This window comes from Solanum dulcamara, chromosome 1, assembly GCF_947179165.1.
Source record: "Solanum dulcamara chromosome 1, daSolDulc1.2, whole genome shotgun sequence".
In the NCBI taxonomy this organism is placed as follows: domain Eukaryota; kingdom Viridiplantae; phylum Streptophyta; class Magnoliopsida; order Solanales; family Solanaceae; genus Solanum; species Solanum dulcamara.
The window spans coordinates 78,438,960-78,583,138 of NC_077237.1; the positions used below are offsets into that span (position 1 = coordinate 78,438,960).

At 34.6% G+C, this 144,179-nt stretch overlaps 8 protein-coding genes and 1 pseudogene across 11 annotated transcripts; 1 reads left to right on the forward strand and 8 right to left on the reverse strand.

Moving 5' to 3' along the window:
• Positions 1–2,792: 2,792 nt before the first annotated feature.
• LOC129872206 (RING-H2 finger protein ATL3-like) lies at positions 2,793–4,094 on the reverse strand. Its single transcript, XM_055947133.1, has one exon. It carries the CDS (start codon positions 3,825–3,827, stop codon positions 3,060–3,062), a length of 768 nt encoding a protein of 255 aa, XP_055803108.1. The 5' UTR covers positions 3,828–4,094; the 3' UTR covers positions 2,793–3,059.
• Positions 4,095–6,736: 2,642 nt separating this feature from the next.
• Positions 6,737–15,688, reverse strand: LOC129872041 (protein STRUBBELIG-RECEPTOR FAMILY 7-like). 3 transcript variants are annotated; one of them, XM_055946981.1, is made up of 17 exons: positions 15,430–15,688; positions 14,134–14,266; positions 13,956–14,027; positions 13,806–13,871; positions 13,649–13,720; positions 13,468–13,539; positions 12,729–12,800; positions 12,582–12,647; positions 12,412–12,471; positions 12,024–12,313; positions 10,838–11,172; positions 9,797–10,062; positions 8,675–8,807; positions 8,049–8,185; positions 7,800–7,956; positions 7,537–7,687; positions 6,737–7,067 (listed from the first exon to the last, which is right to left on the reverse strand). In XM_055946981.1, exons 1-16 carry the CDS (start codon positions 15,518–15,520, stop codon positions 7,544–7,546), a joined length of 2,166 nt encoding a protein of 721 aa, XP_055802956.1. In that variant the 5' UTR covers positions 15,521–15,688; the 3' UTR covers positions 6,737–7,067; positions 7,537–7,543. The 3 variants fall into 3 exon arrangements, with proteins under 3 accessions (XP_055802956.1, XP_055803005.1, XP_055802884.1); XM_055947030.1 differs by lacking the exon at positions 6,737–7,067 and adding an exon at positions 7,090–7,307; XM_055946909.1 differs by lacking the exon at positions 6,737–7,067 and having other exon boundaries at positions 7,371–7,687; positions 15,430–15,687.
• A 14,565-nt stretch (positions 15,689–30,253) lies between these two features.
• Positions 30,254–34,027, forward strand: LOC129894426 (triacylglycerol lipase OBL1-like; the record flags this gene model as incomplete). Its single annotated transcript, XM_055970128.1, has 5 exons — positions 30,254–30,304; positions 31,866–32,196; positions 32,519–32,757; positions 32,847–32,880; positions 33,114–34,027. Coding segments are annotated over 5 exons (1,569 nt in total), but the record flags the coding sequence as incomplete, so codon positions are not given.
• A 764-nt stretch (positions 34,028–34,791) lies between these two features.
• On the reverse strand, positions 34,792–42,813 carry LOC129872274 (uncharacterized protein C630.12). Of its 2 annotated transcripts, none has more exons than XM_055947236.1 (13): positions 42,488–42,813; positions 41,562–41,621; positions 41,280–41,458; positions 40,851–40,986; positions 38,777–38,873; positions 38,075–38,134; positions 37,889–37,989; positions 37,493–37,527; positions 37,338–37,395; positions 37,136–37,210; positions 36,909–37,066; positions 36,552–36,818; positions 34,792–35,300 (listed from the first exon to the last, which is right to left on the reverse strand). In XM_055947236.1, exons 1-13 carry the CDS (start codon positions 42,608–42,610, stop codon positions 35,060–35,062), a joined length of 1,590 nt encoding a protein of 529 aa, XP_055803211.1. In that variant the 5' UTR covers positions 42,611–42,813; the 3' UTR covers positions 34,792–35,059. The 2 variants fall into 2 exon arrangements, with proteins under 2 accessions (XP_055803211.1, XP_055803293.1); XM_055947318.1 differs by having other exon boundaries at positions 41,562–41,664; positions 42,488–42,577.
• Positions 42,814–51,644: 8,831 nt separating this feature from the next.
• On the reverse strand, positions 51,645–72,350 carry LOC129872397 (vacuolar cation/proton exchanger 2-like). Its single transcript, XM_055947413.1, has 13 exons — positions 72,144–72,350; positions 71,991–72,031; positions 71,597–71,905; positions 71,434–71,501; positions 71,316–71,344; positions 70,347–70,543; positions 69,973–70,185; positions 69,574–69,708; positions 69,188–69,304; positions 69,062–69,115; positions 68,431–68,547; positions 68,179–68,272; positions 51,645–52,172 (listed from the first exon to the last, which is right to left on the reverse strand). Exons 3-13 carry the CDS (start codon positions 71,864–71,866, stop codon positions 52,162–52,164), a joined length of 1,305 nt encoding a protein of 434 aa, XP_055803388.1. The 5' UTR covers positions 71,867–71,905; positions 71,991–72,031; positions 72,144–72,350; the 3' UTR covers positions 51,645–52,161.
• Positions 72,351–82,714: 10,364 nt separating this feature from the next.
• LOC129872467 (NEDD8-conjugating enzyme Ubc12-like) lies at positions 82,715–90,972 on the reverse strand (annotated as a pseudogene).
• Positions 90,973–93,589: 2,617 nt separating this feature from the next.
• On the reverse strand, positions 93,590–96,202 carry LOC129889118 (exocyst complex component EXO70A1-like). The gene is made up of 2 exons (XM_055964288.1): positions 93,737–96,202; positions 93,590–93,643 (listed from the first exon to the last, which is right to left on the reverse strand). The coding sequence occupies exon 1, from the start codon at positions 96,087–96,089 to the stop codon at positions 94,110–94,112; it is 1,980 nt and encodes a 659-aa protein (XP_055820263.1). The 5' UTR covers positions 96,090–96,202; the 3' UTR covers positions 93,590–93,643; positions 93,737–94,109.
• Positions 96,203–98,780: 2,578 nt separating this feature from the next.
• Positions 98,781–115,156, reverse strand: LOC129872533 (KH domain-containing protein HEN4). Its single transcript, XM_055947511.1, has 9 exons — positions 114,344–115,156; positions 102,467–102,841; positions 101,952–102,203; positions 101,119–101,323; positions 100,943–101,031; positions 100,791–100,840; positions 99,518–99,626; positions 99,273–99,440; positions 98,781–99,184 (listed from the first exon to the last, which is right to left on the reverse strand). The coding sequence occupies exons 1-8, from the start codon at positions 115,085–115,087 to the stop codon at positions 99,300–99,302; spliced, it is 1,965 nt and encodes a 654-aa protein (XP_055803486.1). The 5' UTR covers positions 115,088–115,156; the 3' UTR covers positions 98,781–99,184; positions 99,273–99,299.
• An 8,735-nt stretch (positions 115,157–123,891) lies between these two features.
• On the reverse strand, positions 123,892–134,405 carry LOC129872589 (V-type proton ATPase catalytic subunit A). Its single transcript, XM_055947556.1, has 20 exons — positions 134,118–134,405; positions 133,268–133,394; positions 133,009–133,064; positions 132,853–132,909; positions 132,624–132,735; positions 132,490–132,527; positions 132,256–132,357; positions 131,552–131,608; positions 131,375–131,446; positions 131,186–131,287; positions 131,008–131,070; positions 130,798–130,930; positions 129,491–129,597; positions 128,630–128,824; positions 128,462–128,548; positions 128,237–128,341; positions 125,117–125,214; positions 124,956–125,034; positions 124,611–124,699; positions 123,892–124,415 (listed from the first exon to the last, which is right to left on the reverse strand). Exons 1-20 carry the CDS (start codon positions 134,193–134,195, stop codon positions 124,301–124,303), a joined length of 1,872 nt encoding a protein of 623 aa, XP_055803531.1. The 5' UTR covers positions 134,196–134,405; the 3' UTR covers positions 123,892–124,300.
• Positions 134,406–144,179: the final 9,774 nt, after the last annotated feature.

Genomic DNA, 144,179 nt, shown 5'->3' on the forward strand with positions numbered 1-144,179 from the left:
GGAATTAGGACAGCAAAAAAGGAAAAGGCCACAAAGTTATAACCTTTCACTCTATAAGCAAAATACAAGACTCACCTAACAATTTTTTTTTACATTTTTCATATCTTCTTCTTACACAAGGTAGTTGTCATCTATTTAGTTTAAAGAGTCCCTTCACTTCTTTCGGGGGTTGTTTATAAAAGAAGTAGAAGGTACCATTTCCACTCGAAGAAGCTAATTTGGCTAGGAAGTAAGTCACTTGATTGGCTTCTCTATAGCAATGTGAGATGCTCGATCACTTCTGCCCTTTCCATAGTATTGGAAGTTCAATTGATGAGGTTTTTCATCTTCAAATTGTTGATATCTTTTTCCTTGAGAATATTTGTAACCACCATTGAGTCCAACTCCAAATCATATTTGTCATATCCAGGCTCCAGCTTGATTGCACCATTCCATTTCATAGGGTGTTGTCATTGCTTCTGCCTGGTTATTGCTTTTACACTGAATTGGGACTGAGAAAGCCATAATAAGATGGCCAGTGTCATCTCTGAGAACCCCTCCAATTCCAGCTCTAGAAGCTTGGTATTTTGAGACCTCTTATGCGAAAGGAGCTAACACTTGCAATTGTAAGTGAGAAATTGGTCGAGTTTGAACATGATTGGATATATCATTGATTCAGGATGCTCCAATAATATGACTGGCAATGAGAAAAAGCCTATCAATGTGAGTGAATTTCAAGGTGATCGAGTAGTGGTGACGATAAATAATTCAAGAATGACACTAACTCATATTGACAAGAGGGTGTTTATGCCTTGCCATATCTCGAGGCAGAATGTCTACCACATTTTAGGTATGAAGAAGAACTAACTATTTGTGTCGCAATTAACAGCTTTAGGAAAATATGTCAGTGTTCAGGTCGGATGACGTAAAACTATATCAAAGCTTGAAAGTTACAAGCTCGTCAATCATGAAGAGGAGAAGATTAGAGTTAATCTATGTCATGCCAGCTGAGAACTTAGATGGTATTTGATTAAGCATCAACACGGTGGACATCATAATGTTAATAGAATTTCAGGAATCGCTTACAATAGACGCAAAGAACAAATTAAGTTGGTGTTGAAGGGGAGTGTTAAGAATTTATCATCACTATCTTCTTTCATTCATCCTATCCTATGGACCCAGCACAAGATTAACACGCGATACATGAGAAAAATCTGCTTACTTGAACATTTGGGGTTTCAAAAAATTATTTGTTTTGCGTAGTATTGGATCTGCTTCGAGGTATTCATCTAAAGCTTGATTTAACTTTCTTGAGTGGTTGCTTCTCACTAGTTCTTCCATGCTCATGAACTTTGAGTGTTTGCGATGTTGAACAAGGCAAAGTCTCTGATGGTGATGATGAATGCTGCTTTGAGAAAACGAATCGAGCTGCTTCTGCAGCAGCATTAGGCCCTGAATGTAGTAGAATCAAGATAAGGGCAAGTAAAAAAAACTACCAGTAATCTTGTATGGCACTTTATCGTAAGTTCAATACAAGTGTAATAGCTGATCAAGATTTGGTGATGAGATTTATATGTATGTTTGAAATCAATTGAAATGGAGTGGAGGATCCAATGTTTGTGGGATCATGTGATGCTTACTCCTTTGTCTGTTTAATGTATTGGTGTTGAAGATAATAAATAAGGATTAAAACTTTTAAGATGAGATGGACACACTTTATAACATGGTATCAAAGCAGCCGCTATCACTTTGACTGCAGGATGGGGATAAAGGTCGAGGAGAGATTCAGCTCGGATCGAGTTTCACCGCCATTCATGATCAAAACGAATTTTCACTTGTTTGGCTCAGAATCAAGTCCACGCTTGAGGGGGGGTGTTGAAAATAATAAATAAGGTTTACGCTTTTACGTGAGATGGTCCAACTCTTCAATAATTGGGACTCTGAATTTCAGATTAGTTGTTATAGTTTCAGAGTGGTCATGTGAGCTAGCACGTGAAAAATGATCTACTATATTGTTTTTTAACTCTATAAATATCTTGAAACATTTGAATTCTTGCATTAAAAAATTGATTTCATTTTGTTGCAATCCATTTAGAGCTAACTATTAATAACTACTAAAATCCATAGAAAGGTTATGTGCTAGTTTTGTCACTGTTCTTTCATTCTGTGCTTCCATTTTGTTTATTTCGCAAGTCATGATTTTTCTGATTTTTACTTGAGTCGAGGGTTTATCGGAAATAGTTTTTCTATCTTCACAAGGTAAAGATAAGGTTATGTACACACCATTCTCTCCAAACCCCACTTATGAGATTACACTGGATATGTTGTTGTTGCTGCTGCATGATTTTTCTGTCTCAGAAGGAGAGCAATGAATTATTATAGAGAATATATATGTTGTGTTGCTCGAATTCTTCAAAATATCGGCATGCCGGATACTCCAAAAATAATACATTTGGAGAATTCAAAACGAGTGCTATAACAATTTTGGAGAGCCCGAACAACATTGGATATATATATGTTTCCCTTAAGAATGGTTGTAACTTGTCAGTCAAAAGATGCTCTTTATATTAAAATTCTCCTGTTACAGTCTTGGAAATGTAACTCACTTGTTATTTGGCTTTAAGATGATTGATTATTATTATTATTATTATAGTAATTATAATATTACAAAGGCTTTTTATTCCACAAGAACGAAAACCTGCATTGAGCTACATGAGCCACTAGTAGCTTGATGGATAAATTGATAATTGTAATGTCCCATTCAAATTTATTTGTGTGGAAGGTGGAATTTTGGACTCTTAGAAACAAATAAATTTGCAAAAAGAAATTGTTTTTCAATATATCCACTTCCTCCAGACACCTAAAGGATGCAAACATCAAAGTGTCAACTTTGATGTCTACGTAATGAATAAATGAACTTTGTACCTTGCATTTTACATTACATTCTGTTCTACAAAAGAGAAAAGGCATATATAAAGGCAACCAAGCTTACTTCTTCAAAAGAGCAATAGGTGTAATTGACATTTTGTTCCTTTATACATGTTAGAATTTCAAATCTTGGATCAGCCTCTGAGTCTATGTTAACTCGGGCTTCTACTACCTTGTTCTATATCTACATTTTGCGAACTAGAAGAATTAAATACCCTTTTATCCCCGCTCAAAAGCCTCATCAAACGTCTCAATCTTTCAGGCATTACATATTTCGATTCTTCTTGTTCATTAATCTCCCTTGGAATATCGATCACCAACATTCCATGTGATCGATTACTCGTTGAAGCTGTCGAGTCCAAACAAGGATTACACAAGGTGCTAACTTGAGTCTCATTACCCCAGAATAACACATTGGTTGGGAAAATAGGCAACTCTGTTGAAACTGAACCTGAAGCCAAAACCCAACCCTCTTCCACTGTCTCCAATGACAATTCCTCAGACATTGAAATCGTGTTACGACAAAGAGGACAAGTGGAATGAGATTGAAACCACATATCAATACAATTAACATGAAACCCATGATTACATTTTGGTAAAAATCTCATCTTTTCACCTTCAGAAAACTCACAAAGACAAATAGTACATTCCAATGTCCTATCTTTGAATTCATTACCATCAAATGCAAGTTTAGGAATTGTTTCAAGAATTAAAGGGTCAAGTCCCTTAGCATTAACTTTTCTCCGTCTACCACCGCCGTCAGAATCGCCGCCGGTATCTTCCCGCCGGCGATTCAAGAACCATTTAGTATAAACATGAAGTGAGAATATAAAAACCACCACTAATGACATAAATAAAATTACACCTACCATAATCTTTCCTATGAGAGATAACACACCTGACTCATCTAATTTATCCATTTATCAAGTACAAAGTTGAAATTTTTACTTCAATTAAGGAAAAATTCAACAAATTTGAAACAAGAATGAGATGGGGTTTCTTATTAAACCTCCAAATTGTGAAAAAACATAGAGAAGTTGAGATTTTTATTAGGCAATTTGGAAACGGAGGACAAAAAAATCAAGATTTCGAAGTGGGTATTTGAGAAAGAGTGAAAAACAAATGTTGGGATAAACTTTGGATTAGTGTTAGAGGGGTAGTAGTATTTATTAGTCTTGGAATGCGAGCCAAGACGACAAAGAAGAAATCAAACAAGAAAATCTTCCATACCCACCTAACTTCTAGGAGGCTTTATGCTTTGACTTGACTTTTTCTTTTAAGTGGTAAGCGGATGGGCTTTAAGTTGGTCAAATTAATTTATAAGCTTCTTTTTAGCTTTTGAACTATTTGTTTAATTAGAATTTTTAACTTTTTTTTTCAATTGTTTAAAGTCATTTTGTTTGACCATTAAAATTACTTTTATATCCCTTATATTTTAACTAAATTCTCAAACTACCCCTTTTATTCTTTTAACTCTAAAATTCAAACACTTATTTTTAACATAAACACTTTTATCCAAACACTCAACTGCTTATTTATAAAAATAACTTTCAGCACTTCAAAATTCTAAAAACACTTCATTCATAAAAATTACTTTTTTAAAAACTTAGGGATAGATTATGGGAGAGATATGTGCCTTGACTTTCACTTATGCAAAGGCCAAAGTTTGACATTACAAAAAATTGAGAAAATACCCCCCCAATATCATTTCGAGGATTTTTGGTCCTTTAAGTTTGTTAATAAGGAACATTATTTTGTTATTGTCATTGTTCGATTTAATTGGAACTCGGATACGAAGGTGCAGTGTGGCTTTTTAGGTGCAGTATATTGAAATTGAGGGGACTTTTCTTAGTGTTTATGGTAGAATCTTTTTTTTATTTTCATAGTTTTTGTTAAATCGAACAACCTAATTTGTTAAAATTTATAAGGGTGACAAACTTAAAAAATAAAAAATATTCACGGATATCTACAAAGGACTTATTTAGACCAACAAACATAAAGGATCATTTTTGCCATTTTCTCTTACCAAAAAATTAATAGTGTTAAGGATGGGTGGGGGAGAGGTAACCTCAGTCCACTCACAGGCTTATTGTTAAATCTTAAATCTTTTTAGTTAGAGAAATTTTCTCTATTTATTTATAACTTAAAAGAGTTTGTTTGACATTGTTGTTAAAAACTACTTATTTTTTGAAGTACTTTTTTAAAATAAATTTTTACAAAAGTGTTTTTGAAAAAAAGTATTTGTGTTTGGCTAATTCATTTGAAAAGTGTTTTTGATAAACATGTTGTGTTTGACTAATCTTTTTAAAAATCTGCTTTTGAGAGTCAAATTACCAAAAAGGAAAAAATATTAATGCACTTTAATATTAAAAGCTTAATAAAAAGAAATTATTTTAAATATATATTATAAAATTTTTAATTTAATTTTTATTTTTATTAAATTAAAATAGACATATTCAAATTTTCAATCAATATTATACATAAATAATTAAAAAAATAAATTAAATATTGATATAATAATTTAAATATAATTAAAAATATCAAGTAAAATAAATTTAAAAATCATTCCACAAATTAAATCATCACATATAAAAATTCACCAAATAAATAAATAAATATAAAAGATATATTGATATATGTATATATGCCAAGGATCATTTAATCTTGAAAAAAATAATTTTCTCCTCTTTGCCATTCAAATTCGGTGAATAATGAGTTGCTTCTTTACTTTTTTTCTGCTCAAGTAAAGACTTCTGATATTTGTAATAATACACCTTATCAACATGAGATTCAATTCTCAACACTCAATTTTACGAATTTTCATTAATCAGATATCTGAATATTTTTAAAATCAATACTTTTAAGCATTTGTGACCGTCGACTAAATTTATGTATCCTTAAATCTAATTGAGGTGGACAAAGTGCATGATATGCACACGTATAAGGAATGTGAGTTGGCAATTTTAATTTTTTTTAAAAATGACAAATAAAAAAAAAAGTTTAATTGATAAAGTAAATAAATTTGTTAGGTTAAACTTGTCTCAACCTAATTTAGTTAGACTTGCGACGGTAAAAAACATATTAATTATAAAATGATAAATAATCTGTGTGATAAGATTTTTGTATGTCTTTCATTGTTGCGATTTAAATTTTTGGACTTATGGTACCTCTATTGCTAAGTGATATGGTACCTCTAATGCGCTTTAAATTTAACTACATGAATATTTCTTACGTGCCTAAAGTAATATACAACAACAACAAACCCAGTATAATCCCACCATGTGAGGTCTGGGGAGGATAGAATGTACGCAGACCTAACCCCCACCTTGAAAGGTAGGGCGGCTATTTCCGAAAGATCCTCGGCTCAAGAGAGAAAAACAAGATAAAAGGTCAGATAGGAACAAACATATCGAAAACAAGATGAAAACAAGGAATAGCAAAAGTGAGAAAGTCATGGTACATTCTATAAATAAATCAGATACTCAAAGTACAACGGCCTCACACCTATAAACAGCAATACAATGCAGAAATCAAATAGCAATAAACAATGAGCAGAACTACAACTACTATGTTAGCTAATTTTTAACTTCTACGAATATTTTCATTATAGGTCATAACGCTAATGACCTGCAGACCCATAATCTTGGTCAGCCAGTGGCCATTAGTTAAAACCACAGTTTAAGCTGCATTATGAGGAGTGTGGTAGTAGATGGTGATATTATTTATTGAATATGATGTATTGGAAGGCTAAATGTGGCAATGACCCTAATTTCTTTGCTAAATTTATGACACTCAAGAATGTGAGGAACATGACTACGGTGAATAGGGGTCTGTGGAACAATTTATATTACTAGAATTTCATAAACATGAAGCTTTACTTGAGTCAAATGTCTATTAGAAACAACTATTAACTTCACAAGGTAGGGGATAAGACTGCGTACACAGCACTCTTCCCGGACTCCACTTGGGGATAACACTGGGTATGTTGTTTTGTAATATCATAAACAGGAAGGTTTACATTACACTTGTGGGATGACATTGTTTGATGATTGATCATTCTTCTTCCCTGCATTGGATCTTAGGAATATTTGGTTGCCCCATTTAACATCTTTGGCTGGCTGGCTCCCCCACCTTACCGCCGGTTGGCCAGATTTTTGTATCTACCAAAATGGTCACAAAAAATTAACAACAAAGATTTGAATTATTGCTACTTATTACATAGTCCACCAAAGATTGCCACTGCTATGTTATGAGAGAGCAAAATGCAGCGAGTGAGGTTTTGTGGTTATCCATTTCTCCAATTAAGTTGCTGCTGTGCAGGCAAATGTCTCTGATGGAAAAATACTCTTTGGCTACACCAACCCTACTTGACTATTACACTGAACCAAAACTTGGATTACCTGGAAATGTAAGTGCTGAACTCATTCATGTCATCGTGAGTGGAAGAGGAATAGGAGTTCAGATACAGGTAAAAATGAAATTTGAATATGCACTATGAACAGATTTTAGTATCAAGCAGTGGTACAATGCAATGCAACCAACAGGATCTTATTGAACAGATCAGCTGCACATTATATTCCATAAACAGTAAACTGTAAAGAGAGATTTCAATAGAAAATGCTACATTACATTGGAACTAAGGTTGGTTGTCTTGAGCATCTGTTTCACCTCTTGAACCCCGATCAATACTATATGTCCTCTTGCTCATATTTGCTCGTTGAACTAGCCGAACTAAGGCCTCAACCACTTCTGACATAGGTGGCCGGAACTCAGGCTCAGGCTGCCACAATAGCATGCAGGACAATGAAATGGTGTTGACTGAACTAACAGAACTAGGTTCTTGATAAACACAACAGATATATGAATTTGGCAGTGTCTATACAAAATATTACCTGGACACAGAGAGCAATTACATCAGCAAAGCGGGAAATAGATTTAACAGGATAGAGCCCTTTGAGTGCTGGATCAACCATCTTAGCCAAAGCATCAATATCATGGAGTTGAGGTGTTGCCCATCTAACTAAAGATTGTTCGGATCTTGGTCTCTCACTGCATCAAGAGCATATTTAAAACTTTCTGGATTTCTTCCTGTTTATCTCCAAGTAATTTGACACAATATCATGATACCTAAGTAACTTTACCTATCAAAAGGTCTCCGTCCAGTAAGAAGTTCTAACATAACAACTCCAAAGCTGTAGACATCACTTTTTATGGTGCATTGCCCATACATAGCTACCTCAGGTGCACCATATCCAGACCCTGTATTATGGTTTAGTGCCTGTAAAGATGATCACTTTGAAACATCTTGAGAAGATGATAGTGATGTGAAGTTTTTAAGAAGAAGAAACAGCTACAATTTTACCAATTAAGTAGAGAAGAGCAGGCAATAAAGCATCAGGGACCACTAAAAGACTAGTTCATTAAAATGAGTTACATGGTAAAGTGTTACTTCAATAGAGATTTGAATAAAATTCCTGTTTTTTATGTGACAATTTCTCTTGGAACCCAATGTATGAACCACAGAAACTGTTGTAAAAGATTTCATGTTTCAAAGGTTTGTGCACAAATCAAACCTTCCCCTGAAACAAATGACGTTTCAACCATGTGATTTGTTGATATTTCTTATATCTCTTTGAAAAGGACTCATAATCAGCCAATAGTATGTCAAAACATGCCTATATATACATGTGTACTTATGTGCATGCTTATATATCAAATCCACCAAAACACTTTGCAAGGATGCATAAAGTAAGGAGCTCAAAGCCACCTGATCTGCATCATTAATAAGGCTTGCTAATCCAGAGTCTGATAGATGAGGATTGAGTTCCAGGTCAAGTAAAATATTTGTCGATTTAATGTTTTTATGAACCAATGATGGTGAATGAACTTCATGCAGATACCTGCAAAGGATGCTTATATTAGCTAGTAAAGAAACTGCTTATGGATATCAGGAAATGAAGAGATGTGGAAACCACTATAAATTGGAAATTTATTACTCCCTTTGTTTCATTTTATGTGGCAGTATTTCTTTTTTATCCTTTTCCTAAGAAGATTGATGCCTTTCTATATTTGGAAACAATTTTAACTTTAAATTTTAAATGTTACCATTAATGACATGCTTTTATAGTCACACAAATGTCATGGCTAGTTTAAGACCACAAGTTCCAGAAGTCTTTCTTTCTTTTTATACTCTGTCCCCACTCAAACATTGCCATATAGAATGAAACAGAGGGAGTTGCATATTTAGCATACTGAGCTCTAACTAAAAGGAATAATGAACTCTTCTTCTTTATGTTAACTTACTGGTCATTAATGTTTAAGAAAGACCAAACTCTATAGTAGTCTTTCTAGTCTAACAAGTATGATCTCTACATGCAATAATACTATATATCCACTGGTAAAGTTCATCACGAGTCACGACTAAGTGCTTGGTATTGACTTTCACAGAATCCCAGTTTCTTCTACCCACAAGATCTCTTCTATAAATCTGCAGTATAGATAAACAGAAGATTTATGTAAACTACTAGTAATAGCCAAAGCATTGTTGCACACTCCATGAATTTTAATTCCCCCTTCTAATTATGTGACATAGTTTGAATCGGCATAGAATTTAAGAAAGAGCTGATTTTTTTTAAAACTTGTGATCTTAAACATGGCACAACAGTTGTGTGACTATAAAACTTTTGAAACTTGTGGCCTTAAACATACAATAACGTTTGTATCGCTATAAAAACTTCTCATTAGTGGTAAAATGGAAAATATAAAATTAATTGCTTCCAAATACAGAAATGTGTCATTCGGAAGGGATCAATAAGGAAATAATCCCGCATAGCTGGAACCAATTGAATATAAAATAGGATAAAATACTTCTGAGATTGCAAAAACTCACTCTAGTGCTCGTGCTGCACCAAGTGCAATCTTGACTCGGCTATTCCATGCTAATGGCTTGCTATCTTCATCGGACAGATGCAGGAAATCATGCAGAGAACCATTTTTATGGAATTCATTAACTAGCAAGTATTGTCCATGCTCTGAACAATAACCAACCAGCTCAATTATATTTGGATGATGCAGCTGGGATATCTCAGAAACTATATTGAGAAAATCTTCATGATTTTGGATGGCAGACGAATTAATTTTCTTGACAGCAAGAACCTACAACATTTCAAATAACAGAAAGGAACACAATAAGGATGTGAATGAGCATAAAACAAAATAAGCAAAGTTCTTCAACAAATGAAGTTTTCTTTTTCTTCTGAAACTTCCTCTAATAAATGTTGCCTCATCAGACTTTCTTTGAATGTAACTTTGATTCATTAGCATCATCAAATCACCTCCGAAATCCAGAATCGTAGGAAATAAGTACTTTCTAATTTTCGATAAATCAGAAGTCTTCCTTTAGTGTGTATTCATAAGAGAGAATCCATATTCCTCTTATGAGAGTCTGTGTGACTGACATAAGCATATATACTGGTGGCTTCAAACAGAAATAATCAGAACAAACCAAATTATTCAACACATAAAGTTTTATCACACTTCTCCAACTACGTAATTTTTTTTTATAACCGTGGTGTCTGAGCCAGCTTATGTGTACCTTGACTAATTCCACGGGGTACCTGCTATCTCCCACCAGCACAGGTACTGGGTAACACTGCCCAACAAGGTTTGGATAGATGAAATGAAACCACCTAGTGGTTTTTTCTCCGCTGGAAATTGAACCTGAGACCTCATGGATTGTCAAACGCACTTTATTGACCACTAGGCCACACCCTTGGGTGTCAGGTATGTAGTTTCTCTGATCAAACAATTATAGACCATTTTATACCATCTTGCTTACACATATGTTAGCATCACTAAATCACCTTAAATAGTCATTAGTCATACAAAAGAAAAAAAGTTTTTTATGGGTATTAATAGAGAGAAGAATTACTTTGCCATCATCAAACTGAGCACAATAAACACGCCCAGTTGATCCCTCGCCAATAAGGTTTTCAACATTGAAGCTATCAGTAGCAATCTGTAGGTCTGCAATTGAAAACTGTGTAGCCCTGATTTGAGCTGTATTAATTTTCTTGGGCGGAACAATGGGTTTCGGTGATATGTCAACCTCGTCAAAGGACTTAAGGCGATCAATAGGTGGAGGTCTTAGAGTTACAACAGTGGGAGTTTCAAATGTGCTCATGCTTGGAGGTCTTAGAGTTACAACAGTGGGAGTTTCAAATGTGCTCATGCTTACTGTGGAGGAGGTTTGATAAGGTTTCAACTCTGCAGCCAAAAACAAACAATGAGTAGGAAATCCGGGAAAGAAAACATAACAATGATGTTACCTTCTCAAAAAAAAAAAAAAAAAAAACATAACAATGAAAAAGTTAGACAAAAGCAAATACAAGCTCCAACTCGGATTCCATGACAACATTGAAGTTGATATTGAGATGAGGCATGAAAGATATAAGCATGAACTAGAAAATTACTGATGAAGTTGCAAATGAGAAGGAACTTATATTGTAAGAGACAATTTGTTTTGTGGGATTTCGATGGATTTAAAAGGAGAAAGCAACTTCCCAACTATGAAACGTGAAGATAATTCCTTCACTGCGCTGACGCCTGACCGTTACAATCTGAAGCCCGAGTTCTTTGGGTCAACTATATTCTGAAGAATTTTTGTTTTCCAGCAAGTTAAACATCAAGGGTAGCTAATGTTAATTCATCAAAAACAATCATATCTAAAAGCACCAGGTAAGTTAGGACCTCCTCCAAAAGATCAGTTTGAATTTCTCTAGATTATACCTATGGAACTATGAAACTTTTGTTTCTTCAGAATTTAGAATCTTTCACATCCATACAGTTTTTACACTACGAAGATAAATATTTTCCTGCTTTGCTGCTTCCTTCTGTATCAATGACAACCCCTTGCAAAATTTTAATACTAATTGCATGGTTTATGATCCATTAACAAGGTAAGGATAGAGGCTTAGACATTATTTTCCATATTCCCAAGCAGGTAAGTGAATAGTAACATCACAATTGATTATAATTATTCGTTAAGAAATACCCAAAGAGTTAAGAGAGCATTCAAGACATTTCTTACAACATCAAGAATTGTGAAAGCAAAATACCTTCTACTTTTTGTGAAGTAAGAGGAGCAAGTGGCTGCTTATCAAGTTTTTCTATATCTGTGGACAACCTTCTTGATCTTTTCTTGATAACAAAGAATGCTACTATTGCTCCAACAACAAGAATAGATATCACTATTCCTGCAATACCTCCACCCCCGATACCTGATTTCCCACTGCCCGAACTGCTGTTGTTCCCTCTGGATTTGTGATCTCCATTGGGATTGTTTGCAGGAGGTGTGCCAGGTGGAGGCGGGGGTGCAGGTCCTGAGATCCACGAATTACCATTTGATCTGTTATGGAAGATTCATAAATCCCGATAATGATTAGAAAGAACTCCCCAAAAAAATTGCAAAGATGAATGAAAATTATTGCAATGCAAGACACTCACTGCACTATCCCTTTCAGCTGATCTGGAATCCAGCCAGTAAATTGGTTGTTTTCAACATTCCTAAAGAATAAAGGAATCAACATGATTTTCAATCAATGGATTTAACTGAAACACTAGAAGTGAGATATAGACATAAGACATAATATCTACACATTTGGCACACAACTTACAGATTTCCAAGGGGAAGATTGGCCAGGACGTCAATAGTTCCAGTAAACTGATTGTTCTGTAAATACCTGCATATTATAACAACAAAACTTCTATATCTGATGGAAGTTTGCAAATAGAAAGATGAAGTATGAAAACACTTATCTTACATTTTGTTCATACTAGTTAGTGACTGGAAGCTTTGAGGGAGACTACCCGTCATAGAATTGAAAGAGATATCCCTGAAGCATTAAAAAGATCAATCAAAGCAAAAAATGCAAAAAAAACTCTAAGGTACGTTGAGGCTTTAAGCGCAAACAAAGAGTGAGCTTTGATGAAAAAAGGCACAAAGAAAGAAAAAATAAAATATATATATATATATATATATATGTTTAGTCCAAGACTAATAATTACAAGCATGAATGACAAATATACGAACAAAGAAATTGAAAAATAATTACGACAACGTGAAATATCACTTATTTAGTTTCACCTCTTCAGAAGAGGCTCATTGGCAAGGGAAAGTATGATTTAGGACCTTGATTATAACACTGAAGTGCACACTAAGCGAGGCAAAATGCTCAACACGTTTTGAGTCTCGCTTCAGGGCTTAAGTACGCCTTTGATGTTTTTAATACTTGGTTAAGAATAAGTCCAACCAAGTAGCAACTTAGCTCAATTGGCATAATTTAATACTTCAGCAGCAGACCAAATACATGATTTCCTTCTGCACAGTAATGTGGGAAATGGAACAAGTGTGCTTAACCTCTTTCTCAAATCGAGACAACTTAAATAATAGAATAAGTGTACTTTCATCATAACATTTGAGAACAGCAAACTATTTTCATTCAGATCATACAAGGCAATATCAAAACTCTGATGTAATGACAGGAGATGAAAAGGCCTTACAATGTGTTGAGCGCAGAGAGCAAGTCAAACGAGACAATCACAGATCCTTGAATTTGATTGTGACTGACATTTCTACAACCAGACATAAATGTTGCAAAGAATCATAAGGAGCACCGTAGAGAATGAAGAGGACCAAGGATCTTAATTTTAAACAAATATCAAATTTAAGCATTTCACTTACAAGTACTGGAGAGAGGTCATCTGTGAAATTGAATATGGGAGGCCACCACTAAAACCACCAGCAGCGAGGTTTCTGTATCACAAGGCAAGTTCTAAGAAAGATAAGAGGAAGAAAATAGAACCAGCAAGGAGGAAGATATGCAAATAATCACACATACAATCTTTGTACATTTGGAGGAAGCTGGTAAGGTAACTGGCTCCCCATATTGTTATTGCTTATGTCACTGCAACATTCACAAAGATGACGACATTCAGGAATTCAACATAAATCCAATTAATAAGGAACAAGCGAAGGCCATTTATCTTACAAATTGGTCACAGATTTTAGACTATCTAGCTGGGACCCCAATGAACCTGAGAGCCCAAGACCTGACATCTTGCTGAAGGAAAATGAAATGAAACTAATCGTCAGTACATACCTAGTCAATAATTCCAAAAAGTTGAAACAATATGGAGATGAAGACAAAAAGGAAGACCAAACCCCACATTTCAGTAACTTTACTGCCCGAGCAGGTAATGCCTGTCCAGGACTCTCCACAAGGATCACCGCCATTGGCATTCCATTTTGCCAGCTGCCCTGGTGAGTTTAGGGTGGTATACAGGACTCTCAGAACAGATGCTGAAAATCAAAGTGCAGCCAACTAGATTATTTTGAAATCAAGACATATCTGACTGTGAAAGGAATTTTAATGATAAAGAAATAGATAAATATGGATAGAGAACAGCTCAAAAGACAGAATTTACATAGGACAAACTGTTAAAAGAATGTGCACCTATGGCAACTTGACCAGCATGGTAGAAAGTGGTGAGCAACTTAACCAAACCATTACTGTGAAACTCTTTGGATCATCAGCAGTCCAAAAGTAAACTATATAGCTTTATTAAAAGTCTTTGATCAACTTCAAACTCATGAGTTTTTGTCACCCATTACCACATAAAGTAGAAAACATACTCCAGTAATTGCTTATATAAGGCTGACAATAGTAACTAAAACCAATCACATTAGATGCATGCAAGTTCCAAATTCACAAACCACAAGTTACCGTAAGGATTTACCTTTTCCCCACACTTGTTCAATTTTAATGAAAGAAATTTTTTGTGCAAAGGTTGACGTTTTTCTATTAACTATTAAGTGCATCTTTCGGAAAGAGCCTTCCCTCTACCTCCTCGAGGTAGGAGTAAGGTCTGCGACTCTACCTTCCCCAGACCCCAGTTGTGGGATTAAATTGGATATGTTGTTGTTGTAACTATTAAGTGCATCATCAACAGTAAATACAACGACTACAACAACAACTATGACTCAATCTAGTCGACAAGACTAAGGGGTTGTTAGGCCATAAGTAATGAGTATTTCCCACACTCAAAAAAGTGAAGACTACCATTGATGCAGCACAAACAAGACTTACTATATACATAGGAATTATGTTCATTATTTTCAAAGATTTTTTTTTTTTTTATAAAAGTGGTGTCTGAGTCAACTTGCAAGCACATGACTAATTACACAAGGATACCTGCCACCTCACACGAACAACAAATGTCGGCTAACTCTTTCCACCAAGGCCAGACAAATAGGAAGAAATCACCTTATGTTTTCAAATGCTCTTTTCTTTTCAATTTCATTGGGGCTTCTAACAAAAGATATTTTTTCAGGTGGATTTGTTCATTTCAAGAGTACTTGTCAAGTCCACTGTCAGCTAGAAAAGTGGAACTTGTACTTACTACTTCACATACTAAAAAAACAGAGAATTAAAGAGAATGATGAATAAATCAAAAGGGGCTAACCATCAGATGGATCTGTATCGCCATTACCAAAGCTAGAAAAATTTGCCAAAATGGCCAACAACAGTACTACCTCCAGTAGCAACAAGTTCATCTCTTCAGCACCAACAACACAAAATTACACAGCAATACTCTTTAAAGCATGCTTTTTAGATAGTTTTGAGTGAGAGAAAGATAAAAGAAGAAAAAGGTTTACATGCTTTTGCCACTCACTATTAAGCTACAAGAATCCAAAGCCACACACTTTTTTTTTTACAATTCTTGTTTTGTCACATTGTAATGCTATCACTTTAATTTGAATTTTGTTGGTTTCTTAATGAAAGAAGTATAAGATGTACTAACAATTTAAAAAATTAATTTGGAGATTTCTGTGTTGGCGTTTGATTAGTGGAATGTGAAAGCAAAATAGAGAGTATTTGTCAAATTTAATCAATGATTGCTCCCAACCTCCCCATGTATAATATTATTTGATGACAAGGAGAATCAAACCGTTTAATTTTCATCGTAAATTTAAATATAAAATTTTTAAATTTTTTATTTAAAATATAATATAAGTCATAATAATTATCTATTTAAAAAATTATGATAAAAAATAGAATTTTTTAAATCTCAAAATTCGAATAGTGTATTTGTTCACGCGGTCTTATTTGCAAACAGCTAGAAATTTGCAAAATTCTTGTGGGATCAAATAATTACTTCTTAGTCCCCTTATTGTCTAAGAGGTCAATTATCTTGTTAGGCTCTATAGACTATATGTTGCTCATTTGTGTGTGAAAAAAAATTGCAACTAATATATAGTAATATATATGAACTCATAATTTTAAAAATATAATGAATTCAGTATTAAAATTTTCGAACTAAAATGCTACATTCTCACCTTTGTTAAAACATTTCACCTCCCATAATAGATGTTTTACTCCGTGAATTAAGATAATCAAATCTATGAGTTTTGAAAAACAAAAGCTTGTAAATAATAATAAAAAATTAACTAACATAATGTACTTTCTTACTTTTAAGGTTTGGGGTATTGGTAAAATATTTTTTGTGAAAACTTGGATGTGTGTATCTAGGGTACATGTAGTGATTGGTTCGATTTTTATTAAAACTAAATCAAATTAATTTTATTGATTTGCATGATTTAATTTCATCTATTTTTTGTCATTGAACACTAGTTCAAAATTATCGAATAATACACTATATCAAGTTTGAAGAAAATATAAAGTTTAATATATTTTGAAATTTGAATAACTATATGAAAGATAAAATAAATAGATGTATGATAATAAATTAAACATTAAGTATATAAAAATGAATGCACAAATAAAATTCTATTAAACATCAATCTAATGGGAGAATCACAAATATTCCTTCATGTATATCTTTAAAGAAAATCTCAAACGAAGGTTTAAAAAATACATAAATATTATATATTTATATATCGATTTGGTTAAAAAAAAAAAAGATTCTTACTCAATACCAAATAAATCAAGCCTAATTAATTTTCTTTTATCAAGTTGATTTGATGTGACTTTTCGATTTGATTTGTCATCCTTATTTGTACCCCTAATTAAATATTTTGGTTCAATAGCGTCACTTGGCCACTTTTTCATCCATGCAAATTCTTCGCAATTAAGTTTCATGTAGGGGCCTCTCAGTGGGTTTGTGGGGTTTGGAATGGAAATAGAAAGAAAATGTAAAATTTTGGTGATTAAAGTTTAAATCTCAAAAATTAAGTGAACTTTAGAGAAAAAAGTTATCACTTATTCATAATGGATGATAGTGAGAAATTGTAAATATTCAAATAATAATCGAAATATGATTCAGTTTAACTTTGATTGATTCTTTATTCCCAAAAAAAAAAAACGAACAAAATAAAAACAACTAACACCTAGCGTGAGGTTAAGTGGTCGTTTAGTAAAATAACATCTCCTTCCTCTTTTCCCTCCCTCGTGAGGTGATAAAAATACTTCCATAATATGATCAAGTTTTGAATACACTTCTTTATATTTTAAAACCAAATATACTTCTGTACTATGTCACGATCCAAACACGGGTGTGATGGTACTCATCTCAATCCATCGAGACAAGCCAACCTAATACCCAACGGAAAATAGATGCGGAAGAAAAGAAAAATAAATCAAAATTTAACTTAACCGAAAATACGTAAAACAAACTCAAACTCCCCCAAGATTGGTTTTCATGTGTACAAGTCATTAATACATTACCGAAGTACGAAAGAAAAATACAGTCACAATGTCTTTGTCTCTAGAATAGGACTAAAACATATTAAAAGAGTAAGAGATGTCCGCTAGATGGATGTAACAACTACCTCAACATTCGAGATGATAGCCTTGGATGTGGTATAAAATACTAGGAGATCAAGCAGGTCCGGGCTCACAACCTACACAAGTGTAGAAGCAAGGAGTGAGTACCAAATAACACGGTACTCAGCAAGTGGATAACTAAAAATAACTAAAACTAAGCAAAGCTCAATAGCTACAAGTACTCATGTAATCCCAACCGAACCTCCTTAACTACAACCTGCATAAAATCAGCCCAACGCTACACTCTACACAATAATAATAATACAGTTCACGAATACTTATCGATAGTCTTATCAAGTGAATCATATCAAGTCAAGTTCAACAAATACAGAGCAATAAGTGGTAAACACGAATTCACAAATATCAACAAAATGTGATGCAATGCAATGAGATGATGCATGTCTGTCCTATCGGTACACATCCACTAAATTATATTCCGGAACCCATGGGGGACATTTCTGTCCATGTTACCTTCCACGGAGCGTGTGGCCCGTCCCCTCAATATACGTATTCTGCCACGGAGCGTGTGGCCCGACCCTTTTTTTTCATAATACCTGCCACGGAGCATGTGGCCCGACCCCTTCGTTTCATATCATTTTCAGTCTCAGCACAGTATGTCAGAACCAATGCAATCAATTCATGTTCATACGATTCACGATAATAACATGACAACAACAATAATTTTTTCTATCTCATATCAACATAGTCATTTCACATGTTCAAAATAAATCCATAATCTCATCATATCAATTCCACCAATACATGTCATTAGATCGTCATTTTATACCCCTCATCTCCATTTTTAAGGTCAATCATACAGTCAATAATCCAGTTCAATTCTCATTACTCTCAGTGCACATAATAAGAAAATACAAGCATCTACAAGCTTAAACTGAGGTTTAGAAATTTACTTGCCTCAAATAATCAAGCAATCACTCCGAGACTTGAGTCTTCCCTTTTCGTTGGGCCTCCAAATCAATGTAATCTAGTCAAATAAATAATCACAATAAGATTTTGAAACTAACAAAACCCATATTACCATATGTCTAGCCTAGACTCAAATCTATATTACATAAATAATTTATTGGAAGCAAATTGCTTGACCATTGTATTTTAAAACATACGATACCAAGAAAATTACACCAATTTATCATCTCTAACCTTGAGCATGTAAATTTCTAGATCCTAGCCTTGATAAATTTAACAAAGAATGGACTATTATTTATTAGAATAAGATTACAATTAAAAGAAAGGATTTGTCATTTCTTTCTTATCTACTCCACTAGTACAAAAGGAATTATTACAATTGAATTAATGATGGAAGTAACATCACAAAATTCTATACTATCCTAACTCTAAACAAACCCAATACTATTGTCCAACATAGTTGATAATCTTTATACTATTGTCCAACATAGTTGATATATATATATATATATATATATATTGTTAACCTTTATTTACCAACCAAATCAACATTATCTATGTTAGAAGCAATGATTACAAAAATTCAAGAAGGAATTATAGTTTCTCAAATTCACAATTTTTTTGTTTTTCATAAACAAAGATCCTTACCTCAATTACCCACGATGCCTCTTCACAATTGTGTGTCCGCCGCAGTGGTTTTTTTTCTTTTTCTTTTGCAACTCAAAATAATGCCAACTCTATTTAACTCTAATGATTCTTATACATGGACCAAGTGGTATAGGGTGTTAAATAAATTATCAATTTAGCCCACCAACTAATTAATTATTTAAAAATCACCCGTCAAGTTAACCAACTAATTAATTATTTAAAAATCACCCGTCAACTAAATAACTGTAATTTTTGAATAGTCCAAAATTCTAAATTTAAATGTACGAAAGAAGTCTTTTATGAAGGAAAGATGACTATTTCTCAAAATGACCTAACGGGTCATTACATAGTAGTATAAAAATCTTATTCTTATACCCCATATCATGAAATATTTTTAATTTGTAATTAAACATGTTAATAATATTATTCTTTAAAACATAAGATTAAAAAAAATTACTTATTTGTTTTTGTGAAATTTTAAAAGAAGATAAATAATTTTGTCGATTTTTTTTATTCACACCCTTGTTTAAAAAAAGAGAATAAATAGTTTTTAAAATACGTATCTTTCAATAGACCTTTGTGGTCGGACCCTTCCCCGGACCCTGCGCATAGCAGGAGCTTAGTGCACTGGGTTGCCTTTTTTATCTTTCAAAATTTGTAATAAGAAATGAACACAAATTACTTATTAAGATATAATGATCATTTTCTTGCACTTTAAACATGTAGATTATTTTTATTTTTATTTAATTCTAATATTTAATTATGTAAGAAATTCTTATTTTTATATTACTAGGTTTATTTATCATTCCGTTTCTTAATTACCTTAAATTTACTTAATTAGATGAAGTTTTATTTGGGTAGGATTTTCGTTGTATAAGAGGTTTAAATATTTTTAGTTATAAAAATTCTAGTCATCTTCTAAGACGAGCTTTCGACTTTGCTTTGGGCTTCTTTTTGCAACTTTTGTCCACTTTTTACATCGTGCTTAGTCAATTTCAAGGTATTTTTACCTACAAAGCATAAAACATCTTTCATAAGCTCTAAATCAGGTAATTGAGTGAAAACAAGGAGTATCAACCTAGAATTTATTCAAAACAATCACAAACATATATGAAATACAGCTAAAAAAGTGTAAATTCACCCAACATCAATCACTTGACTTTATCTTATGAAAATAAAAGTATTTGCATTTTTTGTGTTTTTCCATATAACATATCCATATAACATGATCAAGCTCAATTCCACTGGATTGTGGTCGTGGATATTAACGACTAAAATATGTTATTGTCGAATCACCAATCATAATCTTAAAACATAAGCAAGAAATAAGAGTCTCAAATATAAAATAAATGAAAGATGCGGAAATTCTAAACTATTACATTCTTAGAATTCGAAAATCATCATATTAAGACTCTAAGTAGCAAAAGTCTAAGAATAGCAAAACTAAAATAAATGTATCAGTGTTTAAAAAAAAACCATTTTTCATAAGAAGATTTATGGCTGCCTGAACGAAAATAATTCACCCTTAGATATGAAATTTGACTTCGCTAAATATGGGGTTGTGCGGACGTTTTTTGGATCATAGTCTGCACTCAAAACAATTGCAGGAATAGCATCAATATACACAATATGTAATGATAAGCATCATAGGCTAACTTAGATTAGTAACAAGTATATAAGCACAACACAAGTCAACAAAACACGTAGACAGATTCACTTCACATAGTCAACAAAACTCCACAATCAAGAAAATCATCATCTATACCATACTGGTATGGTAAATGAACACATATTATCTCCTGCATGTCATGACTAGATGGACAAAATTATAGATTTTTTAGCATGTGTGTACAGATGAGTGAGTGACAGATAAGGTCGAAGAGAGACATATGTTATATAATTGTAAGATCAGTGTGAATATATTTTCCAAGATTTTATGTGATTTACTTATACTATGTAGAGTTGTGTGATATTCATTATATTTATTATGGGGACTTATTTGTGCAGTAACTATGACATTGATATGTTGAAAGTGGATATATATATATATATATATATATATATATATATATATATATATATATATATATGTTACACCCGGTAAAATTGCCAAAATACTCCTAGACGAAAGAACGATTGCACAACGCATCATCCTTAACTTTTTAGGTCAATTCGAGGACGGAATATTAATCAGAAAAAAACTTATGTGGGAAAGTGGTCTCGATTGAATTTTGGCCAACCGGGTCAAAAGATAATTTTCAAGGGCAAGATTGCATTTCCAGAAGGGTGCGTGACCAGTCCGTGTCGCGGACTTGCTCCCCCATAGTGCAATTTTTTCAAAATCTGACCAAAAATCAAATTGGCCATAAATCGCACTTCATGAATACGATTTACCCTTTTCTTCATAAAACGCTTTCGTGGAATGCAATTTATGTGTATTTTTTTCGTACGAACCTATTTCTTAGACTTTTAACGCATTCAAGCAAAAGAAACTAAGACTAAGGAGAGGAGAAAAGGCTAGGGTTCAAGGATTTCAAGCCAAAATCTTGTCAGTTTGATTGTTCAATCTTCATCCCAGGTATTAAGGCTAAACTAAAGCATGTACCTTGTTCTTTCATGTGCCCCATGATTGTGATAGGTTGATTTGTGAATGAATTGAGTCCTATGATTGTGTTTCAAGAGAATTTCCTCAAATTTAATATATTTTAGATAATATTGCGTAATTAATGTTTTCTGCGAACTTTTTTCTTGAACAAATGATTTTTAAACTTATTACTTCATAAATCCTAAGAGTATTATGACTTATATTGGATGTATATACCTAAGGATTAAGGCTAGAGCCTTGAACTTGTAAACGTATGATTGTGAGTGAGATGTGAGTATGATGATAGTCTTGATAAAACTTGATAGTCCTCTATATCTTCATAATTGAACCCAACTGAATGGTCTCAACTAAATGTTGTCACAAATGATTGTCCCAACTACTCTTAAATGATTGGGAATGATTGGAAGATTGATTGGTTGAAAGGATTAATTAGATAGAACTAATGAACTAATAAGAGTCCATATAAGACTTGTTGATTGGTTGAATGAAATTGATTGTCTTATGAGCATTGAGTCTTAAGAGGAGTATCGAGCACCGAATTAGATAAGAGTAAGTAATAACTCAAACCCAATAACTACGTAGCCAACGTAGGAGAGGATTGAACTGTTAAAGTTGGATGTTTCCCTTTATTTTAAGGTCCTGAAAAGATAGGACTTGATTGATTGATTAGATCCTTGATTAGATGATTTGTCATTACTCTAGAAAAGTATCGGACAATTGTGGCAACAACAATGGGCTTGTTGTACTGTCACTGGCTCATAAGTGATTGTTGTCGGATAAGAGAAACTTCATATAGATTTTGATAATACTCTGATTTGATTTGATTGGATCGGATTGGATTGAATTGGATTATATATAATTGGTCTCTGTCTAAACCTTACTCTTGCTTTAAACTTATGATATCCTGATTGAGTTCCTTACTCGTGATTGAGTTACTTGAATGTTATTCTACCTTATGCATGTTTTATTATGTCATATTACATACTCATACATTCCACGTACTGACGTTCATGTGGACTTACATTGTTTAATGATGTAAAAACAGATTTAAGAGATCATCAACAGGCGCACCGTTGAAGATTTGTTTACACTTAGCTTATTGGTGAGTCCTCCCCTACATTCGGAGGATACCACTTTGTTATTCTTGTGTTGAGTTTAGTCTTTTCATTCTGATTTGAGGTAGCCATGAACCTGTCATTGGCACCACTTAGATAGTAGTGATAGAGAATTCATAGACTAGATAGAGATAGGTTAATAGAGTATTTTTATTTCTTGAATTGTTCTTGTCAGACTATTCTCATTACATAGATTGAAGTTTGATTTGTTGGCCTATGACCTTTCTTTCTTGAGTTAGATTGTTGATTGGAATTACCCACATAATTATCTTTTTATTTTAAGGCTTCCACTGATTGAATAAACGAATGGATGTGTGATCAGGACAAGTGGTTCGCTTGGGATCCAGTAATGGTTTTGAGTGCCGGCCACATCTAAAATACCCTCCCGGAGTGTGACAATATATAAAAGCAAATCACATAAAATCGTGAAAAATATATTCATATTGATCCTACACCTATATAACATCTGCCTCTCTTCGGTCTCATCTGTCACTCACTCATCTGCACACACATGCTAAAAGGTCTTTAATCTTGGCCATCTAGTCATGACATGAAGGGGATCATATGTGTCCATGTACCGTACTAGTGTGGTATTCAATCCATAAATTTTACCGACATAGTATTCAATTCAACACACAAAATCTCTCGTTTGGAAGTTCACATCAGACTTGAACCACTGTTTATTAGTGCAATATATGTATTCTTCTCATCTCATTATATCTCAGTATGCTCTGTTCACAGTTTTCTCTCAAGAAAACACAATAAGCACAGTATAAATCACAAGTCCACATCATAAACATAAATCATAACAAACAACTTCAATACTTCACAGTTTATTCATTCAAGCATCATGATCCCAACAAATATCTACCATAAGGTATATTAGAAGACCAATCAACATGCTTTCTAAACTCACATCACATATAAAGGACTAATCAAAATCTAACTCCAAGAAAATCATAACCTACCTCAATCGTAGAATTTGGATCAAGCAAGCTAGATCGGGGGAGCCTTTCCTTTTCTCGAACTCACGGAATGCTCAAAGTCTAAGAACAAACAAACATAAAAGTATTTAATCATCTACTCTTCAAACAATGGCTTGAGCATTCAAACCCGTCTAATTTTGTGCCTTATCAATTATTTATCCAAAGATTATTTCATTATACAAAAGATTTTCATGATCACACAAATTCAATTCATATATGTACTCCATTAACCCCTCTTGAGCAATTTAAATGCTCCAATATATCATCTTTGTAGGGTTCTAAATTTTCAGCCATCATAAGCAATAAATAAATCCTCACTTCTATCCTAAGAAGTAAAAATAACTTACTAAGAATCAAAATACATGCAAACACCTCAACCCATAAGTTTTTCAAATAAATTCATGAGTTTTAGGGTTCTAACCCATAATTTCTTATAAAGATTACTCCCTTTGATTCTAGGATAAGATCAAATTAATAGATGAAATGATTGACGAAGAGACTTACCTCGAAGAGGAAAATACACCTAAACCTTGGAAAAATCACCTCTAAAATTCTCTAGTTCGAATATTTTAAGTTATGGAGAAAGACTTGTAGAAACTGATTTAAAATGTACATTTTGTCCCGTGTCGTTTATCGCATCGGTCACCACCTTCGCTGCAGTGGACCCACAGTGTCGATGAAAAGTATCGCTATGGTGAGCCCTATCACCTAAGCCAACTTTCGCTACGACAAGCCAAAATTCGCTACGATCGACTGCTACAATGGTCTCTTTGCAACGAAAATCTCCCACCGCTGCATTGAAGACCCTGTTAATTAGTAACTTGGCAAATTCTGAAATAAACCCCATTTTGCAACAGAAATTTCAATCATAAGATATCATGACATGAAATGGCCGCGACAACCACCACAAACACATTCCCCACAGAGGTCTAAATCACTAGCTCACCTCTTAATGGAAATCAACACAATAGAACAATGTAGAGCATCAAATTAAATCAGGAGATATCAGTTATAAAGTCTCCTCATCTTGAACTCTTAATAGCTCATTTCATTATGTAGTCATTAACAAGGTACCATAACCCGAACTATCCATAACGACTGAATAAGTTATTATAATATTACATCTTTGAGTTAGTGTGGATTTCCACATAAAACTTATGTGTGCCTTGTCATGCTCTTCCAACACTAAGTTAGGCTATAGTCAATTTGCAAAAACACTCGGTAACCATGTTCATTGTAACAATTTCAGTATACAAGTAAATTGTCGTTAAAATTTAATCTAAGCTGCTCATTCTGCTTTACCGAGAAAGGGAGCAGTGAAAAAGGGATGACTATCATACGGAAATGAGTGCCAAAACTTATGAGGACCTAATTGTTCCCCTTTTTATATTGTGTAACTTGCTTAAATAATCAACGGATAGGCTCAATATAAAAAATGTTAAGATACTTTTTATCAAGAAATTCTTCATTCACGTCTATATATAGTTGTTGGATTATAAAATTACAAAAAACGTATTCAATGTAATTTTACGAATGAAATTATTGAATTCCCTCATGCTTAATTGTGCTGAATATAATCAACACTACCTTTTGGACCATCTAATGGATCTCTTAGGACTTAAATCTTGCACATTCATGAAACTCAGAGTTAGAGGTGTTGATTATGTTAAAATCAATTCTTCTTTTCTCCAATTACCTAAAGAGAGAGAAAAAGAACTTAAGGGTCATTCGATAGAGTGTATTGGTAAAATTAATGCATGCATTAATTAAGTGTATTAGTAGTACCTTATTTGATATACTTTTTCATGTTATGTATAACTAATACTTGCATTAGTTATACACTTTATTGTGTATTAAGATGTGTATTACTATCACCATGGATTTCTAGGTATTAGCAATGCAAGGGGATTTAATGCATGCATTAACATGATTAAAGACCCAATTACCTCTCAAAATCTTTTTTACATCTTTTTCACCATAATTGTTAAGGATATTTTTATAAATAAATATTTTTATGCAATGCATGCTATTTTTAATACACTAAATCAAACAATGCATAAAAAATATTTTATTTATAATTAATACAAATATAACTAATACAAATATTACTAATACACTCCATTTAATATTATTTTGATACACTCTACCAGTGGCGGACCCAGGAATTTTATGAAGGGGGTTCAAAAAAAATTAAACACACTAATCAGAAAAAAATGTGCTTATTCGGATTCAAACCCGCAAGCTTGAGACAAGCTAAGGCAAAATATTGAACCCCATTTGCCACTGAGCTAGTCCTTTGGCTTATGCTCAGGGGATTCAATGTTAAATATATACACATAAATTAAAATTTTTATCTTATATATACAGTATAATTTTTTAACGAAGGGGGTTCGAAACCCCCTGAACTTGCCTTGGGTCCGCCCCTGCACTCTACCAAACAAATCCAGAAGAGAAAAGATGGCTTAACAGAATTTATGGGCTAGGACTAAATATCCAAAAATGATTCAACAGAATTAATTCTTTCCTTTTGTCATTCTATCTAATCTGCTCATCTAATTTCACTTCCCAATGTATGACTACACCAACACAAATAGAGAAATCAATTCACGTTATTTCCTGCTTTGTAACGTAACACAATCCCAAAGCGTGTGATCTTGAATTTTTATTGCTGCTTACTAAAATTCTTAAAAAATGATCTTAACTTGAAAAAATTTGCGGGAAAGAATTTATGTTGCTCATCAGGTATAAATTTTAATATTTATTTAAAAGATAAAATTTGTGGTCAATTATGTTGAATATGTTCACTGTCTTAAAATATTTGTTATGAACGTCTTCCTTATGGACAATAATTAGAACTTATGTTTGATGGACAATATACATAAGTTCTAACTTAAACCTATAAGATAAAACTTCTAGTCACTTAAGCAACTCACTATCTTAAAATGTCTTGAACATCTGCCTTATTGGCAAAAATTAGAACTTATGTTTGATGAACAACATAATTAAGTTCTTACTTTTACCTATAACACAGATTTCTGGTCAATTGAGCAGGTTTGCTATCTTGAAATGACATGACGTTTGCCTTATGAGCTAAACTTAGAACTTATGTCTAATTGACAACATACCTAAGTTTTAACTTTTGCCTATAAGCAGAACTTTTGGTCAATTGAGCCAATTCACTATCTTAAAATATTTTGAACATCTACCGTACGGGCAAAAGTTAGAATCTGAAGATGAAAGTTATTTTTAAAAAGGATTGTTAACCGAGGCCAAAAAATTAAAACTACCCCTTATGATGGTCATTTTTGTAAGACTTTTCTTATTAGAGACAAAATATCAGATCAATCCATCTTAGCCATTTTTAAACTTGACTTGCTACTAGAAATGGCAAAATCAGCTCATAAAATTATGACACACCCAATCTATTTGGATTTGAACGAATTAATAATCCACATATTTTGTAAATTGAAATTATATTGACATGCTTAGTTCAACCTATTTTTAAAATGGATTAATATGTGATTCAGATTGGCTCATTAGAAATTTTGTCTAAATATTTTTGGCACACATGTTTTCATTGATTTGTTTTATATAATTATAGCATAAGGAAATCTTTTTTATTAGGTCAAACAAATTATAAGAAAATAAACTTTGATTTTAAAACTTAGTAAGAATTGAGCAGGTTGAGTTATGATTCGATTTTAAGCTCATTTCCGCCCAACCCGCTTCAGCGGGTCAATGACCCAATCGTTTGTTAACTCAATCCATTGTGACATTCTTAAATTAAACTTAATCTAATCATTTGACGTCATTAGTTGCTACTCTATCCATTTCAAATTATTCATCATTTTAAAAGTTCAAGATAAAATTAATTATTATTTCTCATTTTATCCTTAGTAATATTATTCTTAAATACTATTTTCTCCTTCTCAAAATAAGTATTACCATAGCTAAAAAATAAAATAAAGGGAAAAAACTCAAATATGCCATCAAATTTTGAGAAAAGGCTCATTTATGTCATGAGTTAAAAGTTTGATTCATCTATGTCATTGCCGTTTGAGAAAAGACTCATCTATGCCATTATTTTTTAACTCTGATTTTGCAAAATCACCCACACTACTTTTAACACTTTTCTATTGGAGTTTTGAAACAAAATGTACTCTTTTTGCTTCTTCTTCTTCTTCTTCTTCAAGAACACCAAGAATACATGAACAACACCAAGAACTTTAAATTTTCAACTTATTCAATTTTTTACGAAATCACCTAAATTTCAATAGTAGCATCGCACCAAGCTAGATATCAAAATTCAATATCTTTTAAGCTCGAATTCAACCTAACCCAACAAGACACACTTAAAATTTCTTCAAAGTTTTAACCTCTTTTAATGATAGAATTTTTTCCACAACTCCAAATCACTTGGAATTTTGAACATACACATAGTGAACTTTAACATATTATTTTTTGAGTTTATGTTCAAAATTTCAAATAATTTGGAGTTGTGGTGAAAATTCCACCATTAAAGGAGGTTAAAGTTTTGAAACTTTGAAGAAATTTTAAGTGTCTTGTTGGGTTAGGTTGAATTCGAGCTCAAACTATATTGGATTTTGATATCTATCGGAGGGATGCTACTATTGAAATTTGAGGTGATTTCGTAAAAAAATCAAGAAGTTGGAAATTTGGAGTTCTTGGTGTTCTTCATGTGTTTTTGGTCTTCTTGAAGAAGAGGAAGCAAAAAGAGTAGATTTGATTCAAAACTCCAATAGAAAAGTGATAAAAATTATTTGAGTGATTTTGCAAAATTGGAGTTAAAAAATAATGTCATATATGAGTATTTTTTCAAACGTCAATGACATAGATGAACCAAACTTTTAACGGATGATATAAATAAGTCTTTTCTCAAATTTTGATAGCATATTTGAGTCTTTTCCCTAAAATAAATTATCCCGCAATAAGTGTCATGTTAGAAGTTCAAGATAAAATAGTATGTTTTTATGATTATACTCTTCTACTCGATATTTTTAATATTATTCATTTTTCAAGAGACATTTATTAATTATGGGTAGTTTAGTAGACTCACATTGCTTTTGTTGATTTTGTTAGTGGATGTGATTTTTACTAAGATAATACATATATCTCAATAGAATAAATATTTAATAACGAAATATTATATGTTGAGATATAAATAAATATATAATGTTCAAAAATCCATTCTAATTAGTGCTTTTTTAAAAGCGTATAACAAACACGATAAATAATTTGAAAAAGAGAAAATAAATAAAAACCGTTAGCCCAAATCCCAAAATATTCCTTTCCGATAAACATATGGTCCACATGTATCAGTGCCGTTTGTATGTCCTATAGGGTTTCTCAATGCTAAGTTCTTTGTGAGGACCATTGCCAAATGACGCAAACAAATCAAAATTATGGATACTCGTTAAAAGCGAATTTAAGATTTAAATTATAAAATATATTATTTATGGAGATTGCTGAGTTCGATTCAGGATAATCTACTATATTATTTAAATTTTAGAATACTATATTCTTAAATTTATTGCAAAGTTCGAATTACAAGACAATACCTCTAATATTTATTTGAAGAAAAAAAAACTAACGTTCAAAATATATAACTTATACTACACCTAGCTACTTCACCTTTTACTACGATATAAATTCTTCCCTTGATTACTTGAGAATTATCAACACATTAATATTTAATTTAAATATATTTTGTAGGCTTTTGTAAATTGTAAGTAGACTTCCTTGAAATTAGTGTATTTAGCTTATATCATCCTTTGCAATGTGGTTTTCAGGGTTGATAAATAATTACTACAACAACAATATATTTAGTACGTATAATTATATAAAAAAAGTTGAAGAATAGTAAAATATACAAAACTTTTTACTATATTTTTATGGAGTAGAAGATAAAAAGGATTTTTTAAAAATTTTAATTAAAAAATAAAATAAAATAAATCTTTTTACCTTCTATTCCGCAGATAGAAGTAAAATCTGCAAGTATTAAACTATTAAATCAGTACATATTTAACTGATTAACTAATTAATAATTACATATTCGCTAATCGCTAGTCTAATAAAAAAAAGGCAAATAAACTATATAATGGATGGAAAAGTAATTGTATCTAAACTATCTATATAGCCTAGTAATTTCATGAGCTATAGGTGATTTGGCTAATGTCTCGTTAAAATTTGTTACCAATTTATTTTTATTTTTATATATATATAGAAAAATTCATAGCGCAGGAACAAGTTTTCATGTTCTTCCTGCGTTATGCATTTTTAAGAAAATAATTTGGGTAACAAATTTTAACAGGGACGTAGATTTTTTTGATTTCCATTGGCGATTAGGATCCAGGTCACTTATAGTGCATGAAATTATAGCGTTATATGTGGTTTATAAGATAAAATACTTTTCTGTCGAGTAACATTTCATTTGACTTTTTTTTGTCTTGTCATTTAGATTTCAAACTCTATTGAAAAGTAGGAGATAATTAATATGGAAAGTTATTTTGTGAAACTTGTTTTCCATTGTTTTATTAGGAAAACCAATTTGGTCATTTAAGGAATTTGTTTTTTTATGGTAGGATCAAATAATTATCATCATGTCAAAAGTTATAACTAATAATAAGGGTGCATCTTTATTTCTTAATTAAGTCTACCAAGCAAATGTCTTGTCATAGACAGAATCGATGTTGACAAACCCAACAATCCCCCTCTCATCATCTGCCTCATGCAACATGTTGCTTTTGGGAATTGAATTCATGACTTTGCTTTTGATACCACTTATTAGGATTAAACACTTAGCATTATTGTTAAAAGCTATAGCTGGTAACAAGGGCACAAGTAGAGGTGTGCATTGGTCGGTTCGGTTCGATTTTATGTATTATCGATTTCGATTTTTAAATGCGCTAAATCAATAACCAAACTAATAAGATATTTTTATTGGTTTTCGGTTTAGCGATTTTGGTCCTTAACAGTTCGATTTTTGATTTAACTAATAAAAAAATGTTCATAAAATAATTATATGTCTTTTCCAACAATTTGACGCGACAAGACAATAACGTAAATTTACGGAATGCTCATAAAATAGATTCAGTAGTAATGAACATGAAAAAAACTGTACAAGTGCAACACAAATAAAAGAACTAGGACAATAATGTGGATTGAAGGTTAAAGGGCAGATGTAGTAATCAATTAAAGTAGTAAATTAAATATGCCTTAATGGATTCTCGATTTACCCAATGATCCGATATTATAAAGTCAATATCAAATCAATAACTCGATAAATATTTTTTGTTATACACCCTTAGGTACAAGTTTATTTCTTAACCAAATCCACCAAGTAAGCACCATGATCGATCATGACTCCGATCTGATCCACCTTCACCTTCATGGACCTTGCCATAAACAAGATATTGACATTACCCAACATCTTAAATTAAAAAAAAAACAAATTTTTTAACAAAACGAACATGAAAAAGTTGCAAAATATTCCGTAACTAGGCATACTAAACACACCCATGCCTAGAACTTCATAAGAGGACCCCAATCAATTTAAAAATCACTTTTAAAAAAGATAATATTCCGAGAAAGTATCGTATAGTGTTTTGATGACCCTTACCTTATTGACGTCATCTTCTATATTTATTATTGCCTTCATTGTAGAATACAATACTTTTACTACACGGTACGTGACTAGTGACTTATCAATTTCCCCCAATTATTAGTGCTATAAATTCACATTTTGTCATCCTAACAACAAATGCATTTATTAAAATTATCAACTTAACTAATTCTACGTACGTACACTTTCGACATGGCGACAAATAACGTAACGTTCTTGATTGTGAAACCGGAAAATGGAGGAATATGGGACCTCGTATGCCTCCTCCTTGGAGGCGTACGAGGAGAGATGAATGCTAAGTTTCTCGAATATTCTTATGCTGACGGAGATGGTGGTGGTGGTGGTGGCGGTGGAGAAGAAGTGGATGATCATATATGGGTGATATTTGTGTCCATTGTAGTGAGGAAAATACTGAAGGTGTTTAAGAAACCAATGGAATGGAGTGGCAACTTCTTTGAGTTTTTCATCAACCTCTTCTCTCTTAATGACAACTTTTTTGGCTTACTCCACAATATCTTGCATGGTAATACTACTACTACTACTAACATACTTCCTAGCTCTTCTGTTTCATTTTACGTGACGATAATTGACTGAACATAAAATTTTGAAATTTTTGATTTATTTTAAATCAGCGGCAGAGTTAGTAGCTTGCATGTGGGTTCGGTCGAACTCAATAGATTTTGTTTACATAGTGTATTTCTGTTAATAAATTTATTAAATAAGAATCCAGCTATTATCACTTAAAATAGATATTGTACATTCAGAACCCATAAAGTTGATATCCTAGTTTCACCTCCGTTTTAAATTAGTTATCTGATTATAAACAAAATGTTTCAAGTAAACAGGAAAGCTGGTGATACCACAGAGAGGCACTGAAACTTTCATAAGTATTATTGGCCATATAGATGGGAGAATTAACTTATTATACGACACTGAAATATTAACCAAGGAAATCTCTGGACTTGATAAAAATGTACAACTGGGAATGGGACATATAGCTCTTATGGACTTATGTATCATGTCTTCAAAGTTGGCCTATGAGAACGAAAACGTCATTAAGGACGTTGTTAATCATCACTGGAAGGTATATATATTATACTTCAGCTTCGTCTTTATTACTAGTATTTTCTTGATCATTTGTTAGAAGTAACCTTTTTATCTATTCCAAAACAGATGCATTTTGTGGATTTTTACAACTGCTGGAATGGTGAGAAACTCAACTTATGCCCTAGATATATAGTTTGTACGTAATATATAGAGGTCCTAAATTGAACAGACACATCATGACTATTCTGAAGGGAATTGCTTGTATTTTCCCCTGTTTGTATACATGCAATATCTCTTTAAGGAAAGTCGATTCATTTATGCCTCAAAGCCAATTCTGCATTTTCTGATAGTATGAATATCGTCTTTCTTGAAAATCTGTGTTTGTTGGAACAGATTACCAGAAAGAGAGTTCGACTCAAGTTTTCATACTAAGCGATAAACCAAAAGATGCAAACTTGATTTTGATCAGCTTCAGGGGTACAGAGCCATTTGATGCTGATGATTGGATAACTGATTTCGACTACTCTTGGTATGAGATTCCTAAATTAGGAAAAGTACATATGGGATTTCTAGAGGCGTTAGGATTAGGAAACAGAGAAAACGTTTCCACGTTTCATGAACAACTCTTCGTTGTTGATGTAACTATTGCTCATCCACAGAGGAGGACAGCTTACTACACTGTTAGAAGCAAACTCAAAAGTATGCTAAAGGAGCACGAGAATGCAAGGTTTGTCGTTACAGGACATAGCTTAGGAGGAGCGTTGGCTATACTATTTCCAACGATGCTAGTTATACATGAGGAAACAGATGTCATGAAAAGATTATTAGGTGTATACACATATGGGCAACCTAGGATTGGGAATAGGCAGTTAAGGAGGTTCATGGAAGAACATTTGGAACATCCAGTGCCTAAGTACTTCAGAGTTGTTTATAGCAATGATCTTGTTCCGAGGTTACCTTATGATGATAAAACATTCCTGTATAAGCATTTTGGTATTTGTATGTACTACAGCAGCTTATACGTTGAGCAGGAAGTACACGAAGAACCAAACAGGAACTTTTTTGGTCTACGATTCGTGTTACCAGTATATCTGAATGCTGGTTGGGAGTTTATCAGAAGCTTCATTATGTGTTACATATATGGACCTGAGTATAAAGAGAGTTGGGAATCAGTACTTTTTCGGATGATGGGGCTGTTTCTTCCGGGAATTTCTGCTCACAGCCCGGTTAATTATGTTAACTCTGTAAGACTTGGAAGGGAGAAGAATGTTGATCAGGATTTCATCCTTTTGGAAAGGCTAGATTGACATGCCTTGATAAAGTGATTTACGCCTCAAAAAATAAATTTGTTAGAGCTTTTCGTGTCTTGAATAAAGTTTACGGATCAAATTTAGGTGTTGTAATTGCAAAAGTTGTTGCAACTATTAGTCTATTATGGTTGTTGTTGTTGGATGTATGTAGATTGGAATTGTCTTGTGAACCTATTGAATAAATGTTGTTTCAGTGATTACTTGTAACTAGATTTGTTTGATAATGAAAATGAATTGTATCAGTTGGATCTTTTATTGTACAAAATCTTCAGCTGGAAACAAAAAGTAATGAGCAATATGCTAAATGGTTTGTATCCATTTATCAGCATTCCCTTTTGGATGTTTTAACAGTTATTGATGTTCTCTGTCTACGCGTATAAAGATATGACACATGCACCTCACTCAATCTAAAAAGTTAGCTTATATATAAAGGGAGGTTTGCCTAAGTGCATATAAGCAAACCACTAGTCCATTTCCTAATTAATGTGAGACTCTGAAACGGTAAGACAAACAAAAAAGAAAAATAAGACAAACAAATTGAAACGGTAAGAATACACCTTATCACAAATCGTAAAAAGACACTGAAACTAATATTGTATAGTTTGGTGATTCATTAGTTAAAGTTGATGAGCAACTAGTGACAACTTTAAACTAATATAAACAACACTAGTTGAGGTGCAAATGTTAATCCTTCTTATCCAAAGCCACTTTGTAATCAACACTCTGAAGAAAAATAAATCAAAGGAGAGAAAAAAAAAACAAGTTTGTATACCAAGTATCATTATGTTAAGTAAAAGAAACTACAAATCTTCTGTTCATATCCTCAATGGTAGTAACTACTTGGTCAAGTACTGGATATGTTAAAACAACAACAATAACAATTACAACAACAGAGCAACTGAATACCGCGAGCATGTGAAAGAAGGGATAGTTTCTAACGCCTGCTTATATTTACGCCTCGTCTCTATTTGTCTTAATTGGGAAGTACCTAACCTAAGCCAGACATCACTGGCATATTTGAATAGTACATCATTTATCAATCCAATCTTTGAAAAGAAGCATCATATATAGAGGGATGTTAAAAGCTGCAACGATAGAAATTATACTCAATGTCCTCACCAATCTCCTAATTACCATCTTTGTCTTTGATTTGTTTGTCCGAGGCAGTGCTTTTACTGCGGCATCTGATCCTATATGTAAAGTCACATCAGAGGGATTTGAGGCATCCGTTTCTTGTTTTCTGGCAACTGATCGCATGACGGCATTGCCCCTGCATTCGAGAAAAAGGCAGCTATGTAACTTGAGCATCAAATAGTCTAAAATACAAGGAGGCTCCAATAGATTACAGAAGAATGAGAAACATTGAACTGGAGTGATGATAGCATGGATAGCTTGCTTATCTTGAACAAATCAACACGGAATCAAATTTTCTATAGAAAAAGAAAAAGAAAATATTGAAGGACGAGTACCTAAATCGCTCGGACTCGAGTGTGGGTGTCCGATAAGAGTGCGAATCTAGAGGTCGGATCCTTCGTGATCTAAATTTTAAGATTCCGTGGTACAAAATCCAGTATGGATACTGGTGCGAGGATTTAGCTAAAAATAATTCAGATATCTAAAAACAAAGTTATAAAAATATGCCAAAGTTATGGTTGGACTATTTGGAAGGAAAGGAATGCAAGATTTTATTAGAGCAAGTTTGAATCTATAATTATTATTAAGTATATATGCATCTCCTTTACTTTTTTTTGGTGTAACATGGTTGTTGCAAATGACGCAGAGGCCATGATGGACTTCAAGAGTTCATTGCACATTCAGTAGTGATGTTGACTGGTGAAAATATCTTTTAATGCAAATATCTTTTAACGATAAAAAAAGCATATGCCTAAATTATGATTCATCCTAGCTTTTGTTTTTTGTTTCAAAAATCACTGCATGTGTCTTGAATTTCTCTATCGATTTTGGTCAAAGTATCCAAAATGGATTGACCAGAACTGTTACGGATCCCACACCCACGTCCTGTCGACAGGGGTGAAGCACCGAAAGCCGAGCAACTTAGACTACTACATGCCAAATTGAAGTGTGAGATACTTCACCACTGACAGTAGACTTAGAGCTTGTTAGGGTAGGCTTATTTTAATTACTTTTTAAGTTAAAATAGCTTTTAAGCTCTTTTATGGTGTTTGGGTAAATGAAAAAAAGTGCTTTTGAACACTCATTTTAAGGCAAAACAGCTTTAAAAAAGCTGAAAATGAAAAGCTGGGATTTCCAACTTAAAAAAAAGTAGCTTAAAAAAAGTTTATCCAAACAGGCTCTTAGACACAAACTTTTAGAGGTCATGGGACTTGCTGTAATGCACGACTGGATCCTGCAATTCTCAAAGTGCATTGCTACCCAACAAGATTATGGTGTTCATAATCTAGGAGGCAACTTCGAGAAACACATAAGCATGCTCAAGTAAATAGAAATAATTACTCGCTGCAGTTCACGCAATGACTAGTTCTCTCTGACGGGGACATACCGTTCTACTGAAGCGCTCTCGCTTGAGCATGTAGAAGACACTTTAAAGGATTTCTTTATGAGGTGCATCGATCCTTCTGCGTCCCAGATCTCCTCATATTCATATATCTCATCTTCGCTTTTCAGTTTTTTCCCATCTCCCGAAAAGCTAGAACTAATTAGACTTCTTACATTGCTCAGAAATCCACCAAGATAGTGCAGAAAGAGCACCCCATTCGTGGGCCAAAGGACGGCAAAAAGAAGGGTCATGACAAACAGCAAAAGATACCTGACACATCCACAAACAAACTTTCTGATTACAAGAAACACGGTTTATTAAGATAAGTGTTTTCATTTTCATCTTAATATACTGAATTACCATATATAAATGTAAGTCTGCACAGGGAGAAAGCACACTTTGGTGGAAATTGCATTCTCTGGCTTTGATCCGTCCAGTAAGACAAGATTACTTGCAGATAATAGCATGTAAGATGGAAACAAATTTCCCTGCTGCCAGCTTATAGTCCCTAGAGTATGCTGCATAACACTATCAATCAAACACCATCCAATCAATACAAACTTTTTCAGTTGAACAAGGTGTGATACCTCTTTTACGGAACCATATTTGGACTTGTGGATCACTGTACACTGATCATGGTCATGCCCAGAGAGAATAAGTGCCTGCACAAACTCGAAATAATGCAACCCAAAAGACATTCATTTCAATTAGTATTGTGTAAAGATTTCTTCCCTTTATATTTGCTACTTTGTTTTGGATATGCATCATAAAATGGAAGGAAATACTTACAGGTTTGATCGAGTCAAGCAGGTCATTTGTTCCGTTTTCAGTAATATAGTTTTGATATCTGTGAATGGAATTGTGACCAAGTCTGACATAAACATCCATGTGTACAGACACGGTAAATCCAAACTAAGCCACTAAAGCTGAGAGTAAGAGCTTACAATATTTCATTATCCTGAGCAGCACGGTTGATTCTCTGAAATAAATAATGAAATATGTAATTTTTCATTATAAACTCTTTCTCTCGGGATTCTACATGACACCAAAGATATGTTTATCAAAAAAAGAATTATGACAGACCTATTAATTAACCATATTACAAGAAAAATGTGATTTTTCTCCTCACAATAGCAACAAACAAAATGAAGAAGAATTTTTAAAGATCGTTTAGGTTCTCCAAGACTCTCAATCCTTATTGTTTAGGTTCTCAAAAATCACTTGTTCTTTTACTAGAGAGGAATAGTACAACGGTGACTTTCAGAGGAGGGAATCCTTCCTCTATAAAATAGAAAAAGCTAAAACAACTTTGACAAGTTTAAGAAAAAGTTAAACATTACCTGATTAATAATTGATGATGAGCGGTATGGACCGCACGCAGTTTGATCTGGTCGATACAATGGAATATGAGTCAATAGGACCCTTGGATTTGAAGATGAATCTGCATAAGACAGAATAAAATGATCTGAGCATCTTACACTTAAGTCAAATCACAGCATACATGGATAGTGATTGGCAGAACATACGCTTAGAGACATTTTTGACAAAATCCCATGTGGCAGAGGTTACATCGTTTTGGGGATGCCCTGCAGACAAGAGATTTTGCTGTGAGTCACTACAAAATAACAACACCATGAATTGAACCAGCTCATTAGCAATGAAATAATACTTATATAATCTATTCAGATCGTCGAAGAGTAGTCACATGGTCATGTGTCATACAGAGAACTATACATTAATAGTTAGATGCTTATTTAGGTGATAGCAAAAACTACATTATATTAAAAGCAAATTATCGAAACCCCAGGTCATGGATATCGCATCTGTTTGGTATCAGAAGTTACACTCAAGAAAATAAATTTTGCACCAGCACTCTGAGAAAAGGTCCATGGAACCCCCCCAATTACTGCCAGAACTAATGTGAAGATGAAGACATAAAATTGGCACGGCATTCTGAAACAGCAACTATTAAATAAATTAGCATTTTTAGACACTACATGTACATAAAAAGGTATAAATGAATTGGGGAGATTGAAATAAGAGAGAGAAAAAGACCAGGCAAATATATTCTTGAACAGTTATTCAAAAAATGGATATTGACACTTATGACACTGAAACGAGAAAAGTTAATTTTATCTCTAAGCAATAACTGTTGAAGTCCCCAAACTTTTTTATATTAATAGAAACAACAAAAAGAGCTCCAAGTAAAGAGTACATTGTGATGTTACCATCTAAGGTTAGTGCATCGATGGCGATGAAATCTACTTTCCCAGCCGTAAATTGATAGTACCTTGCACCAAATGCTTTCTCATAGCGTTTGATAACCTGCATCATTGTGTGCACCGATAAGATTGGAAATAGAATAGGAATAAACCAGAATGTTCTGCTTCACAGACCAGGCATGAGCAATGAAGGCACTAAGAGCCTGCTTGGGTTGGCTTAAAAGTTGGTCAAATCAGCTTTTAATTTATTTTTTAGCTTTTGAAAGTGTTTGGCAAATCAAAAAAGTGTTAAAAATAAGTTAGATCTACAAAAAGGTAAAAGTTGCCCGCCCCCCCACCCCTACTTTTTTCTTTTTAACTTAAAAGTCATTTTCTTTAAGCCAATCCAAAAACAGTTCTAAATCTGTATGTTAAAGTTTCCAGTATAGAGATTCCCATCAGGCTAGTAACATGACAAAATAGCTAGCCAAATGCAAGCATGATTTTGTCTCATAGCTGAAAACATTGAACTCTTGTAGCAAACAGTAACTTGGTTTTATAGAGACATTTGGTGCTCATTGAAACAAGTACTGATGCCAGATAAATTGAAGCATATATGGGTTTCTTTAAGTATCTACTTTACCATCAACTACAAAACTAGATGACCTAATCTGAAAACTCTTCATGTTATGGATAATAAATTAGTTAACTTACTTAAAAGGTGTTTGGCCATGGGATTTGGGACCCCTATTTCAAGTTTTGATTTGAAATTGTTTAAGAAACTTGCACAAAATTTCAACTTCAATTTCAAATGTCAAATTCTCCACAAAAAAAAAAGTAGATTTCAAATTCCAAAATTTTTAAATGTCAAACTTGAACCATAAGTTTATATTTTGTAAGGAAAGACCCATCATTTTAAATTTTGTAAAAAAAGACTTATGCTCGTGAATTTTGGGAAAGTTTTGATAGTTTTTACAAATAGTGGGGTTTCATGTTTATGAGAAAAAATACAACTTAAAAGAATCTTAATTGCATGTCCAAACAAAATTTCAACTTCAAATCAATCTAACTTTAAATCAATGAGTGATCTGAAATCATGTCCAAACGGACCTTAGTTCTTAGATGATCATGACTCCAAAATTAAGTTCTATCATCCAACTCAATGAACAATAGTTGAGTTATCATAGTTATTAAACTTTTTTCTGCCTCTCAATGTGAAAACCTGGTACTCATCGGAACTCTTGGTTGTAGAAAATTTGGTACATCAAATTTCCTTTACAATTATGAGTTATGACCAACAAGATAACTTGCTACAGTTAATCATGGACACTATTCCAGCAATTTTCCAGTATCTGGGACACTAGAAAGACAAAGCTCGGGACTAAACTTTCAACCAAAAGTTTCCTAATGTGATAATTGAACTCGCGCAAGCCGCAACTCACCAAAAACTATTTCTTCAATACTTATTGTGCAAACTTGGGAGCTCAAAGACGATCAGATACCGTCCTAGTCTCAACCATAAACGATGCCAACCAAGGATCGGCGAATGTTGCATTTAGGATTCCACCGACACCTTATGAGAAATCAAAGTTTTTGAGTTCCAGGGTAGTATGGTCGCAAGGCTGAAATTTAAAAGAATTGACGGAAGGGCTCCACTAGGAGTGGAGCCTGCGGCTTATTTTGACACAAGAGGGGGGAAACTTATCAGGTCCAGACATAGTAAGGATTGACAAGATGAGAACTCTTTCTTGATTCTATGGGTGGTGGTGCATGGTTGTTCTTAGTTGGTGGAGTGATCTGTCGGGTTAATTCCGTTAGTGAACAAGACCTCAGCCTGCTAACTAGCTATGTGGAGGTATCCCTTCGTGGCGAGCTTCTTAGAGGGACTACGGCCTTCTAGGCCGCGGAACTTTGAGACCATCCACTAAATAATAGGTTTGTTTCATGCAATGTTTTAGAAGGAGATTTAATCTTCATCTTTCCAGAGGCTTATGAGTAATTTGATGAAGATGAAATATGAACAAGTCAAAAAGCATATTAAAATTTAAATTTGGTATCAGTCAAATAATATGTTCCAATTCTATCTGAATAATTAACACACCTCTGGCATATGCGAGTGAAAAGCTGCATACCCTATATCATGGTTTCCAGCAAGGTAGTACAGCTTTATGTTTGTAGTTTGCTCAAGCATGTCAATGTCAAATATATGCTTAAACCGGCTCCAGGATTCCTGCCATCTATCAAATTAAATAAATCGAAGTCCAAAGCAAAAGAATAGCTAGAAAACATTCAGATATTTCATTCATAAAAATCACTAAATTACATTATACCAGGAATTAACTCATAGGAATGTGCCTTAAATTAGTCCAAAAAGTAGAATTTTCGAATGAGAAAAACAGGGAATTATATGGGAAGCTACTCTTGTTAATCAGAGCTAGGTTTCAATCTTCATCCACAAAGTAGTTTAACTTTTTATAAGAAGAGTAAAATTTTCAGATAGAACATTAAGCATACACAACTTAGTACTTACTCTTCATCGGATAGAAAAGGTCCACCGTCGAAATAATCACCTAGGAACAGAATTACATCTGGTTTGGAAGGTAAAATAGATGATAAGAATGCCCTGCGCATGTACAAATCTGTATAGAACTGAGCAGCTTCAAGTGCAAAGGATTTCAGGGAAAGACGAAGAGAGGTTCTATCCATGAGCTGTCAAAATATAATTTGTTATGAATACGAAATCAAAATGGCAAAGTACAGAAAAATATAAAGATAAGCACAGTAAAGCCCCCATAATTTTCAGAAGCAATACCTGAGGATCAGTCAGAACAGCAATTTTCACATAGTCATGCTGATGATCTACTCCATCTGTCTGAAATCAAGGACAACAAAGGTTTATACGCCTGAGTATCTTGCTGCATATTTTAGTACAAGGCAAGTAAGAAAAAAGTTTACCATAGTTTTTGCGCCAGCTCAAAAAAGCTGAATCTTTATGGAGGGGACAAGCCATTAAAATATATACATCTTAGTATCGAGATAATTAAGAAGTATACTCCATGAAGGGAAACTTACCGGAAAATTTTGCCTTATGTAGCTACCAAATTATTGCTCAAAAATTAACCAAATAAATTTCCTCACTAAAGTATCTAGCATACAAAATTTACCACTTACACGTGTAATTATAAGTAAACTTTCTCATAAGATTTCTTTTATTTTTTTTTAATTTTCTAAACAAGCCAGCCTCTTGATAAAATCTGAATCAATCAGGAGCCTTTGACAGGCTTGTGATTCTCAATGAGTAAACAAGAACTATAACACAAATTCACTGCTCCAATTAGCATAAAAAGTGGTAGGACAAGTACAACTTCTTGATGTTTTTCAACTTTCTAAATTTTATGGCCAAACATGATTTCCGGAATTCAACTCAGGAAAATATTCATGAGCAAACGGCAACTAATTCACAGATTCAATTGGGAGGATAAACTTCTTCTCTGTTGGTCAACAGGGAGCTGAATATTCCCTGATCTGGAGTTAAGCTGCTTAAGATTTGGGATCCCAATTCCCACAAAAGACTTACAAATGAGAAATCATTCACAGTAACTAAAGCTCAATAAAAAAAAGATCATTTCTTTAACATCACACAACCCCTCAAAATCCCAGCTCACTTGCAGCTGAACACTGTCAAATAAGGGAAAAATGATTCTTGAATTGCTACTTCATCAAAGTTTAGAGCTTTACCTTGGAAGAAGGAGGATGAGGCCAAGAACAGGAGAGAAAGGGGATCCAAAATGAGAACATCTCTCCATAGAGAAGAGTCAATGCCCAAATTAGGCTTAAGCAAACTGCTAACTTCAACATCATCAATTACTGCTCCTTCTCTACTTCCATTTTCTTGTAGATCCCAAAGCAAAGCTTACAAAGCTGAACAAGTTGTTTCAACACTTGGTATGAGTTTTTTAGACTTTTAGTAATAGGTAGCTGGGGCCTCTTTAGTTTCCTGTTAATGGTGATTCCTTCTTCTTCTTTTTTTCTTTTTTTAATTCATGTTTTCTTGTTTGGACAATGTCAAGTTAGATTATTATTAGTATACTACTCCCCCATCCCATTTTATATGAATATAATTTGGCTTGACATAAAATTTAAAAATAAAAAATATGTATATTTTTAAAATTTGTGGTTTAAAATAAGTGATAAATGTTTGTGACTTTGTATGATTATAAATTATTTCATTAAGAATAAAATAAATATTTTAAAGTTAAATTGTTACTTAATATATAAATATGACATTTTTTTTTGAAATTGATAAAAAAGGGTAGTGAGTCATATAAAGTATAAACTGAGACAAAGAGAGTGGCTCAAATGCGCAACAATAATAGATCCAGTGAAATCCCATAAATGAGATTTAGAAATGATAAAATATATATAAATCTTATTACTATTTAATGAAGATAAAAAGGCTATTTCTGAAAGAAGCTTGGTTCACTTCTGACCAAGGAGCAATTTCAGAAATTATGTAAAGCACTACATTTAACTAGTTGTCTTATATAATAGTAGTAAGTAATTTTTATTATGTGATGTAATAAAAAAGTTTTTTTCATAGCAGTAATAATTAATATGTTATGATTTACTTCCTTAAAGTGTGTGGGGTGGGCGGGCGGTGGGGGATTAAGAACATACTTGGATTGACTTTTAGATTTTGATTTATAAGTCAAAGACTTAGTGATTCTAATTTATGATTTTGAATTATTAAGAACATACTTGGATTGACTTTTAGATTTTGATTTATAAGTCTAAGACTTAGTGATTCTAATTTATGATTTTGAATTATTTTTATTATTTAAATTTAAAATTAAGTGTTTATAAGTATTTTTTTTAAATTTATTTAAATACTCCAAAGTGCTTACTTAAAATAATCGAATCCAAACGGACTCTAAATAGCTTTAAAATATCACAAATAATTGTCTTTTTCTTATATTGTAAGAAGATATTAATATAAGCATCTCGTATTTTTAAATATCACGATCCAAAATGGGCCATGAGTGGAATCCATACTTAACCTCATAGGTGGGAGAACCAACGATACAACCCCAACTTATAAAACACGATAATAATGCGAAAGCTTAAACCTTATTAAAGTAAGAAATAACAAAAGCCACTAAAATCTATTACATAACGTTCCCCAAAATCTGAAAGTCATCACATTAAGGACATCTAAATTCTAAAACTAAGTCTGGAAATGTCAAACACCAGAATAAATAAATAACAAAATATGTCCGAAAACTAAGGACACCATGCCATAATTGAGAGAATCCATCACGAGCTAGAGGGATAGCTCACCCTGCAATTCGATGAACTGAAGACTGACTAGAGCTGAGGTCGAGTCGAAGTCGGTGGAACATTCGCTGCACTTCACGAAATAAAACAAGAAAAGATACAAGTAGGGGTCAGTACAGGATAACATGTACTGAGTAGGTATCATCGGCCGACTCAAAATAGAAATCAATATACAATAAGTAATAGCGGAAAATCAACAACAACACTTAACAGGTGGCAACCAATGAACAGTTACATAACCAGTCAACAATATCAAGATCACACATAAGGACTCAAGCCTCCACATCACACTCTTTTGGAAAATGAGTTATTGGAGATTGGGTAACATTAAGTCATTTTAAGTTGTTTTCTTTTAATATTATCGTGTCAGAACGTGACACCCGATCCAAATATACCGTGTCGGAATGTGACACCCGATTCAAATATAATTAATTTATCATTCCTTATGATTAGATTCCACTTCATTAATAATATTTCATCAAGCCTTCTTTATTCAAGGCACCATTTTTTTTGATAGGGCAAATTCAAGATCATGAATTCTATGGCCTCTGGATTTCAGACCAATCACAACAACATATCAACCATCCAAACCACAACAATTAAATGCGTAGTAAACTTCACACATTACTCAATGAATATCCATCACTATTAAGAATCTATCTATGATATAGAATAAAAACCATAACCTACCTCTCAACCGAAGAACCAAAGTAAGGTAAGCTAATCCACCAATGTCTTTCCTTTCTTCAATGCCTCAGACCATTTTCAATCTATCAAATATATAATATTTATGAGTAAACTAGCCCATAGACACCAATACTACATATATGTTTAACCTAGACCCAACAACTAACCCAATTTTATAATCAATTTCTTAAAATCTCAAGCATAGGGTTAAGTCTTAATTCCTTCAAATAACATAAATCTATTAATATTCATATGATACACTACACTTAATATTTAATTATTTATCTCAATATATTAAAACTTGAATTAAGATTTGATATTTATAAGAAAATCTGAAATCCAAACTAGTTATACCAATCCGTAGTTAAACACGAAAATCACTATTAATTATGGAACTGGTCGAGAAAACTACTCATATACCTTTTAGTCAGAAAGTACAAAAGCACTGGAAAACAAAACTGACTCATACACATGGACTACTTGCACATGTTTTTTTTAATATGTTATTTAATACACACGTTGATATATTCCCTATCCTTATCCTCAAGTAACATTGAACCAATGGATTGTGAACATTGTTATGTATAACAGAAGGAGTATATTTAACCCGAAAGTATAACGAGGGGTATATTTAAACTTTTTTCAATAGTACAGGAATATATTCGACCCTTTTCCGTCATATAAATTATAAACTAAGACAAAGGGAGTATATAAAAGTGGATCAAATGCAGTTGTTTGTCAATAGGCTTCTGACTAAGGAGTAACAACAATAGATCCAGTGAATTCCACAAGTGAGGTTTGGAAAGGATAAAATGTACGCAAACATTATCACTATCTAATGAAGATAGAGAAGTTATTTCCGAAAGACTCTAGGCTCACTTCTGACCAAGGAGCAATTTTGGAATTTCAAAAATTATGTAAAGCACTACATTTAACTAGTCGTCTTATATAATAGTAGTAAGTAATTTTTATTATGTGATGTAATAAAAAAGTTTTTATCATAATAGTAATAATTAATATGTTATGAATTACTTCCAGGGTGGGGGGAGGGGGTGGGGTGCTAAGAATCTATTTGGATTGACTTTTAGATTTTGATTTATAAGTTAAAAGTTGTAACTTTGTAATTTTAATTTATGGTTTTGACTTATTTTTATCATTTTAATTTAAAATCAAGTGCTTATAAGCATTTTTAAAAATTTATTCAAATAATCCAAAGTGGTTAAAAGCACTTAAATTAAGTCAATACAAACATACTCTAAATAACTTTAAAATATCACAAATAATTGCCATTTTTTATATATTGTATGAAGAATACTATATAGTACAAAAGTCTACAAGCACACATGTCATGGTCGACACGTGTGCTTCTTGGAATTAACTTTGAATTAAAGGATAGTGTAATGACATGTCCCCGTCGTTAGGAATAGGTCAATGGGAAAGGAATTTCGCCAAAAAATTTCGGGTAGTAACTTCGAGAAAATTAGGTGACTTCACTAGAGAAGAAAGAGGAGTCTTCAAGGTTGACCTCCTAGGCCAGACTGGGAAGAATTCTGAGTCAGGAAAGGTCTAGGGTGACTCTGTGATATGTGGAGGATCGAATCGTTAATCTGAGTTAGTTAGCTGATAGCTAAGACGATATGGAGCATTTACGGCTGCGTGGAATCACATTCGTAAATAGGAAGCATTTAAGACGTCTTGGGAAGAGGGTGTGCTGTGAAATGGGAGTTTGGAGCTCAAGTTCCGAACTCTCTGTTTTCGTGCAACCCGCCAGAGCAGGATTTATCCCGCCAAAGAGGGGTCGCCAGAGCGGGATGGTCCCGTCAGAGCGGGACAGTCCCGATTTAAAGATGGGAAAAAACCCTAGAATGGTTATTTTGACTCTCACTTCGTTCTTAAGAGAGACCATAAGCAACCTATGTCGAATTCTTGCTAATTTCCACCATATTTTACGCCAAAGGTAAGAAAATCACTTCCTTACTTCGTAATTTGATTCCTAAAACCTAGAAACTATGGTTGGTAATCATTGGAGGAGGGTTTTGGACTGAGACTAATGATGGAAAATAGCCCTATGGTGGGGTTAGGATCATGGGTTTTGGCCTAGGAGGGAAATTATATTATAATTCATCTGAATTAGACCATTGTATTGATCATTTGTGTATATGTGATTTGTTTTAGACCAAGAACAAGCAGAACGAACCCGGAAGGAGAAAACTCTTGCATCTTAGAGTGGTTGAAGCTTGAATTCGAGGTAGGTGATGGTTTTGTTTCCCATATGTGTTTTATGTACTTGTTAAATTGCTCCATTGTATGCATAAGTGTATATTAATAGGGAAACATGCTATGAAATATGTGAAATGATCATTATTGGCCTGTTTTATGATGTCATGTTCTTGGTGATATAGTGTCGATCATTGATGGTAATTGTGATTGCTTTATATATTTAGATCGGGTGTCGCGTTCCGACACATAATTGGATTGGGTGTCACATTCCGAAACACAATTGGATCGGGTGTCACGTTCCGACACAAGCCTTGGATCAGGTGTCACGTTCCGATACAAATTAAGTGTTTGCAGGTCTCATGAGAGGACCCTTATGTGAAAATTTCATGATATTGGAATTGATGAACTGTGATCTTGTTGAGTACTGATTGAGAAAAAAATGGTTAAGTTATTCTATATATATGTGTGCTTACTATGTTGGGTTTACTTGTCCATGACTTGCTTACTGGCTAGCCGCGTGATTCTACCAGTACACTGTGGATTTTGTGTACTGATACTACACTTGCTCTGTCTTTGTTGAGTACGGGGCATATTCAGTCGGCTGCGGTGAGACCTCGCTTAGAAGAGTGAGAAGTGGTTCGAGTTCAAGGGTGAGCTAAATCTTTCAGGCTGCCGTGGACTCTCTATATTATTTCTAGTCCTTCTTTCGGGACTTAGATATTCAAACACTGATTAATTCTTTAATGACTTTCTTGTGGAAATTGTTCTCCCTTCCTAGACTTGTTAGTTTTAGAGGTTTGGTACGAATGACTTTCAGTTCCTAGGATATTTTTCGCGTTTTAGAGTTTTGGTACAAATGACTTACAGTTCTTAGGATATTTTCCGCATGTTTAAGTTTGTTGACTAGATTGTTTTTAAGTTTATGAGAACTCAATATTAATTATTAATTAAATATGCTTCCGATTCTTTAAATTATTTATATCTCACAAGTGTTGTTAGCTTTGTCTGTAAAAAAATGGTTCTCCCACTGAAGAATTAATATGGATGTCAGTCACGGCTGATCGAGGTTATGACAGATAATTTTGTCATTTCAGTCTTTTCACTTTATAATTGAATGCTTCAATTATCTTGTACTCAATGTTACATTGTTTATAGATTTTCCTTTATGGACAAAAAGGTACTGCACCTCTACTTTATTCTTCCTAATAAATGGACCCTACCTTCATCTCTACTTTGTTTTGTCTTCTTCTTCTTTTAAGTTTATTATTTATTTAAAAATAGATTATAATAATTAACAACTTAACATATTAAAGATACACAAAAAATTTGGTTAACTCTCAAAAATTTATTTATGTCATATAAATTGGACAAAGAGAGTAACATATACTATCTGAAAATTAAATAAAAAATATTATAATTTATAATAATTAACAACTTAAATATCTAAAAATCTTATAAAAAATTTGATTGACTTTCAAAATTCTATCTTTATGAGATAAATTGAAACAAAAAAAGTAATATATATTATTTAAAAATTACGTAAAAGGTACTATAAATCACAAATATTAACAACTTAAATATCTAAAAATCTTATAAAAAATTGTTGACTCTCAAAATTGGGTCCACAGGAGAAACATATATTTATGTAAAAATTAGGTTAAAAACTATTATAAATCACAATAATCAATAACATAAAAATCTTTTTAAAAATTTTTAAAAATTGTTTGACTCTTGAAATTCATCTGTGCCACATAAATTGGGACGAAAAAAGAAATATATATAACAAATAATACTATAAATCATAATAATTAACAACTTAAAATATTTGAAAACATATAAAAATTTTATTGACTCCAAATTTCCCGTGTCACATAAATTGAAACAAATATGTAGCATATATTGGACCCGTACTGGCACGGGGCTCTGTATCTAGTATTATTATAAGCAACTAGTATTTTTAAATATAAAAAAATGTTCTCAAGCTTCTCCCTCTGCTCCTTTTTACTAATCTCTTGTACTAAAATAAATTTTTTATTTTACTTATCTATTTAAGCAAATTAAGAGAGATTTATCTTCTTCTTTTTTAATATTATTCTTATCATTAAATTATTACATAAAATACTATTTCCGCTCCACTTTTACTTATTTACTATACTAAAAATAGATATTTACAATTAGTTGTCTAGTTTAGAAAAATCAAAAAGTAACTCATCACTTAATTTCTAATTTACCTTATTATTAAATATCATTATTTTTCAATGCATTTTTTAAAATATTAAATTTATTAAATTCAAAGTGTGATATAGTGAAATTGGCATTCTATTTATTATTCATTTGGGAGTGTGTCAAGTCAATAATAAATAAGTAAAAATAAATAAAGAAAGTGCTAATAATTAGATTTTCAAAGCATAATTAATATTTTGTATTAAAAATTATACTGAATATATTATTATTATAATTAATACTTTATATGATAATTTGGTACAACCCCTCATAATAAATGATTTTCTTAAGAAAAGTTTCAAGTCATCAATAAAGGACAAATAAAAAGGAATGTAAAGAAAATTTGATTACAGTGAAAATAGGGTTAGATTTTGTACGAAGACATTAATGTAAGAATATTAATTTCTTCTTAAATGGTCTGAGCAAATATCTACTGAATAATTTTCAAATATACTTCTTTACGTTTTCCTATTTATACTTTTCTTAGTGAATGTGCCAAAACCTTAAAAAATACATATTGTCGACCACATGGAGTATATATATAAAAAAACAACGGCTATCTGTCTTTTGAGCAAGAGTGAACTCATCATTACCTCTTAAAATTGGTATCAATTTTTATTTGGACACTTTAATAGTGAATGTGATACACTCATTAGCTGCGCGTGAAAGTCTTATTTCACCAATTTTATTCTATTTTTTTCTTATTCTTCTCCATTTTCAACCGTCATTTCCCAAGCTTAAGCTTTTTTCATGGTGGAATAGATTTAATGATGTCTTAGACAAACAAACGGATTCTAGCACCAAAAGATTTCCTCAAACTTAGTGTATGTTTGGCTTAACTCATTTTAAGCAGCTTATAACTTTAAATAAGTTAAGCCAAACAGACCCTTAAACACCTTTTCTTATTTAATTGCCCTTCTTCCTCCTCAAAATAGTTTTAGAAAAATCAAAATAATTTGTTTAAAAAGATAATTGCAGCAAAATATATTTTTCTAGAACTATTTGTTTAAATTTGAAAAATTCAAAAACGAATTTGAGTGTGTGTAATCTTTGCAAAAGAAATTATGCTTTTGTAAAATAAAAATTTCTAAGTAGTTAAAATCAACTGAAATTGTTTCAAGAGAAGAGAGGGGCTAGTGTTTGGGGGTAGAGAAAACGAAATGAGTGGGGGAGTGGAGAAGATGAATTAGGTGGGGGAGGGTTTGGATTGGGGTATGGAAAAGGGTGGGGGAGAGGTTGGTGTTGGGCAGCGAAGAAGATGAATTGGGTGGAGGAGGGTTGGGGATGGAGAAGACGATCAGGCGCGGGGGAGGGGTTGGGGTTTAATTATTTTTTTAAGAATTATTTGGCTTTAAAATGTGTCATCAAGTTATTGATTACTTTTTTTCTACTCAAAATTTATTATTTAAAAATTATTTTAGGCACTAATGACAAATGTATTCAATTAATTCGCTACTTGGACACATCAGCGGCAAGTGTGTTATATACCCTTTACATATTTGGTTGAATGTTAAAAAATTATAAAAATGTCACAATAAATTTTGTATGAGGTATTTAAAATGAATAAGACATATTTAAGATGTCTAAACAAAAATTGATGTCAATTTTAAATGATCACCGATGAATACAGCCTTATCGTTGTTACTAAACATCATCTTCATGCCATTTCCTTCACCAAAATGTCGAAAAATGATTCCAAAAATTATTTTCAAAAGAGGTAAAACGATATCATATCAAAAGAATCAAGTAAACGTTGTAGTAAAATACAATGTCAGACACAATATCTGTCGGTTCGGCTCAATTTTAAATATTATCGATTTGATTTATTAATTTTTAATTTCTAAATATGTTAAACCAATAACCAAACTAATAAGATATTTTTTATTGATTTTCTATTTTTGATCTTTAATAGTTCGATTTTCAATTTAACCAATAAGAAAATACTTTTAAAATAAATATATGATTCCTGAAGCCGCCGTCATAGCAACTTGCAAACCCTTACCGCTGAACCTAAAGCGGCAAAACCTAAAGAGTAAATACTAAATAGTATGTAGTGATTAACTGATTATATATTTATATTAATATTTTTGTTTGATTTTTGTGTATGAGTAAAAAACTAAAAATTACATTAGTAAACTATTACAGTCTTAATGAGTTATCGATTTACCCAGTAACCCAATATTATAAAATCAATACCGAATCTATAACCCAATAATTATTTTTTTATAAAACCATTAAATAACCGTTAACCCAATAACCCAATATCAATAAACCAATACCACTTTTTTCAGTTCAGTTTATCGGTCAATTCGATTTCCCTAGTTATAACCAACGCCTCATCTTTGGCCAGGAGCACAAATCCACGCAGGAAAGACAATATTATACACAAGAATGAATAATCATAGTAACAAGCATGCCTTACTACAATAAATACATCAACCTAGTGTAACATTTTTTTTTTTTTTAAGGATACATTGTAACAATTACACCTCGATCCCAATTTGAGGATCATCACTATGGAAATATAGGAATAAGCTACAACAATTCAACAACTACAAGTTGAGGTCGATAGTTACATTTTGAATGGTATTCCCAAAGCAAAAGAAAAGGAAGCTTGTTTTTTGGCGTCCACCCTTCTACAAATTTTCTCCAAGTGGAAGACTAAAATCAGCTTCAATATACTGCAGGGAAGAATTTGAATTTGTTTGTTTGCAAAAGAAAATGATGCAACATGGATAAAAGTTGAAGAAGTTGTCAATGGTTCACCAACCATCTGAGTGTTCAACCTATAAGAAGAACCCATCTACCACTTCACCATCACACCCTTCACGCTAGATTTAGCCAACACGGGGGCTGAGTGCAGCTTGTTAGGCTCGTCACTTTTGATTCATCACAAGTAGTCGAGGAGTTCATCTGCTGAGGCATGAGTTTCACCACTGAGCACATAGTTATTCCCCTTCTGCACCGTGCCATGGCAAGAAAGGTTAACGGATTGTGATTTAGGGAATTGAGTTTTTTATTTTTGGTTTATGGAGGGGGTAGTGAGGGAACAACCAGGATATTTAACTCATCACAACCTCCATTCAGCAGTGTATCCAAATAAGCAGTTAGTAATTGAAAGCTCTAACCAAAGCCTACATATGCAGCTAGCAGAAGAGAGCTTGACGGAATTTATTGTCAAGACCTAGTAGTTTTGCTACACTAACAAAAAGAGCACAAGTAATGGCTTAAAGCCAAAATTTAATGGGAGATCTTAAACTTAAAAGAAAAACAAAGTTTCAACAAGCTGACAACATCAATATGCATACCTATTCATTTTGATACTCATGCATCATACCTAACAAGTTCTGTATATCTAATATTCATAGAGAATGATTATGAATTCATTTTGTATATGCAAGTAAGGCATGAGTATCAAAATGAATAGATATGCATATTTAACTTTTAACAAGTATACGAGGAGTTCATTTCACTAGCCAACAAATTTATCAATTCATTTTGTATATTTTGTCCAAGATAATGATTATGAATTTCATCATGTGTAATTCGCCAAACATGTTCATGCACGACTAGATCAAATTCTACAATCATTCAATAATACTTAAAAAAAATTGTTATTTTCGAGAAATATTTTTTTCATTTCCCTCCCCCATCCCCCTAAATGCAAAATTAATTTATTTTTTTCAAAAGTTATTATGAAGGAAATATATCTTGACAATACATTTTTTGAATTATTTTCTTTGGTGATTTGATGAATTGACGCAACATATCCAAAGGGAGGTGCCACGGTGTATGCTATTTGCAGATGGCATAGTATTGATTGGCAGGACACGCGATGGATTATTGATAGGCTAAAGGTTTGGAGACAAACTCTGGAGTCTAAAGGGTTCAAGTTGAGAAGACTAACATGGAACTTGAGTGCAAGTACAGTGACATGACTTAAGAGGCAGAAGTAAAGATTGATATACAAGTCATCTCCAACAGAGGAAGTTTCAAAGTATCTGGGATCAATAATCCAAGGAAATAGGAGATTGACAATGATGTTACACAGCGTATTGAAACAAGGTGGATGAAATGGAGGCTCACATCTAATGTCTCATGTGATGAAAATGTGTCACTAAGACTTAAAGGTAAGTTTTATAAAGTGGTTGTTAGACCATCTATATTGTAAGGGTCGGAGAATGTTGTCGATCAAGAACTTGCACATCCAAAAGATAAAAGTCGCGGAAATGAGAATTTTGAGATGGATGAATGAACATACTTAGAGTGGGAGGATTAGGAACGAAGAAATTCGAGACAAAGTGGTTGTGGCCACCAAGATGAGAGGAGCAAGACTGAGATAGTTCGCATGTGAAGAGAAGATGCACAAATGTCCCAGTGAAGAGGTGTGAGAGGTGAAGTGTCAATCTTAACCTAGCTCTCTCTCTCGACTAGTGCCTCTTCTTCATACGACTATACTGTTCATCGTCACCGGCAAGTCAAAATGGCTTCACCGTCGCTGGTGAAGGTCCCTTGGACACCGAATATAGATCATAAAACATCACCCCTTCATCTCGCTAATGACACTTTGAATCTGCAAAATAACACTGAAAACACAGAAGCAATTTCAAGTGACGCTGGTTTGACTCAACTACAATCGATCGGTGTTCACATTTCTGAGGAGCTGCGAATTGCTCAAAAAATTGTTGCTCTGCAAACCAATGGATTGATTCGAGTTACAAGACTAGGTGCGCCTGATTCCTTATCATTTGGACTACCCACAGTCCAAAAAATGGATCAAATCACCACACAAATTGTGAGTAATGACCAGGCGATCGATGAACTGAAGAAGCCAGACTCGCCGGAATGCCGCCTTCTTATTCGACCATGCTCCGGCGACATTTGAGACATCGGACCTCCTAGGGTTTGTTCCCCAGGTCATGAAGCAGCTGTGGGATCAAGTTTCACCGGCATAGCAATCGCCGATGAAAAAATCCATGTCGGCGCCGAAGCTCCGGCAACCCAATACCAAAATGTTCATGAAGGTCTTGTGCATCTCCCTAGAAACAAGCGCCAGATCGAATCAATCCCCAGCTCCTCGAATATCTCTTCAACTCCTTATCGCAGTTCAAGCAAAGAACACGTAGGTTCAGCTGGTCGATTTCCAAAAAAATTTAATTTGCAGGGCCAATCACAGCAACAATTGCATGGAATGCAATCTTGTGATCATGCACCTGATCAAATTCAAGGTACGCATAATCAATGTAACAGTAAGTCGTCGACGGAAACTCAAGTCGCCGGAGCTCCGGCGAACCAATTGATGGAGGACCAATGCCAAAATGTCCCTAAAGGTGTTGTGATGCTTCACAACCAAACAAGGGACCTCGAATCATCTCCTACAAGTTCAAAAAGTCGTCAAGGCTTAAATGAAGGAGTTGCTCACCGCCATAGTGCTAGGAGTGATGCTATTATCATGAATAATGATAATAGCATTCTTCAGCATGAAAATGTTAAACATACCTTAAATGCTGAGCAAAATCAGTCACACGGAAGAATAACCACAGGTAAGTCTTCTCACTTTAATTCTATGCCTCCTACTGATGATCTGTTGAAATCCAGTGAGCCTCATGCAAATGAATCACCTGGTATTGCTGTGAACATGTCTATGCAGGGCTCCAAGATTGCTAACTATTCTGAAAATTTATCCAAAGTGATCAACAAAGCCAACCCCTAGCCTAGCAACCAAAACCATATTCAGCCCTCTACCAATAACCACAATAGCTTCCCTAAGGTGTATAGCAACTTTGACTCCTATGGAAAAACTAATCATCCTAAGATGCCTAACAACCTGGACAAAACTGGTCCTAACCATTATGTAACCAAAGTAGTTAGCACACAGACCCAACCTAATAGCACTAACCACAACCCCCAAAAGAATAACTTTCCCAACTTGAAGGACCAGGTCCCTCAGCCTGCCCCATATACTGTAATTCAGACCTTTGCTGCCTAACTAAGAACAAACCAAGCTAAGAATGAGGCACCCTTTGAGTTGTCCCCCCCTGAATACACCACCAAGCAAGGGCTTCCTGCAGTGATTTTAAAAAAAATTGACTTCATGCACAAACTTGCTGAAAGATGCAAGTACACCTTGGTTGGCAAGTTTACCAATACCATGCCTAAAATAGAGTTAATAAGAAGAAGCTTTATTCTTCAAACTCAACTTTCAGGGGGTGTTAAAATTGCTCATTTCAATGCTAGACATGTCTACATTGATTTGGACAATGAGTTGGATTATACCACTGTTTGGACTAAGCAGAGAATGAACATAGAGGGTCAAACCATGAGAATTCAAACATGGACTCCAACATTCACACCTGAAGAAGAAACTCCAATAGTGCCTATCTGGGTGGCCTTACCTGAGCTACCTTGGCATTGCTACAATAAGGAGTTCATCACAGCTTTACTAGAGGGTCAAACCAATACAATGTCAAGGTAGCTCAGGTAAGGCCACCCAGATAGGCACTATTGGAGTTTCTTCTTCAGGTGTGAATGTTGGAGTCCATGTTTGAATTCTCATGGTTTGACCCTCTATGTTCATTCTCTGCTTAGTCCAAACAGTGGTATAATCCAACTCATTGTCCAAATCAATGTAGACATGTCTAGCATTGAAATGAGCAATTTTAACACCCCCTGAAAGTTGAGTTTGAAGAATAAAGCTTCTTCTTATTAACTCTATTTTAGGCATGGTATTGGTAAACTTGCCAACCAAGGTGTACTTGCATCTTTTAGCAAGTTTGTGCATGAAGTCAATTTTTTTAAAAATCACTGCAGGAAGCCCTTGCTTGGTGGTGTATTCAGGGGGGGACAACTCAAAGGGTGCCTCATTCTTAGCTTGGTTTGTTCTTAGTTAGGCAGCAAAGGTCTGAATTACAGTATATGGGGCAGGCTGAGGGACCTGGTCCTTCAAGTTGGGAAAGTTATTCTTTTGGGGGTTGTGGTTAGTGCTATTAGGTTGGGTCTGTGTGCTAACTACTTTGGTTACATAATGGTTAGGACCAGTTTTGTCCAGGTTGTTAGGCATATTAGGATGATTAGTTTTTCCATAGGAGTCAAAGTTGCTAGACACCTTAGGGAAGCTATTGTGGTTATTGGTAGAGGGCTGAATATGGTTTTGGTTGCTAGGCTAGGGGTTGACTTTGTTGATCACTTTGGATAAATTTTCAGAATAGTTAGCAATCTTGGAGCCCTGCATAGACATGTTCACAGCAATACAAGGTGACTCATTTGCATGAGGCAAATTAGGCTCACTGGATTTCAACAGATCATCATTAGGAGGCATAGAATTAAAGTGAGAAGACTTACCTGTGGTTATTCTTCCTTGTGACTGATTTTGCTCAGCATTTAAGGTATGTTTAACATTTTCATGCTGAAGAATGCTATTATCATTATTCATGATAATAGCATCACTCCTAGCACTGTGACTGTGAGCAACTCCTTCATTTAAGCCTTGACGACTTTTTGAATTTGAACTTGTAGGAGATGATTCGAGGTCCCTTGTTTGGTTGTGAAGCATCACAACACCTTTAGGGACATTTTGGCATTGGTCCTCCATCAATTGGTTCGCCGGAGCTCCGGCGACTTGAGTTTCCGTCGACGACTTAGTGTTACATTGATTATGTGTACCTTGAATTACTTGAATTTGATCAGGAGCATGATCATAGTGATCACAAGATTGCATTCCATGCAATTGTTGCTGTAATTGGCCTTGCAAATTAATTTTTTTTGGAAATCGACCAGCTGAACCTGTGTGTTCTTTGCTTGAAGTGCAATCAGGAGTTGAAGAGATATTCGAGGAGCTGGGGATTGATTCGATCTGGCGCTTGTTGCTAGGGAGATGCACAAGACCTTCACGAACATTTTGGCATTGGATTTGGTCAGATTGAGTTGCCGGAGCTCCGGCGTCGACATTGATTTTTTTGTTGGCGATTGCTATGCCGGTGAAACTTGATCCCACATCTGCTTCATTACCTGGGGTTTGTTCCCCAGGAGGTCCGATGTCTCGAATGTCGACAGAGCATGGTCGAATAAGAAGGCGGCGTTCCGGCGAGTCTGGCTTCTTCAGTTCAGCGATCGCCTGGTCATTACTCACAATTTGTGTGGTGATTTGATCCATTTTTTGGATTGTGGGTAGTCCAAATCATAAGGAATCAGGCGCACCTAGTCTTGTAACTCGAATCAATCCATTGGTTTGCAGAGCAACAATTTTTTGAGCAATTCGCAGCTCCTCCTCAGAAATGTGAACACCGATCGATTGTAGTTGAGTCAAACCAGCGTCACTTGAAATTGCTACTGTGTTTTCAGTGTTATTTTGCAGATTCAAAGTGTCATTAGCTGGATGAAGGGGTGATGTTTGATGATCTATATTCTGTGGCCAATGGAGCTTCACCGGCGGCAGTGAAGCCATTTTGACTTGCCGGTGACGATGAACAGTATAGTTGTATGAAGAAGAGGCACTAGTCCCAGTCAAGAGGTGTGAGAGGCAAAAGAATTCTGCTGAGAAATGTCAATCTCCCAATTTGGACAGGGTGATATTGCAGCAAGGGGAGCAGGAATGCCAACAATTTGTTCTTGATGAGGATCAAGTGGGGATGGATATCACTCCTCTCCAAGCTCACTACATTCTCACATCTCCTAAACAAACTGTTCACAACACTCCTGAAATAGTTACTGATCTCCCTTAACTCAAATGCACCCCCAACACTAACATACAGGATGATGAGTATGTAGTGTGTGAGTCAGAGTGTGAGTCAGAAAATGAAGAAAATAATGATAACCATTCATTGCAAGATCATGATGATGATGATAGTGTAAGTGAGCAGTTAATCAAAATCTTCAGCCCCTCTCCTGATAATGTCTATGAGGAAGAAACTCAGCAAGTGACTAGTGACTAGTTCACAGGGCCTATCTCCTAGAGGGATATATAGGACCAGACTTAGCACTAAAACAAAAAACTCTACTATATCTGTCCCCACTGGCAGGCCAAGTACCAGGCTCCACACCCCCAAACCATCTAAATGATTAGTATCCTTATTTGGAATGTGAGGGGTATTAATACCCAAGGAGCCATGGAAAGAATTAAACTCCTCAAAAACATTCATCATATCTCTATCATTGCTATTCTGGAACCTTTCTCTGATAACACTCAGCTGCAGTACTTCAGAAACCATCTCAATATGGACTATGCCACTCATAATCCAAATGGTAGGATTTGGATTTTTTAGACAAAAGATGTGAATTGCAATATCTTGGAGAATGAGGAACAACTGATCACTTGTGAAATCAATCATGTAATGAGCCCTAATCAGTTTATTACTACTTTTGTATATGCCAAGTGTAAGGATCATCTCAGAAGGCCTCTCTGGGATAGCATTCTGCAGCAGTCCACTGCACCTCTTCCATGGTGTACTCTAGGTGATTTCAATGTTATTACTGATCCTGAAGAAAAACTTGGAGGGGTCATGTATAATATGAGAAAAAGCCTTGAGTTCATTAGTACTATAGAGGCTAGTGGCTTGCAAGATCTTGGCTTCACTGGACAGAAGTACACCTGGTGCAACCAGAGGGGCATCATGTCCAGAATTTGGAAGAGACTAGATGGGGGGATGGCTAATGATAGATGGCTGGAAACCATGCCCCTTACCACCATCACTCATCTCCCCTCTGTGGGCTCTGATCACTGCCCTCTACTCTTGGAAATGGTTGATCAACATCACAACCCCATCAAGTATTTCAAGTTTCTTAATTGTTGGCCTGAACATCCTTCTTTTATGGAGCTTGTTAAAAACTGTTGGAGCAGACACATAGAGGGTAATCCTATGTGGATCTTCCACAAAAAGATGAAGAGACTTGCCACCACTTTTAGTGATTGGTCCAGGAATCAGTTTGTGATATTTATGCTAAAGTCAAAGAGTATGAGGAAGCTGTTAAACAAGCTGAAGAAAACCTGATCAACATGAATTCCAATGATAACAGGTCCAAGCTTCATGCTATCAATGCCGAATATATTAGATACATGAAAATGGAGGATGCCATTCTCAGGCAGAAATCTCAGCTGCACTGGTTCAAAGAGGGTGATATGAATTCTAGCTACTTCCATGCTTTGATTAAAATGATGAAGGCTCTTGGGTGCAAGGTGATGCTGAGATAGCTGAAGCAGCTTGTAACCATTTTCAACAAATCTTTACTGGAGAAGAGAAGTATATTCAACAACAGGACCTTCAGTGCATTACTCCTATGGTTACTGATCAGCAGAATGAGGCCCTCCAAGCCACACCTTCTATGGAAGAGCTGAAAATTATGGTGTTTGCCATGAATCCCAACTCAGCAGCTGGCCCTGATGGGATGAATGGCAAATTCTTCCAAGTATGCTGGGACATCATCAAAGAAGACCTCCTTAGTGTAGTCATTTCCTTCTTCTGTGGTCAGACTATGCCTAAGTATTTCTCTCATGCCTGCTTGGTTCTTCTCCCCAAGGTAAACCACCCCACCAAAATCTCTGAATTCAGGCCCATAAGTTTGAGTAATTTCACCAACAAAATCATTTCCAAACTCCTTTGTCTTAGACTTGCACCTATCCTTCCTAATCTCATCTCTCTTAACCAATCTGGCTTTGTTAAGAATAGGAGCATATCTGAGAATATCATGTTGGCCCAGGAAATCATCCACCAGATCAAAAAGCCTAACATAGGGGGCAATGTTGTGATCAAGCTTGACATGGCCAAAGCTTATGATAGGGTATCATGGTCCTACACCTGCCTGGTTCTGAGAAGAATGGGATTTGGTGAAAGATTTATTGACATGGCTTGGAGAATCATGTCAGACAATTGGTACTCTGTTATAGTTAATGGATCCAGGCATGGTTTCTTTCATTCTACAAGGGGTCTCAAGCAGGGTGATCCTCTATCCCCAGCCTTATTCATCATTGGAGCTGAAGTTCTCTCTAGGCTCATGAACAATCTTCATCACCACCCTCAGTTTCATGGTTTCTTCATGGCTCAAAAGGACCCTCAAATCAACCACCTTAGCTTTGCTGATGATATCATTATCTTTGCCTCTGGAAGGAAGCAGACCTTGACTCTCATCATGGAGACCTTAGATGCTTATGAAAAGGTATCTGGACAATTGATCAACAAACAAAAGAGTCACTTTATGGTTCCATCCAATGCCTTCAAGGCTACAGTCTTGAGAATCAAGAGGATCACTGGATTTAGCCAAAAGAGTAGTCCCATAACCTACTTGGGGTGTCCTATTTACATTGGCAGGTAAAGAATTATCTATTACTCTGATCTTATTGCAAAGGTTGTTAACAGGATCACTGGCTGGCATGCAAAAATATTGAGCTATGGGGGAAGAGCTATTCTTGTCAAGCATGTTATTCAATCCATGCCAATACACTTGTTATCAACCAGCACCCCTCCCTCTACCATCATCAAGCAGATCCAAAGCATAACTGCTAACTTCTTCTGGGGTGGAAAAATGATAAGAGAAAGTACCACTGGTCCTCATGGAAGAATCTTAGCTATCCTTGTGATGAAGAGGGTATAGGAGTTAGACAAATCAATGATGTTGCTAAATCCTTTCAGTATAAGCAGTGGTGGACCCTCAGAACTAAGAACACTTTGTGGGGAGAGTTTCTTAAGGCCAAATACTGTCAGAGGGCCAACATCATCTCCAAAAAATGGCACACTGGTCAGTCCCTAACTTGGAAGCATCTGATGAACAACAAGCACAACATTGAGCCTCACATTCAGTGGCAAATCAAGTCTGGCTCTTGCCTTTTCTGGTGGGACAATTAGCTAGGTGTTGGCACCTTAGCACACTTTTCTGCTAATAGATGTAGGCTTAACAACACCCAAGTTTCAGCTTTCCTAACCAATGGCCAATGGAATGTGGATCTCATCATCCAAGAAGCCCCTCCTCAATTTGTCCCTAACATTTTAGCAACTCAGTTCAGCTACCACCCCCTCCATCAGGACCTGCCTTGCTGGATCCCTAGTGCCAATGGGGAGTTCAGTTGCTCCTCTGCATGGGAGATCATCAGAGATAAGAGGAGGACAAAGACTATGCTGAACTCATGTACTTGGCACAAGTGTATTCCTTTCAAATGCTCCTTCTTGGTCTGGAGAGCCATTAGAGGGAAATTACCTACCAATGAGAAGCTGATCAGCTTTGGAAGAGCTCCCTCTCAATGCTATTGTTGTTATAAACCTGGCCAGGATACCATTGATCACACCTTTGTTGCAGGAGCCTTTGCTCATAATGTATGGAGATTATTTTCTGACTCTTTGGGCATTAATACTGATTACACTCCCCTTAGAAACCTGCTAATGAGATAGTGGACTTCAAAGCATAAGAATGAGGCCCACAAACTCATTCTCCATGCAACTCCTATCTTCATTTGTTGGAATCTATGGAAGAATAGATGTGCTTCCAAATATGGTGGGAAGCAGTCTAATCTCACTAGAGTCAAGTTCTCCATCTTCAAAGACACCTACAACCTTCTCACCACAGCTTTTCCTTATATGGTCTGGCCTAATAACTGGAAGGACCTGGTCCTTTTGGTTGAGCAGTGCTTTCATGATACCAAAGTAACCCCTACATGTTGGCTTAAACCAGCTGCTCCCAAGGTGAAGCTTAACACTGATGGCAGTGCCCTTGGCAACCCTGGCAACATTGGTGGAAGGGGCCTCCTTAGGAATGCTCATGGTGATCTCATTTTTTCCTATGCAACCCCCCTGGGTGTAAGAACTAACAATCAAGCAGAGCTCAAGGCTGCCATCTTTGGTCTCTCTTGGTGCCTTCATCTTGGTTACTCACAGGTAAACTTGGAGGTGGATTCTCAGCTTCTTACCAAGTGGCTGCAACAAGAAGCAAAACCCCCTTGGCCCATCAAGGAGCAGCTGAACAGCTTAAAGAACATCATCAGCCAATTCCAAGATTTCAGCTGCAACCACATCTTCAGAGAAGCCAACTACACAGCTGATTCCTTGTCTAAACATAGCCACAAATGCACTTCTCCTGAACTCTTCTTCACCAAGCAAGACCTCCCTAAAGAAGCCAGAGCTCATATGGAAATGGACAAACTGGGCATGGCTAACTTCAGGGGAAGAAGAACCAAGAGGATCAAGAAGCCACCCTGACTTCTCCCCTGCAGTACTTCCTAGTGCACTAACTTATTCTTCAACCTGAATGTATCTACTTCATAGTTATATTGTCTTTGAAGAATTCATAGTTAGGGCCACTGTAAAAGGGAGAGTCTCCCTTAGTTCTTGCTCCTCTAGTCTCATAAACTATAATCTTGCATCTAGAATTAGAATAAGCTCCCCTCCCTTTGTTTTCTGCCCTACAGGTATAATCACAGAGCTGCAGCCCCTCCCCTCTATTGGTTGTTGCATCTTGTGCAGGAACATCAGAGACCTGCAAAAACCAACCACCAGTCCCTCATCATCTTCTTTTTCCCAAGAGCTTGCAGAACTGCAGCATAAATCAGCATGCCTCTCTATTGCAGGATACTACAGCTTGCACAAGCATGATATACTAGACAGCTGTAACACTTTTAAGCACTCTTGGAGCATCTTTATTGTTTATTTGTTTCTTGTTAAGTTGTTATGTGCAGGCACACTAAAGAAAGGCAACATCTCTTTGAAGTTGAAGGCTCCTTTAGACTTCCTACAATGCAAACAAGTATCAAAGAAACCATCTAGAGCTCCATTACATTTCCTGCTGGCTACTTCAATCACTGCAACACTGGAGTGCACCAACCTGGAAGCTCTCAAGATTATGCACACTGCTGAGCCTCTTGTAACATTGCTACTCAAGCAGCTGCCAATAAACCCCAGATCTTCAGCCTTTGTGCCTCATTGTGCAGGATTGTTGTTTATTTTATTGCAGGTGCAGGGATTACAAAGTGCATGGTTGCACTTGGATGGGCAGCCAACAATTCATCCATTCCAGCTACCATGCTACAACACCTGAAGCAACCCTCCTGCATCCAAGCTACTTGGAGCTATTTACTTGCTTATTTGTTTGTGTGCAGGCACATAAGCACCCTCCAAGGTGCAAAGCACCATCAGTTGAACCTTCAAGCAGCAGTTCAAGCCACAGCTGCATCACATACAAGCTGCAACTTACAACAATTCAACCCCACATCATCCTCAACAACAACTCCAGCTGCGGCCTGCTACAACTCTATATTTTTTCCCTTTTTTCATCCTCCTTAGCTCTTATAATCATGATCTTGATGTTGATACATCCTTCCATTTGAACTTACTTGGTACGACAAGACTAAAAAGGGCAAAGATGAAAAGAATTTTCTCACCCCATGCGACATAGAAATTTCGTATACTTGTTCTTCTTCAATTTAGCTATGTATGATACGTAGCGTAGTTGAATAGGACTAGTGTAGGTTACTTTCTTTTTTCTCATGGAAGGGGAGAGTCTCCCTCATTTATGCTTTCTTAGTCGACTTGTACCGGGAGGAGTCCTCCCATAGGTTTATTGCTTTCTAGTTTCTAGATAGTCCTTTTTTGTATTTGGGGATAAGTCAGCTGACCTTAGTAGGTTAGCCGACTTATGAACCAACCTAGGAGCGGAGGTAAGGTTTATGTCCCCCTCCTTGTATTTTTCTATTTGTTATTTATGATAAGGCTTGGGGGTGATGCTCAACCCCTGACTGTGCACGAGAGGTGGGAGCCTCGTGTAGGGTCTGTTCCCATAAAAAATAAAGAAAAAAATAAAGAGGTGTGAGAGGTTGGCCATTGTGGATCTAAGGAGAGGTAAAGGTAGGCTGAAGAAGTATTGGAAGAAGTGATTAGACAAGACATAACACAATGCAACTTACCGAGGACATGAACCTACATAGGAGGATATGGAGATCGAAAATTAGGATAGAAGGTTGTCTAGTTTTCCTTCTCAGTATTATTATTATTGCTCTCATATTAACTTATTCTTCGAATTTTAGTATTACATGTTTTCCTTTGTTTTGGTTATCGTATTATTTGTTGTTGCTATTGTTCTTTCCTTTAATATTTTCATCATGGCTTCTCCCCTACTTTTCCCTTTTCATACCTTTGAAATGTTTTACTTAAGTCGAGCGTCTATCGAAAACAGTCTATCCACCTTCACAAGATAGGGTAAAGTCTGCATACATACTACCCTTCCCAGACTACACTAGATATATTGTTCTAATCAGGGGCGGACCCACATATAGTGTATCGGGTGCTAACGGAAACTTGGTATATGTATATAGAAAATACTGAAAAATTGATAATAAGCTATTCGTGAGCACCCATAAACCAAAAGGTCTGATGGATGCTTTGGTTCTGAAGCTGAAGTTAGAGTGTTCTAATGCCCTCTACCGAAGGCTGGAATCTTGGTGACTGCAACGTTTTGTTATGATCTTTTACTCTTCTTTTTATACTTTTTCACTGTTATCTGCCTTTTCTTTTCTTTATTATTTCTTCACTTTTCTATTTTTAGTATTTTATTTACTAACTTAACTATAAAGTTATTAGCAAGCTTCTAGAAAGAAACTCTTCTTGACTAGCAACTTTATGTCAAAAGAAAGTGAGCACCTATAACCTTCAAATCCTGGATCCGCCACTAGTTGTTATACATTTTTTGAATGCTCTCTATCTCTGTTAATTTGTGCTTGAACATCTTTTTTTTCTGTGCAATCTCATTTCTAAAATCAATCCATACACTCATACAATAATATAGTCTTTTGTTGTTTAATGAGTTTTAAACAACAAAAACTATACCCTTCCCAAACCCCAATTGTGGATTTCAGTGGGTATGTTGTTATTGTTGTTTGATGAGTTTTAAGCTTAATGTTAAGATTTCTCCCATCTTTACCACATTCACTGGCTGGTTTATTGTTCCTAGCAATAGGAATTGTGTAAAACAAATTGCAGCAAAAACAAAACACTATCCAAATTTTTGGAATAAACCATCTTATTTTATGTCTTTCTCCATTTGCTAATTTTTTGAAATTAATGTGTAGTAGAAAAATATCTTTAAGAATTTATTCTTCGAAAAACCTATGTCGGTGATTCTAATTGGTCCTTGGGCCAGCTCAAAGGGAAAGTGAATAAGGCAATTGTTTTAGGCCCCCAAATTTGACAGGGGAGGGAGCATTTTCTTTAGCAATAATAAGCTTATAGGTTTTGCTGGGAAAAAAATATTGAGTACTATTTGTAAGTAAACTTTTTCATATGAAAGGAAAATTTGTTTGGGTTGGGGATAAAGTAACGTTTGACTTGCTTAAAATGGGAAGTGTGAATAGCTCCCCTAACGTATGAATTGGAATTCAATTAGACAAGTGACATCATTATTCCACTTTTTCTCATTGGAACATGTAACTTTCTTCCTTTGTACATGTTACAATCTTTCTTTTCTCCTCTCTCATCATATTACATACTTTCCTTTTTTATATATTTTTCTTACTCTATCTCCAAGAGTTCATTAATTCAACTGGTCAAGGCTTTAAGCTTCTAATAATTTTATCATTCTTTAAGAAAACATAGTCAAAGAATACATAGTTCATATTGGTAAAAGTATTTTGAAACAACAAAGATATATTTTGGAATCAAAGTATTCAAACTTCTTGAATTAGGTAATACTATTCTAACTTTATTTTTTATCTTATAATTGTTATTTTTACTTCGTAGATATTTCTTTAAAACATGCATTAGAATTTAAATATGTCAACTTAGAAAATATGAATCCGATTAAAATTTAATACAATCTCAAAAAGGAGCTCTTGATAATATTTTGGCAAACAATATAAAAGCTAAATCAAAAAATGTTCTTTAGATGAACAAGTCACTAACTTAGTTGTTAGATGATAATAAACTTCAAAAAGAGAAATAGGATTTTAGTGAGAAATTAGATGTAGATTCTTTTCTTTTTTTTTTGAAACTAGAAACTTTGTATTTTCCTATAAAGGAACAAAACAATATACAGAGGTTGTATGGAAACCATACTTACAAATTGTCTCTAAGAAACTGAAGCTATTCTAATCATCTATAGATGTAATCTAGCACATCAAGAATTTCTACCGTTTCTCCTGAGTAAGACTTTTTACACCAAAATGGAAGAGCAAAATACAGTTCAATTGAAAATCCGGAGTAGATTCTCAAAAACCAATAATAAATCAAAGAGGAATAGAGTGATTCATTTTTGTTGCACATTGTTTTACACAACTTCTAATTCTAGGAATAGTAAACTAGCTAGCTAGTGAAGGTAGTGGAGAATTTATTTTTAAAAAAGAATTAAAAAAATCTTTTTTGAATTTTATTATCATCCGGCTCAACTAAGTTGGTGACTTGTTAATCTAAAGAACATTTTCTAGTTAAATTTTTGTATTGTTTGCCAAATATTTAGCAAGAGCTCTTTTTTTAGATTGTACTAAATTTTCAAAAAAAAATGACTTTTGAATAAACAAATTCACATGTTCTAGTTGACATATTTAAATTCTAACAAATATTTTTTAAAAATATCTACGAAGTAAAGATAACAAATAAAACCAAAAAGTTTGAATGATATCACCCAATTCAAAAAGTTCGAAGACCTGATAATATTTGTTGCTTCAAACTACTTCCTCCAAAGTTTGAAACATGACTATGTACTCTTTACTATGCTTTATTATCGAGCAAAGCTTAAAGTTTTGCACTATTAAACAAATGAATTCTAGGAGAAAGAGTAATAAGGAATATAAAAAACAAAGTTTGTAATTAGATAAGAGAGGGGAAAAGAAAATTGTGACTTGAACAAAGGAAGAGATTACACGTTCTATGAGAATCTTCTAATTGTTTCAGAGAAACCAGAAAGACATGCTTTAACCAAAAAAACTTGGTCAACAAAAGGTAAAAAGTGGAATAATGATTTCACTTGTCAAATCAATTCTAATTCATACGTTAGGAGATACTTCCCATTTTTAAGCAAGTCAAATTTTACTTTATTTACAATCTAGAAAAAAGATCTTTCCATTAATGTAAAGGTTTACTTTTTCTACAAATAGTACTCAACATTTAAAAGAAAATCTATAAGCCTATTGTAGCTAAAAGGGGTCCCCCCAAATTTGTGTCCCTAAAGCACCTGCCTTATTTGCTTCCCCTTAGAGTCGGGCCGTCTCCTTTGTATCAAGATGATGATGATAATAAAGTATGAAGCTTCTCAAAGCATTCAAACAATGTAGTAGCAAACTAAAGACACGGAGATTAATGATAGGCTAGGGCATTGAACAAACACTGATGAACAGGTCTTTATGTGCTCATCACAGGCTTACAAAATCCATTAAATATTTAGGCATTTCATTGCTGGTCACTAAACTGAAATATCATTTCTATTAACCAGAACAGAAAAACATTGGAGGGAGAGAAGAGATAGATAACAGAATAAAACTATTGATATTGATCAAGAAGTTAGAAAAAGGAATATATTGGAATTGCTGAAACTGACATCTTTTATAAACTATAAATGGAGAAATAAGGAATAGTCACAGTAGGAAGGGTGGAGCGAAATTTGTGAACTAATATTTGAAGTTGAAACTAACCGAGTTCAAGAGGGAGAAGATAAAGACATAGAGACCAGTTGGGGGTGGTTATGTACATATTACAGTTAGTGGGTGAAACTTTTGCTGGATAGGATCGTGTTCAAAAGTGGCAAGAGAGCACTTGGGGAGCTTCGGACGAGAAAGGACACAGAGACCATGAAGAGATCGAACATATGGAGATTTTATGTTTGTTCGGTGCAAAACATCATATTGCATTATGTAGTTAGAAGAACTTAATTATTTGGACATTGATTTGCGTCTAATGTACTTTAGTCTCTGCAAATACCACCAATAGTGCACTTCAACAAAATTACTGTCTTATTTAAAATTGAAAACAGATACTCAGACTTTAGAGGGAAAGAATCCTACTAACCTTTGGATGGATCAACATGTACAAAGAAACTTGCTGCAACAATGAGATAACATAGGATAAGCATCAAGCCCTTAAAATAGTTTGATGTTCCCTCCTGCATCGTGTAAAGCACAATTATAGTTAGTAGCAAGCCTTTCGTGACTGAGTAATCTAGGGAAGGGAGTACACTGAACAACATCAGCTATTTTATTCAATTGTCTGATTTGCAGGGGAAGGAGATGTGCCAGAAGGGATGTAATAACGAAGACAAACCTGCAGCATAAATGCCACGACTAACACTGTGATAAAGAGTGTAGCAGTCTCAAACAATTGGAAGTTCAAGTCCATTGTTTTTCCCATGAACCAACCAACAACAACACAAAATGGAATCTGCATTATCAAAAGCACAATATCTATGAATAAGCAACTTGATTTATAAGCTCTATCATAATTTTTTAATAAATAGCACCCAGAAGGTGCAAGCAAAAGTAATTACAGATTAATAGCACAAGTATGTCCCTTCTCTCCTTAGAGGGAACCTATCAGATCTATCAATTGCTCTGGCTCACTATAACAATTCTGTCTACACCAAAATAAAAATGAAATAAAAGTAGGAGTTCATCTTGATCTTCTGAAAAGAGCTTTCTTTGTCTTCAAAGCACCTCCCATTTCTTTTCCACATGGACACCCAAGTTCTATTTATCTGTTTTATAAATTTTGAACAATTACAAATTAACTACACCAAATCTACACCAACCCAAAAGGACAAATTAAACAAACAAAAATACAGTATGCTCTTAGGACGGCCTGTATGAAATTAAATAAGAAATAAAATCTAATTTGTTATCGACTAATTTGTATAAGCTAGTTCAGATGATTAATGCATCACGTTATAAGACCTTACCACAAACATTGATATCTGAGTAGAGGACCCAATTGCAACTCCAAGTGTAATGTCCTGCAAACAGTACCCCTTGAGTAACCTATTCTGGACAAATGAGATGGTGAATATGGTTTTTCAAGAACTCACAAGCTTATCTTTCATTGCAAACATGATTGCACTTGCATGTTCTGCAGCATTTCCTACAAGCGGAAGCAAGATGACACTAATAAAGGACACAGGCATGTTCATTGAGTCGGATGCTCCCTGAAATCGTATTAGCAACATGAACAAATTAAGATGAAGAACATACAGAAATCAAACTCAAAAGGAACTTAAACGAATTTATATAGCTTTTGATAATTAATTACCACAAAGGGAGAAAAGATAACAGTTAATATCTCAAGGTAAAAAATCCATAGGTTATCACACGGATATTAGCATCCAACTTCAAGAAAATGCTAGCATTTCCAATACACCGGCTAAAAAGGCCTTGGCCAAAATTTTTAATAAAAGAAAAGGAAAGGAAAGGATACCTCTATGGCATCAACAAGATACCCAGATAGCACAGATATCCACACTGTCAAAATAGCAAGCCACCCTATAGCTTCCCATTGTGTTATCTCGGGAGCCTCTTCTTCATCAGAATTTTCAGCATTATTCTCTCTATCCTGTTCAGATATCAGAGAATAATTAAATCAACTAATACATCCTGCAGTAACATAAGTTGGTATGAGAATCACATATCATGGTACAAGTTTAACTGGAAAAAACTGAAATCTTCTGCAAACCTATCTCCTTCATAACAGGCATCTGATTACTAGATAGAAAGCATAGTGTCAATGGCTATTGCTGCAGATGACCTCACAGAAATACAAGCTGAATAATAGAGGAAAATAAACTATCAACCTATTCCAAGATTTTCAGCAATTTACCTCATCGATTGAGCTATATAGATTTTGTTGACTCTTGAGTTGAAAAAATAGGTAACTTGCATATGCTACCAGCATTATGCAACTGCTAAATCTTGAAAGAGCCAGCTCTGACTTCCCAAAATGCACTTCTGTGTGGGTGAAATGAAGTACAGCAGGAAATAATAAGCCCATGACTGCCATCAATAACAATCCTGAGTTCACAAGGGCAGTTGCCTGCAATTTAAAGATTTTCATTAGCATTAGCATATAACATTAGAGGGAGCACATTGGAGCTGAGATAATACGAAATCACTGAAGTATCACATTCACAAAAGACAAAAGTGCTAACTTCATTGCACATTTGATGAGGACATGATTGATTAGAAGATAATGACCTTATTGAAAACCTGGACTTTCTGGTGATGAACAATCCCACCACAGAAGAAGGCACATCCAAGCACCAAGAGCATATTTGATAAAATGGAACCCAACAAGGATTGTTTGACAACCCTCGTCATCCCATTATTCAATGCATATAATGAGATTATCATTTCAGTCGCATTGCCAAATGTAGCATTTAAAAGGCCCCCAACTATACATCAAAAATAAGGAAAAGTCATTCTGATAATCAAAAGAAGTGTAGTGCGGGGAGGGGGAATTATGTCTCACACAAGATATCAACAAGACAAGTAGTTCTTTGAGTAAATGCAAATGTTAAAACACTTCCAGCAAAGGGCAATGAGAACAACAGAAGTACAGGAAAAGCATAAAACCATTTAATAGAGAACAAGAAATCCTTTCTAATGACTCAAGTCAAGGAGGATACAACAACAACAACAACAACAACCCAGTGAAATCCCACAACTCAAGTCAAGGAGGATAATAACCAAAAAATTACTATATTTCAAGGGGTTTCAATTTCCAGATGACTCAATTTCTCTGTAAGAACAAAACTTGAACTCACATTTTCAAGTTATTTTATGACTCAATTCACATTCAACTTAAACACTAAGATTAGGAAAGCAACTTAAGAAGTTCAACCTAATTTTTCTTCTTTTTTTATAATCATGGTGTCAGGACAACTTGCTTACACATTGACTAATTTCATGAATACCTACTACCTCTCACCAGCATAGGTACACGGTAACTCTGTTGACCAAGGTTTGTAAGATGGAAAGAAACCATCTAGTGTTTTTGTCCCTTCCAAGATTTGAACCCACTTCATTGACAACAAGGCCACACCCTTGGGTGCCTTTAATACTCTCCATAAGTAATTCCAATGGTGAAAAGTTCGAAACCTCTATTCCTCAATAATAGAAACAAAGATCAACAAAATGGCAAAACTACCAAAAGATAATAGGTACCTGTAGGCCCTGTATAGAATGCAAGCTGCCTGTGTCATGACAATCAAAGAAGTCAATGAGCATGTAAAATAACATAGTAGCAGAGGAGAACTGAATAACTTGAAGAGCATAAGCATACTCAGTTGCATAACCCAAACGCTCAGCTAAAGGTGTAATGCCCACCAAACTGAAGAAAAACACCCACTCCTGTAATGAACCCAACGAAAAGTACAATAAATAAGAGGGGGGAAAACGAAGATAAGTTCAATTGAGGTAAATGGCAAAAGCTTGAGACTTTTTACATGTTTTTTCGTAAGATAGTGTAGCAGCATCGCTAATGGTCCAAAAGGAAGCAAAACATTGATCTTTGCTTTGAGTATCACAATGTATATACTCCTGAAATACCTGATCTGATGCATCTTCCTCAACACTCTCAACGAGTAAAAACTTCTAGGTGACGCCATATGAGCTGCCTCAAAATGCAAACTCTCTGTCTTATTTATAGCATGAGATGAACTAAAGGGGATCTCTTCATCAGATTCAAGGTCTAACTTATCCCCTACAGATCCCATCTCAACACTTCAAGGAAAAAAAAAGCCAACTGTATGCAACTGATAAAATCATAATCTGGGTTAAATTACAGTCCAACAGATAAAACCCATAACTTAAATTAGTCGATAATTTCAGTAACATTACCTCAATGAATCAATATAAGATGCTCAGATACATAAGGATGCCTAATTGAGTAAAAAAAAACAAAAGAATTTAAGAAACCCAGATCAAAAATCTCACAAAATGTGAAAATAAAGACGAAGAAAAAGCACATACAGAAAGGAAAATTGTATTTACCAGAGAAAATAATCGAATCGTGTACTGATTTGAAGAGTAAAGCTGAGTAGATGACAGCAAATTAGGAAAAAAAATATGTACAGAGAGGAGATAAATACATAGAAAAATCCGTCAGTGAAGCGTGAAGAAGCCGGCGACAGGGAGGAAGAAGAAGGTTCTACGAAGAAGCGCCTAATTTCATTTTAATTATTTTACAGTAAAGTAATGATTAATGAAGCACTTACAGTTATGAATTTATTTATTTTTCCAATATAAGTAAAAGACAATAAAGATGAGATAGTGATACAATAGTTTTTTTTTTTCCTTCCAAAGTTGAATGAAGTACAATAAGTGGAGTTTGGATTTTTGGAATTCGTATTCTTTCAAAGTTGGATAGTTTTATTGGAGTTCGATTATATTTAAATTTGTATTATGTATAATTCATCTAAAGAAAATATTTTTTAAAAATTATTATTATTTATATTATGTAAAAAAATAATATATGTAAAGATTTTAAAAAGGAGAACCTTAGAAAATAATAATATATTCCTCAATGTAATTATTAATACTTTTATTTTCAATTTTTAATTACTAAAGTTAAATTATTTAATTTAATGTAAATGTTGAGTTACTTGTAAGTATAATACTTATGCTAAACCTCTTTATTGATGTTGTTAATTAAAGTAAGTCAAATTTTATACACAATTTTTGAGTGTGAAGAATAAAAATAAATAATTTTAAAATAAAAAAATAATTCATAAATAAAATTTTAGAATCTTATTTGATTGTCATGTTTGAAATAACTTATTTCATCGTTTATATCTAGTGATGAGATAAGTTAGAATAAGTTATCTCATATACATGGTGGATAACGTATCTCATGATAGTTAATTCCAGAATAATTAATCATGGAATACCTTATTTCCAATCAAATCACCTCTGAGAGTACTAATATTATAGTTATTTTTACTTGTCACATTTTATTTTTCCAAAGTTAAATTATATAAATTTTGATCAATATTTTAAGATATTTATTTTTATTATATTAATATGAGAAAAATTATCACTTTATAACATTTGTTTAATTGTAAATAAAATTCACTCGGAAACGTGACAAAAAAAATTAATGCATAGTTCTTTCTTTTATAACCACAAAAAGTTATATTGACTATAGTCTTTGGTTGGTAAACGCGTACTTTTGTTTTACTCGCAACAAGCTGGCTACTTGTTCATAGAGGTCTATTACCTCCATTATTTTCCAAAGGCAATATCAGAATTTCACATTCAAAGGAGAAGGAATAGTTAAACAAAAACACAAGTACATTCAGATCGCACGGCTAAACATGACGCTCCTAATAAAAAAAAAATTATATTCAGAATTCGAACTCAACTTCTAATTAAGCATAAAGCTCCATCATTGCACTGCAACCTATGTTGGTTCTACAATATGTTTTGTCCAACACAAAAACTAAATTAAATGTTGACTTAGAGCCCGTTTGAATGGGCTTAAAAAAAATAACTTTTATGTATGAAGTGCTTTTAGAACTTTAAAATGCTGAAAGTTATTTTTATAAATAAGCAGTTGAGTGTTTGAATAAAAATACTTAAATGAGAAAAATTATGTGAATTTTAGGGTTAAAAGAATAAAAAGGGTAGTTTGAAAATTTAATTAAAATATAAGGGATATAAAAGTAATTTTCATGATCAAGGAAAATGACTTTAAGCACTTAGGGAAAAAAAAGTTAGGAATCCTAACTTTTCATTTTTGACTGACTTTAAGAACTTTCTGGCTTAAAGTTAGCATTAGGCAAACACGTCCAAAAGCTGAAAAGGGGCTTTAAGTTGGTCAAACGGGCTCTTAGTGGTTTACAAATAATATGCTGCAGTACTTCAACACGGCAGCACAAATTTTGACAGCATAGAAAGAAGAATTCACATCTATAAGCCACTTCTATGCTTTAGAGCCGCAACTAGTATTAACATTATGCTTCATTTTGCATTAGACTAGGCAATGTAATATAATATAACTCAACGACAGACACTTCAGCGATAAAGGAAGAACCATCACTTGTTATACTTGAGAACAAAGGCTAAAAATCTTTTGAAATACACAGGAGTGTTGGCTTTTAAGACATTACAGCCAAGAGATTATTGCTAACCATCGAATCACGTTTGCTGTTTTCAATCCAGCAAGTGTAGGATCAAAGTCTAGTTACTATGTTGTTATTAAAAGATGAATAGTCAATGCAATCTCAAGGAGACAAGCACTGTACAGTGCCAGGGCCTGGGCAGTACAAAAATTAATATAACATCAAAAACAAATCCCTAGAATCCACCCTTGTTCTCATTCTTCAGGAGTATCAGAGCGGAGGGCTGTAAAAAGAACAGCAGAAGAATTTGTTAGAAGACCAAAGAAGCAGCTTTTACCATGAAAATAAGATAAAAAGTATGCAATTACCACATAAACGGACCAGCCAACCCTATACTCTATCTCCTACACCTTTTTACTCTTGTAAAAATGGAAAAAGAACACACTGTAATCATGTTGAGATAAGAACCTGATACTCTGGTGTTCTTCACCAAGCAAAAAGTATAGGAGTATAGTTACAATGGGGTTTACAAAAGAAAAACAATGGGATTTACATCTTGTGTGCTGGGTTCTCCCCATATTATTAATGAATAATTGTCTTTATCCAGAAAAAATGACAATAGAACACAAGCATATGGTCTTCACTTCTTATTTTTTTAATCGGAAAGGGGTCATATTTACCCCTGTACTCTAACAAAAAAGGTTATATTTGCCTTTCGATATACTTTTTCAACATATTTGTCCTTGTCATCCAACTTTGGACTCAGATATACCCTTTTTATCTACGTGACATTTATTTTTTAATTAAAAAAACAGCCAGCTCTTTTCCTTTTTTAAACCCACTCACCTACAAACAAATAAAACCCCTTTTGTCTGAAAGACCCTCCTTAATCTCCATTGAAGCATAATCCACAAGGCCACAACCAAAATCAAAACCTATTAAATCAAACTAAAGAAAAAGGTGTTCTTAATTCATCAAAATCTACCTTCTCTAGAGTATTTCCAACCCTTTTAACCACAACAAATCGATTTGAGCTTGAAATTTCAGGTTTGATTGACGACCCACTTTAAAATTTGAAGCTTTGTCCTTTAATTTTGCCACTGAAATCTTGTTCAATCAGGAATGGATAATGACAACTCAAATGTGAGCTCAACAACCCAGAAAAAACCCTCAAATCCTAACATATTGAATTCAAATTTCATTTTATTTTAGCATTGAGCTTCCAAATCCTGCAATGGAGGCCAAAACTTAGAAGTTGAGTCCCCCACCCCCCTTCCAAATCAGCCGAGTGAAGGAAATTAATGAAGACAAAGTTTCCTCTATTTTTGACTCATTGATGTTGCAGAGGACTTTGTTATTCAGAAACCATAATTCATTCCAAATGAATCAGCTATGGTGCAGTGCTATCATGGTTTGATCTTTCTATAAGAAAACCATGAAAAGGGTTGAGTTTTTTTTAATCAAAATAATGCCACGTAGATAATTTTAAGTTGAGATGGAGTTAGTTAACAGATGAAGGGTATATATTAGCCCAAAGTTGATTGACAAGGGCAAATATGCTGAAAAAGTATAACGAAAGACAAATATAACCTTTTTGTTAGAGTACAAGGGTAAATATGACCATTCTCTGTTTTTTTATTGGTCATGTATCACATCGCCCCCCCCCCTCCCTTCATTTAAGCTTTTCATCCACCGTCATCCTCACTAGTGCAATCTTGAGAGGCAAATATTAGTCAACAACCTAGGATCCTAAGAGGGTGGCCTAGTGGTCAAAGAGCTGGAGTAACAACCTTGGGAACTAATGTTGGCCTCCTATGTGAATACACCCATCTACTTAAACCCAAACCTTAGAAGGTGCTTGATATCTATAGGGGATGTGTCTGTACCATGAGAATTCACTGAAAGTACGTGCAAGCTAGACATGACACCATTGTTACCAAAAGATCATCTAACAACCAGTATAGTATCAATGCTACATACAACATGTAAACACGATTCTTTTTTTGAAAAATAGATGAAATACAATACAATGATTTTTGACAGATTCAATTGATTTATCAGTTTTAACATGTACAAACTCCAATAGAATCACATGTGTATTAAACCTACATGTTAACATCAACTAGTAGAGGCAAGTAGCATCAGCATTTAGATTTCAAGTTTAGACTATGATGACTAACATCCTCACTTACACAACGAAATTGAGTTGATGGAGTAGTCAATGCCCTTGAGTTATTCTCTTCAGTATCACCTTCTCTCATCGTTAAAGGCGCCGCAAGGCACTCGACTAGAAGAAGTGAATGTTCAGCACACATGGAAGACTCTGACTATGCACTGGCTAAGCTTTTTGATAAGGTAAAGGTTTATTAACCAAGTACCAAGAAGGTACCAAAACCAAAAGTTACAAAAGACTGCTAGGAATATCGATACAGTCAATTACAACATCTCCCTAACAACTCCAAAAACTCCATATATTGCTCTATATTATTAATGAAACTACTTTTACACCAACAAAACAAATTATGTAAACACTTGTTTTTAACTCTAGAATTATGGTCTTTTTTTCCATCAAAACAAACGTTATGTTTTTCAAGCCAAATAGTTCAGAATATGCACAAAGGTATAGTCCTCCAGATTTGCTTCAAAGTTTCTATGTGTTCTCTGGTGCTGCCAACTCTCCAATAATTCCTTCACACTCTGAGGCATGATCGAAGAGATCCCGCAAATACTGAAGAAAAATTCCCAACATTGTCTAGCTATTCTGCAATGCATAAGAAGGTGATTCAAAGTCTCCAACTCTTCTTCACATAAGTAACATCTATTACTTAGTGCAAAACCCTTATTCTGAAGATTAACCTGAGTAAGGCACTTCCTCTCGTTTCATCCTCCTTAGCGGATAATCATGATTGCGATGCTGTTGCATACTTCCCTTGGACTTACTTGGTACGACAAGACGAAAAAGGGCAAAGATGAAAAGAGCTTCTTCACCCCATGCGAGATAGAAGGTTCATGTACTTGTTCTTCCTCAATTTAGCTATGTATGGTACGTAGCATAGTTGAATAGGACTAGTGTAGGTTACTTTCTTGTCTTCTCATGGAAGGGGAGAGTCTCCCTCATTTATGCTTTCTTAATCGACTTGTATCGGAAGGAGTCCTCTCATAGGTTTACTGCTTTCTAGTTATAGATAGCTCCTTTTGCTACGGGGATGAGTTAGCCGACCTTAATAGGTTAGCCGACTTATGAACCAACATAGGATCGGAGGTAAGGTTTATGTCCCCCTCCTTGTATTTTTCTGTTTTATTTTATGTTAAGGCTTGGGGGTGATGCTCAACCCCTGACTGTGCACGAGAGGTGGGAGACTCGTGTAGGGTCTGTTCCCATAAAAAAAAAAAAAAAAAAAAAACTGAGTAAGGCAAGTTCCCCATGCTGCAATCCAATTCCAACCAAAACAGGCTACCTTTATAGGAGCTTTAGTTCTCCAAATTCCTTTGCATGGCCAACTAGTATCCCAGTATCATGTTTGCTTCATTAGAAGACTATGACACTTTTTTACTGAAAAGGTTCCATCTTTACTAGCTATTAGGGGTGGCAAAATCAAATCCAACCCACCCAACCCGTTTAAATTTGGGTTGGTTATTGACCCGCCCATTCATTAGGTCAACCCATTAAAAATTGGGTTGATATGTAACCCAAATTGACTCATGAGAAATCTTGTTAAAAAACAATTTTTTTCAATTTGATATGTTATATATAGCCATAATAAAGAAAAAAAATTATTAGGTACTAAAATAGTTTAAAAAAACAAATAAAACAATTAAGCTTAATAAAATTTGAGTTGGGTTGGGTTTTGACCCAATTGTTGTCTTAACTCATTATGACCCGCCCAAACTTAACCCAACCCGCCAAATTGTCACCCTTACTAGCCATCCATACTAGTGAATTCCCCTTACTCTGATCAATGTGGGTATAATCCAATTGAAGGAGTAATGGACAAAAGTCTTCAATTTCCCAATCATTCAAATGCCTTCTAAAATTCATCAGCATTTAAGTTTCTTCTTCCTTTATCTACTTCAACTATTGTCTTAGCAGAAAGTTTGAAAAATCGAACTTGTACTATGGAGGAAGTAAAACAAATGCACTAAGTCGTCAAGGAAAATTGAATCTTAGTCATGCAAGTGAATGCATGTTTATTGTGATCAACAAAGTAAAAGACTCACAATCTAATAAAGGTCAATCATTGAACATGTTCCCTTCATGTTTGAGTTTACTGCCGAACAAATGTATTAATTAATGACCTAGCTTTGTTCCCTATTTCCCCTAACCATGGACACAATGACCTTTTGGGATATGGCTATCTTTGTGTAGTTGTGATGACATAGTAATGGTTCAAACTTTCTATATACAAAAAGCCTGGTATTTATGTGGAGAAGAGTGAGAGGCAGAAATACGGTACTGCTTGTAGACAATTGCTAAAGGATTGAAGTATAAATATCACCGATGATCAAGAGCTATGATCTACGTCCTTGCAGATAGTTGGGAAAATTTGTAAAGGTGTCCATTTGTATTCTTATTATGACAAACGAGTCTATCTGCATCCTTGTGGAAACAAAGGTAACATGAAAGTGTGACTCAATGACATGCTATCACCACCCTTCACAGAAACTAAAAGGCTGATTAACCAAAACAAACAAACTAGAAGACTCTAAACGTTTAATTCAAAAGCTAAAAGCGAATATAAGAAATCCTTGTTAGTCGATCGTTGTCTAGTTTTCCTTATCCGTATTATTATTATTATTATTATTATTCCTCTCATGCTGTCTTATTCTTCGACTTTACCCTACCTGCCGTTTCTCTTGTTTCAGTTATCATTTCATTATTGTTGCTACTGTTGTTTTCTCCAGTATTTTCTACCTGGCTTCTTCAATACACATTTCCCCTTGAATAGCGATCTATCAGCAACAACCTCTCCATCCTCACAAGGTACGGATGAAGCTACATACACACCACCCTCCTCATACCCCAATACACTAGGTATGTTGTTGTTGTTGCTGCTTTTCATAGTCCATCTTCCACATAAAAGAGTAATAGTAAACACAAACACAATATAAGAAATTATTGATCTAACTATCCGATCTGCAATTGCATTATATAACCGATATATAAGGAGGGCGTGTAGATACAAAACGCTGTTTAGGACCTCAAAGGACCATTAAATGTAGATGAAATGAAAATATAAGAAGAAATCTCAAAACTATACCCTAACAGAGTTACCAAATAGCAACAACAAGAACCTCAACACACGCAGACAGATCCCAATAAAACACAAAGAAGGCAGAAATCAAGTTAATTAATGATAGAGAGAGAATGCTTACTGGGTTTGTGAGGTTTACCATCAACCCATTTGGAGATGGAGTAATGGACCTTCTCACGGGAGAGGGCTTCAGACTTGTAAGGTTCCTTAAGGCAATTCCTAACAAGATTAGCGCACAGATTTGAGTAGGTTATGTAAGTCATCCCTGCTGACCTCCAGAATGGTGCTGCTGCGTTCGATGCCATTTCTCTCCGCCGCTCTCGATCGCTCTTCCTCTTCTTCCTTGAAATATTTTTTATATCTTGCTCAAAATGGAAGGGACAATTGTAACTTTATTTTTATTTTATTCGGAAATTCTTATTCAAAATTTTGATTTTGGTTCTTTTAATTATTTCACTTTGCGTAGGTAATTTTGAATTTTTTACTCTTTTATTTTCTTTTCAAACAAAAAATTGAATTTATTTAAATATATATTTTACTACCTTTGTTTCTTTCTTTATTTGATTGGAACGATAGAACTTACGTATATTATATCAAAGCGAAGGTACATGAGAGTCAATAATTGCTCTAGTTGAGTACATGATATTAGCATCAGTGATCGGCTTATTGTTACTGTTATACAGTACACTACTAATATTATTAGATACCAATGTAGAAGTACAAATATTCAGAATACAAAAAAATTCATTAAAATCTTCAATGTGCTAGTGGATCAGCAACAGAATTTGACAAAAACCTCTCAATCCTTCGAAGAAGAATCCAATTGTTTAGTTGGAATATACAAAAAATTGTAGAGAGGAAGGGGAGGGGTGGGTGGGGGGAGGGGGGGAGGGAACGCGAGAGGAGAAAGAATAATGAGACAGGGAGGAGAGTGGCAAGTGAGAGAGCGAGAGAGAAGAGACTTGCAGTAATATTTTAAAACTACAGCTATGTATAATATTTTAAAACTATAGTTATGTTAGATCAAATTTTAAAACCATAGCTATGTATAATATATATATATTTATATTAGCTATATATGCTTAGATAAATAATTTTTTGGAAAATTAGCTAACTACGCAAAATTTGTAATTTATTCATTGAAAACAACTACACTTTATAAAATTATCATTAAAAAGAATAATATTTTAGTCAAATAGCAAATTAATGGTATCCTAAATCGATTTCTAAATTAACTAATTTTTATCTCATGTTTTATGCACAATCTAATTTTTTTCTCTTTCTTTAAATTCTCTAAAACTTTCTCTCCCCAATTTCAAATTAATTCAAAGCTGAAATATTTTTCTCTCTCATCCATTCCTTTTTATTCTTTTTCTAGAAATTGAAAGAATATTTCAAAAGATTTATTCAACATTCCCATTAATTCAGGTATCCTATGTTTAATATGTATCTTTTTTAATTTTTTTTCCATATTTTACGATTTTATTTTGTGTATTGGGGTTTATATACTTTAGATTACTTTCTAAAGACACATAATGTAATTTTTTTTTTGTTAGCAGTTAAATCTGTTAAGTAGCTATATAAAGAATTGTGTATCTCTATTTCCTTGTCAGTTCTTCTCATTTATATTTTTTATTGAATTTTATATTGTTAAGCAAATCTGTATCCATTTATTTTTTCATAGTGTAGACTGTAGATATAATTTTATAGATTTTCCCCTACATCTATTTTGTATTCATTCAAATAAATATATTTTTTATATTTTGAATCAATTCTAATTTTGTTTGATGAATATTTTATTTTCTCTTTAGTTTGTATTCATTTCAAAGTTATCTAAATAATTGTATTTTTTCTTTAAATAGTTGAATTATGTATTCAATTTGATGTTTTTTTAAGAAATTGTATCCTTTCTCTATTATTGTATTCATTCCAATACGTATGACTTTTATATATGTATCTATTTTAATTTAAATAGAAGGAGGGTCTTGGAGTAACTAGTAAAATTGCTGTCATGTGATCAGGAGGTCACAGGTTCAAGCCTTGGAAACAGCCTCTGTCAGAAATGCAAGGTAAAGCTGCGTACAATAAACCCTTGTGGTCGAGCCCTTCCCTAAACCCTGCGCATAGCGGGAGCTTAAGTGTACCGGGCTGCTATTTTTTTATTTTAATTTAAATGATGAATCTTGTATTTCTTTTTTGTTTGTATTCATTCCAAAGTTATGCCAAAAAGATTTCATATTTTTCAAGAATAACTATGCGATATATGAAAAACTAAACATTGTAGCCAGACTCATCACTATAGATGTTCAAATACGGAACTAATATTAAAGGAATTCAAATTACCCAAAAATAATTCAAAGACCAATTTTATTTCTAAAAGAATACAAACATCAATAACTAAGTTGTCACACCTCAAGTCTATACCCTGGACGTGGCCGGCACTCGAAAATCATTTCTGATCCTAAGTAAACCACTTGGCCTGACTAACTCACTCAGCGGAAGACTCAAACTCAACAAGGAGTAACATCAAGTGGAAATTCAAATACGTCCTCATCAAACTCTATATCAAGTTAATTACTCATTTAAAAGATAAGTCAACTATCATAACTCAAATAATGAATGTCATAGTTTTTAAAACAGACTCTGGGAAGACTAAAAGGCACTCCACTCTACTCAGTCTATGAATCATCTACTAACTGCTATGAAGGTGCCGAGACGAGCCCACAGCTACCTCAATAAGGAAATAAGATTTCGTAAAGCTGGGAATAAAGGAGCTCCTCTGGATGCAAAGAGGTCTCATCAAAGCTATGGAAGATAGATCCTCAACGATGCACCTGTTGCTGATCTCTAACACATATATATGCATTATAAAACAATGCAGTTCAAATGACGTCAGTACATGGAATGTACGATTATGTAAAACAATGAAAGGAAACTTACATCAAGATACTCAAATTAAAGAATTCAACTCTGGAAACCACAACTCAATAAAACATGTAATGAAGTGAATCAGTGTTTTAAAGGACATGCAATAGTAAACGCAACTCAATATAATGAAAATATAGTACTTTTACTTTATTAGGGCGTTTCTCTAACCGACAACCATCACTTATAAGCTCAATACTACTCTCAAATAAGTTTATTATGCTCATATACGTCAAGTGAGTACAATATTCAAAATACATCTCATCTAGTCTCATTGGACTTTACATCAATTTACTCAACTCATCTCAAAATAGATATTTTAAAATATATTAATATTTATATTCAAATTAATAATTAAGAAACTTCTCAAACTCATGCTCAAAATAATAATTAATAGATTTCTCAAACCCATTTAAACTCAATGCTCATCCTCTTTCAAAACTCAACAACGTTTAAAGTACGTTTGCCCTACATATCCTCCAGACATTGCTCTTCTGACATTGGACTCGAACATCTTCGGGTCGTCACTCAACACAGCAGCTGCGTCATGATTTGAGGGAATCCTCGTGATTAGGTTCCTGCAGAATCGGAAGTTCTAAACTACACCAACTACTTAAAGTAGCGTAATATACACCAAACTAGAAAGAAACAAGTACACTGAACAGATGATATAAGCCATAGATTATGGTGTTGATGTTGAGCACAGGTTTCCAGTCTTCTCGGAGAATGTTGAGACACACATTTCCTTCCAAGTCGATATTCAGGTGGTAAAACTGCAAAATCCGAGTTACCAGAGCCAATGATAAACAATTGGAGCCTAAATTCATTCTTCAAGAAATTAAAAGAGAGTCGAAAAGGAAAAGCTATAAACCATTACCCACCTTTGTCTTGCACTTGACCTTTGGAGCCTCATGAGGATAGATAGGACAAATATGGAAAGAAAAGACAAAAGTTCCACCCCTGAATACGAACAAATAATACAATGCATGTTATCAGCACCAAGGAAAGCTAACTTGAAGTGCACCAAATTTCCATACAAATACGAAAATAAAAGGCATATCCAAGTCGAGTGGTGACTTCAAACTTCATGAGGTCATCTTTTCCATTAGGGAATGATATCCTACATTTTTTAGGTGGATTTAGTCCACTGATATCTACAGGGAACAAGATAAACGTTATGGCCATCACACAATTTCATTGGTGTGGAAAAAAAAATAGAAGACAAAGAAATAGTCGGAGAAAAGAACCACTCAGAAGGAAAAGATATAAATGAATCCCTTTATTTTTAGATTCTTTTTAATAAGGGGAAACATTATATGATGAATCCGAGAATGGGGCAATGAAGGAAGGAACTGATACAATCATTCATGAACTTTCATCAAAAAGTTAACCAATCAAAAGAAGGAAAAAAAAAAGAACTTCCATTAGAAATTGCTTTGCATCAAGCAACAACAATCTTCACTTTTCACTCCCTCTATATGTGAGAGTCATATGCAGATAGCTGCCACATATACAGATGTTCAAGCAACATCAATCTTCAACAGCAGGTTGTCAAAATTAACACAACTATCGTATCTATATGAGTAAAAGGAGTCAACATAGAAATGACAACGAATGAAATCAAATCTCCACCATATATGGGAGATTCGGGGAAACCTGTGAATGATGAAATATGAAATTGAGGAGCACTACAACTTTCACTGCCTTTTGGCCTCCATTTACACTAACCCAATAGCTGGTGGATGAACTGTTTGTGAAATACTGAGATCAACCACACCCACCCCCTCCAGTAAAGTACGATCTTTCTTTTACTTTTTTTTTTATCGGGAAGTACTACATTCTCTCTTAACTTACCATTTTTTCAGCCTACAACAGTGTTGTCAAAAGCAAAAAGCACAAAATTCTCTAAGGTCTGTTAGGGCTTTAAGCACAAATAAAGTGTGAGCTTTAATGAAAACGGCGCAATGAAGAAAAAGTACAAATGTATATATTAAATTCAAGACTAATAATAATAAGTATGAACAACAAATATGTGGGACAAAGAAATTGAAAAAAAAATTACCATAAAGGAAAATATCAATTGCTTAGTATCGCCTCTTCAGGAGACATTCATGGGAAAGAAAAAGTATGTCTTAGAGCCTTGATGACGACATTGAAGCACACATTAAGTGAGGCGAAGCGCTCAACATATTTTGTGCCTCAATTCAAGGCTTAAGCGCGCCTTTGACAACACTGGCCTACCGAGTTAACCAATGACCTTTCTCAGAATCATCTTACATTTGGCAGATTCTACATTTACCACACACTGCCACGTGTTCACATGGTACCAAAGAGGAGAAACTGGTTCATGTTATGGACCACAACTTCTCATGTCTCAAATTATAATCAGAGTACACTATTTCATCTGAAACTTTACAAGGAAGATCTATAAGGAAGGAAAACACACAAATGAAACGAAACCCTAGCTAATCAAATCTAAATTGACAAATTTGGCATGCAGAAAGAAATAAGAAAAATACGTTGCATGAAATTGAATTAAAAGATTTTACAATGAAAGGGGAAAAGGGAATGCCTTTACGAAGACGCAGCTCTCCTGCACTTTGTTTCTTAACCTGTGGCTTTCCATTTGCATTTTCAGCAAGCTCTCTCTGTTTATCCTTTACTTTAAATAACTTAATCATGGTCCCTACAAAAGTAAAATGCGTCAGATTGAACCATAATACGAATTACGAGATAGCATACATGAAAAATGAGTCTTCCCCATCTTTACATTTTGAAGTACAAATAACAACACGTGTACGTACGTAAAAATAAAAAAGAATAAAATCTGCAGTTGCCAACAAAGCCTCCGCCCCAAAGTTGGGTTCGAAAATATGAATCTTCGGTATCATTACATGTTATTCGAGTCCATTTCATATTGAATAATAAGGCAAATTAGAAGTTCTCTTGAACTAAAGGTTCTTCAAACCTCGCATTTATTCTTATAGAGATATAGAAGTCTCTAATCAAAGATAAAAGGATTCCCAACACACACTAATATTACAAATTTAAATGCAACAACAAATAATACTTAATCTCAGCTAGTGGGTATCACTTGAATGGATCTTTTACTTCTAACGTATTCTGTTGCGCTTGATAAATCTGCAATTTAGAGATTGTAAGTCTTCTGAATCATTACTTCTAATGTATTCTGTTGCGCTTGTTAAATCTGCGATTTAGAGATTGTAAGCCTTCTGAATCAACTACCCTTCCGTGCTAATATGAATAAAGAATATAAATCGTTTCTTTTTATAACTAGCCAATGTTTCAGCGAAATGTTCCAATAACTCTTATGAGCTTTAAAGCAGAAAAAGAGAACTACAAACTTCTGTATTTTTCATTTCACTACTATTTACGCTTTGAAGGGGAGCCTTGGAGTAACTGGTAAAATGGCTGCCATGTGACCAGGAGGTTACGGGTTCAAGCCTTGGAAACAGCCTCTGGCAGAAATGCAAGGTAAGGCTGCGTACAATAGACCCTTGTGGTCGGGCCCTTCTCCGGACCCTGCGCATAGCGGGAGCTTTAGTGCACGCGGCTGCCCTTTTACTATTTACGCTTTAGAATTGTTATCCCTTCCATATGAATATTGGTAATCTTACGGAAAATAGTTGATCACAAAATCGGTAGAAAACTTTTGAAAGCTTGAGGCGTGTCAAAGACATTGTACTTAAGGATTTCACCCGATGTAGGTGTATCCCCAGGATTCAACAAGCTTTTCTAATATAAAACTAGGAGTACAAAAACTAACAAAGATTTATTTAAAAGAAAACCTAGCAGGCTAGCACTCAAGAAATGGAGAAGAGATTTTGTTTCTTAGAATTGACTCTTGATTTTCTTACTTACCAAAGTGGAAAGAAGGGAAGAGATGCCAACATCTGACATCAAAATATAACGGACAATGGCTCACTTTCGGAAAGCGTAACCGTTTGAATATTATAAATGCCATTCAGTTCAATTGAAGGCTATTCAGGGACTTTAATAGATAAAATATGAGAGAGGATTAACTAGAAATATTATCTCATAATAATAGTCATTCAATGGCCATAATCAATTTGCATAATAAAAATTCAAGTTGTCTGTTATAGGCAGAGGCAAATCTAGGATTTCTAGAACATGAGTGCGCTAGTTAAAAAAATAAATTGTATTACGTAGGAACTGATCCCTTGTCCTCTATGTAAATAACTCAACATTCAATTAAGTGCACCATTTAGCCTTCTTATCCTTCAAAAATATATACATAAAATACCTAGTTCTACGGAACAACCGGGTTCACTTGCCCCATTTTAGGCTATAAAGTCGCTTCTGGTTACGGACATTAAGAGTATATCATTAATGGACATTCCTGTTTTAGATAACACTATTTTTTCTAACAGCAGGTACTACCGCTGACCTATTCTCGGCAGAACTAAACATAATGATCTTAATAACAGAGATACGCATAGAACGACCCTGCTCCCAACTCTAGCCTGGGACAGTTCCGCAAATCAAAAGTAAAATTCAGCATCAATCAAGCGTTCCCTTTTTATGTTTTATTATATAGCAGCATTATTTTGGAAAGACGCAAGAAAGTACTTGAGTTTTAATAAAACTAGAGCAACTAAACTAGGATACAACAATTGTAACTCCAAAGACTTATTCGGGCTCAAAAAATAAGATCACAAACTGGCTATGTTGCTCAGATTCTCCAAATATAATGCCGCAATTGGAGTTTCCCACGGGTGTGACATTCTTTTGGAAAGACACAAGAAAATACTTGATCTTTAACAAAACTAAAGCAATTAATACCACACCCGTGGCACGATCATCCAAAAATGCACTGCTTTTTCAGAATCCAACACACCATTTTTGAGGAATCCGAACAACATAACAATTCAAGTACCAACATCTAATGATGCTAAAAAAATCTGTTTTTTTTCCAGAGGTTCTCTAAAATAGCACTTTTTCCACTGCCCAGACTTAAAAAAGTTAACAACAACAACAATTAAGTCAATTCCAACTGCTCAGAACAACGCAAAATGGGGAAACTAAAAGCAAATAAGAGAGACCATGAACTAAGATCAAACATGCCGCCAAGAAGCATAATTTCTAGACAAAATTCTTGAAAAATCACAACTTTATCAAAAGGGGTTCAGTTTAAAGAGCAACCAATGACAATTGAATCGATTTCACGATCTGGGTAAGAACAAAATTGGAAAACAAAAATGAAATAACACATAAAAGAACCCTTATATCGCTGAATCTGAAAAAAAGACAAATAAAACTACAAGCAAATAGCAAAAATTTGTGAACCTGCTGCTGCTGCTGAGATGAGAATCTGCAAAGAAGATTGAAGAAGGATGATGGTGTCTCGCTACTTATAGTAGAAGAGAATCTGAGAAAGAAAGGAAACTGAAAGCAAGTTTTTTTATTTTTGCGTTTACAGAAAGGTGGATACACCCTCTTGTACTATGGGGGAAAGAAAAGCAATGCACTAAGTCGTCAAGGAAAATTGAATCGTAGTCAAGTAGTGAATGCATGTTTATTGTGGTCAAGAAAGTAAAAGACTCGCAATCTAACAAAGGTCAATCATTGAACATACTTCCTTCATGTTTGAGTTTAATGATGAACAAATGTATTAGATAATAACCTAGCCTTGTTCCTTTTTTTACCTAAACAAGGACACAATGAACTTTTGGGATATGTTATCTTTGTGTAGTTGTGATGGTTTAACCCCACACTCCACATCAAAGCTTGCATGTGAGGATATTTACAAGAAGGATCAGGATTCAGGAAAATAAATGTGGACAGTTCAACAACCTGAGAAAACAGTTTTCAACAACTACTAAGCCTGTCCTTAACAACTAGGGATCAGTTATATCAATCCTTGCTTACCACATTCCCCATGTAAATTCATCTCTTTGTATCGTAAGGATTCATCATGAAATTGGCTAATTTTATACCGGCTAATTTTATTAAAACCATTTACCATGTACTCTTTATTTGATAAACAATGTAGTATGTATCAGCCAAGCAAGCTTGAATGATTCTGGAAAATGCTAGCTCTATATAGGCAACATAAATTTTCAGATAATTAAGAACTAATGATCTCCTAAGAAGATCATACTCAAGCTTCGATACTCCCAACACATCCTTGTAATTTCATCTCCCACAAAACAAGACCACTAAAACAGGTTTGCAGTGAAGTGGTACAGTCATATGCTTTTTATCATTAGATGGTTTGAAGAAAAATTTTGTTTGAACATCGGCATAGATTGGCTTTCGTAGTGTCAATTGCGTTTAGAAAACGATGTCGAAATTAATAGAAATTGTTTATATGATAATAAGTACATGTTACCATTAAAAATATTAAGTACTCCTTGCTTTAAGTTAAAATTTATTATTTTCTGTTGCCTTCAATTTTTTCATCAAAATCTTAGTTATTTATAATAAAACTTTATTTTTAGTTGATAGTAACTTTGGTTTGTAGTTTGCCTCTCTTTTCTTTAATTTAAAAGTTATCTTTCTTTTTTTTTTTGCAGGATTATCAACATAAAAAATCAATATTGTCAAAACTTGTGTAAAGGAATTCCAATGGTGTTATCAGACATGCTATAATATAAAGTGCCGCATTGTGATTGTGATAGCGATATTGACTAATGTGCAAGAACAACAAGGAAAGCGGATGAATGCGGTGGCTTCCAGAGATTGAATGATCCTACCCAAGTGAATGCACAACTCATTTTACCTAAACTCTAATTATATATAGTCTAATGTATTGAACTTATCTACTATTGATTAGTGGTTTTAACATTATGTGTATCACTGTGCTCTATTAAATATTAAGTACATTCCATGTAGAGCAAAAGCTTCTCATTGCTGGTTTTCTAATGTGTTTTTTGAGTGTGATTATTCTCTGTATGTAATTGTGTATGCTTTTAGCTTAGATTTGTCATTTTTGCTCGAGTTGTTAAATATGTGACTTCCTTTGGACTAGTCCAAACCAATGCTTACTAGATGACTATATTATTGACTCGGTTTTCTTATTCTCAACCTTATCTTTCTGTGTCTTTTTCTATATATGAGCAATTTTACGCTTAAATTGAGATGGTTTACTTGGGTGATAAAAAGCATATGACTGTACTACTTCACTGCAAAACTGTTTTAGTGGTCTTGTTTTGTGGGAGATGAAATTACAAGGATGTGCTGGGAGTATTGAAGCTTGAGTATGATCTTCTTAGGGGATCATTAGTTTTTAATTATCTGAAAATTTATGTTGCCTATATAGAGCAAGCATTTTCCAGAATCATTCAAGCTTGCTTGGCTGATACATACTACATTGTTTATCAAATAAAGATTACATGGTAAATGGTTTTAATAAAATTACCTCTATGGAGCACATTTCGTAGACCATATAGGCAACCAGCAAAAAACATCCAAGGGACAAGGAAAGCTAAAAAAAAAATGTAGGATTTACCAAGAAGAAGCAGTCCTCCTATTTGAGTATCACTTCTGACTGTTTGTGGTCTGACATCCAAGAATTTGCAAAATTCTAGTATCAGATATCATTTTCTTTCAAGGACGGTTGTTTTCCCAGATGTTTTAAGTTATTAGTTAAGATTGATTTTTCTCTCTCTTCAGTTTAAGTTGCCTGAGGATGCAAAAGTGCTGGTAATGAAAATTATTCCTCTCCTGCTATTTTATTCTTTGAGTTTATCACTACCTGTTGTTTCTCTAGTTTCAGTTATCATTTCATTATTGTTGCTACTGTTGTTTTCTCCAGTATTTTCCTACATGGCTTCTTCACTACGTATTTCCTTTTTGTACTAATATTTTATATGCATTACTTGAAGAGAGGTCTATCTGAAACAGTCTCTCTATACTCATAAGGTAGGAATGAATCTACTTACACACCACCCTCCTCGGACCTCACAACACTGGGTAAGTTGTTGTTTCTTCTTGTCATAGTCCAAGTTCCACATAAACGAGTAATTGGGAAACAGAAACACAACCTAAGAAATTATTGACCTAACTATCTCATCTGCTATTGCATTATATAACTGATATACTACAGAGGGAGTGTAGATACAAAACGCTGTTTAGGACTTCAACGGACGATTAAATGTAGATTAATGAAGATACCCTAGCAGAGTTACCAAATTTACCAACAAGAACCTCAAGCTGAACACACGCACAGACAAATCCCAATAAAATAGAGTGAGAATGCTTACTGGGTTTGTGAGGTTTGCCATCAACCCATTTGGAGATGGAGTAATGGACCTTCTCACGGGAGAGGGCTTCGGACTTGTAAGGTTCCTTAAGGTAATTCCTAACAAGATTAGCGCATAGATTTGAGTAGGTTATGTAATTCATCCCTGCTGATCTCCAGAATGGTGCTGCTGCGTTCCATGCCCATTTCTCCGCCGCTCTGTTCTTCCCTTCCTCTCGATCGCTCTTCCTTTGAAAAGGTATTTTGTATCTTGGTAGTGCTGTGATTACCAAAAGGGCATTTATGCGGATTAACTTTCATCACGTATAATAAATGGAACAAGATTCGATCCAACTAAATTTGTTTGTATCAAAATGGGTTGGATCAAAACGGATTAAATAATGGGTTATAAATCGGTTTAAGACTCAACTTAATTTAATTTCAATTAAAATTTACTTATTTTATTTGTTCTTTATAATATTTTAGTACCTAATAATTTATTTATTTTTATTATGGTTATATATAACATATCAAAATAAATTTTAAAAAATATTCTGACAAAATTTCTTTTGAATCAATTTGGGTTACATATCAATTTAATTTTTAATGGGTTGAAAGCTAATAAATGGGTAGGTCAATAACCCTTCCAAACTTAAACATATTGAGCGGATTAGGATTGATTTTGCCACCCCTACTTTGGGTATTTGTTTTCTAAAAAGAATGTTGAGTTATTTTTTTCAAAAGAACATTGTGTTATGAAAATAATACTAATAATATATCAAGCCAATAAGAAATATAGTCAAAGAAGTTGTGAGGAGAGGCATATATTTTATTTCTATTCAAATTTTATGTACAATGAACTGAATTGACTTTTTATTTATAGAAGAATAAAAATCTTAAATAAGCTATTTGTAAGTTGTCTCTTGATTACAAGCTTATCTGATTACAAGTTTAGCCTAATGTACGTTTATTCCATTGTAGAAATTGTGTAATAGACAATCACAATACGATGTATTTATCACACTCTTTCTTGAATTTTCATTAGTAGATAATGTGTTTCGTTAAAATCTTGTTAGGAAAAAATTCAGTGGAATTAAGGAAAAGACGTGCATGTATCTAGTAATATACATTGCTCGTTGCTTCATTAAAAAACGTACTTGAAAATTCAATGGAATAAAATCTTGATTTATAAAAGAGAGTAGTGTATATCTTTCTCCACTAATTAAAGCACCTCATAATTTTTGAAGATGATGTACTTCAATTTTGTATACCAGCTTATCACATATTGATAGCCAGAACCTTTTTTATCCAATCTATCAAATTGCTATTTGACAAATTGTTCAATCATTTGCACCTCTAATTATTTGATAGAGTTGCATCATCGTCATATTATAGTGTTAGAATTATGTCAAGTGCATTCGTGATTTGCTTCATAAACTATTGTACGATTTGATTGTCATATTAAACAATATGGTATGATAATATTCTGGATCGAACCTTTATGTCGATCATATCAATGCTCAGTATGTTCAAAAAAATTGATTACGGTGGCTATTTTCAAAAAAATAAATTATATTAGACTTTGATTTGCAATATGCAATTGATCTTATTTCAACTTCTTTCAACAGATAATCTATTATTTTTGAAAACTCTTCAAGAATTCCAATTCAAATCATCAACTTGCAAAAAGAATATGAAAAATTCTAATTCATTTTTATACCATTAGTTAATGAATATTTACTAAGGCAATTAAATCACATGTACCTTTCGTGATTTATTTCATATAAGGATTATGAACAAGGTTTCAAAAGAAAAAATGTAAATGCTTTTGGCATTATAAATTCTTCAGAAATTTTTTCATAAATTTTGTCAAACGACAACATCCATTAGCATGACATTTTCTAATATTTGGAGTGCAAATCAAACAAATTTTACACTTATCAGAACGCATTATTCTAATGGATAATTATTTTTGCGCTAACATGCTTAACAGATGTAGAATTTAGATCCTCACATTTTTTTTTATATAATATTGCAAAGCTCATCTTCAAGAATTATGTGATACTTAATTAGAGGAATAAAATACATGTTGTGCACTTTTTTCTATAATAAAGGTTTTACCACATTGAATTTTCCTGATAAATTTTTTAATGAGGCAACTAGCAACATGTATTACTAGATACCTGTACCCTTTTTCCTTCACTAGATTGTTTTCTAATAAGATTTTAACGAGACACGTTACCTATTAATAAATATTCAAAGAGGAGTGTTATACCCATCGTATTGTGAATGTCCATTATACAATTTCTTGGATAAGTCTGATATAAAATAAGCTTGCAATTGAATAAGCCTGCAATCAGATAAGCCTCCAATCAAGCAAGTAACTTACACATCAGCTTCTATCCTTCTATATATAGAAAGTCAATTCAATTCATTTATACATCAGTTTGAAAAGAAATAAAATCTCTCTCATCCCTAACTTCTTTATCTATATCTTTTGTTGTCTTAGTATTATTGTTATTTCCCCTGTTATTGTTGTTGTTATTATTATTTCATAACACTATCCATCAATTTTTATTCACCCTCATATTTATTTCTAATTGTCTCATTTTGTTGTTTCTACAACCCTTCCAAGCATCGTCTTTAACTTTGTTAACTTTTGCATCACATCCCCAATCTGCTCCAAATGGCACATTTTTCTTCAATATAAGTTAAATAATTAATGCTTATTGTGTAAATATAACTTGATTTTTTATATTTAATATTCATGATCTACCGTTACTAAACTTCATTGAAGGGTGTGGGATTTTAGAGTGACGGATTTTAAGTGCTAATGACTAGCTTCTAAATTCAATGAGTATATATTTAATGAATTTCTCAACACAAATACACTGTTTAAGTAAAAGTTATTAGGTTCAACCAAACCTGTATCAAACTTCTTGCATTTTTGAAGGATTTGACACGAGTACGGAAACGTCTTTGGAGGACATGAGCAACATCGGTTGTTAGTCTAAAACTTTACCTTTCAAACTAACGAAGAAACTGTTAGGTTTCAAGGTGGTTGGAACCAACAAACCAAATGTACAGGGGATACCAACTTCCCAGAGTTAAAAGACCAAATACCTTTGTTAATATTTTCAACAAATCTATGTAACACAAGCATTTGTCGAAGTAATCGAATTTCAGAATCTGTAAGAACAGAACACACAACATGTAATTGAACCATTAAAACATAGTATTAGGATTTATAATCTTATTTACATTACATACTACTGACTGATGATGATTTTCTTGAATGTTGCTCGTTATCGTCAGATTAGAATTTTGTCTAGAGAAGTATAATACTCCTTAAAAGATAATAGGTGTATGCATAAACCATGTACAATTAACAACCTAGTTGTGATCAGGATTAAGGTTGGAAAACTTATCGACTTTATGTAAGAGGAGTTATCGATGAACTAATCACCTTTCGAGTAATTGTTGACAGCTTCCTATTTCATGCTGCTGCTGGTGTGGAGGAAAGTTGATTAGTAACAAAGCTATTGTTTATCTTGACGCTCAATTCTGTGCATTTTGTGCTACTGTCATATTTTCCCACTTTTGGTTCAAATAGAGAAGTAATCATATTTCTCAAGGTCTTAGCTGTGTATTTTATGTGCTGATCAGCAGTACTAGAAACCTCAAATGCAATGGATGGCATGTATTTTTCCAAGTAGTTACTGTAAGAAGGAACGACAACGTGCAATACAAGTTGGCATACCCTCCATCTTAGTCCCTTGTCACACAATTCCCAATTGGATTGTTTCTTGTAAATTTCATCGAAGGCCTCAGTGAATTCGTTGAGTCTCTTTTTAACTACTTGTCGATCAATGGCTCTCCCTCCTGGGAACAACACTAGGCCTTCCTCGCTTAGAAGGGCCAGGAGTTTCTCCCAGCTCTCTTTCAAATAGAGTGTTTCGTAGTACTCCATGTATTCCTCTTGACTTGTAATCCATTCATCTCCCATTAGTTCACCAAGTTTCGTTCCTCTCGTGTACTTGCACAAGTGCCAATGATTGTTCATCAAGAAGAGATAAGAAAGAGAGGTGTCCTCGTGTCTCTTTGCCCAAGTCTCTATATTGAGCCCAAGTACTGTTACTATGTTTTGCATCTCATTTAGAAGAAGTCCCTTTTCGAAGCTCTCGTGGTTCCAACCTTGATGTATCTCCACAACTTGGATAAGTGTGGACCAATATTCATCCTCAAGCAGCTGATTGCAATACTCTACGACAAAGTTAACCAACCTGGGAACGCTACCATCCACCGGAGGACTAGTTGGCCTCTGCAGTTCCACCTGAAGGGAAAGTTCCCAAAATATTTCACAAGTCCCATTCACAACTTTCTTGATCAGATCCCTTGTCTGAGTTTGGATTTCACCACAGGCTCTTCCACTGAAAAGCCTGTTGAAATCGGATCGTAGTTTGTTTAGAGAAGCAAACATGTCCAATAGCTTCAACAGTTTGATTGCTTCTTTCTTCCCTTTCGTAATCGTGTTGCCAAATTTGATGAAAGAATGAATCCCAGATTGGTTTGCAACTCTTGCAAAACAGTCCATACATCCATCCTTAAATGCTGCTTTCCGGAACACCTCAACGCAAAGCCTGTGTTCTGTGTCTAACAAATGTTTTACAACAAATTCCAAGTGTTTAGCCCATTGATCAATATGAGGTTCTACACTCAAAACACTGTCAAACTCTGTCAATGATATCTCCTCCAGGTACTCCAAATCAAGCTCTTCTAAAGCTTTTCTCACGTTTGAACTCCGAACCTCAACATAGATAGACATACATTTGTCAACCCGATGGTTCACACCCAATCTTTCAATAACAGCTTGCATTTTTTGTATAACATCAGGCAAAGGCACAGACAATGGTTCTATATCCCTTAACATGGACACCAATTCAATCTCCACCTTGTCTAACGCGGTCATCAAGACTCCACCTTTAGCGCGAAAACGTTCCTCAGTAGCCTGCGATTCTCTAACTATACTCAAACACTTGTTCACATTAACAACATACCAACTTTCAACAACAGATGAATTACAACTGCTGGTTTCAAGCCAAGACACGACTAGTTTACAGTTATCGGTGAGTAAACCGAGTGCTTCCTCCATCCATTTAACTGTTGTGACATAAGCTAATACATCATCAGACACATCATCAGTTGAAAGAGTTTTTTCAAGTTCACATATGACATCAAATATCTTAACAATAGAATCAGCAGGACCAATGACTCTATCAACATCATAACCACTCATCTTATATAATGTACATTTACATGATAAATTTCTAAGGGCAGTTGCTAAAAAATCAAGCCTTTGCTCAAAACTCTCTAACCTCCAACATCTATCACTAATTTCAACTCCTAATTTTCTTGATTTCTCTATGCTACACTTGAGAATTTCTCTTGCAGCTTTGATCTTCTCAATGCCTTCCATCTTCTTTTTTTTCCTTGAGATCAAATCCTCTGTCAAAATGAGTATTATATTATAGTGATTTGTTCACCAAACTCAACAAATGAGGTTAAAAGAAGTCTACTTGTTTCAAACCAAACTTTACTGCCAAAACAAGAATACAAAGGTAGATCACTTTAAGGAAAATGTGCTTAAATATCAATGTACACTTGTTTTTTTTAATTAATAGTTTCTTATAATTACCTTTTGCTTGCCTTTTTTTGTTTGTTTGTTTTTTTGTCTCTAAAACCGTTCATTATTTGCAAGCCAAGAAACATCCTAGTTTGGCTCTCTTTGAAGGGCCATTCTTGGTAAACGTTTTCTTCTTTTGCCTTTGTTTGTTCCTCCTTTTTATGAGCAATCCTTTTTGCCATAATAAATCTGTTAAGGAAAACTTCAAAATACTGACTTCGTTTCAAAATAAGTGTCACTTTAACTCAAAAAAATAATTATTCCGAAATAAGTGTCATCTTAGAAATTCAAGACAAAAATTAGTATGTTTTTTTTTCCAACTATACCCTTATACTTCATTTTTTTTATTAGTATTCAATTTTCAAGAGATGTTTATTAAATAAAAATAATTAAGTAAACTACAAATTGTATTTATTGATTTCTTAATGGATGTAATTCTTAATAAAATGACGCTTATTTTGAATCGGAGGAAATATGTTTTAGTTGGGCTAGGCGGAAGCAACAAGGAATTAAAACGGAAAATGGTTAATTTTATTTGGTGCTATTCGGAATTGAGTAACTTTAAGGAAGGTCAAGTTTATTTGGTACTATACGAAATTAACTTTATTTGCACACATATGTTTGGTTTAATATCTAATAATACGCTATTAGGAACAAGTCTATTTTTTTTTGCCACTTTTGACCCCTAATGGAGCCCTAACTTAGAATAATTGTTTACTTGGTCAAAAATTGAAGAAGAAATATAAACTTTTTAATTAAAACAAATTATTCGACCCTTATTCCTTCATATTGTAAAGGGGAGCAAAACTTGAGGAAAAGGGCCACTTTTTTCGTCATTTCAGTAATTTATAGGATTTTTTTTAGTTCAGTCTTTTTCGTTCTTGAGAATGATCGTTATTTTTGTTAGTAAATTATCTCTACCCGATATATCGTGGGTACGTTAATTTTCCTGTCATTATTGCAACTGTCACCTATAATTCATGCAGGTGTGTCTGCACCCCCACCCCCGAATGGATGAGAAAGAAGGAAACTTCTCAAAGCAACTCCCTCGATTTTAAATTCAGGAGTCAACTTTATCGTAGACAAGCATTCAATATAAGTATCAGTCTGTAAAAGAATGAAAGGATCTCCACTACTGAGGATCCCGTAATTTTAGAACACATGAAATTCATTCAATTTAATAAAGTTATAAAATTACATCAAAAATATTATTATTTTACAGAAAAATAAATTAATTTTTGACTTTCTTGTGCATGTATCACCGTCTCGAAATAAATAGAAAAGACGTCACTTAATTGAACTCTTTACGTGTTTATTTCAATGATTAATGCTTTTGTACGACGAATCATATGCTCCTATAATAATAATCCCTCTGCTCCATATGGGGAAGAAAAATTAAGGAAAATGAAAATACAAATGAGAAAATTAGTTAGTAGTACTTGTGAAAAATTACCTAAATACACAACTTTTTTTTATCATATTCTCTAAAATTTTCTATCATTTGAAAAAATTACAAAAAATTATACTCCCTCTTATTCTCGGATAAATCACTTTACGCGATGTAACAATCGGATACATCATTTTAGTGATGTATCGGGACGTCAGATACATTACTTTACGCAATGTATCAGTTGGATACATCACTTTACACAATGTATCGATCGGATACATCACTTTACGCGATGTATCAATCGGATACATTACTTTATGTAATGTACAATTGGATACATCATTTTATGTGATGTATCGAAATGTCAGATACATCATTTTACATGATGTATCGAGATGTCAGATACATCACTTTACGCTATGTATAGATCGGATACATTACTTTACGCGATGTATCAATCGGATAGATCATTTTACGTGATGTATCGAGATGTCGGATACATCGAGTACATCACTTTACGTGATGTATCAGGATTCCACCAAATTTAAGGATTTTTTGTGATTTGAAAAAAAGTAAGAATGAGATGTAATTAACTCTTAACACTATGTGATTTGTGTAATCCTTGTTTTATTTTATGACTCTTTTCTTTTTAGTCTAATTCTAAAAGAATGACATTTTTAACATTAGAAACTGTTTAACGTCTAGGCTTCACTCACCAGTACTTATCCTCCCATAGAAAATAATATTTACTTCCTCCAGATGCCAAATTCGTAAGATCTCGTGTGGAAGATAATATTATCCTCCCATACAAAATAATATTTACTTATCCACTTACAAAATGAACCGAAGAAGATAATTTTTTTAGATCTCGTGTGGAAAATGATCATCTCTTGTAAAAAAAAGGTCATAAAACTAAAAAAAAATACAAGTGGTGTAAAAGTCCAATTCTCCCCAAGCTTTCCATCATCTTGGTAAAAAATTTCTCCAGTATACCTTTCACGTGTAAAGTTTTGCTTCCCAACTCTACTCAAATTATTTTTCACTGGACAAGACAAGACTGGACAGTTCAATGAATTTCCACTTCAGTATACAAATTAACAACTGAGAAGAGTATATAAGTATTTTTATGATTGTCCAACCAAATAGAATGTTAGTAACATGTATAGACTAACACATTTTACTCCCTATTTATCTAGCCAAACGGAAATTATTAGGATTTGAAACTAATAATAGAAAGATACACCTGCATTGTATTTCTTACAGAACCACATGATTGTGTTTCTACAAGAATCAAATGAACTGACAAATTCATGTGCTCGTTGCTTTAACATTTACATATACTACATGATTTTCGCCTGCAAAATATGATTAAAAAAACAGCCATAGCTGACTTTTTTCCTTCCCGAATATCTGCTGCATTCTCCGTCTTTCCACTTTGTTAATGTTTTTTTCCCCTTTAGACCGTTGATTGAGATTTCTCATATACACTATGTTCTTCCTACATGTTCCAACAATTATTTTAAAATTATTTTACTATCACAAATACATGTCAACTGAATTGCAAGAGAAAAACAAACCACTGCTACCTCTAGGATCATGGTAAGAAACAAGCTCTACATGTTCTGCTCAGCGAAGATGAAGGCATGAATAAGGGTCTGTGCGGCTCGCACTTGATCTGGTGTCCCTGACACAACAGCAGTGCCTTCTGTAGAACCAGCTACAGGATCATGAATTACTACCTTAGCACCTGAAATCTGAATACCAAACACAAATGTTAATTTACCTTACCTAAGAAGAGAAAAACAGAGTTTCCTAAAGCAAACTGACCTACCCTTGCTATAGCACGAAGGTTGCTAGAATCCTCTCCAAAAACATGCTTTAACAACATCTGAGGAATTACAACTTCACTAACAATCCCTGGAAAATTAGGTGCTGTCTCACTGCAACAGATAGTTTAACATAGTGGATACACAAAGCGATGGCAAGATATGAAAGGGAAACGACAAAGGGAAAATTAAACAAGAACACGAATCAACCAAAAAAAAAAGAAGAGGAATGTAGATCCATGAACTTTCAAGTCAATTGTTCAGATTCTACACCCTTTTCTCTTTAATCCCATTAGCAATGAATTAAGCACCTCAAGTATCTCCAACAGACTATCTTTATAATATTGCCAAGTTTTAACTTTTAATTAAGGACCTCAATTATCTCCGATGCAAACTTTACAACTCAAATCATAAAACAGTTGAAGAGTAAGCACTGAAGACGTTCTACTGACTTGCCTTTGAAGTTTTAGGTGGATATTATTCTTACATGAGAGCAGTCGCTACCTCTAAATACAACATTCCCACCCTAGGTAGCATTGTTTTACTTTTCAGTAAAGGATATACTATCTCATAATGTAATATATGTATCTATCTAGAAACCCTGTTTATAAGAACTTTCCAACTTATAGACAAATGCAAATTACAGGAAACTGAAGAACACAACAGACCTTCCCTCATCCAGCTCAAAAGGCAAAGCTACATACTCACTTTTGCCCAATTTTTGTGAAGGTCCAGCTGCCAAAACCCAGGTTAACAGAATTTGAAGACTGCAATAGCATATCCTCTATGCTGACTCTTTTAAGACCACCTCTTGACTTACTTCCACAGGGATACAAGTTCTTTTACATGACTTGTCTATGTTGTGCATACCAAGCTATATAACTTCCCCAACAAAAATGGAAAACAGTGAATTGAGTTCATGCTTCTGGATAGCTTTTAAATTCATGCTAGTATCTGAAAATCATTCATTAGGCCTCAGTAGCTTCATGGCTGTAGCCTGCGACGAACCTAATAAACTCGTGACCAACTAATTGCCCACTGCTCTCACTTAAAGCTGCACAAAGGAGACCAAACTAGCAGCCCAAAACAGAAATAAGTTTACCCAAGTAAATCAGAAGCTGGTGGCTCCTGCACCAACAGGGAAACCAGTATCCCTTAAGTACACCCAACCTAAGCACTCCCCTGGGAGATTCAATGGATGGGTTCAAGTTATTTGTAGTGATCCCAATCTACTAAGCAACCTAATACATTAGATCCAGGCAGAGGAAAACAGGTTACCTGCCACTGCTACAATCAGCCACTCCAGCTGTATATCTAGAATTGACTGCCTGGATAAAACAGCAAAGTAGGAAAGTAAATAGTCAGAAATGCAACCCTGTCATAAAAAATGTATCAATAATTTATATTTACTGGAAAGATCCCCAACAAACCTGAGGACCCCATCTTCCAGGTGAAGGAGGTCTATCAAAGAATGGAACATGCCCTTGTCTCTCATAACCATAGAAATGGGGAGCACGATCTGAAAAAAAACATTACAGTCTAAATCATGTAAAAATGCAGGCAGCAGTACATAGGGTTTGTGTGAAATACCAAGGATGTTTCATACCATGGGAGTAGCCAACAGGTGAGTGGTAACTGGGAGAAGCAGGATCGTGCCTTGGCCTGAATGATGGGGATGGAATTTCAGAGTAAGGGGGGAAATGCGGAGGGACAATTGTTGAAACATGTGGTTTCACAGGAAACATTGCATCACGAAGCCTACAAGTAATTTGGAACAAAGCATCCTGTACAGACTGCATGCTCCCAATAATCTGTAGAGAACTCAAACATCAGGAGCAAATTGGAAAAATTTCCTCACAATCAGTAAAAAAACACACACGAAAGGAAGATGACAAGGTTGCCCTTCTTCTCGTTTATCTTTCTCACATAGCACTTGTGAATGTAAGTTCCACCGAGTGAGACAGAATGCAACTTAATTTATATGAGACACAAGTTCATGTAGTAAATATACAAAACATAGACATGGAGAACACTTCTCTTTGATAATCATCAATGGAACACTTTGACTAGTCTATCTGAATACTAACTTACATCATAAATGCTACTCCCCCCCTCGCCCCCCACCCCCCCCACCCCCACAAAGAAATACAAGTTATATAGAGGTAGAAATGCAACTCAATTTATTTGAGATAGATATTTATCTACTAGAAATTTAACAAATACAACAACAGCAGCATACCCCAGTGTAGTTTGGAAATCTAACAAATACAGAAACAGAGATTGTGTATCTCTAATGATCATCAACAAAACACTAAATTCCAGGCAATATGAGTTATATAGCTTGGGTACCATATAACAGACAAACTCAAAGACAACCTAGCTGAGATGTGAAGTCTTACATATTTTTGAGAATAAACTTCAAGGAAAATCTGTATCTACCTGTAAAACTTCTTCTGTGTGGGAACCGTATTTTGGAGATTGTTCTCTGGGAAAAATACGAATGCTAGCACCAGTGACTCGTCGCAATTCAGCAATTAGCATACTTCCATTACCAAAGAGACAACTCATGTGACGAGCATGTACCAGAAGCCTTGATACAACTGCAGCTCCAGGTTCAAATCCAATCTCAGCAATTCTACCCTGGACACGCATAAGAGCTTCCTGAGCAGGGGAATGTCTTTGCTCCAGATTCTGCAGAAATAACAAAGAAACTGATCTCAATAAAGCTTTGCAAGGATAGAGTAGTGAGGCTAAAAGATCAACACCAGTTCCTTCTGACACCATTATCAACTGAACAAGTTCAAAAAATCTTCAAATTGACTCTATGCAAGTAGATAATATGACCGCGAAGTGGCACAATAAAGAAGTGAGCACATCACTTCAACATACGAAATGCAAGTGGGTCTGTGAGAAAAGGCAGAAACAGTTGCTTAGTCGATGGTCAGCCTACGCACCTCTCTTGCAGATATCACAACAATTCTTTCATCTAAATCAGATGCCGAATCAGCAACCTTGACAGATGCACCAGTTTCAGTCTGCATCACCCTAATAATTGACCCACCTTTTCCTATCAAATTTCCAACCTTGTCAGCCGGACACAACACCTTAAACACGACCTCTTCCTCCAAGACCATCCTGTGGTTGATTCCAGCACTCTCAACACCAGAACTCCTCGAGAACTGCTCGGGTGTGTGATAACCAGTTCCATTTTGTGACATACCTGAAAATTTGGGGGTAGAGGGATTTACTAAATCTGCCTTCGAGTTATCCTGAAGACAGCTTGAAACAGACAACAGAGCTTTTCTCACAGTTGAAAAGCTTCCAGTTATCTGCACACAAAGATATCCCCTCAACAGTCAAAACCATATACAGAGTAACGTAATCATACAAGAGAAATAGAGATACTCAATGAAATGAACACAAATCATTCTCACTAAAGCTAAGAAACCAACCCGACATGTGCCTCTGCTATAATGACATATTCAATATAATTCTCACCGACATACACATGTATAGTTGTAACAGAACTACTCAGTATTAGATAGAGGGATTTGATTTTTGGGAGCATACTTGGTCTCCGGTAGTTGCTTATAACGATTGACTACCACATCTGTTTGCCATCTACTAAATCAGCCTGCTCTGGTGGTGCAATTAGAAAAAATAAAGATGCAGCAGCAATAGAAGGATTAGGAGATTGAGGAGTTGGTGATATTATTCTACTGTATCTAATCAGCTTTTGAGGTGAGGGGAGCCAAACTTGGAGGTGGAAGGATCAAATGATAGTAAAATCTCTGTTATTCTATCTATAAGTACCTTACCAAGAGAGATACAAGGGACTTCTCCTTTACATCAGTATAAACAGAGCTGCAAGTAAGGTGGGTCCTTCTGTCTTGTGCATCCGCCTCCTTGCCCTCCGAGTAAAGAGTCCAAAGGTCACCTTTGGATGTTGTCAAGAGGCACTTTGGTTATGAAGGTTAATAAAATCAGTAAGTACATTCCCTCCAACTCAATCAATATTAATAAGATGTCGTGATCGCTTAGAATGAGTTGATTTAGTCGGAAGATAGTTCGTGGATTCATTGATTAGTACAAAATAATCCTATCATAATTGTATATATTTTGTGCACAAGAGATATTCAAGGTGTCCATATAATTGGAAGGATGCTGTAGAAAGGAAGTCTAGGGCTCCTATTTCATATACCTCTTGTACAGGGGATCCTCTCATTGTCTACCAGGGGGAGAGCTACTTCTAGATGATGTATTGTATACTAGATTGATATATCTTATCAACCTCACTCATGCAATGCCTTACTCTTTCAAATATATATTTTATCTCACATCATGTTGTTCCTTTTCTTCCTTTCCTTTTTATTATTTTCCATCCGCATGTTCAAGTTCTGGACTTCCAAAAACATACCTTCGCTCAACTTTTCTTGATCTGCTTCCACTCTGGACTGTTCTAAATAACTTAATTTCCTTAATAGGCAGATCTTACAATCTTTGTAGAGTAAATTGGAAAAAAAAAACATACTGCTATGTGATGTTTTCAATTAGATGTAACATCTTTACTGACTCCTTTTTTTGTCTTTCAATTATGTTTTAAACATCTCTCTACAAACTCAAGTATATTTATCTATATTCCAACTTCTTCCTCTTAATCTCCATCTGGGTACTGCTGTGAAACTACTTCGGACAGGTGAGCACACAAGACAACAGGGAATCTATCAGAAAGAAACTGTTAGCATTTTGCTGCAATGGTCCATAAGACATGGACCAATCCACTATTCTAAAGGTTGGTAACTTCCCCATGTTGTAAAACTTCCCATAACCTGTTAGAAACTGCTGTCCATCACAGCAACTGCTGAAAACCGTTCTTGATGAAAGCATGGTTATATATATGACATTTGGTTCAAGGATAAGCTCCATACCATCTGGTTTTGAGTGCTTAGAAGGTTTTTGGAGTAGAAAAAACTCACCGGAACATGGCTGGCAAACGCTGACGACTACGTGACAATGGTCGGAGGTATGTTGATCTTTTATTTCTGCTGCGCTTTTTCTCTGTAATGTCTAACAATTGTTATCAGAGCAATACTTTTAACCTCTGCCTTGTTGGTTTTTGGAATTTGCAAAAACTGCTCAAAATGGTCTTAATTTTAGATCTTGTTTTGAAACTTTTGAAGCATTCTAATGACAGAAATCTTATGGAAATCGATTTTCTAGCATCTATAATTTTATATGTTGTTTTTGGTGTCTTAACAGGCAAACATGAACTGAGTTTTTCAAACGGGTCGAACGACCCGTCGAGAGGAAGAAGAGAATCTATATAGTGTGTTTTCGGGGTTGCACTGTGGTTGAAGTCTTGAAGTTTTACCTTTATTCGTGTAATGCACCTCACAGTCACTTGTAACTTTTTGTCTTTTATTTTTGAAACGTAGATTAATAAAGTAATAATAAAAGGCAAAGAGACTGCTGTTTTGGTTTCAGCGTGTCAGTGGGTCACGCAACTAGAGATCTATACCTCAATTTTGTTTGGGCTTAATAAAGATACTAGATAAATGATCATCTATTGTAGTTGCCTTTCTTGAAATTAAGCAAATTTTTGTTGTCGTCATATGCAGTTCATTAGGTTTTGAATATAATGTGGGTTAGAATAGGAATGGGTATATACAATTCTACTTAGAATAGGAATAGGAATATGAATAGTAATAGGATAGAAATAGTAAATAGTATCCTACTTGATAAATGATTGTATTACAGTATCTATAAATAGGGTCTATATGTAATAATGTAAATACACAAAATTCAATAATATTCTTCTCCAATATTTCTCACATGGCATCAGAGCCTCTATGATCTTGATAGAGAATCAAAGAGCTTCCGCTGCCAACGAGCGGCTATTACTCATATATGCCGCCCGTCTGACCAATGGTCATGTTAACAAAAGTAGGGCCAATGATATATGTATGAATCTCATATGCAAGGGAAAAAAACTCAATCAGACGGGTCATTATGCATCAATTTTCGATGACTTTCTAAGGTTGTTTTGTGTCAACCTCATGTCTGTCAGTGTTTGTGTAGCACCATGCCATCTTTTCAGTGACTACTTTCTTATATCTAATTTGCATAGCACCGTACATCTTTTCGGTCACAACTTTCTCATTTTTTATTTGTGAAGCACCGTGCCATATTTTCGATGACTACTTTCTCATATCCAATTTGCGTAGCACCGTGCCACCTTTTCGGTGACTACTTTCTTGTTTGTGTAGGGTCGTGCCATCATTCCGACCCTACCTACATAATTTCTCTTTTTCAGTAGGGTCGTGCCATCATTCCGACCCTACCCACTAATTTCTCTTTTTCAGTAGGATCGTGCCATCAAGCCGACCCTACCCATATAATTTCTATTTTTTAGTAGGGTCGTGTCATCATTGCGACCCTATCCATATAATTCTCTTTCTCAGTAGAGTCGTGCCCTACCCATATAATTTTATTTCTCAGATTGTGACAACTGTTATCAAATCTAATGCCCCGACTCATGAGTATGTTTCGACCAGTTTTTCTGTGACTTTATTGTTTAATGTCGACTCGTCTATTGATTCCAAGACGATCAATATATTTTATACCAAATATTGAGCACTTTCTGGCGACCGTTGCACTGTGAAGAAGTCTACATGGAGCAACCACCTAGTTTTGTTGCTTAGGGGAAGTCTAGTAACCTTGTAGGTTGATTGTGTAAATCACTCTATGATTTGAAACAGTGTTCTCTAGCTTGGTTAGGAAGTTCAACACAAAAATTCAGGAATTTATCACTATGTTTTATCAACATTATACATCAAATCCAATATTACTAAGCACATTGAGATTGACTGTCAATTTTGTGAAATCGGGTGATCAATATCTCACCAAGCCTCTCATTGATCCTCGTATTAATTACATTTGTAACAAGCTAAGTACATACGACTTGTATGCACTAGCTTGAGGGGAAGTGTTAGAATAGGAATAGGTATATTCAATCATACTTAATATAGGAATATGAATAGTAATAGGAATAAAAATAGTAAATAGTATTTTACTTGGTAAATGATTATATTGTAGTGTCTATAAATAGAATCTTTGTGTAATAATGTAGATACACAAAATTTAATAATATTCTTCTCCAATATTTCTCATAATGTGCTTACTTTTTATGTTCGGAGCCCAAATTGAAACCCCGACTAAATCTGAATAGCGTAATAGAGGGCCCATTTGGAGGTGGTACTCCCAACATAATTTTCTCCATAGCTAGAGCTCGAATTCGAGACCTCTAATTAAGGGTGAAGCAGTCTCACCACTGCACCACAACCCATGTTAGTAAAATATTATGTTTACTGTATGTAATATTTGTATCTCTTCATATATACATATTTTAGCACGTGAAATTTAAGTTTATTGCATAAGATTCAGCAATAAATCTTGTATAACATTTTGATTTAATGTCTAGTGACTCGTGTAATTTTTTTTGATCGAGATTTAGCCATAACAATCTTGATTAAATAATATTGAATCACCTAAGGAAATTATAGACATTAAATAAGGATCAATGTCTGAGTGATCTATAATTTTATTTGATTGAAGGTTAGCTACAACATCTTTTGATTGAATAAAATTTTTAAGTTAAGGATTGCATATACAAAATTTTAGCCATTAGAATTGTGATTAATTATACAAATATAATAACTCAAGAACCTTTATTGTTGGGTCGCATATATCATTAGGATAAAATATTAAATGCTTCTCCTAATTATCCACATGAATTATGAATGAGAGTTTAATAGTTTAATCGTAAAATAGAATATCATGCTAGAAAATTGATAAACTTTATCATAAAGTAAGAATCTAATTGAATTAAAAACTTAGCCCACAAGCAATTTTTATGTCAGTAGATTCAATTTTATATTATTTGCCTCAAATTTACGTTAAGTATGTATGTATATTTTTATAGTTATACAACTTGCAAATTTCTCTGATATTTGTGATATTTTTGAACTGAATGGTGAGAACCATAAGATAAGGAAAGAGAAAATTCTCCTTCACTTACGATGCATGGATATTGTTTATGCTATAAATAAAGACGAACATCCTATTAATGAAATCAACACTCAAGATAAGATTGCTCTTCAATTCTTCATGAATAAAGGGAGCGCTCTAACCGTTTGAGTGTTACGTTCATTAAGACCAAAATCTCTGCTGGTATTTATGGTTCCGTCGTACAGTATAACAATGTCAAGGTATTAATTAAGGCTATGGATGAACAATTTGAGACTTTAAATAAGGCACTTGCTAGCATCCTAATTATGAAATTCTCATCGATCAAGGCTCTTCTTTGACCAGGAGGTCACGGATTCAAGCCTTGGAAACAACCTCTGGCAGAAATGCAAGGTAAGGCTGCGTACAATAGACCCTTGTGGTCGGGCTCTTGCCCGGACCTTGCGCATAGCGGGAGCTTAGTGCACTGGGCTGCCCATTTTCTCATCGATCAAGCTCACCAGTGTGAGAGGTGTACATGAGCACATCATGAAAATGCGAGACTACCTCAACTAAATACTCTTGAGGTCGAAATGTCTAAAACCTTTCTTTTGCACTATATTTTGAATACTCTGCCTGCATAGTATGGTCCCTTTAAGATCTCTTATCACACAAATATAAATGGTCTATTAATGACCTTATGGTCATGTGTGTTCAAGAAGAGGCTCGACTACTAATAGAAACAGGAGAAAGTGCATTCATGACTATTCAAGAAAAGAAGACCAATCAAGCCAATAAGAAGTGGAAAGGAAAGGCACACTTGAAACTTACATCAAGAAAGAATTCAAGTATCGCTTCTGTAGAAAGAAGGGGCACATAAAGTAGGATTGTGTCAACTATCAACAATGACTTCTAAAGAAAGGTACTTCAATCTCTCTTGTTTGTTATGAAGCTAATATGATTGATGTTAATCATTTTTTTGAGAAAAGGTAATTGTGTATTCACAAAGTACTCATCATCAAGGATAATAAAGAAAGTCACTTACAACCCAAATGCACCATTCCAGCAAAACAAAACTAGACTAAGTGGCTTTACAATTTCCCTATGAAATCAACAAAAAGTTCTATATCCCCCACTCTATCCAGTTTACACCAAACATAAAGAAGACTAAGACAGTTCATTCTGATCTTCTGCATGTTGTTGGATTTTTTCTTCAAAACCTCCTGCATTTCTTTCCTTCCATAAGGTCCACCAAATACATGCAAGTATCATTTCCCCCAAGCCCTCCTCAGATTCTCTTCTTCCAATCCCTTTCCAACTGTTAAGCATTCGTCTGGTAGTTTTTGGAGTCACCCCGTGCGCTCTAAGCAAACAGTTCCACAGATTTGCAGTTGTTTTGCAGTGAAGAAACAGATGACTATTTAATTCTGCATCCGATGTACACATAAAACACCTTGAGCAAATGTGTCTACCTCTTCTCTGCAGTACTTCATGAGTTAGGCAAGCTTTCCTACACGCTAACCATATAAAACATGAGATTTTTAGAGGAATCTTGGTTTTCCACATTAGCTTCCAAGGCCATGTTGTGGACTGCATATGGGTAACATTTTTGTTCCAGTAGCATGACTTCACAGTGAACATGCCCTTGTTGTGAAGCTTCCATATTGTTCTGTCAGCTGCATCAGATAATCTAGAGAAATTGTTTAGTATCAACAGAAGATTTGCAACTCTTATCAATTTCCCAGTCATATAAGACTCTTCTGAATATTAAATTCCATCTTTGTGGGCTCCACACCTGGGCTATTGTGGCTCTGTTCTGTTGACTAAGGATGAACAAATCAGGAAACAGAGTTTTTAAACACTCTTCTCCTATCCAGAGCTGCCCCCAAAAATCTATCTTCAAACCATTACCCACCTTGAGTGCTATGTTGCTATAAAACTGAGGCCAAAGTCTTCTGATGGTTTTCCAAACTACAACCATAAGTTCCCAGAGCTTCTTCAGTATTCCAGTGGCTTTGAAGGTCATACTTTTCTGTGATGACTCTTTTCCATGAAGGTGAATCCTCAGAACAGAACCTCCATAGCCACTTTTGTAGTAGGCATGAATTTTGCAAGCTTAGTTTCTTGATTCCTAACCCCCTTGCTTCTTATTAAGGGTTACAAGATCCCATTTCACTAGATTATAGCCTTTGTTTTCCTTTTTGCCATTCCATAGAAAAGTTCTTCTAAGCCGATTGATTTTTTTCTCAACACTTTTGGGAATGGGAAATAAACTCATCGTGTAGGAGGGAATGGAATCCAACACTGACTTAACAAGTGTTAGTCTGCCTCCTAAAGACAAATATTGGCTTTTCCATCTTGCCAATCTTTTGTCACACCTCTCCAGGACCTCACTCCAGACCTCCAGTTCTTTGTTCTTAGCGCCAAGGGGAAGTCCAAGATATTTAGTTGGGAGAGTTGCTACTTGACAGCCTAGATTAGCAGCAACTAGTTCCATGCTGTCTACATTGGTGACTGGGTAGAGGAAGCTCTTTTGACAGTTAACATGTAGAACAGATATGCCTTCAAAATGGTGAGAATTGCCCTGATGTGTCAAATTTGAGATATGTCAGCTTCACAAAAGATGAGGGAGTCATCTGCATATAGAATGTGGGTAACCCCATTACATTATCTCTAATGCCTAGAGTCTAAGCCTGGAAACCCTTTAGCCAGCCATTTGTGTTTTCCCTCCTGATCATGTGGTTCAGCCCCTTCATGGCTATGATAAACAAAAAGGGTGAGATGGGGTCTCCCTGTCTCAATCCCCTTTGGGACTGGAAAAAACCTTCAGTGTTGCCATTAATGATTAGAGAAAAGTTCACACTAGATATACAGAAACTTATCCAGTAGATCCATTTCATCCCAAATCCCATATCTTCCAGTACTTTCAGTAAAAAATTCCAATTGACATGATCGTAGGCTTTCTCAATGTCAAGCTTGCATAGGATGGATTGATTATGCTTCTACAATCCATATAACGAATTGCTTCCATGATTTAAGAAACCTGCGGAAGCCAGTGGGAGTTGAGCGAGGCATCTATTCAAGAAACAACATGCAGTCGCATGTGGAAGCTATTGGGACATACAATTAGTTCTTAGTAGTGGTTTCATTTTAGAGTTAGAAAAGACCTTTTATGTTCCTAACTTTCTATGAATTTAATTTCAGTATCAAAACTTGCACATTTGGAATATTCCTTCTTATTAAAAGGTTATTCCAATCTATTTTATAAATCTAAACTTGTTGGATATAGTACATTGTCTGATGGTTTTTTCTCTCTTAATTTATAAAATGATCCACTCATAATGTTATGCATGTCCAAGCTGGCACCAAACAATGTGTATGAATGAAGATTCCTCTATCTTATGACAGTGAAGATTGGGACATATCTCCATAGACAGAACTAAGAGATTAGTAAATGATGGAGTACTTAGTACTTTAGATTTTACCAATTTCGATATTTCTATGGATTGCATTCAAGGCAAGCAAAGCAGCAAGTCAAAGAAAGGTGCCAAAAGGAGTTCAACCATATTAGAAATCATACATTCAGATATATGTTGTCCAGACATGGATGCATATGGTTAGAAATACTTTATCACTTTTATAGATGATTTCTTACGATACATGTATCTCTACATGCTTCATAATAAGAACGAAGCATTAGAAGCCTAGGTTTTCAAGGTTTAAGTAGAGAAACAATGCAGAACGCAAATTACAATTATGAGGATTGATATAAGTGGTGAGTATTACGGTAGATATACAGAGGATGGACAAGCACAAGGTCCGTTTGCAAAGTTTCTTTAAGAAAATGGGATTGTTGCCCAATACACCATGCCTGGTTCTCTAGACCAAAATGTAGCTAAAAAAAGAAACCAAACTTTTAAGACGACATTGTATATATTAAACCGAGCTCCATCTAAGGCTATCCAAAAGACACCTATTGAGTTAGTCAAAGGTTGAAAACCTAGTTTGACACATGTACATGTATGGGGATGCCCGTCTGAAGTTAGAATCTACGACCTATAAGAAAGAAGCTAGATCCTAAGACCATTAGTGGATATTTCATTGGATATGCCAAAAGGTCCAAAGGATACAAATTCAATTGTCCATCTAATAGTACTTGGATTGTGGAATCAACAAATGCAAAATTTCTTGAGAATGACTTAATAAGTGAGAGTGATCAATTTCAGAACACAATCTGTAAAAGATCAACCTTCTACTTCAAGTAAAAGATTGGTTGTCGTACATAACACTCATCAAGTACAACTGAGTGTTGAGCAACCTATCAATGAGATTCCACAAGCTGTTGAAAATGTTCCAGTAGATCAAGTTGTTCAAGTAATTCCAAAAATTATTGAACAATTAGTTGAACAACATGATCCTCAGGAAAATGTTGGCGCAACATTAAGGAGATCTTCTAGAGAAAGGAAATCAACAAACTTCCTAGTGACTATGTTGTGTATCTGCAAGAATATGACATTCGATTTGAAAATGATCCTGAGTCTTTCTCACAAGCCATGAATTACAAAGAGTCAGAATTATGGTACAATGCCATGAAAGAAGAGATAAATTCCATGAAAATTTATGAGGTCTGGGATCTTGTGGAGTTGCCTAATGGTGTTTAAGCTAGTGTATCTAAATTGGTTTTTCAAACTAAAAATGACTCACCAGGCAACATAGAAAGATTTAAAAAAAAACTCGTTGCTAAAGGATTCACTCAAAAGGAAGGAATTGACCGACTAAAATGGGTTCCTCATACTATATCGGTATTAGTAGCCCATTTTGATTTCGAATTACAACAGATGGATGTGAAAACCACATTTCTCAATTGATAATCTGGAGGAAGAGGTTCATATGAAACAACCTAAAGGATTCTCTCCTAGTAATAGTGAGCACTTCGTATGCAAGTTAAAAAAAACATCTACGGACTAAAACAGCCTCACATCAAAGATATATAAAAAAAAAAAGGGCAGCCCGGTGCACTAAAGCTCCCGCTATGCGCGGGGTCCGGGAAATTTTATAATGTTATCTCTTTCTTCGACTTTGTTGAGAACATTATGGATCAATGTATATACCAAAAGGTCAATGAGAGTAAAATATGTTTCTTAGTTCTATGTGTGGATGATATCTTATTTGCATCCAATAAGGGAATGATACATGAAGTGAAACAATTTCTCACTAAAACTTTTGATATGAAAGTCATGGGTGATACGTCCTATGTCATTGGCATTAAGATTCATCAAGATAGATTTCATACCTTAGGTCTATCTCAAGATGCCTATATCAATAAAATTTTAGAGGGGTTTCGACACTGGAGAGATACAAAGAAAGTCTTAAGATATCTTCAAAGGACAATAGGCTACATGCTTATGTACAAAGGATCAAATGACTTGGAAGTCATTGGTTACTCTAATTCAGACTTTGTTGGTATGTTGATCTTTTATTTTGCTGCACTATTGCTTTGTAATGTCTAGCATTTGGTATCAGAGCAATACTTTTAACCTCTTCCTTGTAGAACGAATAGAAAGATTAGGAGATTGAGGAGTTAATGATATTATTTTACTGTATCTAATCAACTTTTGAGGTGAAGGGAGTCAAACTTGGAGGTGGAAGGATCAAATGATAGTAAAATCTCTATTATTCGATCTATATGTACTTTGCCAAGAGAGATACAAGGGACTTCCCCTTTGGATGTTTTCAAGTGGCACTTTGGTTATGAAGGTTAATAAAATCAATTAGTAAATTCCATCCAACTCAATCAATATTCATAAGATGTCGTGACCGCTTAGACTGAGTTGATTTAGTCAAATGACAGTTCGTGGGTTCGTTGATTAGTACAAATAATCCTATCATAATTGTATATATTGTGTGCATAGTTGTTGGTTTTTGTATCAAGGAAAATGAATATTTTGTGCACAAGTGATATTCGAGGTGTCTATATGATTGGAAGGTGCTGTAGAAAGGAAGTCACTCACATAGGGATCCTATTTCATATACCTCTTGTACAAGGGATCTTCTCATTGTCTACCATAGGGGAGAGCTACTTCTAAATGATGTATTGTATATATCTTGTCAACCTCACTCATGCAATGCCTTACTCTTATCAATATATATTTTATCTTAAATCATGTTGTTCCTTTTCTTCCTTTCCTTTCCTTTTTATTAGTTTGCATCCATCATGTTCAAGTTCCGGACTTCCAAAAACATACTCCCCTGGCTCAAATTTTATTGATCTGCTTCCACTCTGGCCAGTTCTAAATAACTTATTTCCTTAATTGGCAGAACTTACAATCTTTGTATAATGAATAGGACAGAAAACATACTGCTAGTGCTATGTGATATTTTCAATTAGATGTAACATCTTTACTGTCTCCTTTTCTTGTCTTTCAATTATTGTTTCAACATATCTCTACAAGCTCAAGTGTATTAATCTATATTCCAACTTCTTCCTCTTAATCTCCATTTTGGACACTGCTGTGAAACTACTTTGGACAGGTGAGCACACAAGACAACAGAGAATCTATCAGAAAGGAACTTCATTTATTCTGCCTTTTAAATAATTTAGTTAATTTACGCATTGGAAGAGTTCTCTCTTTCTACTGGTGTTCTTTTAGGTACATGGAAGTTAAGTTACACACTGGAAGCATAAAACTCAACTTCGGTACAAAGAGAAGTGTTCGGAAACAGTGACATGAAATATGTAAGTGAAAAAATAACTCCATATGCTAATTGAATTCAAAAAAGCAGGAAATTAAGAAGAAGTATATGGAGCGGTAAAGAAAGTGCATTGCCTGAATTAACTCGTCACCAGGTAATGCACAAGCAGGCAACTGATCTTTAGGCAAAACCCTAACTTGAGCTCCAGTCTCCTGTCTTATCTTCTCAATAATCTTCCCCCCTTTTCCCAGCACGCTTCCAACCTGATTACTCGGAGCTAATAGCCTACAAACCACCACTCCTTGTGGACTCCGCACATCGCTAAATTCATCCTTCCTCCCTTCTCCTTCCGATTGAACCGCATTCCCCTCCTCATCCACTTTCAAAATTCTCTCAAGTACTCTAATCAACGCCCGCTGAGCCTGAGATGATGACTCATCATTGACAGCCGAATAAGCTAATTCTTCAACATTTAAACCACCACTATCCGAGCTGGTTTGCGTAAGATTAGAATTAACAGCATCTTTCTTCGTAGAATCGGCTATAACAACGATAACACGCTCATCGCAGCCGGATAGTGAATCGTCAATGCGAATCTTAGCACCGGTCTCCTCTCTAACCTGTCGGATTATCGCTCCACCTTTTCCGATTACACCTCCAGTCTTGTCCGCCGGACAGAGGATTCGGAAGAATGCTTCATCAGGAGATAGCTTCAGAAATGGCGGAGGTGGTGGTGGTGGTGTACGAAAGGAATTTGACGGAGGAGTTGCAGAGGACGGAAGTAATTGGTGGCGGCGCTTGGTGGGAGTAGAGGCTGTGGAAGTATCAAGTGTGGTGGTGGTGTCCAAGTTTCGCTTGTGGCCGAAGGATGCGTCCATGAAAGGAGAAAGCGTCGAGAAAAAGACAAGTATGTAGTGGACTTGTGAGAGGGTTTTATAATCCCCTGTATTGGGGTTTGATGGGATATTTGTGTTTAATGATTTGGCTTATGGATTAACAATTTTTAAATATTTTTTCCATCTAATTTTATTTATTTATTGTATTAAAAATAGATATTTAATAGTATTTGTTTAGTTTGAAAAATCAAATGAATTATTTACTTAACTTTGCTATCAGAATATTATTAAATATCTAATACATTTCTCAAAGCACTAAATTTAATATATTCAAAGGATAATATAATAATATTACCTCTATTATTTATTATTTTTTAAAGTGAGTGCAAATCAACAGTGGACAACTATTATTAGACGGAGGAAGTATATTAATTTACTAATAGAATGATAAGATATGGATGAATTTGGTATAAATTTAGCTAATTTAATTGTTTTTTTAACTAATAAGAATTTGATTTATTTTATGAATTTGTGAATTTATCGGCCAATTGAAATTTGCCAAACTCTTTCTTTATAAAAACTAAAAAGATTTGTGTTAAAATAGCATATGCTAAGAGGACAAAAGTCTTTGGATACATCATGGATTTTGAAGTACTATTTTTATATCTCCTTGATCAAATTCGATTATATTAGGATTTCATGTTAATGATTAATTAAATTTGATAGATTCTCGTTTGAAAACAAGAAGTTTTGATCTAGGAGAATAATATCAATCACTTGATGCCCATTTGATGTATTCATTATTGTCACGCACTGAGCCTACATCCTAGATGTGGTCGGCACTCACTAGGTGAACCCTTGGCCTAATATAATCGAAAATAACTCAATGTTTTAAAAACATGAACTCTGAAAGTAACTGAATGAACTTTGTTTATTACTAGTCTATGAATCCTCTAAAACTAACTCTTAAATAGGCATCGGGACAGGCCCATGGCTACCTCAAACTGATAAGTAAAGACTAAGAGATAAAAACTCAAGAGCGCCTCTGAATGTAAAGAGGTCTCACCGAAGGCTGGATGGAAATCTGATCTTCAACGATGGGCTTGTTGAGGATCTCTATCACCTGTGTCTGCATCATAAAACGATGCAGCGCCAAATGCCATCAGTACATGGAATGTACGGTATGTAAAATAGTTGAAAAGAAACTTATTCAAAGATACTCAACTTTGAAAATAGTTCAACTTGATAAAGTATGCAATATAATGAAAGACAAATGCTTTAAAAGATATGCAATAGTAAATGAAACTCAGTCTATTAAAATATAATACTTTACTTCTTGGGAAGTTTCTCTAACCGACAACCATCACTTATGAGCTACGTGATGATACAACGTCTTGCCCACGCTGTCAGAGCCATCACATACTTTGCTAGGGTGTGAGACAAACTTTAACTTATGAATCCATCTTATGAGCCTTCTCAGAGGCAATGAGTAGTTGCCCGACTTTCGGTTCGATCCTATCCTACGTTGGCTACATAGTTTGTGGAACTGTAGTGATTTGACTCTTGTCCAACTTGGTGCTCAATATTCTCTCAAAACATGAAATAATATGCGCATATTAAACTGTGAGTAAAAACTCAAAATACTTCTTTTAGCTTTCTTATATCTTTAACTCATACTTGTTAAACTTCTTTCTCAAGCTCATGCTCAAAATACTATTTATGTTCAATACTTTAACTCCCTTAGACTTGATAGGAATCATGTTTAAAATCAGTGAAACAAAGACTTCACAATTCAAGTACTAAATTATGCTCAAAACTTGTTTCTCAATTAAGACATGAAATATATCATTCTTTTAAACTTAATAATGCAACTTTCTCAACTAGGGTTCATGTGAATGTAGACATGAACGACAATTAAGAACTCAAATCATGAAAATCATCACAATATACTTATATATATACAAAGAAATCAATAAGGAACTACATAAAGAACTCAAGAACTCAATTTAATGGGATTGAAACTCGAACTCAAAACTCAACTTGACTGAATGAAGATGTAGGGCCCGGGATGAACTTAGTCCAACGTTGTAATTAGCCTTACATGCCTGGAACGAAAATTTAATTAGCGAAAATTGACGATTTGGCTTGAACCCTTGCTTTCTCCTTTTCTTTAATTCTTGTTCTCAAAAGGTTTTAGTTGTTAATGAGAGGAAAAAAAATTGGGTATAAATAAGGGTTTAATTCTAATCTCAAACTGGCTTGGGTTAAGTTTGGGAAAAGACCAGAATAACCTTTTAAAAAATATAACTAATGGGCCATTAGGCGAGGTCGATCGTGCTCGCCGACCAGATCGGCGAGTCGCCAACCTCTCTCTCCTCGCCAATCCTCCTCGAGTTCTGAAGAAGTTTTTTTGAACCACTTTGCGAGGATGACTTAGCTCGCCAATCCCGCTTGGCGAGTCGCCAAGTCCTCCTCCTTCTCGCCAACCTTCCCTACTTTCTGAGGAAAAGTATCAGGACTTTTTAGTGAGCTCCCTCAGTTCGAAGAACCCATTCGGCCGATCATCAACTCCACCCTCATCTCGCCAAAAGTCCCTGCTCCCTCAACAACTTCTCGGGGCATTTTGGCGAGTTCCAGCGGGCACTTTCTCCTTTTGTACTCGATTTGTGAACTTAATCTAGGTTAGAATAATGTGGGGGTGTTATAATATTTGTCCTTTGGGATCATTCGTTCTCTAATGATGGCCAAGCTAAGAATTTACTCAAGGCACGAATACGATGCACGAACTTAAAACACCAAACTCAAGCATAACTCACTTAATTACTCAAACTCAAGAAGGCACTAATTCAAAGATAGGAATAGGAGTATTACCTTCAACTTTGGCGCTAAGAGGAACGAATAGATACTGAATCTGAATGAGAGAAGGGTTATAATCTCAAACGCTTTCATCAAAATCCTCCATAATTTTTTAGAAAAGGAATTACAGGCATAGTTTGCAGAAGATTTCTAACTACGAAGTACTAATAAGGTCTGAGCATCTAAGTCAACTGATATGGATTTATGAAGCATGGACGATTTCGATTTGAATAAGAGTCATACTCCATCTGAAGCTATTTGACAAGGAACATGGATACATTGGACATGGAATAAGGATAGGACTACTATATATTATGCAATATGATTGATAGTGTTTAAGCCTAGCAACACTTCTCGACTACACTCTTTTTTCTTCATACGACACTCCATCAGTTGCAATTCCTAGCTCCCACAAGGATGCATAAGACTACTTCCACCAATGTCTAGGACTCCAAGTCTAACTTCATGTTTTTATTATGTTCAAGCCTAAAGCTAAGTCACAGGGTACTACACATAAGATGATCATGCTAATCTAACCAAATGCTTCATGTTTTATACCTCTACATAGAGTTTTATCCGAAGAGTACCACTCCTTACCATCACATTCGAGCAACCTCGAGTCCAATTCAAGAAACACATAACGCCTCTTGCATTCATACATGTGTCATCAATACCACATTCAAGCCTAGTTTTATAACCATTTCAATACACTTACTTGAAACCCTTAACAAGAGGACATCACTAGCGTACTATAATCACTCACATAACAATAACCACTAATTCAGGCCTATTATTCTAATCACTTTATGGCTTCTTTGAAGTCAACATCTCTTCAAAATTTTCATGTCAACCTTAGCACCTCTACACCTGCAATTGCATCAACTCCTACCAAGAGGCACACTAATACACTCTTACCTATCTATTGCACATAATAAAACCTCATCTCGCTCCTTCTTTACATTTATAACCTTAAATAGGAATATCACACCACAACTATCATAATAAGGAACATATACTCTCTCACATCTGCCATAACTCCACTACTATCTTCAACATCGCTGCAACACCCCCTAAAAATGTTGTATATGATGTTCCAATTCTCGATGAAAATGATACAACTTCTGTATTTTGGGCATAACTTTTCATAGGATGGTCCAAATTAGGTGATTCAAAATTTTAAATAAGCCCAACATCATTACCTACAACCTTTGTGAGACCATATTTTAAGTTTTGGAGGTTAAGTAGGTCAAATAAATTAATTGTTGCAAGACATGGTGTTGTGACAAAATGGAGTATTTGTAGAAGAAAAATTATATATCACTGTAGGATGCTCCAAATCGCTTGATTCTTGAATGACATGAAAGAAGTCTTCTAGAACAACAATTCATATGAAGACACCAAATCTTAATAAGGAAGTTATCTTATTCAAATGCAACTCCGAAAAAGAGTATTCTAGATCCATTTGACATCACTTATGACATCAATAGTCCTTCATTTGATATCACCCATGACATCACGATCTTTCATTAAATTTTCAGATTTTTCTTTATAATTATTTTAATTATTGTTAGGTCCCTCCTTCACACCTATAAATACCCACCTTATTTCATCATTTTGTTCATCAAGCTTTCTCAAGCAACTCTTCTCTCTATACACTCATTTACTCATTCTCAAAATATAGTTTTAGTTCTTAGTAGTGTAGAAATATTATTTCGATGATTCATATATTTTGGATAGTACAAAAAATGCTCCAGAGAGGAGAAAAGGCTAGGATTCAAGAGTATTCATTAAGTCCTTCGATTCTGAGTAAAGCTTCGGATCTAAGGTATGTGGGTATTGATTCATGGATCATTTCATCCATGAAACCCAAATGAATTATCAAATATTCTATTTAATTTAAGTATGAAACTTTATGGGTTTTCATATCATGATTCCAAATGCATAGATTATTAAGTATTTGAAGTTTGATTACCTATCTTATATTAGTGTATGTAAGGGTTCAATGAGAGTATTCCTTCCACTCTCATGTCTAAAGTATCTTGATTATATGATAAGCGTATGTAAGGGTTCAATGAGAGTATTCATTTCACTCTTATGTCTAAAGTATCTTGATTATATGATAAATTATGTTTATTTACCCAATTGTTTTCAAGCTTTACTCTAAGGTATGTGGGTATTGATTCATGGATCCTTTCATCCATGAAGCCCAAATGAATTATCAAAGTATTCAATTTAATTCAAGTATGAAACTTTATGGGTTTTCATATCATGATTCTAAATGCATAGATTATTAAGTATTTGAAGTTTAATTACCTATCTTATATTAGCATATGTAAGGCTTCAATGAGACTATTATTTCCACTCTCATGCCTAAATTATTTTGATTATATGATAAATTATGTTTATTTTCTTTAAGCTTACTCTAAGGTATGTGGTGTTTATCCATGGATTCTTTCACCCATGTAGTCCAAAACTCTTTCAACTAAATCTCTTGATTTCAAGTAATATTTTCTTATGGGTAATTCTTATTTCTACTTAATAGCATGAATCATGATTATATTAATGATTATTGGTCTATTTTAATGCAAAATAATTTCATATGTATGAATTGATGGTTTGCAAGTATTTTCTCTATTTAGCTCTTTAAAGGTTCTTGAAATTCATGGTGGGTTGTTTAACGCATTATTTTTAATTAATGGATTACAAAGTATTTATGCATAATTTCATTTACATACATGTTTGAAAGTTGATGTGATTTAACCCACCTAGTTTTGTTATATTTTCAATGAAGTTTGACTTGAAAGCTTTGACTCCAAATAAATATTTATGAAAGAAATGTCTATGATCAAAAGGGAGTCTTATTAAAATAAAAGAATAATGAAATGATATGAATGATGGATTCTTTATGCAATAAGAACAATTCTTGCATATTTGAATTACTAAAGGTTTTAATGAACTATTCTACCAAATATGATGTTTTGAATTCTCAAGCTATATGTTATGACTATTTTGAAGTATTAAACTATTCCGTGGAATTGACTTAGCATCGAATGGGTCATTGAGGTGGAATTCGGTAAGGAAATCTAGTAGCAACCCATTGTCTCATTAACTATGTGCCAACATAGGAGCCCTTGTAGGCTTAGGCTAATGGATCCATGAAAGCTCTTAAAGTTAAAGTTAAAGAAATGAATGAAGTTGACGGAGTTCTACCTGGCAAGTAGTCTCCCCGGCCAATGGTGGGGGTTATGTTGGATTCCATGTAATAGCTCGCATGGTCTTAAATGACGGTTATGGTCATCTTCCCACAAAATGAATGTTTTAAAGGATACCTATATGATTGATTATGCATGTATTGCATTATGTTTCATATTACATAAATGTTTTAATGTTTCCTCAATGTTCATGCATGCTTACATACTTAGTACATTCAAAGTACTAACGCATACTCTTTTGCCTACATGATATCAACATGTAGGGACCGGTGCTCCTCCTCGTTCTCCTCCACGTTTGTTGTTAAGATTTCGTTTGAAGACTATTTTTGGTGAGTTCCCATGTTTCAAAAACAATACTCATTTATCTTTCTAGTTTATGATATGTTGAGATCTTTAGACACTTACGATGGCATTTCTTTCTATTATGATTGAGGGTGAGCTAGGAACTTGTCTTAGCCCCATTAAATCTAAAAGTTAGAGGTTTTGTTGGACATATGTAAGTTGAAGATTTACTATTATGATTTTCGCTTGTTTATTTATTGTCATTACCCATGAAAGGCTAAAAGAATGCTAAGAGGCTTGTTTGAGGTACTTTCGGGTTACTTATTCGCCATGTCATGTCTAGGCCCTAGGCTTGGGTTGTGACAAACTTGGTCAAGACTGAAAAGAAAGGATCGCTGGAAAGGGCTTAGAGAAAAAGATCATAAGCACAACTCAATCAAGATTTCTGATTTGAGAGTATTCATAACGTAACATTACTTCGCGAGCCACTAAGGGTAAATTATGAATCCTCGAGACTGAACGTACTGCAAAACTTGAGTGCTTATATGAGTAAATTCATATCCTGAGGCTGATATTTGAAACCTTATGGAGTAAGATTTAAGATCAATGGGCTAGAGTCTTTGTTTCTCATTCTGGGATCTGTCTGAAGTGTATAAGCATAGGTCATGGCCAAAATGTTGATATGCAAGACATCAATAGGGTGTTATAGCGATTGAAATTGGAGGAATGCGCTAGAGTAGGAATGGACCGTGTTACCAAAACTTCTTTTATGAATACATCACTATCTGATTCTCATCACTTGACTTAGTTCCTCGCTTATCATCTCCCCCTTAGGTCTGGAGTCGACACTCTAAGGCTATGGACCTATTTCACATTCTCCAAACTGGTCTATATTCGCTTTACTCTATTACTCGGGAAAATGCTAACCCCGTGTTTACTGAACTCTCCAGGTGTAGGTACTAAGATTCCTTCTTGGGCTTCTTTCTGAGATGTTTCTCTTAACTTCATCCTACTTCTATGAGGTCTTTCTGTAATCGTTACCCGCATCACCTCATAAGGCCTGATTACTCAACTCTTAGTGATTTGACCTCCTTAGCCTGCTAATATCGCTTTTCTAAGTTCATATCTACTTAACTTAACTGAAGGACACTTGAACTCTATTTAAAAGGCTCATCATAGTCTATATATGATCCCTTCGACCACATTAAAGAATGATTGCATCAGCCTGCTCCACATTGACAACTCAAATATTCTATCTAGGCATGCATAAAAAATCATAAACTTAATCAAAACCTCATCTGACTATATACGACCTTGGGTACACCTCTTAATGCTTTTGTTTATCTAATAACTCAGTCACACTTCACTGCTCTCATCGAATTAAGAGTCATAATACCACACTTGTACTACTCCCATTATTGCAAGCTAACATCTTAATTCCTCACATACTTTACGTAAAGCCTACTAGATCAAATCTTAAAACTAGCACTATCACCCTCATGATGTTATCCCCTCTTTCTTCACAATACTCATCTCAAATTCAAGCTTAGGGTCTAGTACTAACACGTACATCACACACTGCTCGCAACTATACTAACTAACTACTAGGTGAAATTAAGAAACGACAAGTAGTCAATCTTTATCTCCTAGTCTACCTAGTTATAATCTATCATCATATTCTCTTTCACAATTTAAGTACTATTTACCCACTCACTATACATGCTTGCCTACTTAAGCTCGTAGATCTATGAATACCCACAAGATTTTAGAATCTTGTGGTATGTGTCAAATATATCAAAAATACTCTTTTAATCTTCTGATCTTAAACATAATACGTGCAAAGTTTAAATTAAAGAGATACTAAAAAAGGAAAGATACATTCTTTAGGAAATAGACTAAAAAAGAAAGTAGGTCAAAATCAATTAAAATAAAGGAAGTATATACCTAAATTATTGAATCTCATAGACATAAGAGAGCATTTTCTAAGCCTCGATAATGAAATCCAAACCCAATGTAATTTAACAGGTGGGGTCTGAAAAGAATAGTGTATGTAAATCGTACCCCTACCTTTGAGAAGATAGAAAGGTTATTTCTGAAAGACTCAACTAAACAAACAATAAAAAAGAGGCAATAACAACAAACAGAAACAGCAAGACAATAAGATATTGAGGCAAAACAAGTAATGATATAAATCTAAATACATCCACCTACTAATCTAAAGACGCATCATATCCTGCCTAATCACCTGATCTCAATACTTCTTAAGCCTACCTCTACCCCTCCTCAAGCCTACTAAGCAACCTCTCACACCTCCTAAGCGGCACATCTACAACCAATAATACTAAGCTTTGATGAACGCTGCTTGGAAATCAACACCAAATAGAACTTGATTTTGTCGTAATTGTACGCTTTCCATTGTCTAAACTGAGATGTGTGTTGAAATAACTGTATACTGGAAAATGGAAATCAAATGGAGACCAGCATCTTCATGAGATGTGCACCCACAACTGACCTTATTATTAATTATTGCACATCCGTTCAATAAATTAAAGAACAAACAAACATTGTACCCAAGTAATATCGCTTAGGTATAAATTCACAATCGCAGCTTTATTCTTAAAGTCTGATGATAAACTCAAAACTAAAGATAACATTACCTAAACGACCGTCGTTCGCTGTACTATTGGATAAACAGAGATACAGCAACCATACAAAAGACTACTGAGCAAACACACTTTTTTTTTCCCATTTTGATTTATCCAGATTTCATGGATCCAGACGTCCATTGTGGAAAACTGCACACAACTGACTTGATGTGTTCTTACATTGTAGAAGACCACAGAATTATTTGCTTCTCAATAATATGGTCGATCCCTACAAAACTGCACATTTCAGCAAATTGCAATTATCGAGTCTCATCCTCAAGATTGCGGAAACCAGCAACCAAATCATCATGAAGCTTCTGAAACTTGCCCACCAGAACATCCTCTCCTTCAGCTGGATCCTCAAACTTTTGGGACCTGTGTGAAATGGAGGTGTTTAAGCAGGAAAAATTGGCAAGGGGAAGGGGGAAGGGGTAAGGACAGGTAATGTATTGGACTGGTAGCACAGGAACATCTTTTTTATATTTTACTGGTTGCAGCATAGGGGACATATTTGCTAGACAAAGTAATATGATATCATAGAACAAAGTCCATGTCTAGGCAGTAACTTACACCAAACGGTAGAACAAATCTCCTAGACGGTGCTTAATGAGAGTGTAAGTGATTTTCTGTCCATCCATACCAGCTCCTCGTTCAACGGCCTGTGCAAAAGATTATTAATAGAAAATGTTACAAGGAAATCCCAAGATTCAATTTTCTCTACTTACTGGTCTGTAATGACAATTGTCCCAAAAGCTACCTAGAATCTTACTAAATGTGACAAAAGGAGGGGAGATGTAAGAGCATAAAAATAATAATCATCATCAGTACATAGCATTATCTATAGGAATGAGAAGGATGCAGTCTGAAGGAAATAAGACGGAAGATCTTGATGCAGTGAATGCTAGACTATCTTACCTGGTTGGCCAAGTTATAGAAGTGGATAATGTTGCGCAACATCCAAACAGATTTGTAGAAAGGGCAGTACTTATCATATCTGTCACAAGACAAAAAAGTGAGTCCATGACAATCCCAATTCCTTCAAGAATAAGGCATCACGATTGATTTATATAACTTACGGCGTAAAAGCATTTTGTGCAAGGTAGTCCTCCCTTAAAAGCTTTGCAGTTTCCAAGGTAATCTTATCTGTTTCAGCTAAAGCATCCTTTCCGACAAGCTGCAGAAGGCAAGATCAATTTAGTGTATTCCCTCTCTGTGAAGAGAAGTAATAAGATGCAAACCATCTTTTTATGCATTGCTACTTCAGAATTATGGGACATGGTTTTAACTATTTTGGGTCTAAAGTTGACTATGCCAACTTCTACAAGGGTTGGTAAAAAAGGGTCTAAGGGATGTTCACTCAAGAGTCTGGAATGCAATTCCAGAGGCTATTTGGTGGATTATGTACAACAACATAGCCAGTATAACCCCACAAGTGGGGTTTGGGGAAGGTAGTGTGTACGCAACCTTACCCCTACCTTGTGAAGGTAGAGAAGTAGTTTCCGATAGACCCTCAGCTCAAGTAAAGCATAATAAAATCAAATATGGAAAGGAAAATATAGTGAAGCTAAGGCTGGGCATATATCACCAAAAACCGAATTACCAAACCGGACCGAGAATTTCAGTAATTCGGTTTTCAGTACGGTATTCGGGAGTAAAATTTCAGATATATGGTATTTGGTACAATATACTAATACCGTATTTAGTGACTAAACCATCAGATTTTGGACAACCCATTAGTTAGTCCATTACCCATAAGGCCCATCAGTACAAACCCATATATCAGACTAAAGAGTCAATTTAGGGAAAAGTAAAAGTAGGGATTCTTTTGCCCACCATTTTTCCCTAGAACACAGAACAACCACACAAGAATAGCCGAACAACCACCATCTAATCTGAGTCTGACTATCTGAAATTGCTAATTTCGGGTTAGTTACTCTTTTATGATTTGTTTTCTACCCTTTTTATCTTTTTGTATATTAGGGCAGCCTCAAGGTTGTTGCACGTTCTTCATCATGTTTTAATTCACGGACTCTGTCCTACATTTTAGCTCGTATCTTAAATAATACTTTTAAATTATTTTGAATTTATGAGTACGTGTAATCTGATTAGGACCTATGTTGTAGGTTAACCGTAACCGGTAAATTTTTTGCTCAAGGATCTCCTCGTTCTTGATTTCTAGTCACAAGTTGCCTCAGGTACTTTCTGGTTTCTTGCTAAGTTTTAAATTTTTCTCGGTTTCTCTTTTGTTGGCTATGGTACTTTTCTTGGAGTTTAAGATCTGAAATTTAAGTTTCAATGAAAAATAAAAAAAAACTCATTGGATCTATGATAAGTTTTTAGTTTTATTCACGATGTGAAAATTCTAATCTATTTTCCCATATTGTAGTTTGTGGAGGTGATAAAGATGTACTGTGTTTCAGTATCAACATATGGCTGACATTTTTCCTTCTTTTTTTCCAGGTTCTTTCACTGCTATGACTAAATCTTGATGGATTTTGGTGAGTAATAAGCCTTGATTTTGTGAAGGAATGAAGAACCCACACAAGAATGTGAAAGGAGCGATGGGACTGTTTTAGACTTTTACTATTTGCCAGATTGTAAACATTAACTTAATTTTTTTTTTTGAGGATAATAACTTGATTTCCTTTTTAAGACTGAAATTTTGATTTTATAATACCACAACATATGGTATGCTTTGGAATTGAATGACTGGTTTTAGACTTTTAAATTTGGATCAGCAGGGGCATGAAAGAAAGCTTCACAAAAGTTGAAAAAAGGGCAGCCCGGTGCACTAAAGCTCCCGCTATGCGCAGAGTCCGGGAAAGGGCCCGACCACAAGGGTTTGAAAATGGCTGGAAAATTGAGCTGCTGCTGAGACATTGAAAACATGTTGATGTTACAAACTGATAGATCTCTCTTTTGCTATAACTATGCAGGCATTGTTTAGTGTTTACTTCCAGCAAATCATCAGTTTCATCTCTGTTGTAAAATATACACATCATAAACTAATTTAGTTGTGCAAGAATCAAACCTTCTACCCCAATCCTCAACCCATATCTTCCTATCTAGGGTCATATCCTCAGTAAGTTGCAAGTGTGTTATATCCTGTCTAATCACTTCTCCCAATACTTCTTTGCATTTGGTGGATTATATAGATAGGAGAAACTCAACAAAAAAAAGGAAAATGTATCTAGTCTTAAGTTTAATTGTATTTCTTTACTTTTGGGGAAAGATGCAAATGTATATGAGTGATGAAGTAGAAAATATAGTTGATTTTATTAGCTCTCTTCACAATCTGTGAGAGCTACTATTGATGTACTCAGTTGTCTATACCAGCATATTCTTGATGCTGCTCTTATATATAAGACAACCTTACAAAAAGAGACTTTCTTTCATCATGCTCTGTTGTTTTGGCTTCTCTCTCGATAAATAAAGTCCATAGCACCGCTCTGGGCCTCCTCTCCCCCAAATCAGCCCATCGAACCACAAATTTCACTCTAGGCTCACTCCTTAGCATGTTGAACCTACTCTCTCCTTTCATATCCAGGCCCACTCTTCAGCTTGTTGACACTGATCTTTCTCTCTACATTAAGACCACTCTTTATCTTCTCAAAGAAAGAAAAAGGAAATATTTTGTCCATATGTAAACCTAAGAACCAGGTTACACATGCAGGAAGGTGTTAGAGACACAAACTTGCTTGTCAGTTGTAGACAATTCTGCCCTCCAAAAGGGTTTAAAATGTATTGGCCCCTCTATTCATTGCCTTAATATTTTGAATTGAATGCTCGGATTCTTTCCCCAATAGTTGCAAAGGTCAATAAAATAGGAAACTTAGAAGAACTTTGACATACGCTCAGGGACCAAAGTTCACCCAGCTATAACCAATTTCTTTTCCACACAACACAATCCCTCAAGTATGAATTCCCTCCTTTGCAACATGACTTCTAAGTCTGGCTTTCAAGGAAAATGAACAGGAAGACAGAGAGCACAAAGGCTGGCAAATAGCCTTTGAGCAAGGATGTTTCTATGTCCATATCAACAACCGTCAGACCAATACAAGTGAAAACGGCTCCTTAAAACAAAATATTCCTAAAGGTAGAGCTACATCAACCCCATCCACATTCCCTTCCCTATGTGAATTAAAGATGATGACTTTATCACATAAAAGTCCAGAAAAAGGTAAAATAGCACATACTTGAACAATTTCATTTAGGTCATCCTCCCTCTGCAGCACCTCACGGGCTTTTGTCCTTATGTTAATAAAATCAGGATCAAACTTCTCATAAAAGGCCTCGAGTGCCTGAATATAAAAAAAATGTCAAGTCAATGAGAAACCATTTTGGCCAATGAGCAGAAACAGGAAAAGACAGAAAACAAGCTTCAAATTTGCAGAAGAAGCATACAAGTGTAAAAAGCATACCCCCGAGTATTTTGAATAGGACATAAGCCAATTTACAGAGGGAAAGTGTTTCCTTTGAGCCAATTTCTTATCCAGACCCCAGAAGACCTGCAAAAGAATAATCTTAGAGAAAGCTGGCAGTGGCAGGAACCACAAAAAGTCCAGTAATTGAGATTGTGTTTTACTTACCTGAACAATACCAAGGGTTGCAGATGTAACAGGATCTGAAAAATCTCCTCCTGGAGGAGAAACAGCACCAACAATTGTCACACTACCAGTTCTCTCTGGTCCACCAAGACACTTAACTTTACCAGCACGCTCATAGAAAGATGCCAAACGTGCTGCCAAATAAGCAGGATATCCACTGTCTGCAGGCATTTCTGCCTGAAAGGTGCATAGTATATCAACATATATGAAGCAACTACGAAAACAGTGTATCTCCAGATTTGGAAAGTAGTAACATGAAGCTATTCTACTCTATGAATGTTTTACACAATCCAAGAGATTCCCACAAGTTGCCACATTGGTTAAAATAGACTTATCAGGGCAACAGATCACATATCAAAAGGCATATATGCTAAGAAATTAAAGATAAAAATAAACTATTTTCTCTTACTGTAGGAGCAACTCATCAGAATCTCACCCGAGATAGGACTAAAAAATTAATTACTAAAAGTCAAGAAATTAGTTTGAACCCTGTAATATCAGCTGCAAGTCAGCAATCACTTACAAGTAACCACTTTAAGACTGCATGAATGGTACATTTTCACTAATGGTCAGTCAAATCCTTTTCATTTTTAATATAAAATAAGATCAGTCTGCTTGCCACCGATATTTTACTGAGATTTGTGTTACACACAGATTTTAGTTTAAAATATCTGTCTATGCAAGGGATGGACACTATATCGAGTCAGGTACTGACAATGCCCAAAAATGATTAAAGAACCTTAAAGTATCAGTTGCCTAGCACAGGAGAACATTTTAGCTGTTACAACTAAAAAAATGAAGAGGTTATTCAACTTGTTGCAATAGAAAGAATGGCCTACTCACCAATCGACCTGAGATTTCACGTAAAGCTTCTGCCCAGCGAGATGTCGAATCTGCCATCATACTGACATTGTAGCCCATGTCTCTGAAGTATTCTGCTATAGTAATACCTGAAAATCATAATGACAAAAGCTGAAGAACTGCCTTTGTCTATCAAGCGCTTGCTGTTTTTATAGAAGAAAAAGCATCATTCAAATATAAGAATTAAGATGACATTCGGAAGCAGCACTCAGCAGAAAGCATCCACATGAACATGAACATACAAAGAACAAAAAGTAAAACACCCTTTTATTTTGTATAAATAAACAGGTGCTGGAGCAAAGAGGAAATAGACTTAGGGATGGCAATGGGGCAGGGCGGGTTGCGGGTTTAAACAAAAAGAATACTACTATAAAAAACTAAAAGAATTGATTAAGTGTATAGTACAGAAAATTATATGTATATAATGCGATTAAAATATAACCAAGGAATTTAAACTAAAGAACTAATCAAATAAGATGTAAAAAGATATGCAAGTAATACACAGATTGTAAAAATATATGGAAGATACCCTGTTAACCATGTAACAAAGACGTTTAAAATTTACGAAACATCAACAACTCAATCTTTTCATTCTTCACTTCATTCTTGATTGATCTCTCTTTCTTTCTCAATCTCAATTAATATATCCACACAACAAATTCAAACTATACACATAAACATCATTACACATGCATAAGTGAGGAAAAGAACGCCTAGAATATTTACCTCATTGTATGACAAAGAGGATGTGATCAGTTGAAAAAGAATACTTTAATTTGGAGTTTCTATTTTCATTTTATAAAAATATAGCAAACTGTGTGGGGCAGGTTTATGCGGGGCAGGGACAAAGCGGGGTGTATTGGAGTCTTCGCGGCCCTAAATAGACTTATGTTAGCCACAACTTTATAGCTAAGCAAGTATACTTATTCTACGGGCCATTTGTCATTCTTTTTTTATCAAGAGCAAGAGAGGAAAGACATTTCTTTTTGAGATTGGCAACTGTTTCTATTTCTGTAAATCAGTACATGGGTTGTACTGAAAACCCTATTGACATAATGAACTCTAAAAGCACTGTCCTATCCCCCTATAATGAGTCTACAACATTAATGATAGATAGAGACAGTGTCATTAGCACAGCAAGCGTCTATTGTCAATCACCCACGACAAGCATCTACGATACTACAGGAAAATTATATGATGAGATAAGATCAATTGGTAAATGGCATAATCAACCTTCTCCGAGGAGTGTTGACATGGTAAGAATATTAGAGAGTGAAGAAAGTACCAACCTGTATAGATCGAGGCCTCACGAGCAGCCACAGGCATGTTTGAAGTATTAGCGACTAGTGTGGTACGTTTCATGACAGACTCTTCACGCCCATCCGGCAATGTCATTGTCAATTGAGGGAAATCCATGAGTACCTATAAAAAAGTATCTTCTGCAATGTGACTCAAGATAATAATAGAAGTGCTTGCAAACAGAGTGGAAAAGTCCGTACCTCTGCCATTTCATTCCCTCGCTCCCCACAACCAACATACACGACAGTATCCGAGTTAGAGTACTGCATTCATTATTAACATGAAACAATAACCTTAATTAGCTTCCTGAGAATCATTTCTAATTTTGGGAAACTAAAATTAATTAGGTAACCCAATGTTTATAAATATAAGACTTACCTTGGAAAGAGCTTGACTAATCACTGTTTTCCCACAGCCAAAAGCACCAGGTATGGCACAAGTACCACCAAGCACTGAGGGGAATAGGGCATCGAGAACACGCTGTCGTAAAATAGAGCAATCAAGCACAGATGTCTAAAATGCTCACATGAAACCCCAAAAGAGGCCTAATATCTAAGAAAGATTTACCTGTCCAGTAAGAAGAGGAGTATCAGCAGCTAACTTTGTTGCAACGGGTCTAGGAGAACGCACAGGCCAAGTCTAAAAAGATGTGAGCAAGTCAATGTCAGTATCCACTGCTGAAACCATGATAAGAACAAAGCAAAAGATAATCCATGGAACTCCATGTAACTAGAAGTTATTGACCTGAAGCATAGTCACTTTCTTTTTGACGCCTTGAAACTCAAGCTCAAGAACAGTATCCTGCAAGCATAGTGGGAAGAGAAAACAATGAAGTCTCCTGATATAATACTCATTGCATTGCTTGCTATATCTTATATATTCCTTATTTGATCTCCTCTGATTTAGAAAATGATGGGCCAATGGCAATCTTATCATTTTTTTCTTTGATAATTAATGAAACTTCTTTTTTAACAAAGAAATAAACATCTTAATTACATGTTTTTTACAAGACACAAGTCTTAACCACTAAAAGATGTAACATGAATGGTACACTTAGGAAATCATAAACTTGAGACCAAGTTTTAAAATGGGTACAGATAAAAGAAAAGGCATTACTACTGGAGCCACTAAAAGTGCGATCTAGGACGTCAGTTTGCTGTTCAGGAAATGGAGTAGATGTCCTATTTTCCTTTCCAAATAATAAACACAGGCCAATTGGTGGCAGAGTCTTACACACCCAGGGAGGTGCTTGATTGCCATCTAAATGATTCAAGCTGGACCAGCTCTAAGACAGTCAAAACATAGGTTTATAAGAAAATTACTTCAGACCACTATGCACTACAAAAGGTAGAAATAGTAGTGTGGATCTAAAGTACAAACTTAATGAGACAACAAGAATATTAACACCAAATGTGTACTGTTATTTAAAGCTTAAATTGTTGACATACATTCAAAGAGTATTGACCAGCTGGAGCAATGTAAGTGATCTTTCCCATGGCATCAGGAGGAAGAGCAACGCGATGTTCCATTAAGCTGTTCTCAAAGACGGTCTGCCAAAAGAAAACTCACGAATATACTCAGATATCCAGCGAAAATTGAAAAGATGGATAAGGATACTGGAATATGACTCTGGAAAAGTTTCACAAATTTAATCAAATCAAATAAAGTTCATCCAAACTTACAGCATACAAATCTCCACCTGTTAAGAGATCTCCCTCACCTGGCACAAGGATATAATGATGAGAGAAGAAAAAAAAAATCTTTTGAAAGTACTTATTTCAAAGTCCAAAATGCCATTCCAAAGGCTACAAAATACCTATTTTCTTAGGCTGAAATTCCCATAGTATATCCTTATCCAGGGCCGGAACAGACACACCACGAGGGATGTAGACATCACCAGACCTTTTGGCAATTGTCTTCAGAGGCCTCTGCATCATTGAGGAAGAAAACATACAAATATCATGTTGATGTCATGGCTCTGATTTCACAATGCTTGAATAAAGAATTTTGTTTTTAAAATGTAAAGGAAATTGTCAGATCATTACCTGAATACCATCGAATATGTTTCCCAATATTCCAGGACCCAACTCTACTGATAGGGGCTGTTATTTGAACAGAACATCAAAAGTTGCAACGTTGAAAATTTTAACTGACAGTTAAAAGAAAACAACAGAAGTTCAAAAAGAAGAATTTCTTTTGACCTTGTGTGTACGTAGCACAGGATCATTCACCATTAGACCAGCTGTTTCTTCATAAACTGCAAGAAAGATAAGTTAACAAAGAAATCTTGCTTTTAGTTTCAATCATGTGAAATTAGAGCACTTTAAAGATGGTAACTATCTCCCTTCCGTAAAAACTTAAGAACAGGCTAAAGCATGGAACAAAGAGGGTGGGGAAGATGAGATATTGCAGGGTCTGTTGCTATTAGCAAAGAAATAAAGAAATTAATGGACAATATACCCTGAATTGTAGCAGAATCTCCTTCCAGCCTAATAATTTCACCAATGAGATTGTCATGTCCGACACGAACTAGTTCATACATAGCAGCTCCTGCCATTCCATCAGCAACAACCACTGGTCCAGACACCTGTTGCGAAAGACACGATGACAACCACATAAGATCTACTAATAGCCAATAGCACAGCTGAGCAGGAGACTCAATCGTGGTGAGTGAACAGATACTATCCAATGAACAGAATAAAACCAGCAAAGACATTAATCATCAAAAGAGAAAAGGTAAAACACGCTTAATAATGAAAACTGTAAATTTCACACGAGGGGAGTAGCAAGCAGCAAAAAGACCAAGTATCTGTATACAAACAAAGGCAAAATCAAATGCCCTAATAAGTCATTAATGTAACAAAGGCAATAGCAAATGTCCTAATAAGTGATTAATGAGAACAGCACTAATCAAAATTGAAAAATGAAGAACTCATAAGGAAAATGATCAGCTACCAGATGTTTGACCCATGATCCACTCCTAAAGCTTCAAATAAACAGCAGTTTAAGGAAAAGCTCGATACGAATTATGTGAAAAAACAGATGCGACCAAGCTAAGAGATTCATGCCAGAACACAATAGGAAAATTACGGCTAAATGAATCATGAAGTCAGACCGATCCAACCAAATCCAATTAAAGAGAATAAAGTAGATCTCAAAGTCAATAGCATAGTAATCCAAAGTGCACAACAGTTCAAGTTTTGCTAATAAATAAAAAGATCTAATAAGACGACTTCATCGATCTGAAGAAGAAGACTATACGAAGGATAAGAAGAAAAACGGTGCAGATCTAAAGAGAAGAAAAATTAACCTTTCTGACGTATCCATACTCGCTTTCCTTCTCGGAATCCTCAAATGTAGTCATCGGACCTCCTAATATCGACGGCATTGTGGAAGACTGATGCTAATAATCTGAAATGCAAAGATCCGATCACTCGCGATCAAAATCTCACAGCGAAGTGAGAAATATCGACAGCAGGAAGAAGAAGGAGATAGAGAGAGGGGGAGGGGGAAATTAGCAATAATTGCCAAGTGAGGGCACCTTCTTCTAGTCTAGTGATAGAACGAGCAAGGCAAGTAACCTCCCGTGTTTGACTTCAATTTCTATGGATCCACTTACATCTATACACGTACCGCCTGTGTAGATCTGTGGTGAATCTCGTCCTTACATGTGCAACGTGGTGTTTTCTTCTTCTTTTTTTTTATAAGGGATTATTATTAAACATAGCAATATTTTATTTTAACTGTTGAGATGTTTTTTGAGTTAAATAAAATGAGGTAAATTGTGAGACCTTAGCAAGCGTTTGATTTTAAATTTTTAAATATTTTTGATAAGTTTTTTTTTTTATGAAGTTTTATTATGAGTTTGATCATAAATTTTCTTAAGAATATTTGACTATTTCAAAAAATATGATTTATATCTGTAAGTTTTAAAAATTATTTAAAATATCCATAAGTTTGTATTATCATTTTATAATGAACATATTCTGTTAAAAAAATAACATTATAACATAATTGATAACAATCAACAACAATAAAATAACAATATATGGAAGAGCAATACATTAATCGCATACTCATATTTGTCACTGATTCAGTTGGAATTATAATACATTAAAAGAAATTATTCTTTTTTCTCAATCTTGTCACTCAAATTATAACTCATTTTTTTTCGGAAGGGGTAGATAAATATTAATTGAAATATATAAATGATGGGTGTTTTTTATAAAATATAAAAGTATGGGTAAATTTTAAATATTTAAAACTTTTCAAATACTAGTTTTTCTAATTCCAAATATTTGAAAACTTGGAATATTGCCAAATATATTTGCCAAGTTATATGGCCAAACACTACTTTTCAAGTTTTTCCCAAAATATTTATGACCAAATGAGCCCTTAATGATTTGGATTCGAGTGAACAGTACTTACAGTTGGGTTTGTATTTTTTTTTGTTATAAGAAATACCTTGTATCCCTTCTAATATGATGATAGGACAAATTTTAGAGAGGTTTGAAGTGCACAAATAGGCATTTTTAGGAGTCTTAGTTAAAGAATAGGTTATATTTATAAGAAATTTAAAATTTAACCGCTTTATAATCAAGTTTCAAACTTTCGAGTATGACATTTGAATTATTTATTCAAGCCTAACTTCATACATGATTGAATGTAGTTCAAATTCAAACCATCATGTAGAAGTTAGGTTCTGGCAAAGCCTGAGTTCAGGTATTGAATTTCATAATTTATGGTCTTAGGTTTTGATTTGGTAGTTCAAGATTCAAAGTTTTAAGTAGTTTAAATCTTCGAATCTTTCAAGAAAAAAAATGAGAAGGAAGAGGATCTGAAATATTTCAAATTTGGCTAAACTTTAAATAGTTTAAAATAGAGAATTAATAGTTTAAATAGGATCTTAAAAGCTAGTTGGTGTTATTTTACCCCTTGGCCATGATGTTCATTCTCTAAGGGATGGTGGATTAATGTAAATGCCACGACCTCTTCGATTGAACTCAAAAAGAATTTTTCTTAAATCTTGACTTAATCAAACCCCATAGTGCAATTGGAGGGAAAGGTTAGGGGTCATATAAAGGGACCACGAAACTATTAAGGCATTTATTATTTTAATGTCGAAAGGAAAAAAACGGTGATTCTCCTAAGATTGGGCAGAGTGGACTATATCTTAGAAATTGAGCATGAGTCGTGGCATGGACATCGAAGTTGGTACCTCTCTTGCTACGATGGTGGGACAAGTTTTAGTGAGAATTTTAAGCCCCTAAGAAAAGTATCGCAACTCATAGACCGTTAGTTTCAAAAATTGAAAAGTGGTATACTTCGAAGCTTGCCTATGAAAATCTCACATCAAAATAGAGGGAAAACTTTTGATTTATATTAGGACGAGTTCATTAATCAATTGAGAGACATTTTTTGTTAATGTTCAAGGGGGCAAACCCCTGAGGCCGTAAATTTTGAGGCTCAAACGTAAAGTCAAATTGAAAAATACCTCGATTGTTGGGCTTGAGTCGTTACAAGTACAATGCTTTTGGGGTCATTCGAAGAAATGCTCCTATTTTTGGATGGACTTTAATTTATGCTCTTCGGCACTTTAAATGAAAAAATGGACGAAGATATCCATAACATCGAAATAACAAATAACTTTTTTTATGAGGCATAAATTTATATTTTCTTATCAAATATCCCACAAGTTATGTCGGATACGACCGATTTCTAAAGAACTTTAAAGCATGTGCATTTGCAAGAAAGCCTTTCAAAACTCAACACAAAAATGATCAAAAATACATCAAACTCCATAAAACACAGATACGTTATTGAACTCAAAAACAATACCCCAAATCCATTGAACTTCAATTTGTAAACACTGCAATAAGTTTTAAAAATACTATATGATTCTGTTGCATAACCTAATTCCAAGAAAACTCATGTCGAACAAAGCAAAGTTTAAGAAAAAAAACTTTATAAATGTTACACCTTATGCCGTAAGGACCTAATGTATTTTCAAAAAAAAAAATTACAACACGTACACCTCCATATATGCTCTATCATACCACATTAGCAACCAAATTGTTTTATCTAAAAAGGCTTAAAAAAATATGCCCCAAGAAACATAACTCTATAATTACTGAACACTTTAACAAATTCTAGAAATACTATACATTTTATGTTGCATAACTTAATTACTTAGAATTTATGGTGAGCGATGCAAAAATTTAAATTCAAAAGATAAAAAAAACTCTATAAATGTTATAGAACTTTTGTCAAGCATCGCAGTTTTGAATGATTAGAGAGATAATTAGGTCCATAAATACAATTTGATTGTACACACATATTGTCACCCAATGAGACTTGTTTTGCTATGATGATGTGTTCGGACATTGTTGATGTTTGCTTGTTTAATGATAAAGTATTGCATGAATAAGGCCTTTTGCTACCTCCTATGCATGTGCTTGAGGGATAAAGGTCATTTGAAACTTCATTGTTTGCAGTATTATGTTTATTTTTTTATGCAGTTGAATATGAGTTTGTTTGAGGAAAACGCCTCTATGACATGTGTATATATGTTGTATATCATATATATTAGTGCATTAGCGCACACATGTTTTCATGGACGCCACTACCTTATGTATATATTATGGTGTATATGATGTATATAACACATAAGATTTTCATGGATATATACAAATATACATGATACATAGGAGATAAAAGTGTGAAATATACTAATATACATGAGAATATACATGGGATACATACAATGGGGGAAACACATATAAAGTCATCTTGAACCTCGAGCTTTTAATTAGAAATTCATCTCCAAAATTTACATTCAAACTCTTTAAAATATTTCAAACAAAAATCAATATCATTCGATCGAGATAAATTACAAATACGCAAATTCAAAAATTTGAAACAAGTTTCAATGGATTTTTCAGACCCTTATGTGATGACCCGCCACATCATCACGCCACATAAGCGTCACGTAAGTGTCACATGTCACAAAGTTGCCCATGTGAAAGCCTTACATAGGGAAAATGTCAGTCCATAGTGGAAGGTTCTAGAGACATATGGAGAATTTCCTTGGAAGACTTTAGAATTCCATGGATTTACATGGAAAGTCCTTAGAATCTTCTAGTTGTGTAGAGAAATCTAAAAGAGAGATTAGTTTGTAAATATGGAAGGACTTTTATAATAATTTTTATTTACACTTAAGTAATAATTTTTATTTACACTTAAGCCCCTAAGGAGTAGTATAAATAGAGAGGGCATTTATTTGTAGCAAATCATCTAGAAATCAAGCAATCAAACATTCTTCCAAAGCAATACAAAAGCCTTCTTTATACCCGAATTTCATCAGTTCCAGGCTCAAGTGCCTGTTTATCCATCTTCATTCCAAACAAAGGCGAACGGACGCTGCGGACGCTAGTTCTCATCCGTTGTTCTGAATCTCCTGTTGTTCCTCAGTAGCTCAGTGGTAGAGCGGTCGGCTTGGTTCTTTCGCTCCTTGCTGGCGGAGCGGCATACCGGAAAAAAGAAAGAAATAGGAACGATGGAACGAAGAACGGAACTGGCGTGATATGCCCCACGGTTACGGTTACATCTGGATTCTCCAGGTCAAAGACGCGTTCGTTGACAAAACCGCCGTAGGAATTCCTACTTGGGTTCTTCAGTAGCCATCGCAGGTTTCATTACTTTTCTTCCATTCCGCCGTATCGGAATTGGTCTCGTCCGATGCATGGCCGATGAGGGAGGCTCCAGAAGGAGAAGAAACGGACGCTAAAAAGTGTCATCAGAGATGAAATTCCGAGGTCCAGGTATTCCGGCCCCAGAGAGAGAGCGTTCATGAAGCCGACCTTAACAGACATCTCTTCCATTTTCGTAGATGCCATAGTAAAGGTAGTTCAACAATCCGACAAGGATTTTGACCCCAATGATTGGTAATGATGAATCATTGTTAGTGATGGATGCCCCGATAGGAAATCGAAATAGTGGTGGAAGGGGGGCGGGAACAGAACAACAGGGAAAGACCCGGACTTCGAGTGGCATTTCACCCCTAACCACAACTCATCCGCTGGGAGAGGGGGAGTCGTGCCCATTCTCTATCCGGGCACAGCAAACGCACAAAGTGGACCGCAGTTTGGCAGTTGCTTTAGCAGCTCCTTCTAGGTGAGTGATAAGCATAGGAGGCGTGCCCGAAGGGCAGCGGCAGCACCAGAATGGAGAGTCCGAACGAACGGAATACTTGGAGTGAGAACTAGAGTAGCTAACGAACGGCAAGCAAGGAGGGATCATTTTTCGGAGGTTCGGTCCAGTCTGTTCACCTCAATTTGCGCCTTATTTGAGACTAAAGCAGGCGGGGTGGCGACCTCGTCGTTCGTCAGTTGGGGACAGTGCAAAGCCTTCAATCGCAGTGCGGTGCTCTCAAAAAGCTCCGATGCAGTTAGCGAGAGTCGTGGTAGTTCAGTTCGAAAGGAAAGGCAGTTCAGTCATCCGTGGGCTAATTCTTAAATAATCACTTCAGCTCTTTCATACTTCTGACGTCGACTCATCTTGCTTGGAAGTCTTAAGAATGCAGCAAAAACGAAGGTTTCCTCTACAGTCAATTGTGGAAAAAGCACAAGCTATCACTGCTGGAAACCCCAGCGGTTGTCCGCCGAATTAGTGAATTAGACAGGATTCCTTTGTCCAGAATAAGAAGTGGTGGGTCAATTTTCATAAGCTACCTCTTCTGCTTTTAGGCAAGGGTAGACAGAAAGAGAAAACTGCAGCCCCGGACCGAAAGGTGGGCATCTCAATCTAAACCAGCAGAAGGGAAGGCGCAACGGTTAGCGACTGCCCGCTTCGTTTGATTCCGACGGCCGGTATAGATCTCATGAGTCTGAAGTTCAGCGGCTTTCATCGTTGACGAACTCTCCCAGGTCTCAGCTTCAGGCTCCCACTGAAAAACGTGTGCATATGTACTATAGCTTCAAAAGAAAATAGATCCTTATTCGGGTGTTCTGGTGGTGCCCCCGTCTGGTCTACTATCGTCTTTTCACCGCCGGTAGACTACTTTGGCCCACCAAATGGCACAACCACAGTAGCTGGCTTGGCTCCCTCTTAAGGACCCGCAACTCTCGAAGGGGCCACCAACCACCACCCTTCCTTCTGGGTGACTGACAAATGTTCCGACCGGCTGAGACTCCCGCGCAGTAGGAGCGGACTGAGTCGGTATTCGTCTTCAGCCACTCGAATTTTCGATATTCCTTTTTATTTCTCATCAAACGAATGGCATCTTCTTCTGGAAATCCTAGCTATTCCACCTTGTCTATCTTACAATCTAGCATTCCCTCAACGATCTAGTCTTAAAGGCTTGCTTGAGCTCGCAAGATCGTGAAAGATTCGCGAGTAAGTTGTCAAGTGTCGCACGGAGGACTTAGTTGAAGTCTAAGTCTGTGACACTTATCTTCAAAAATAGTGATAGAAAACCTCCAAAAATAAAGTAATATTCAAACACGATAATAAAATCGAATCCGTGGAAAACCCCCAAAATAAAGAATAATTGACATTACAATACGAAATCAATGAAGGACTAATGAAAATTTTTTGAGCCGAAAAAGGAATAGTATGAATAGATTTAACAGAAGAATTTTAATCTAAATATCGTTTACTGGTGTTCTTAATAGTCAGCAGATAATCAAATGAATAATGACTAAATTAACACACGAAACTACTGGATAGTGAATTATAGTTAGCCAAACATTATATATTTTGGATTGTTAATTCAATTTTTTGGCCTGATATGAAGAACGAGAGTCAAACTAATTAATGTGAAATGTGAATTTAGATAAAATCAAATCTTCAATATTTTTGAAATAAATTTACATATTTAGAAACTACATTTTAAAAAGGCATAATACATAAACATGCTCTTTAGCTTAGCTTCAATTGACATTTATGTTCTCCAACTTTGGATAAGTACAAGTAGACATTTAAACTTATATAAAATTGAACAAATAGATACACGCGTCTTACATGTCATAATATACATAAGACATCATGTAGGATGCAAATTGGCCATGTAGGATGGCACATGGATGCATATGTCTAGTTGTTCAATTTTATACAAATTTAAGTGTCTATTTATGCATATTCAAAATTGAAGGACATAGATACAAGTTGAAACTAAGTTAAAGGACACTTTTATCTATTATACCCTTTGAAAATTATATTGAAAATATTTGAAAAAGATTATATCTGAATTCAGACATAGAATCTATTTGCATATATCAATTGTATTTTTTATGTTGTAAGTTATCTACCATCCAATTTTTATACTGAATAATATTGAAGCACAACTATTTAACAACACCAAGTAAAGAAATTGTCCAAAAGTAAGATATGCAAGAACCAAATACATACATCATCATTCATTACTACATATAAGCTACAAAGAAAATGAAATAAAACAACAACATGTGAGACAATGAATCATCAACATGTAAGTCCACATCAACGTGCATATGTATGAATCATCTAGAAGTGATTAAATTACAAAAAAAAAAAATATTCTTTAGGCTTCGTCGTTTGATAAGGTATATAAAAATAATACTGAATAAAATGTATTAATATTAGTGGAATTTGTAATATTAAAATTAGTGATACTGATATTATTTTTTATTTATTGTTTGTTTTGTTGTATTAAACATTAAAATTAGAATAGTACATTATATTATTAGTGCCATGATTTTTATATGTATAAAAATAATACTCAACAAAATATTCCAATTTTCAGACAAAAGGATTACTATTATCAACCAAGTAAAATGGATGTCCACTTAAAATGGTGGATAGTCCATTTACTTTTTAAGTGGGTAAAATGCCCATTAATATTTTCCTCCACTTGTAAATATGGCTATAAATATAGCCTTAAACTTCAATGTAAAAACACACAAACACATAAAAGAAAGAATATGGATGTCCACTTAAAATGGTGGATAGTCCATTTACTTTTTAAGTGGGTAAAATGCCCATTAATATTTTCCTCCACTTGTAAATATGGCTATAAATATAGCCTTAAACTTCAATGTAAAAACACACAAACACATAAAAGAAAGAATTACTATTACTCTCTCTATATTACTACTCTCTCTATTAATACTTTTTATATACATATTCTCTTGTTCTTCTTCCTTTATAAAATTGTCAAGTTAGTTAATTTATAACACGTTATCAGCACGAAGCTCTAATTTTTCAGAAAAGTAACTTCTATATCAGGTATATCTACTAAAGAAATTTAATTTTTAAGTTATCTTTGTTACTTTCAAATTAATTTTTATCATGTCAAACTTGTCAAAATTGGAATTTGTGGCACTTGATATTTCTGGTAAAAATTATTTGTCATGGGTACTTGATGCTGAAATTCACCTTACCGCTAAGGGTCTTTGTGATGCTATAATTGAAGGAAATACAGCATCAAGTTAGGATAAAGCAAAGGCTATGATTTTCCTTCGTCATCATCTAGATGAAAGCCTAAAAATTGAATACTTGACAGTGAAAGATCCACTTGAATTGTGGAAAGACTTAAAAGGGAGGTATGACCACCTCAAGGCAACGGTATTGCCAAGGGCTCGTTATGAGTGGATGCACTTACGGTTTCAAGATTTTAAAACCGTAATTGAGTATAATTCTGCTGTATTTAGAATAACTTCCCAATTAAAATTATGCGGGGAAAATATAAATGATGAGGACATGTTAGAAAAGACACTAACTACTTTTCATGCCTCTAATGTAATATTACAGCAGCAATACCGTGAAAAGGGTTTTAAAAAATACTCTGAATTGATATCATGCCTTCTGGTGGCTGAACAACATAATGCCCTTTTAATGAAAAATCATGAAGCCCGTCCCACTGGAACTGCTCCGTTACCGGAGGCAAATATGGTAAAAGCACATGGCCAGTCTGAAAGAAGACATAATAAATATCAAGGTCACAATAATGTGCGTGGGCGTGGCAATGGCAGAGGACGATATAATAATCGTCGTGGTGGTGGTCAACATAAAAGGGAGAACAATATCAGTTCTCAAAATGGCCCTTCAAAAAGTAACTGTCATCGTTGTGGCATGAAAGGCCACTGAAAAAATAAATGTCGGACGCCTGAGCATTTTGTAAGACTTTATCAAAATTCTTTTAAAAGAAAGGCAAATAGAGGTGGTGCCTCTTCTTCTAATGCTCGGATAGAGTCACACTTGGCGTTCGAAAATAATGTTGAGGCAAGGCCTTTGAATAATGATAATATTGAAGCAAATCTGGCCTTAAGGGATAATGATTTTAATGACCTCAATGATATTACTCATTTGGAGGTTGAAGATTTTTTTAAGGATCTTAATTGATGTTTAATTTCATGTTTTTCAATATGTTATCATGTACTTCGAATTATTGTGTTTTTACGTTTATGTATTTGAAAAAAAATAAAAATCAAGGTCACATTTTTATGATAATTGTATATTGTTTATTACATTGTGTTATTTTACAATGTTGTAATTAATTACTATTAGCGTACTATTATTTAATCTTAATATCATATTATTACTAAAAATAATATTCGCCTTATTTAATGTCATTAAACTAACTATTCATTCTTGTTAATGTTTTAGACATTAATAATATATAATGATTGTATTATTTTTGTCAATAAACAAATTATCTATACATGATGAATAATATTATATTAATGTTTTATAATATTTTATATTTGTTTTTAATACTTGTGTATAATATTTATTTAAGGTTAATAAGTATATAATTTCATAAACTAAATTATTGTAACATTCATCATAATTGAATCATACAAATTTTTAAATTCTAAATTACCATAATTTAACTTTTAAAAAAAGGGACTTATGTTTTTCTAGCAAAATTGTTACTTATTTTATTTCTTACAATGCATTTTTATTTTATGAAGATAAATAAATTTATCAGTCTTCAATTGGATTTAAGATGAATAATGGAGATATGTGTATTTTGGATAGTGCCACAACTCATACGATATTAAAAGAAAAGAAATATTTCTGTCATTTGATTATGAGAAAGGCCTATGTCAATACAATATCTGGTAGTACAAAATTAATTGAAGGCTCTGGAAAAGCAGCCTTATTACTACCTGAAGGAACGATATTGGTAATTGATAATGCATTATATTGTAGTAAGTCTCAAAGAAACTTGTTAAGTTTCAAGGTTATTCGCCAAAATGGCTATCATATTGAGACTGCAAATGAAGGAAGGGTTGAATACCTTTATATTACTACAATAAATATGGAGAAGAAAATTGTGCACGAAAAATTACCTGCACTTTCTTCTGGGTTGTACCATACAAATATTGGTACT

Coding starts and splice junctions, on each gene's coding strand:
- LOC129872533 (XM_055947511.1), bottom strand. CDS start 115,087: ATGGACGCATCCTTCGGCCACAAGCGAAACTTGGACACCACCACCACA. Junction 101,032..101,118: donor ACCTGTTGGCTACTCCCATG/GTATGAAACATC, acceptor GTTTTTTTTCAG/ATCGTGCTCCCCATTTCTAT. Junction 99,441..99,517: donor ACCTTCGTGCTATAGCAAGG/GTAGGTCAGTTT, acceptor TTTGGTATTCAG/ATTTCAGGTGCTAAGGTAGT.
- LOC129872397 (XM_055947413.1), bottom strand. CDS start 71,866: ATGGGATCTGTAGGGGATAAGTTAGACCTTGAATCTGATGAAGAGATC. Junction 70,186..70,346: donor AAGTCCAGGTTTTCAATAAG/GTCATTATCTTC, acceptor TTTAAATTGCAG/GCAACTGCCCTTGTGAACTC. Junction 69,305..69,573: donor ATCTTGTTGATGCCATAGAG/GTATCCTTTCCT, acceptor ATACGATTTCAG/GGAGCATCCGACTCAATGAA.
- LOC129872274 (XM_055947236.1), bottom strand. CDS start 42,610: ATGATGTTGAAGTTAGCAGTTTGCTTAAGCCTAATTTGGGCATTGACT. Junction 37,396..37,492: donor GCTCAGGATAATGAAATATT/GTAAGCTCTTAC, acceptor TTCCATTCACAG/ATATCAAAACTATATTACTG. Junction 35,301..36,551: donor GAGAGCGCTTCAGTAGAACG/GTATGTCCCCGT, acceptor TCTCGAATGCAG/GGGCAATGCCGTCATGCGAT.
- LOC129889118 (XM_055964288.1), bottom strand. CDS start 96,089: ATGGAAGGCATTGAGAAGATCAAAGCTGCAAGAGAAATTCTCAAGTGT.
- LOC129872041 (XM_055946981.1), bottom strand. CDS start 15,520: ATGAACTTGTTGCTACTGGAGGTAGTACTGTTGTTGGCCATTTTGGCA. Junction 13,872..13,955: donor CTAAAATCTGTGACCAATTT/GTAAGATAAATG, acceptor TGAATGTTGCAG/TGACATAAGCAATAACAATA. Junction 12,472..12,581: donor AATCTTCCCCTTGGAAATCT/GTAAGTTGTGTG, acceptor TTTATTCTTTAG/GAATGTTGAAAACAACCAAT.
- LOC129872589 (XM_055947556.1), bottom strand. CDS start 134,195: ATGCCGTCGATATTAGGAGGTCCGATGACTACATTTGAGGATTCCGAG. Junction 131,288..131,374: donor CTCCTCTTCTTACTGGACAG/GTAAATCTTTCT, acceptor ATTTTACGACAG/CGTGTTCTCGATGCCCTATT. Junction 124,700..124,955: donor TCTATAACTTGGCCAACCAG/GTAAGATAGTCT, acceptor TCTTTTGCACAG/GCCGTTGAACGAGGAGCTGG.
- LOC129872206 (XM_055947133.1), bottom strand. CDS start 3,827: ATGGATAAATTAGATGAGTCAGGTGTGTTATCTCTCATAGGAAAGATT.